Source organism: Acomys minous (assembly GCF_964271855.1).
Source record: "Acomys minous genome assembly, chromosome: 9".
Lineage (NCBI taxonomy): Eukaryota > Metazoa > Chordata > Mammalia > Rodentia > Muridae > Acomys > Acomys minous.
The window spans coordinates 41,125,290-41,269,306 of record NC_140490.1 but is presented as its reverse complement, the minus strand read 5'-3'; the positions used below and the strand labels follow the sequence as shown (position 1 = coordinate 41,269,306).

The window sequence follows — 144,017 nt, the reverse complement described above, 5'->3', positions numbered from 1 at the left end:
GGCTACCAAGCTAGTCTCCAACATACCTATTACACAGCTTACCAGGCCTGAAAGCCTCACTAAACTGCCAGCTCCCTGAGCGGCAGGGCATGAGAGTCCACCAGGGGGCAGTGCAGGACCGTAGTACCCGTATGGCGAGTGCCTGCACTACCCAACTGAACAGAAGAACCCCAAGTGAGGTTTACAGAACCTTGGCTACCCAAGGCTGAGCAGCCAGGAAGATGCAACATCAAACATCTCTGCCCTTCCCATCCATACTGTGGGAGTTTAAGTAAATTCTTTGCCCTCGAGCCAGGGCTTTCTAACATATTGGATTGCTTTTATGCCCTTGGGGTTTTTCTGGAGCCATTCACCTGCCAAACTCAAGATTGCAATTGACTAACTCACTGTTCAATTTCTAAAAGATGCCACATTAGCCCGACTCCAGCTTGGGGAGACACTGAAAACACCAACCTTAAAACTCTGTTAGGAAAAGCTCTGATTAATTATCTGTTAACAATGGCCTGAGCTACAACCAGAAAAGACAGCCTGGGCCGTTTCTCAATTTTATATTAAAGGAAAATGAGACAGTCCTAGAGCAAAGCCTTCTGGGTGGCAACTGAATTAGCAGTTAGGACAGCAGAGCACTGATTGGCGGAAGAGGGCACCGCTCCTGTCTCCCCACCGCCTCCCAGCAGTCCCAGGACCTGGCACAGGCAGCACTCAGCAAGTGTGCCCTGCACTGTGGTGCTCAGAGGAAGGCGTTGAGAAGTACTGTGCCACTGTGTGCCTGAGCTTCTGTCTGCATCATCAGAAAACCCTGGCTGCGAGCCCTAAATGTTGACTTGAGTAAATCAGAAAGATGTCAAGAAGCTGGGGAAGGGGCTGGGGGGGGGGGGAGGGGATGAGAGGGGGCTGGAGGGTTGAATTCAGTAAGTGCTGAAGCAGCCTGGGGCCTGATGCTTCCTCTCTCAGCCAGGGTAATCACCTCTGTGAGGAAGGATCTGTGGCAGGCTGTGAATCGAAACCCCTGGTGTCAGGTCATACCCAACCCCAGCTGGCTAGCCTGGAGAGCACAGGACATCTTGATGGGCAACCCCGGGACAATGCCGTACATAATAGAAAAAGGGTAAAAACCCAAGGCCAGCCAAGGGTCATGTGACAAGCCCATACAAATCGACTTGTCAAGCCCCACACTGACCCCATGCCACACGCGCACGCGCACACACACACACACACATACGTGCCCTCTCTGGTCCCTGGGTCCGACTGTGAGTCACAAAGCATGGGAATGTGGGCATGGGGAAGGGACGCAGAGCTGGAATGTGAGAGGCAAGGCTTGTGGAAGAACAAGCAGACTGAGAAAATGCATGAAGCTTGAGTCTCAACTGCTGTTTCCGTAGCAGGAAAGCTGCTTGCTGAGTGGACACTGGCAGACCCTTGAGCCCAGTAGTAGCATCAGTAAAGATTTTCCTGGACAAGTTCACATGCCCCCAGCTGGCTATCTGCCCAGAAGTGCTCCCATTACAGAGAAAGGGGTGTAGACTCAGTTGTCACAATACTACCATGCAACAATCCTGGGTACAGTCACACATATACACTTTCTGTAAGTGCCAGGCTCCAGTGAAACAGGGGCCCAGTGCACTACTGCTCGTTAAATGGCAGGTTCCTAGAGCCAGAGGTCCTGGGCAAGTCATGACTGTTAAAGCTCATAGGGATCTGCTTCCCTTGTATTTAGCTCTCCAGCTGCAGACCCAGGCCAGAGATTCCAGGATGAGACATCTGGGGTGAAGGTGGCTCCGTGCGGCTCATTCCTGCCACTGGAGACTCAGCCAAAGTGTGGGTCTAGAGTCCTATTTATATCCAAAGGTGGTATTTACCAAAATCATATGTTAGTACAGAGAGAGCTGTTGTGAAATTAGACTCGGGGATATACGGCTATTCAAACCCTATAGAAATCTCTGATTTGCCCACATAAGCATCAAAAAAATAAAAATAAGAAAAAATTTTAAAAAGCCCTGAGAGAGGTTCCTTTTTTTTTTTTTTTTAATGGTGTTCTTCTCTTTCTGCTCATATCAAGGACAGTTCTTTCCTGGGCTCAGGATAGTTTTACAAGAGTACACAATGGACGGCCCAGGTGGACAGGTACACATGAACTTTCAGGCTTCTCGCCTCCCCCGGGGCCACAGCCCTAAAGACAGGTCATTAAATATTCTGCAAGCACACGGTGTGAGTCCCAGCTTCCCTACTTGCGATCTTTATGCCCTCTCCTCCCACTGCCCATCCCCTGGGCCAGTCTCACGTGATTTAGGTTTGTTGTTATGGCAACATTCTCACTCCCAGATGATGTTTGCACTAATTATAGTAATGCAAGATGGTAGGGAAAGTGGACCCAAAGTGCTCAAAACATCAGAGTTTGGTTTCTTCTTCACATGACGGTCCCTGGGCCCCATGGTCCTGATTGATAGTGGTTCTTTTCATCACGATCCTGGTCAGGCTTCCACGACGGCAGCCAGCTCCCCTTGAAGGCAAGGGCCCTGTTTCTAATTCTCATGGCTGTGGGAAAGGGAAAAAGCAAGGAAGGACACACTTCGATGTCTCACACCCACCTGTTCTATCCACCAGGCCAGAGCTCAAACTGCAACTGTGGCCACATTAATGCCAAGGAAGGCGGTAACTAGGAGAAAAAGAATCTGGGGAGAAGCCAGCCCAGCCGTTAAGAGGGATTCCCAACAGCTATCTTTAGGAGTTTTTCTCCCTGACCCCCCACATTTCTAGTGGTCCATCTGTTGTCATCCGTGCGTTCGTCTGGCAAGCGTTTGCTCACTGCGTGCTTTGTGCAAGTTTCGAGCCAAATTGACACCATCCTTGTGCATTTGGCTTCCAATCATCACAGACACCAAAAGAGCACATAACTTAACACCCCAGTGTGATTCACGCCGGTAGAAAAGGGCAGAAAAGGAGCTGATAAACTCCTATCTGAGGGGCATGCGTCAGCCTTCTCAGAAGAGATGGCTCTGAAGCTGGGGCCTGTAAGATGTGAAGAAATGTCTTGATAGAGGAGACGGTCAAAGGTAAACCCCAGGCAGTCACAGATGTCAGCTCATAGCCGGTCTGCCCAGTAGGGAGGGGCTGATGATGAGGAAGGAGACCATTAGTGGCGAACCCTTGGAAGATGCTCCTATCCTTGGCCAATGAAAGGAGAGGTCATTATGATGCAGGACATCCAGAAAGTAGTATGTCTGCTACTATGATGTTTATGCCATTTCTTCTGCTACTATAACAAATGACCACACACCTAAGAATGTAAAACAACACAGATGCCGGTTCGGCCAGGAGGCCAAGTGGGGACCCAAGGAGCTAAATTATGGTGCCGGCAGGGGGTGTGCCCCCTTTGGAGTCTCCTAGCCTTTTCCAGGATCTGGACTCTGTCTACATCCTTGCTTCTGGCTACAGTGACAATAGCATCCTTCCACATCCCCCACTCTTCTGTCCCCATGTCCCCCACATACATGTACATGTTACCTTTTCAGCAAGGGCACTCTCTCAGAACAATGCTGGGAGAGCATAGCACTGTGGTGTGAGCACTGTAGAGCAGTGAACCAGAGAAACGTTTGCAGTAAATTCTATTTTTTCATAAGTACACAGAGTATACCCTAAAATACCCAGTGCTATAGTACAGCAAAGGCAGAATCTGGGCCCTCTGGTTGCTTACTGTTATTATCAAGCTCCTTGTCCTATCCGTAGTCACATGTGCTGCACTTGGCAATGGTTTGTCTGTCTTGACCTCACCACTATGAGTAAAGCATCGTGCTATGATGTTAGGGCAGCTACAGGGGTACAGAGGCATGGTATTGCTTTTCAGCTTCCTTTTACCCCATGATTAGTCATTCGCCAAAACACCACCATTGTGTAGCACATGCCTGCCTTACAAGGATAAGCCAGAGTGGCCTCCTTCCCTCAAACCCTTCGTTTACCTGTGCCGTGCCCCTTTGCCATGAAGGCAACATGTCCACAGGATCCAGGGATGAGCAGATGAATGGCTCATCTTCCTGACACTCTTCAATCTTGCTAGAAGCCACCAAGGACACTTGGACGGCAACAGAACATCTGTGCAGATGGCCACACTCAAGGGGAGGAGAGCCTTTGGTTCAGAGTCAGAAGGAAAAACATCAGCGTGGAGCCTGACAGCAGGTCCTGGCTCCTGCTGAGGACAGCTGTGCATCTTGTCCTAAATCCACATCACCTTTCTCATAATTGCATCCTAATTTTCCTAAGGGACCCTGGCCTCTTAAGATGGCCACCTCCTCTACAGCACTGCCTGCAGCCCCCTGGACTCACAGACCCCTTGACCTCTCCTACCCCTCTGTCACTTTTCTCTGGTCACTCACTGCTTTGGAAAAGGATCACAGCCTCCCACAGATCTGTCGGAATCAGATCCTAAACCACAGGCAAGCCAGCATCTGCTCTCTGAAATCAGGGGACGAGAAGTGCCATTGGCCCCTTGCCAGAGGTTGCTCTGACCCATTCTTGACAGGACACCAAAAGCCAGGCAAGGCTTCTCACTCTGTTACCTCTGCAAGGCCACAGTCAGTCCCCAGAGAAGAAGCTGGGTCATTGGTATCTGTCCCCAGGAAGTCAGGAAGCATCCTTGGGGAGCCCAGTGTCTGCACCCTTACCATCTCTGCCTCACACTCATGAGTATCTGTTTGGATATACAAAGAGACAAGGCATGCACCTCTCATCTGGCAGATCACTCTCCAAAATTTGCCTTTTCCCATCCCATCCCCTACCCCAGAAGCCTGGAGGGTACTGTCTTTCCTAGGCATTCACAGGCAGTGTGGTTAAACAATCTCTTGGGGTCCCGTCCTACTGCCCCCCCCCCGACTCCATTTTCATGGAGCACTTTACTCTGAGTATACCAGCTGTTTCCAGAGGAGCCCTCAACATGGCACCATGTTCTGAAGACAAAACCAAGATTCCAGGGCTTCTAGAGCTTTCTTTCACTGAGTACCATGATCTGAGCCAAAGGCAAGGAAGGCATTTCCATCTATAGACCTGTGCGGCTGGAGGGGGTGGGGCTTGTGGGGGCAGGGGGAAGGGCAGAACTGCCAGGTGTCCATTTCTCTCCCATTGGGTCACCTATGCTGGGGCCTCTAGGTTGCAGGGGGCTGGGCAGAACATTCCTCACCATAGGGACAGGTAGGTATACGTAACCAAGGACACTGACCCTGGGGTAGGTGACCTATTGGAGCCAGCAGCAGTCCTTGTTTCAGCTTTGGAGTCTTCAGTTCTTCGGGGCCTCAGGGCCTGCAGCCTCAGGTGGGTTCAGGGTGCGAGTGGCTCCTAGAAGAGTGGCTCTCAGTAAAGGGGGAATGGAAAGGAAGAAAAGTTTTCTGATCATCTACTGAGTGCCAGGCCCTTCTCAGTCTCCTTGAGACAGAGCAGTTGCCCCTGGGCTCTGAAAAGGAAGATGCCCTGGGCAGGGTCTAACAGCCAGTGGGTACCAGAGGGCGGGGTTACAGCCCAGGCAGGCCACATTTGTATCTCTCAGCCTCTTTTCCCAGCACTGTTCTCTTCCTAAAGAATCATCTCAGCCTTGTCCATAGGAGAAAGGAAGATGGAAGAGAAAGATTCAGGGTGAAAGGCGGAATACCTCACTTTCTCCAGACCCTAGGAGCCTGCTGCTTCTTAGAACCAGTGGAGCAAAGCTCCTGCCTTGTTCTGCTCCAGAAGCCACGCCCAGCGTGGGTGTCCAGAGCCCTTCACAGCCTGGACATTACTCACAGCTCAGTAACTTACCAGACCACACAGGCCTTCTGAGCTTGCTAAGCAAGCAAGGGCCGGTGGTGCTGTGCCGGCAGAGGAGGCCAGGTGGCCTTTCCGTGTAGCTGTTGCGAGCACTTGCAGGTCCCCACTGTGTATGTTGTGGGGTCTAGCCGTACAGCTTCTGGCAATCAGGAGTCTCCATTTCCTGTGCCTAAAATGGTGAGTGATTCTGCTGTCAGCCTTAAAAGATAGCTGCAAATGAGTAAGCGCTCATGTGCCACACAATGCTGTTATTAACTGGCTGTAGGTCTCACAGCAGCACAGCAGAGAAAGTACTGCTGGTCCCATTTCACAGAATTCAAAACTGAGGCCAAGGAGCTTCAGGGTCATGGCCAAGGTCCAGAGTGAGACTTGATGGGAACAAAAGCATCCTCACCAGGACACGACATTAGGGAAAGCCATCTTCACTCCCAGTACATCAAGGCTACGGACGAGGAGGCACATCAGCCAGATGCAAGGCCAGTGACGGAAGACGGGCACATGAACACAGGATGATGACTCCAGGTACTGAAAGCCACATAGAGGACTGGGGATGGACAGGTGGGGCTCTGCTCTGCCTGAATAACACCCCCAAAAGTCACATGTTGGAAATTCCCAAATTCGAATGTTGGTGTGTTTGGAGATGAGGCATTAGGCATTTTGGAAGTGAAATAATGTCAAAGGTCAGGCCGTTGAGATAGCGTTAGTGGCTCTTTAAGAAGAGGAAGAGAGATCTGAGCTAGCCCACTCTCATGTCTCACCATGCTCCCTCACCAGATGCTAGCTCCACACTCACGGACACCCTCGGTCACCAAGGACACTGTGCCAAATAACCTCATGTTCTTTACAGATCACCCAGCTTCAGACGCTCTGTTATAGCAACATAAAACAGACTCAAGCTAGAGTCCTAGGGAGACGCCATGAGAGCCAGTCTTCAAGCTCTGCCTTCAGGGACAAAGAGTTTGCACAAAGCAGCTGCCTGGTTCCTGAAAGCAGCTGGAACTGGGAGCTTGTGAACTCAGTGCCAATCTCCCCCTTAGCCGTGTGGTCCTGGAGAAGCACCTTTGCTTCCCGCGGTGCCTGTTTTCTCATCTAAACAGCTCAGCACTTAGCAATAGCGAGAACGGGAAGGGGCCTTGGTGAAACAAGAGCGCATGTTTTCTGTAGCCACACCTACTGAGTGCCCTGCATGCCTTCACCATGGGTGCAGAGTCAGTATCTTATTACATCCCAAGATGCCTGGTTTCAAAGAGCAGAGGAGACCGCTGCACCCAGTGAGCACTTTCGTGTTCAGGTCCCATCAAACTCTGCAAACGTGTCTGTGGAGTTATCTACCTCGCCTTGCTGATGAGAGAGAGAGAATGAAGGTTCCACCACTCCGGCCCAGGCACTAACACCAGAGTCTTCATGTGTAGCTGGACAGGTCCAGAAGTCAACACCAAACATCTTGTTCCAAAGGGCTTCTTGGCCAATATGGTGCTCAGGCTCTACTGTTCAAAGGAAGTGCTTGTGTGAAAATGTCCTGCTGCCTGCTAACTGAACAGTGGTGGATACAGGTGGTTTTGTCACCTGTACAACAGACATCACTCATCTTCTTACTCGGGTGGCGCAGATGCTCTCTTGGGATCTTCCTCACACCCAAGGGGCTGTGAGATGCAAGTGGGAATGAAGCCACCAGCTCCAGGCATAAAGCTCAGTGGGGTGGTGAGGAGGTCACATCCTGCCTCTATGCGATTTGGGCCCAAGTCCCAAATTGTCAGCGTCTCCTTTAGTGGGACAATGGAGAGGATAAGACTGAAGCAAAGTCATCTATGTCCCCCATGCCTAGAGTGAGGACAGCACAGAGGGAGGCAGGGCTGGGAGCAGCCTCAGAGAACCCTGTAGAAAGACTTAGAGAAATAAGTAAGTTTCCCCTTTTCCTTGAGACAGTTAGAATTAAGGTTCTGATCCTTGCTACTGCCTTGACAAATGCAGTATCCCAAAATGGAGAGAAACTATCATGTGGCGCACACACACACACACACACACACACACACACACACACACACACACACATTCACCCTTGGAGACAATTATTAGCATTTTAATGTTAGTAATTAAACAAACAAGAAAACAGTCAAATTAAATAAGAGCATTTTCCTTATCTAGAAGGCAGTACTTAAAGAGGAAATTAATTACTTAAGGAAAAGCAGTCAAACCCAGACACAATGAGTAGAAAGGTGGCTGCCAGGGGCTGGGGGAAAGGAACCACCGAGCTGCTGATCCATAGCTATAAAAGCAAGCGGAATGAAGCTGGGGTGACCCAGTGGTAGAGTGCTTGTCTGCTACACGTGAGGTCCTGACTTCTACATCCAGCACCATGACTTTTTAAGCAGATGAACAGGTTCTAGTGATCTGTTGTGTACTGTGGAGATCATAGATAACCACACGGTGTTTCACACTTAAAATTCTGTTCAGGCAGTAAGTTTCAGGCTGTGCTCTTACCACAACAAAAGTTAGAGATCTTTAAAGGAACTGAAAATGATGAGTACAATGGCCAGAGGATACAGAGGAAGATGGTGGAATCTTCTGAAGTAGCTGGGTCCCAAGCAGGGGTGGGGGAGGGGGACTCTGGGTCGAGGGCTGACTATGTGCAGGGAGTACCCACTGTGGGTTGGATGTTGGCCATGTGCAAGATGCCTCCTAGCTTATTTATGTTTGGCTCTCAGACACCCCACACAATCAGGGATGTGATACCCAGTTACATGAGTGAGGATACCAATGTTCAGACTTAGCCAAGCACACACACACACACACACAGAGAGAGAGAGAGAGAGAGAGAGAGAGAGAGAGAGAGAGAGAGAGAGAGAGTTGGCTCCACTCTTATGCCAAATGCAAGGTCATCTTCTCATCCCAACGTTCATTCCACAATTGTTAATCATCTGAGGCCACCAGGCCCCACAATCATCATAGAGCATCATAGGAGGCATCGGCAGGCTTAGATTTTTCAAACGCCTACTTTATTTAGGGTTCTCAAACACGTCTACCTCCCCTCCAACCCTCCGAACAGAGGTGGGAGAGAACAAAGGTTAATAGAGGCAAGGGATTTGGACCGTTTTAGAGATAGTTCCTCAGGGCAATTCCACTCTGCATTGGCAAGATACTAGCAGTCCAGTCAAATAGCAAACACCAAACAGCAACATGAATCCATAGCAGCAGCACAATCCAGCAGAAACAGCAAGACGCTGCCGAATTGAGTCCGTGGAAGCAAGCAGATCAGCCTGAGTACCACGAGACGTTCTCTGAGAAGTGAAGTGTGAAAGAATGAAAACCAGCAAAGCAATGAATGTAACCATGGCAAAGCGTAGCAATGCAGAAGCATCGTCTCGTTGCCCGTGGGCAACTCTCAAAGTCTATACAAGGTGGGTTTTGCAGATGGCAAAAACTCCACCCCTTGACTGAGACAACATCATGTACCCTCTCACAAGACAGCTTCCAGAAAAACATCACATGCCATTTCATGGGTCTGTTTTCCACTGGCCAGGGTCACGAGGCTGTGTTCAGCAGTGGAAAAATACTCCCACGTCTCATACTTGGGACCAAAACAAAAACACATTCATGTGACACAGCTGAGTCTTCAAAGAAAACAGAAACTTCCACTTCAGGCATCTCAAATGAGAAATCAGTTCTGCAACTAAAGGCTAGCACTGGTGGAAACATCAAAGACCACCCCACCCTCAGCCATTCTAGGGTATCCAAACCAAAGGTGAAAAACCCAACACTGCCTGGCTACAGAGCCTGTGAATACCCTAAAAGGCTTGTGAAACCTCTGTCTCCAGGGCTGAAATACTCTCTACCTATAGAACCGCATGTTCTTTCTCTGCCTTGAAGGCCAGCACACCGTCTGTGCCTAAGGCCAGCGGCATATCCTCTGTGCACCACCCCCGATGCAGCATCTCTCAGTCCCTGAGTGATTTCAGTCTCCGCCCCAACTCTGAACAAATGCATACTACTCCCACAGGAGCAGCACTCCCCACACCCTCAGGACCAGAACACGCTCCATCCATAGGACCCGCACAGCCTCCACCCACAGGATACCACAAACTCTATTCTAGGACCATTATGCCATCCCTCTCCAGGACCAGTGCACCTCTCATCCCAGATAGCACACTCTTCATCTGCAGGACAGCATATCCTCCATCCATAGGACTAGTACACCTCCCAGCCCCAGAATCAACACACCTTCTTCTATCCCAGGACCAACACGCCCATCCCCAGGACCAGCGTACCTCTCACCTGATGCAAGCACAGCTCCTGTGCGTAGGATCAACACCACCTCGGCTCTTATGACAAGCTTCAAGTGCTGCCTGAAAACCCTTCCACTCTTCCTTATGAAACAAGAATAAAATCCTTGCAAATAATTATTCAGCCCCTACCAGCTGGTTTGGGTGAAAGCAAATCGTTCATAAACTGTGGCAGCGTCATCCAGAAACCCGGGTTTTGGTTGCAAGTGCAAAGAACTCAGAATCACGTAGGGCCCACTGGACCCAGCTTAGCTAGAGTAGAGAGGGTAGGGCAGCTTCTGTGTCTATAACAAGGTTATATACTTGGTCCTACTCTTCTGTTTGTCCCCTGGTCCCTGTGAGGGTGGTAGTGCTGGGCTCTGCCCAACAGATGAGAAAATGGTGGCCAGAGAGAAGGACACACAGAGAAGGAGACTCTTAACCCTGACTCCCCTCCCCCATCCCCTCCACAGGCCTGACAGCCTCATCCCTACCCTTGCCAGCACACTGAGGAATACACACAGGCAGGAGCAGAGCTAAGCTCCAAACCAGGGGGGGGGGCTTGTTTTGTTTTGTTTTGTTTGCTGAAAAAAGAAAGAAAGAAAGAAAGAAACTAACCAACCCTTCTTGCCATGATGCATAGAAAGGGTCAACAGGGACTCCAAGGGACCAAGCTGCTCACACTCTGCCCTGGCACTCTCAGAATATATCACAGTGCTGTAGGAACAGGCTCCTCAGTGCCATAAATAATGGAGAAACCTCGCCTTCTGTGGCATTTCTGCTGAAGTCATCATTCACCCACACACCCTGTGCTGCCTGCAGAGCTAACTGAAATTTCTTAGTGAATTTCTTTCTTTTTCTCTTACTCTCTCTCTCTCTCTCTCTCTCTCTCTCTTTCTTTCTTTTAATAATGCAGCCTTTTATTGAGTCTAGTGTTTGAAATTGAGCACCTGCTGAGCACGTACTTGGTGCCACCACAAACTGTTTGGGGCAGTGGAGACCCAGGGCTGCCCTGGTAGCTCCTTACTCAAGAGAGAAGGGAGTAGGGGAAGAAAGGAGATGAAGAAAGGGGAGAAGGGGAGCGATGAGCAAAGAGGGAGCGCGAATGAGCTAGAACTGCTCTCCCCCCCCCCATATTGTTTACTAGTTACCAGCAGGTAGGAAGAGGAGACAGGAGCGAGATACTAGGGAGAAAGGTGGTAGGTGAGTATAGACAGATCAGGCAAGTCTGGGCTCTGCAGGAGGAGGAGCCTAATGGTATTAGATGGCATGTTGGGGGTGGGGTGATGTTCAGAGTGAGCAGAGTGTGGCAGGAAGCGAAGATGCACAGGCAGAATGTGACCAGTGCACACAGGGCAAAAAGGTGCATTATTTCTGCACTGCACTGTGACCCAGATGCTCCCCAGGAGCAGTAAGTGCACAGAAGTAAAGGCTTTGGAGGCTCACAGTTTCAGGGAGTTTTCAGCCCACGATTGCCAAGGAGACACAGAGGGGGTTCATGGTGGAGGAAGTGAGCATTGGGGACTCCTCACATGATGGCAATTTAGGAAACAGAGAAAGCAGCCAGCCTCAAAGATGGCTATATAATCTTCAAGGGGGTCTCCCTTAGTGACCTACTTCCTCCCACTGGGCCCCATATCCCAAAACATCCAAAATAGTACCTCAAGCTGAGCCCTCACCAAGGGGGACACTTCTGATTCAAACCACGCCAGGCATAGGCTGCCAGTGCCTGGCAGGACTACAAAGCAGAGGAATGGCACCTTGTAGCGTATGTATGCAGAAGCATTCTGTTTATTCAAATGTGTTTAAAACCTAGAAAGAACTCCCAAGCGCGAGCCAGACATTTTTCTTCTCAGGCGGTGCGGAACAAAGGTGCCATCCAAGGTACTGAGAGCCCCGAGGGGCTGTTCCAAGACAGGGAGCAGGCTGAGCCGGGTGGGTGGAGATTGGCATGCCGGCTGGCACACTGAAATGCCACCAAGCTCTACTCCCTTCGCCTCTGCACAAGTGTCACCCACCCTGGGCTGTGTCCCTGCTCCCACAGAAGGTGCGGAGTCTCTGTCCCATCTTCCCTGAAACCAAACACAGGACACCTGCAAGACTTTTTATAGCAACGACTAACGCGTTTGTTTAGGGTCAGGCAGTAGATAGCATTATTGGCGCCCCAGTTTTGATTCCTTCTTATATTCTTTGTCGTGTGACTGTAGAGTTCTTCTCCTTAAATGGCTAAGGCAAACCCCTGTTTCCCTCGACCTCAGTCACAGCCACGTGACTTGCTTTGGCTGACAGAATATAGCCAGATATGTCAGCCAACCTATTCCTGGCCCAGACCTTCAGAGCACAGATACTTAGCCTTGCCTCCCTGAGTTCCACTATCACCGTGAAGATGGCAGGCATGGTAGAGATTACTCCTGGGAGGTCACTCTACCTACCTTGTGAGCCGAGGCCAAAGATGGTGATGTAACTTGGAGGCACTTCTGAAAAGTGCTAATATGGGGTGGGGATACCCAAAGCAGATCACTAAGCCCAGTGAGGCCCTGTGCAGCTGCTGGGGTCCAACACTCACAATGCCTACCCTGACGGAGGCATTGACAGCTCTTGTTTTAATCAGGTCAACTGGCAAACAACTGTCCTAAAGGAAAGTCAGTTCACTGTCTGGCTTTGAACAGATGATCCTGGAGCTGTCAATGATTTCTATTTTCAAATAACTATATTAAAAGAATGGTATTACTTGGTGACTTTCTTTTTATAATATGAAATTTGAATTCCAGCGTTAGGTTTTTACTGAAACCTGGCCATGCTTGGTCATTGCCATCTTCTCTTCAGCTGCAACCACAAGACCACACGGCACTAGAGCAGCTAAGAGGAGCTGTCAGGACAAAGCCTGAAACAACATCTGAAACATTGACTTTCCGACAACGTATGGGAACAGCTGACTACATAGAAGTCACCAGTGATTCCCAGCTCAGGTCAGCAGTGTCAACATGTCTTAGGGACACGTTATTGGAGGGCTATGCTCCTGGGACCACATCGTGGTGCAGAACACACTGGGACCATGCTCATCCAGAGCTTCACAAAGATCTGCACATTGAGGACCTCAAACGTGGATGGCAGAGTGGTAAAGGACCCTGAGTCACATGGCAAGGAGCCAGTGCACACATTATCTTCAGTTCCTCTCTCACCATGAGGGAAGCATCCTTGGTGCTGCCAAGCCTTTGACTCTTTTCTCCTTATTGATGGTTCTTTTTTTGGGGGGGGGGGGTTGTCATTGTAGTTTTGCTTTGTTTCGTTTTTGTTTTTTGAGATAAGGTTTCTCTGTGTAAACTTGGCTGTCCTGTACTCACTTTGTAGACCAGGCTGGCCTCACAGAGATCCATCTGCCTCTGCCTCCTGAGTGCTGGGATTAAAGGCTTGCACCACCATGACTGGCTCTTATTGATGCTTCTTAAAGCCTACCCTTGAACTCCACAGCTGATGGTACCTCTGTTGTAGAGGCTGATTGTCTATTTTCCTTATACTTGTTGCCACTGACTTCCAATTTATGTAAAATACCATGGGCCTTCTGTTTATGTCAGTGTTTAAATTGCAATTATTTGTGTAAAGTTTGTTTATAAAACTTTAAATTTTATTATTTATTTAGCACGCAAGCGTGTGTGTGTGTGTGTGTGTGTGTGTGTGTGTGTGTGTGTGTGTGCGTGCGTGCAAGTGTGGTCAGAGGACAACATTCAGAAGCCTTTGCTCTTCTTCCACCATGGGAATCCTAAGGATTGAACACAGGTTGTCAGACGTGGTGACAGAAGCCATCATGCCAGCCCTGAAATTAATTTAATTTAATTTAATAATAATAATGAGCTGATCATTGTGCAGATGCAAGAAAAATGTGAAAAAAAAATCACAGTGACAGTGGGCAAGATGCTGACATTTGGCAAACACTGACAGGCGATAGCTAATCTCTCCTTCTGTGACTGGCACACGAAGCACACTAACTGTGGGACAATGTGGTTCCAACCCTTACTCTGCCCGTTCCTGGCTGTGTGACCCCAGACAAGTCACTTGTCCTCTATGGGCCTCAATCTCTTTGCTTCAAAATGGCTACATCCAGCTATGATGTATGACGTGGCCGGGCTGCCAGTATTCTCCTCTCCTTTTCCCCACATTCACACACCCTGCTTTTGTCTGTGTCTGCCTCTTCACAAGTAGCTCAGAGCTTCTTGGGAAACTGACCTAGAACCTATTTAATTGCCCTTGGCTTTTGCCAATATCTTGTCCAGGAGTGGAGGCATAATCTAATACTACCCACAGGTGTGAGAGACTTTGAGAAAATCATCTTGCACCTAAGAAAGGGTCACTGGAAATAGCGGTCTCCTCTCTTTCCCAGGGTCTCGCTGAGTCCATGAGGCTCCTGGGACCAATGGCTCATTCACCCTCAGTCTGAGGATGACGCTGCACTGAGCCTGAGATACCGTGGGCAGGGAGCCTGGGCTGAGTGAGGCTGTGAGCTTCCATGTGCCAGCCTGAGACACCTTTTGAGAGACACAACTCTGAGGGTACAGCTGAAGACAGTGTTCATTCTTGGGGTTCAGCTGCAGACAGTGTTCGTGTTTGGGGTTCAGCTGCAGACAGTGCTCATGTTTGAGGTTCAGCTGCAGACAGTGCTCATGTTTGGGGTTCAGAGCAGACAGTGCTCATGTTTGGGGTTCAGAGCAGACAGTGCTCATATTTGGGGTTCAGAGCAGACAGTGCTCATGTTTGGGGTTCAGCTGCAGACAGACAGTGCTCATGTTTGGGGTTCAGAGCAGACAGTGCTCATGTTTGGGGTTCAGCTGCAGACAGTGCCCGGGTTTTGGGTTTTGCATCCCTTATCCAGAATGCCTCAGATCATGAGCATTTGGAATTTGAATTTTTCAGGTATGTTAATTTACATAATGAGAAACCTTCGGCTAGGACCCAGGTCTAAGCATGAAATGCATTCTATTTCATATGTACCTTTCACCAAACCTGTCATTTCCTAGGGAGCTTTTAACCACTTGTCTATAAAGTTTCTGCTGTGGAATTTTCCTTTTGCTTGGACCCTCTAGAGTTCTGGATTTTGAAACATTTTGTATTTGGGATTTCCAGAGTAGGGGCACTCAGCCAACATTTGCAGCTAAAAGAGTCCTGACAGATACTGTGTGATGGCTGCATCCCTCTGCTCCATGTGGTATTACCCTTCTGCCTTTCTCCATGTGATGACACAGCACAAAGCTAAAAGTCCCAACCTACAGATCTGTAAGACTAAACCTCCGTTCCTTATAACCCACCCAGTCTCGGGTATTCTGTTACAGTCTCGTCAGTCTAAGACTGTGTTTATGATCCATTCCCTTCTTTCTTCAGGTTCCCCTCCTTACCTTCCTTCCAGTTTCCTACCTCTTGTAGGGCAGGTGGGAGCTACGGGACTTCAGGGTGACTGACATGACCCTGGAAGGGCATTTTAAGATGTGTCCTCTCAAGGACCGAAACGGGAGGCTGGTTAGAAATCTCCAGGTGTCCAGCGTACTTCCAGCTGGAGGAAAATGCTGCATGCAGAGCATTGTCAGTTTCTGGTCCTGGCATGAAGGCAGCCAGCTTGCCCGTAGCTGATGAATTTTAAAAGAAGCATAAAATAATTTTTAATAACCTTGAAGCGGGAAGGTAATAAATGTTTCAAAGCTTGGCTGGTCGGAAGCCTCTCTCTGCAGTGGATTAGCTCATTCACCGATGACAGATTTGGCAGCAGGGAAGAGGAGGGTGAAAAGATTAACAGATTCCAAAAGCCATGTTGAGCATGAAAATGTCTCTGACCATTTAATTCTTAGAGACCCTCCCACCATGAGGCAGGAACGGCTGCCATACTCCCCAAACCCAGCCATAGCTCAAGCCTGGCTCATCCGCTGGGCCAGCTCATGACCTAGGCCTCCTGGCTCAGCTCTGAGACTCAATCCATTCCAGGCTTAGGTCCCCACACGTGCTTGTCACCCATCAGTGCCCCCAGCCCAGCCAACAAGAGGTGAGGTCTGTGAGGCAGGTGCATGGATCCCCCACCTAGGCCAGTTCTCGGTGAGTTAGACAAGGAGCTGTCCTGCTAGAACACACAGGGGAATGTGACTCTGGGGACCCCAGAGAAGCCACAGGGGGACAAACTTGAAACCCACAGAAAGACAGCGTCTTACATGTCTGCCCAGCCAGGCAGGAGTAAGTCTTCTTTCACTAGGGATATGCAGCTAGAGGCCAAACTGTCACCTCCTGGAACCCATTGTGGGTACCTTCTGCCTTGGTTGGTAATGGGTTAGTGGGATTGAAATGCCCTTACTCTTGGAGAAATTCTCTGAGAGAACAAGTAGCATGCTGTGCACTAAGTACTTGCTTTTACCAGCCCTGCCTCTCCCCACAGTACGGGGGACTAGTCTGGTTTTAAGGGTGCTCACAGAAGGTCCCAATACTTGCCCAGTGTCCTCCTGTCTCCTGCACCAGTGTGCTTGGCATCCTGTGTGCTCCCTGCAGTCAGTCCCACTTGTGGAAAGCAAGCTGGTGCCATCTTTCTCCTAATGGCACCATTGAGTTTGTACCAGGTTCTTTCCAGCATGTCACAGTGTTATCTACTCTGACCCGTTCAAGTTGTTGTTCTTTCTAATGAAGGAACTGATCTTCAAAACCACTGTAGCTCGCCTAAGGCCACAGTCAGTCTGGCTGAGCTAGTCTGGCACAGCAAGACAGCTATGAGATTGACCCTATTTCCGCAAGGGCAAACTCGGCCACAAGGCATGTGGGACAAGAAGGGAACAATGAGAGAGGCAAAGTGGAATAGGGGTGCTCGGGGCAGTGAAAAAAGGAGGGCTCAAAAGGATTATGGGAGGCTGAAGAAGACCTTCAAGCCAGGAGCATGGCTACAGAAAGGGGACGGTCAGCCCATGACCCAGTGGTTTGTGCAGGTGGCTCTGTGGCTTGAGTGAAGGCCCTGGTTCTCCCTGAGCTTGGGATACGCCATGGTTTAAAGCAAAGCTCTAAGCCTAACTAGGACAAAAGGACAGTCTGGGAAACTGAGATAAGAAGAGTCAGAAAAAAAAAAAAAAACCTCACAACTCCATAAGCACAGAGTTCCCTGGGCTTCTCACTGCTCCCAGCCGAGAGCACACTTACCCTCTCCGTCCCAGTGGGATTCGCCAAGAATGAGGTTCCAACTCCTCAGAGAAGGACCTGAGGGGGCAGGTAATGAGGGCCTCCTTCCTCTCCTGTGTCCTCACGCCTTTTGTCCTGTCTATCCTGCCTCATGACCACCTGCAAGGCAGCCCCCCTCCCCCAATCCAAGTGTTTGCTTCCCGGACTTGTGTTGTTCTGAGGGGCACCATGCGCCCGGCACTCTTAGATCTCACTTATACATTTTGCCTTTCTTCCATCTAGACGCTTCATAGAGCCCAGTTTCCTTCCAACCACGAGCAGTGGCAGAAAGACAGCACCACCCTAGCACCTGGTGTAGCTTGAGACAGCCCTTAGATTTCAAGTGTTTCCACTCAGGTAAAGCCAGATGCCAGATGAAAGAACTTCAAGGCAAAGCAATATGAAGCAGAGCTGGAGTTTATTGTCTTTTATTTTAATTAACATGGATCTTAAGCACCAAAAGAGGTTCTAAAGGGGGAAGGGGGGCGGTGAGAGACAAACCCAGCTGTGGATATGAGCTTCCCAAGGGAGAGTCGCACTGAAGTGTCTGGGTGACACTTTTGGATGCTCTCGAGACCTCGTTGTTTAGCGGGTTTTGGAAGGACACTCCCTTCCTCTATCTGTGATCCCCTCTTCAATGGCTGACAGTGTAGGGTGGCTCCGGAGGCGCCTTAGACAGGATTACAAGCAGACTCTGTAAAGCCAGGAGCCACTAAGGTTGGACAAGGGGGTCAGAACATGTTCTATGGCTGTACGGAGATTTCTGATTTGACTCCTGGGAAACGTCAGGCTTACTGCTCAGATGGAAGAAAGGCCTTAAGCAAACGTAATCATGTCGGGATCTGACAGGGGTTCTCTTTCCTTCCCCTGTCCCCATAACTTTTCCACTATCTTACTTCATGACCACCTTCCAGGCAGTTGATGCTTCATTCCTCCTTGACTCACGCGGTCACTCTCCCCCCCCCATGTAGTGTTTTGTGGCACACAGTGTGCCCACGCCCACAACAGGCACTTTCAAGTCCATAATGTGTGCTGCTCTGGATCAGAATTGATAAGTCCCTAGAACCCAGAGCAAGGAAGCAATTCAGTCATGGTCACACCGCTAGAAACAGACAGGGGCTGTCTTCAAGCCTGTGTCCTTGATGTCACACCGTGCCTGAGCCTTGCGTGCCTGTGTGTCTGCAGGTCCTGGTTTCCAACCGTCCTGGCACCTGTCACAGTTTAGCAGGTTACCATGGTATCGCTCCCCAGCACCGGGGCAGCAGGGACCACCATCTGTTTACAATGCTGTCAGAGGAATTGATGTCATGCGAAACTGTCAGCTCAGCGGGAGGAAGGAGGAAGAGTGGGCGGCTACAAAAGCTTCCAAGCCATCTAAACTCATCTCCATCAAGAACCACTGCTCCCTGAGAAAAAATGGAGAAGGTGGGGGGGAGGGAGCTGAGAGAGCACTTCCCAAGGGGGGAAGAGGCGAGTGGCTATTGTATTAATCTTTCCATTCGCTGCAGCCACAATTCACAAGCTCATGCCTGCTCTCATAGCCCCAGGGTGGCCATCACTAGCTGCTGCTCTTTACAGATGTTCTAAAGGGTAAAGCAAAGGCTCAAGACAAGAGCTTTTGCAAGGGCAGAGGAAGTTGAGTCCACTAGGAATAGCTCCCCAGTTCATAGGCAGAGAGGCTGGGAGCTTCCTCTAGGCCAATGGGGAACTTGCAGGCTGTCTCCAGGGCAGCCTAGTCCAGTAAGCATTCAGCCATTCGCTCTTGTCCACACGTGTAGAGAAGGTGGGAAGATTGACCATGAGACACGATGCTGGGATCCCCTAGTTCAGCCATGACCAATGCTTCAATAAGGAGAGAGCAGCTGCCCAGGGCATCATTTCCAAGGGACACTTGACTGTTCTAAAAGGATAGCCAGAGGGATAGTCATTTGCCACTTTCTTGTTCGGCATGCATCACTCCTCCTCAGTCATAAGCCCTGTGGGAAACCAGACTCTGCTGGTCTCATCTGCCGGGGTTTAACAAGGCTGATAATACAGATCTAACCCAACTGCTCTATCTCAATCTCCGTCCATGATGGCTGGCTCAAGCAGAGTAATGTGATCTGAAACAAAGCAGTACAAGTCAGGAGCCACGAAGGGACCCTCTCCTTTGCTGGACGGCTGACAGGACAGCATACAGGCTGAACATGTGCAGCCATCTTGGCTCTGTACAGGCAGAGCTAGCCTGAGAAAGCAGCCAGCGTCATCACGAAAGCAAGGTCAGGAAGCAGAGAACAGTGGTTTTTCTCTCTCTGGACTCAGTCAACCCCAGTCTTCTCCTGAAGCAATGCAGTTGGGCTTTGGGGCATTTCTTCCTGGCGTAGTCTTGGTAGGTTGACACCACTCTTTCAGGGACAGGGACCTGTGGAGTTGGGAGGAACAGGTTAAGAAAAAATCTGGGTAGGGCCAGGCTGAGAGCCTCAATAGCAAGTCCGGTAACAAGAGTGGTTGATGCCTTCAAAGACAGTGGAGAGTAAGCAGTGGCTCAGTTAAACACATGGAGAGCACAAGGGAGTGGTCAGAGGAGAAGGTGGACTCAGGCTGCTTCCAGAATCCCCTGTTCACCCCCACTTCCACAGCGCCAGCCTCACTTCTGCAAACAAGTTGACCAGGTACTTAGACAATGTTGCTTAGGTGAGACTCTGGCCTGCCTAAGTGAGCCTCTGCTCCCCAGCCAGCCCAAGGACTTTGAGGAAATTCTTTGCCTTCCCTTGGCCTGCGTTGCCTCATCTACAAAGTGAGAATGCTTTCTTGTGTTGTGCTGGAGACAAAGAAAGCAGTGAGTGGACAAGACAGGCACTACCTCAGGAAGGGGGGGTGGGGGGCAGGAAAAGCTTAACATCCCACCACCCGCCCTGGGACACCCAGTCTTGTCTCAAGTAAGTAATGACTTCAGGCAGAATATGCTTCTTTTACAAGGATATCTGCCATTGGCTTTTGAACCTGCAGATTTAATCTACAGACTATCTTGATGTCTCGGATTTGCTTCAAAGTGACAATATAGAAGGGGGAAGCGGCAAGGGTTAGACACAGGAGCTGAGAAAGCTATAATGAGAGGCTAGCGAGGTCACAGCTGTTCTTTGTAATCATGTATCACTTGTAATTTTTAAAATAAAATGTTGAGAAACAAATAAATAAAAGCCATGCCTGATACCAGGGTGGACCACTTCGGTGCATTTCAGTGTAACACCAAGCACCTAGTCAGCCCAAAGGATCAGCCAAAGCAGCGACCAGAATAACTATTGAAAACACTGCTTGGAGTCAGTAACTTCCTGTGATTTCTCTTCTTCCTCTATCTCAATCAAGATTCCTAATGTGTGCTTTTTGACTTCTGAGAAGGCTAAGGCAAATCAGAAACTAACAGCTACTTAAGCCTTTGTTGAAGAGAAGGAAGAATGCTCTAGAAGTTGGTGGGAGACAAGTGGAGAAGTTTCCCCACAGTTGGAAGGGATCCCGCCATGACAAAATTTCTCAGGTCCCAAGAACAGCACGAAGGCCACTGAACCACCAGTCCTGCAGCATCCTAGAGCTATTGGAGTGAAACTGGGCACATCACCATAGTACCCAATGGGTACCACTGTCCATAGATAAAGTGACCCTCAGGAAATTTGACAAGATCTAAGAATGCAAAACCCCATGCCATAAATCAGCAGTAAGATGTTCCTACAAGGACTGACACTGACCTTCTGGTCTGTCAGATATGACTGAGGTTTAAGTTGATTTAAAGAAATTAAGAACTGTGGGCCAGTGAGCACATGACAGCATGGCATGGCAAAGCTGGTCATTGTGGGGTCCAAAGTGGAAAATTCTGACCTTGAGAATGACACTCTGAGTACATTTTTCATATCCTCAAGACATAGCTGCTTCATCTATTAAAAAAAAAAAAAAACAGGACCTGGGTGGGAGGGGCCTGCTAGAAAGATGTCAGCAGAAGGGGCCCCTGCCTACTAGGCACAGGGCAATCCTGGCTTCCTCCTCCTCCACACGGGGCAATCCTGGCTTCCACTTGTTCCTTTCCTCTCCTCCTACATCTAGGAAGAAGCCGTGTAAATGGAACTGTAATTAATAGGCAGTCAGCAAAGGCTAATTAAGAATTTATTTTTGCTCCTTGACTAATGACAGTTTGAAGTCTGTTTTCTCGTTTTCTTGGTTGGCTACACAGAGTCCCTGAAGTCCTCTGCAGAGAGTCAGGAGGCCCTCGTTAGATCTGCAAACAGGAATTAGTCATCACAAGAGGCAACTGCACATCCCCAGGTCATTTGTGTCACCTACAGCGAAGACAAACTCGCACAGGCAACTCTCAGCTTCCTCTCAGCTTGCTCCTTTTCTGGTCTACTCCACCCCAAGAACTAAAACACCATCTTCCGGGAGCTATCCTAGATTACCTCCCTTGCCCACACCTCCCCATCCCAGCCTGAGCCAAGGCTGCAGGCTGCATCCTGCTCTTGCCATCTGCCTACTTCTAGCCGCATCCCCACCTTCTCCCAGATTCAAGCTGCCATCTTCTCTCAGCCAGGGCCGCCACGCTGATCTCCTTGTTCCATCCTCCCTACACACGACGGTGGATTTTTCCAAATATAAAGCAGAACACTTAAAATATTAATCAAAACTCTCTACTGCCTTCACACGGGGCTAAGAATAGAGACCGACTCCATCCAGCCGGAGCTAGCCCAGTGCCCCCTCTTCTCAGGAAACACTGTGCCATCTTGGCTTGTACAGTGTCACAACTTCTGGACCTTCTGTCTCTCTGCTAGGCGCTTTCTTACTATTACGTTCTTTAAGTCCTCCCACAGCCGGCTCCGTCTTTCTCGGGTACCAGCTCCGGTGTCTCTTTCCTCAGGAGACACGCTCCCTGACTGTGCCCTCTGAAGCAAGCGTCTCTGTCCCACGGCTCTTGGTTGTATAAATGTGCCAAAGATAGCCCTGTCTATTGGTCCCAAGGCTATTTCTTCACAGTAGGCTGAGACTAGTTAACTCAAAAGCCCACAGTGGAAAAATCTAATTGTTATACACCTACTTGTTTTTTTTTTTAGAATAGCTCAATAAAAGCACAGTTTCTCCTTACTCTGGACCTGCAGTTTTGCATATTCCATAAAACTATACCTTCCTCTGCTGGGTGTTAATAGAAACAGCCTAGGATTGTAAGTCTCAGGGTTCTACTTCCTTTGGGGAAAACTGATGTCATTCTGAGTAGCGTCACCTGGATATGTCAGCAAAGCCTCCTGCACCGTATCTTCTAGAGGTCTCTTGTCCTCCAGCACTTTCGAATGGTGGCTCCTTGAACACAACCTCTTCAACCAACACCCAGGTTCTCCCACGCCCCTGTTCCCTTTATCAGCTATGCTGGGCCATTACATCACTTTCTGAGACCACTCAGGTTGATGTGTTTGCTTGGTGGTTTTTGTTTTTGTTTTTGTTTTTGTTTTTTGTCTCTCTCTCTCATTAAAAGATAAAGTCCATATAAGCAGCCAAGAAGTCTGTGAAAAATACACCTGCCTACCATCCTAGTTACTTTCCCATTGCTGTCAAGATATACCATGACAAAGGCAACTTACAGAAGAAAGAGTTTATATAGGCTCACTGCTCCAGGAGACTCCATTGTGGTGGCAGACATGGGGCCCTGTGAGGGAGACTCCATGATGGGGGGCCTGGTATAAAGCAGTCGCATTTCTCAGTCTCTACCCCAGAGAAGCATCCCCAAGCAAGAATGTTTACAATGTTCTGGGTGTGGTGGCGCACACCTTTAGTCCCACCACTCAGGAGGCAGAGCCAGGTGCATTTCTGCGAGTTTAAGGCCAGTTTGGTCTACAAAGTGAGTTCTAGGACAGCCAGGGTTATGTAGAGAGACCTCATCCCAAAAAGAAAAGAAAGGTATTTTTAAATGTAAAATAAGGATTTGGCCACCAGGAAGATAGAGTAGACACAATTTTCTCTATTCCTCATGTAGTACACATGCCCTGGGGATTGCGTACACAACAAACAACAAAGGACTCGAAGGCTGGAGAGAGAAGGTAGATTGTGCAGAGGCCTTAGGACACAGGCAGTACACAGTGTCAAAGTTTGTGACGTTTTCTTACCTGTCACAGATTAAAGCTAAGGAAGACCACAGCTGAGGAGTGCCTATGTACATTGAAATGGGAAAGGATAAAGGCCACCAAGTTCTTCCAGCTATGACAAAATACCTGGGAGAAAGGATTTGACTTTATTTTGGCTCATTGTGTCAGCATATGGCCAGCTAGTTTCTGTTTCTGCGTCACGGTGAGCAGAGTTTTATAACAGAAGAATGTGAAAGAACAAAGCTGCTTACTGCATGGGCAGCCGGGGAGCAAAGAGACAGGCTGACAGGAAGGGATCCAATGAAGGGATTCCTTGCAAAAGCATGGTGACCCCTGCCTCCTAAGTTTCTATTCCAATAACGCTCTTAAATTATGAGTCTATCAACAGATTAATTCATTTAAAAAGTCAGAGCTTTCCTATTTCCATTACTTCAGGGGGATATTTCACATACAAAGGGCCAAGAAATATGCAGCCCAGAAAGGCAGAAAGCCATTTGTCAACAACCCATAAATCAACACAAAGACTACAGACCCACCCTTTGCCACCAAGCTATGGCCAAGTTGGGAGACTTGATCTCCATCTCACCTGGTTGTAAGCGTCCTGCATCCCAACCTTAGCTGTTATTAACAACAGGCAGGTGGGTAGCAGTAGGAAGCTCCCCTCACCTGAGGTGTCAGAGAAGTCTACCTGAGGAAAGATTATCCCTTCCAAACAGGAGATATGAATGGGGATGTTGTGTGGGACTGTATGAAATTGCTCCAAGTCCCTGAAAACTATAACTGTCCTCATCTTCCCAAATAAGAAGTAGATCACTTGGGTAGCCCCATTAAGGACACCCAATTCATAATTTTAAACTTTCCAAAAAAAAAATCTTCAGACCCAGATGGCCTCACTGAAGAATTCTACCAAATGTTTAAAGTAACACCAGTTCTGTAAATCTCTTCCCAGAGAACAGTAAAGGGAAAAACACAAAGTTAGTACTACAGTGATACTAAAATCAAAGATAAACACAGAATCCAAGAGTGGGGAAAATCATAGGCCATAGACCAGTGTCCTTCATGAATATAGATACAATTTCCTTAACAAAATGTTAGCACAAGCAGAATTGGTAACAATTTACCATGAACTGCATCAATGTGTAAAAAACCAATCAACACAACCCTCTATATTGACAAACCAATGAAGAAAAAAATAATATAATATGTAATTGATGTAAAAAATTCAACAACCCATTTATGATCAAAACTCTGAGGGAAAAACAGAGCCAGGGAAGACTTCTTAAACTTGATCAAAATGTATACACAAAATCCACAACAAACACGATAGCTAACGTGAAGGTCATGGGATGTTTGCTTTATAAAATCAGAAAGGGCAAGCATGTCTAATCTTTGCACACTTGTTCCTTCTGGGAACTAGAAGCCATAGCCAATGCCATAGTGCAAAAAAAAATTTTTTAAGGGAAAAAAACTGGGCTTGGAGAGATGGTTTAGGATAAAGAATACAGAATGCTCTCCTAGAGGACCCAGGTTCAATCCCTAGCACTTACATGGAAGCCCACAACCTTCTGTAACTCCAGCTCCAGGTGACCCAATGCCCTCTTCCAGCCTCCACAGGCACCGGGCACAAATATGGTGCATAAACATACATGCAGGCAAAGACTCAAACCTATAAAACAATAACATGAGTTTTTTCAAAATTAAATGCAACAAAGGAAAGTTTAAAAAAAAAAAAAGCACACACTCAGGCTGAGGAGATGGCTCAATGAGTAAAGTGCTTCCGGTGCAAAAGTGAAGACAGAAGTTCAGATCTCTACAGACACTTTGTACGAGTCAGGTCCAGCTCTACCCCAGCACGCAGTCATGGAAACAGGATGCCCCCGAAACAAGCTGGCTAGCCAAAACCAAGCCCCAGGTTCAGCAAGAGACCCTGCCTCAGTGTGTCAGGTGGAGAATGATCATGGAAGACAATCAGTGTCAACCTCGGGCCTTCCCAGGCACACACACACACACACACACACGCACACGCACATGCACGTGTACACACATGTGTACCCATACACATATGAACATACACACAAGTGTGCACAGACACTGCTTTCACATCATCTATGCATTTATGCCCCCACCCAGAAGTATACAGAACTTGCAGGAATAAATGAAAGTGTCAGTATTTTTAGATGTTATAATTATATATGTATAGCAAGCTAAGGAATATAAAAATAAAACCAAAACCTGGAACTATGAGTGAATTTGGCAAGGCTGAGGAGTAAGATAAGCGTGCAAAAATCAAGTGTGCTCCTGGTTGCTAGTACCCAGATATTGCAAGCTCCGGTTCAATGCCATTTGAAATCACTCAGAAAAGAGGAAGTTACTTACCAAACAACACATGTGCAGGACTGATGTGCTGAAAATACACAGTGCTGATGAAAGAAATCAAAATCCTAAAATCAAGTTATGTAAAGACCGCCACGCTGTGGAGCTGAAGACTTGATACTGCAAAAACACCAATTTTCCCCAAAAACCTAAGGAATGTTTTTATAACTGGAAAAGACTGTTCTAAAATTCTCATAGAAAAGTAACTAGAGTAGCTAATGTAATTTTAAAAATCAAGATTAATGTGAGAGGACTTGGTCTACTTGATTTTAAAATGTAGGCTATTCTCACTGTCTAAAAGCTCACTGAGATGTGTGGGCTTTGCGTCTGGTTGACACTGGTATATAACGTTTATTTTATTTGCAACTTTTCATAATAAAGTTTATAAAAATTAAAAAATTAATATTTCAACTAGACACAGCAGAGGCCTGTAATCCCAGCACTCAGAGAGGCGGAGGCAGGCATATATCTGTGAGTTCAAGGCCAGCATGGTCTACCAAGTGAGTTCAGGACAGGGTTTCTACACAGAGAAACCCTGTCTTGAAAAAAAAATATTTCAAGATTAAATAGTCACACGAATCAAGGCTATGAAGAAGGCGCAAGGATAGAAGCACAGATTCATGGATCAGAGTAGAGAGCCAGAAAGAAACTCATATAAATACACCCAAGAGACTTCTGACCGAGGCGCAAAGGTGTTGAACACATCCAGAGAATGGTGGGGAAAGTACGTGGGTGTTCACTGCCAGAAAAAGCTCTTCAAACTAAAGCTCACATCTTATACAAAATTTAAAATGGATCATAGACTTACATGGGAAATGCTAAGCTTTAAAAACCTTTTTTAAAAATAGAAGATCTTCAGGGTCCAGAGCTAGGCAAAGGATCTCTGGACTCCACATCAGAACTCTAATTTGCAAAAAGGCAAAATTGAAAATGGCTCTCATTAAAGTTTTAAACTTTCTCCTCTGTGAATGATATTGTTACTAGGATTAAAAGGTGGGCGGCTGACAAGGAAAAGGCTCAAGAAACACTCAGTGACAAAGGGCTGGTGTAGTAGCCACAAGAAGCAATTCAGATTTGAGTTTAACTATGCAGTTATATTAAACAGTGAGTGATGTGCAGATCTTGTCAAGTTGCTCACAGCAAGCCTAGCCTGGTGACACTTTGCCCTCATCCCAGATGCTCAGGAGGCTAAGGCAGGAGGATGACAAGTTCAAGGCCTCCCTGGGCTACAAAGTGAGATGCTGTCTCAAAGTATAAAAAAGGAAATAAAAGGTTTTGGGGACCTAGTTTAGTGATAGGGTATTTTCCCAGTGCGGGGAGCCCGCAGTTCAATTCCCAGAACACTTAAATGCTATAAACTGTATCATTCCATTTGTATTACATCCTGCTCTCGTTAGTTCTGTGTCAACTTGACATGTGCTAGTCATCTGGGAAGAGGGAACTTTAATTTAGAAGTTTCTTCCAACAGAGTGGCTTGTGGGCAAGCCTGTGCTACAATTTCTTGATTGATAACAGATGTAGGGGGGCCCACCCAGCCCATTGTAGGTGATACCATTCCTGAGCAAGGGGTCCTAACTGTAAGCTAGCTGAGCAAGCCGTGGGAAGCAAGCCAGTAAGCAGCATTGCCCCATGGTGCCTGTGTCAGTCCCTGCCCTGATTTTCCTCAGTGATGACTGTGACTGTGGAGTGTGACCTGACAGCTATAGGATGAAATAAACCCTTCCCTTCCCAAGTTGCTTTTGGCCATGGTGTTTTACCGCAACAGTAGAAACCCTAACTAAGACAAATTGCTTTCTAGAAAAGACAAAACTATCAACTTTTAGATTATGGCAGAAAGCAGATCAGTGTCGACCATAAAGAGGGATGAGGAAGTTTGGGAGGACGTGGCAGAAATATTTTATACATTGTCTAAGGTAATGATTGTGTACATTTATGAAAATTAATAGAACTATGTACCTAAATATACTCAATCAGATATAAACTTAACAATAACCCTAATTAAAAATAGCTCTAATAACTTAACAATAAAACAATACACAGTCCAACTGTAAAATAAACAAAAGCTATGAAGAGATGCTTCAGCCAAGAGGGAACGGGAGGGCGAGTGAACAGTGGGCGGGCGAGTGAACACACCAAACAGTGGGCAGCAGCACTAGCCATCAAGAAGCAGAAGTCAAGGCCACAGCACGTGCCGCTACACACTGCTGGGATGGCCACAGTAGAAAATGACAACAGCATTGAACACTGATAAACTGTCCCTTTGTTGCTGGTATAGGTGTGAAAACGCAGTTGAGGTTGTAACCACACAACCGATCATCAACCCCACTCCTGGCACTTCCTGTGGAGGAGTCAGAGCTGAGCTGACTCAGATGACCCATGCAGGAACGCTGAGGGTGTTCGCAGTGGCAAAGGCCGAGGATGGCATCACCAAGGCACGGCAGCAAGATGACTCCAGCCACAGCTGCTGAGTAGCTGAGTGGAGAAGTCAGTGTGAAAGATTTGCACCCACGTTTGTGTGACTCCATCTGCAGGGTGCTTAGAATGACAACGCTTTACAGCTGGGAGCACAGCAGGTAATGCTCTCTGCCCTGACAGGGCAGCCTGAGAAACCCTGTACTCTGACTTGACTATAGCCATGTCAACAAGCTGATTTTTAAGTTTCTCCTATAACTTTGCAAGGATCTGAGTAAAGAGACATAAGATTTCTCTGTATTGCACAACTATCTCAAATTAAAAGGCTTAACTAAAACATAATAATACTTGGGGCTAGAGAAACCGCTCAGTGGCTAAGAGTGCTCCCTGCTCTCACGGTGGACCTGAGTTCAGTTCCCAGCATCTAAGGCAGGCAGCCCACAACCGCCTGTTCCTGTTACAGGGGACCCTACGTCCTCTCCTGGCCTCCAGCGGCACCTGCACTCAGCATAGACACACACCTACACACACAGATTGAAAATAATAAAATTTTAAAAATAATAATATTGTAATTGTTAGCAGCATTGCTTGTATTCAAGGGAGAAAAATTTAGAAACAACTCAACAGTTCATCAGTAGAGAAATGGTAGAACATCATGGGATGTTGAACAGAGTAAGTGTCTAAGGTTGAAACATTTCTGTACTCTGTGTGTGTGTGTGTGTGTGTGCGCGCGCGCGTGCGTGCGTGCGTGCGTGCGTGTGTGTGTGTGTGTGTGTGTGTGCGTGTGTGTGTGTGTGTGTGCGCGCGTAAACCTAAGTTTTAATTCTTTGGTGGTAAATGCCCAGGCATATACTTGCTGAACTGAATGATAGATAGATAGATAGATAGATAGATAGATAGATAGATAGACCGACCAGAATGCACCATATAGCATGGTACCATTTATAAGAAAACATGCACACACACACACACACACACACACACACACACACACACACACACACACACACCAATGCAAAGACAAAATTGTCCTCCTGCCATTGTCATGACTCCCAGCAGGGATGAAAAGGGGGATGGCAAGATCAGGACTGCTGGGAGTGAAAACTGCTAAGTTAAGACCAGGAGTCACAGAGCAAAGCCCAACCCCAGGAGCCCAGCCGAGCCGGTGGGGGGAGGGGCAGCGCCGGTGATGGATCCCTGCGCTTTCATTTTTGACAGGGAGAATATATGCGGTCCTGACTAAGGTCATTAAAAATTAATTTTTCAAAAGCAGCCTTCTCTGGGAAATAGCATACTGGCGTGGGGAAGGAGCCAGGCAGCCCTGAGACTGCTAGCTTTGCCAGCCCTTCCCCCACTCCTGCAGGAAGGCCTACATAAGCCCTCTGGCCTGACTCACATCAACAGGGCCTGCTGGGCAACTCTTGAACCCAGGCTCCCAGTGACTGGCTCCACCTTCTCCCTCAGTCTCCACACCACAGCCAATGTGAAGGAAGCTGTACGCCCTTCCTCACCGCGAACCGATTCCTGGGCTTCCATGTATCACCCCTTGGAAAGGCCCCCATCATCTTCCAAGAGTTAAAGAGTATGGGGATGTGATGTCCAGGATCTCAGTGCCCTGCACATACCAGGCTACACCCCTACACTGTCCACCAAGCATGGTGGACGTCACCATCAATTGCCCTTCCCCTGTAACTCTTCATTTGTGTCTAGGGTCCAGCTCCTCTCTTCTCTAGACTCACCTTGGCTCAGGGAATGCTGGAAAAGATGACAAAGAGGTGGGCAAGTCATTTCCACGTCCTTCCTGCCGGACCACCCTTTGGGAGCCCCAGTTCTCCCTGTGGGCTTTCTCCCCTCAGCCACTGAGCTTCCAGGGCTCCAGTGATCACTTCCAGCCTTTTATAACCAGCTTCCCTCTGGGCGTTACCTTCTGAGTCTGTGGTGTGGAAATAAATACTTCCTTTACAGAGCCCTTTGTTTCTTTACATACATCCCCACTCGCCAGCCACTGGAGGAACAGCAGCAAGCAAGCGTGTGCTGCAGAGCTGTGCTCTGTCTTCCTGTTCTCAGAAACCCCACAGGTTGGGGCTGGAGAGATGGCTCAGCAGGAAGAGAAGCAGGTCTCATTCCCAGCTCCAACGTGGGGCAGCTCACAGCCACCTGTAACTGCAGCTCCAGAGCATTAGGTGCCCTCTTTTGTCCTCCAAGGGCACCAGGAACACACTTGGTACACATATATACATACATGCAACATTAATATTCATAAAATTAAATATTTAAACGAACAAACAAAAAGAGGACAGAATGGTCCACACTGTTAATCCCAGTGCTCAAGAGGCAGAGGCAGAGGCAGAGGCAGAGGCAGAGGCAGAGGCAGGGAGATCTCTATGAGTTCAAGGCCAGCCTGATCTACATAGAAGAGTACCATACCAGTCAGAGCTACATAGTGAGACCCTGGCAAGAAAGAAAGAAAAAGAAAAGAATGAAAGCAAGCAAGTGAAGAAGGAAGAGGGGGAGGGATGGATGGATGGATGGAGGGAGGGAGGCAAGGAGGCAGGGAGGGAGGGACAGAGAGAAAAGATCCTACAGGCTGCCTCTGATAGGACCTAGATAATGGGCAAGGTCTAGTTACAGCTCCCTGGATAAATAAGTAAATAAATGACACATGATAGCCAGACATATGGATGGGCAAATGACAGGTACATAGGCCTGGATGGACCAGTGGGTGGGTAGATATCCAGACCTCACTTTACAAACATTAGTCACAGCTGCAATTCCCAGAGTACTCATCACTCACCAGGAACAACGTGGAGCCCTGAATTCTCCATAAAAGAAAAGCCATCTTCCCCTCCGCCAACCCACACCTGGGGCAGTAATACCCAACCCCTTACCTGTGGTTTTACCTTCCAAAGTTTCAGTTGCCTATGATCAACTGTAGTCTTTAATCCTGAGTGGAAAATTCCAGAAATACATAGTCTGTGAGTTTTACATTATGCACCGCTCTGACTTCCACACTTCCCTGGTCTCACAGGGCTGTGAGTCATACCTCTGACCAGCATATCCAGACTCTATATATACCAGCTTTTCAGTTCCCGTAGCCACAGTGGGCTGGCTGTCAGATCTACCATCGCATTAACTCGACGTTTGTGCTCAAGTAATCCCCATTTTGCTTATTTATAGCCCAAAGTGCAAAAGCAGTGATGCTGGTGACTCGGATGCGCCCAAGGGAAGGCAAGAAAGTGTTTGAAGTGAAAATGTGTATCATAGATGCATACTGTGGATAGAGGAATATTCCAGTTAGCTTCAGCTGTCAACTTAACAAGCCCCAGAGTTATCTAAAGGGATCCCAGCTGGAGGATTGCCTCCATCAGATTGGCCTGTGGGTATGTCTGTATGCATTTTCTCCTTCTTGATTACTGACTGATAAGGGAGTGCCAAGCCTGCCGTGAGCAGTGCCACCTGGGCAGGTGGTCCTGGGTTGTACAACAAAACTGGCTGAGCAATAGCTAGGTGAGTGTGCCAATAAGCAGCATTTCTCTGTGGTCTCTGCGTCAAGATCCTCCCATGAGTTCCTCCCTTGTCTTCCCTTAATGGTTGGGTAGGCTGTATGTTAGATAAACCCTTTCCTCCATAAAGTTGCCCTCAGTCGGGGTATCCATCAGCAACAGGGAAGCAGCTAAGACAAGGAAGGACACAGTGCGCATGGCTCAGAACTGCCTGAGCTTTCTGGCACCCACTGGGCATTGTAACACAGTCCCTGACCACCTGATAGAGTGGACACCTCACCATACACAGCACAGAGCATGTTGTCTCTGGTCACTGAAATGCACGTGAGTCTCCAGACAACCCCAGTGGGGTGTCCTATGCTTAACTCCATCCTGGCATCATCTGTCTGGAGTTAACACCTCCTGAAAGATCTTCCAACACCTGAAACGCACATCAAAACCACAGCTTGTCAATTATGCTTCTGAATCGCCACCTATGAGCCAGGGTTCCCACGGCCCCTCCTATGGATCCATTTGTCTGCTAGAGCACCTCACAAGACTTTGAGGCCACCCACCCATTTATTATTAAAAACATGATAAAGGTTGCAGATGAAGAGATGCATGAAGTGAGGTATGGAAGAAAAAAATGATGGCTTTGGGGCTCCCTGGAACCACCTTCTTCCCTCTACTACTGCTTGTTCAGGAAGGAGTGAAAGGCTCCCTGGAGCCTGCCCACTGAGGTTTTTACAGAAGCTTCTTTACACAGGCACAACTGATAAAAATCACTGACCAGTTGGTGATCATCCCTTGGTGCCCCTGCCCCTGCCCTTCCCCCTTCCCCTGCTGGAGATCAGGCAGCTATACTGAACTTTAGCCCTCTAATCAACTGGCTGGTCTCCCTGGCAACTGGTTCCCACCTGGAGACTCTCAGGAGCCCCCTAAGCATGCCTCATGAGAACAAAAGGTACTTCCATCACTTAGGAAGTTGGGGAGAGCTTAGGGAGTCTATGTCAGGCACTAGGGCCAAAGACCAAATATTAGACGCCACGATTCTCCAAGGACTCCATCTATGATGGTCTCAGGAGCACTGTCAGGAATTGAGGGATACAGAGACCAGGAGCTCAGTTTCTCGTTATAGCACAAGAGCATAATTATCCAATGCCCATAACAGACTATACGGCAGGAATGTTATGGAAAAGAGGACGCTCAGAAGGGGGAGGTCATTTGCTCAAAGTCACAGGTGTGGCTAGGTAAAGACTCAATGTGCACACTTTCAGTCTCCTGGGCTTGCAATCCTGAGGACGTGGAGAGAACTCCAGGAACCCAAGGTCAAAGACAGAGACTCACCCAGGCCCTCTCTTTCCTCCCAGAAGCCTTCACTCTCAGCCCTTAATGCATGGCTTACACACACGTGTGTCTTGCACTCAGGTTTCTGAAGATGCCTGCTCTGTGTGAGAGGCTCGGGGCAGCGGGAAGCCCACCCACGCCTGCCTGAGAACCCTGTGTACCTCTCCATGCTGCAGGACCTTTGTAAATCTGAAGACTTCTGTTCAAAGAAAAACTGGCAGCTTGTGAGGATCTGCCTCAGGCAACAGCTCTCCTTGGCTTGCCACAGCTGGCTTCCCGAGCAGAAAGCATGGCCATCCAGCTCCACAAGCTGCACTGGGCACAATTCCCTGAGCTTCAGAGGTGGCTGGTGTCTTAGGGCTTCCCAGCTACATGCCAGAGAGAGACCAAGCCATGGACTATGCCTGGGGGGACACATGGCTTACCTAGAAGCCATCCCACCCCCAACCTTTATGCTCCTCCTGATTTCCAGACCTTTCTCTACTGTCTGATTTGACCTTGGCTGTGTGGACTAACAGCCAAGTTTTCCTCCTACTTGGCTACCAGGAAGCTAAAATGTGCAAGCTTGGGAGCCTGCTAGAAGCCGCACACCCCCACCCCCCACCCCCGCCACAGGACAGGCAAAGCTGGGTCCCACTGCATGGCGCAAGGTTTGTGGCAGCTCAGCTCGGCTTCCTTTAGGAAGCCAAGGACGTCATTTATTTCCTTCATTATTTATGCACACCACATTGGAACAGGGCCCTTGGTGATTAAAGTGCCTCGGGACAGAAATGCCGGCTGAAACATTAGCAACAATATAGAGAGAAAAACAAAACAACTGCATCAACGGGGACAGCTCAAGACCAAAGCTGAGGCATACCACTAAGGATGTCACCTCATCACTTCGCACTTGGGAGATGACCCTTCACTGGGGCCCCTGCCACATTCAGGATTCCAGCCACCCCAGGACCAGGCTCATCACCGTTATTGTTATTCATTAAGAGCGTCATCCCAGACTCACATCCCAGCTCTGCCAGTCCTGGCTGTGTGACCTAGGATAGGTAATTAACCTCTCTGACCCACCGTGTACTGGGCCATTCACTGCTTGGGGAATACATGGGATACTGCATATGAAACTGAGCTGAAGGCCTGGCAAGTTACAGGCTTCTGTTCTTTGCTTGTTAAAAATCCTTTTGGCCAGGCGTGGTGGCGCACGCCTTTAATCCCAGCACTCGGGAGGCAGAGGCAGGCTGTTCGCTGTGAGTTTAAGGCCAGCCTAGTCTACAAAGTGAGTCCAGGACAGCCAAGGCTACACAGAGAGACCCTGTCTCGAAAAACCAAATAAATAAATAAATAAATAAATAAATAAATAAATAAATAAAAATAAAAATCCTTTCGCATACAGTTGTAGGTTGAGGTTCAAGTAGAAGCAGGCTCTTCTAGCAGTACAGCCTGGCTTCAACTCCGACTCTGCTGAAGAAAGAAGGTCTTTTGTGTACACTTTTTGATGGGTCAACAATAACCCCCGCCCCATGTAGCAATCCCTTCATTCTGTCCTGGAGGGAAGCTCCTTAAGACTCGGAAAGTTCTAAAGGACAGCTTGCAAAGACTCAGAAGTAAACAACTCACAAGCCTCGGAAATCCATGAAACCAACCATACCCACATGCCCCCCTCCTTTCCCAAGTGATGACTGTGGAGGAGATTCAGCCCAGCCAATCTGCTTAGAGGAGACTCTCTGACCTGTTGAGCCACCAGAAAGTCATGGGAAGAGCTCATCACCCACACTGGGTTGGACTTTCAGTTGTCCTTTGAGTTTGTCCATGCTCCTGTAAGTAACCACTCACCCAAACTCCTGAAAATAACTACAATAAACTCATTGGTCAACCAAGTTGGACTTGAGTGTTACGATTCCTTTGGACTGTGGTTCGTTCCTATCTGGAGTCAGTAGATGTATGTGTCATGTGTTCCCAGAGAAAGTGCCATGTAGTGCCCATGCCGGCTACAGTTGTGTGGTGCTTACATAGAATAACACAAGAAAGGGGTTCATACATGTACCTGTCCCCATCAGAAAGACTGAATGTATCCCTCCTGATGTTCAGGATGAGAGGTGGTCCAATAAAGGCCAGATTCTTTCCTCAAGAACAAGATCAGCTGCCCTCAGGCAGGGCCTACGGAGGGAGCTTCCTCGTTTTCCTCTCCTGCATTCTGCCACAGGAAGACTGGGCATTTTCACCCTCCAGGAGCACACTACTAAGGCTCCGTGATAGAAGCAGAGCACAGTCTCACCAAACAACGCACCATGCCAACACTTTAATCCTCAACTTCCCCGCTTCTGAAAACATAAGAAACAAACTATTCCTGTTCTTTGTATGTCGCCGAGCCCTGTATATTATGTTACAGCAGTGCAAAAAGTCTCTAACAGTTCCTGAGCCACGAGCCAATTCTCTTACTAGAGGACTCCCAAGCTGTCCATCCAACCCAAGAACAGACTAGGAACCAAATACCTTGTGGAAAGCCTCTTCTTAGCAGAGTGCATCTGATAGAACACTTAGCCTCATCCTTGAGTCACTGCTGTTAACTATTCTCGTCAGTGTGAACAAGGATGGCAATGGGGGGGGGGGAGGCGTGGTGGCACACACCTTTAATCCCAGCACTTGGGAGGCAGAGGCAGGCGGAGCTCTGTGAGTTCGAGGCCAGCCTGGTCTACAAAGTGAGTCTAGGACAGCCAAGGCTACACAGAGAAACCCTGTCTCGAAAAACAACAACAAAAAAAAAAAAAAAAAAAAAAAGAATGGCAGTGGGCATCAAAGTGCCCAGCACCCTTCGCAGAACACCAAGGGCATGGAAAGAATTACCTCAGTACATCTGTCGTCACTTCCTCTGAGGTTTCTGGAATCAGTTAAGTTCTCACCCAAGGACTTGAGTGACCTACCCAGTTGTCATTCAGTTGGCATAGTGTCTTTGCCTCCCTCAGACCCCTGCAGCCTTCCAGGCTTCACCCCCAATGCTCCTGCTTTCTTCTCTGGCCCTCTCTTCCTCTACCCCCTCCCCTCCCAATCCTGATGCCTCCCTCTTTCCTCCCATACCAGTCAAGGAAGCATCTCCATGGCTTTTTACAGCAACTCAGACATTACTAACATGTCTGAAAGGACTAAGATGGGTGATTTCTTCCATATACTTGGAGCATCCTGGTCAAGGGGTCCTTCTGGATGGTAGGATAAGACACTGTCCTATCTTGGGGACTCTATAGTAAAACAACCATACGGCCACAGAAAGATGAAAACAATAGAGTGCTCGCATGAATAATTCTCACAGCTGCTCACTCTGCAGCGCTCTATGTGCACCCCTGTTTATGAGCACAATTAAGGTTTAGAGAATATGGTCATTTGAATGAGATGGCTCCAGTAGGTCCATACGCAGTGTCACTATTAGAAGGTGAGGTCTTGTTGGAGCAGGTGTTGCTTTGTTAGAGGAAGTATGTCACTGGGGGTGGGTTTGAGGTCCCAGATGTTCAGTCCAAGTCCAGCGTCTCACTCTGCTCCTGCTGTCTGCTGATCTAGATGAAAAACTCTCCACTAACTCTCCAGCACCATGTCTGCCTGTGTACCACCATGATGACAATGGACTAATCCTCTGAGCTGTAAGCCAGCCCCAATTAAATATTTCCCTTTATAAGAGTAGCCGTGGTCATGGTGTCTCTTCACAGGAATAAAAAACCCCAACTAAGACTAAGTGTCAGGCTGGGAGGTGGTGGCGCATGCCTTTAATCCCAGCATTCAAGAGGCAGAGACAGTCGGATCTCTGTGACTTCAAGGCCAGCCTGGTTCCAGGATAGCCAGGGCTACACAGAGAAACCCTGTCTCAAAAAAAAAAAAAGAAAGAAAGAAAAGAAAAAAGAAGAAAAGAAAAAAGAAAAAGAAAGAAAGAAAGAAAGAAAAAAGACAGAAGGTTCATATGTCTTATCCAAAGTCCCACAGACAGTAAAGAATGGTGCTGAAATACAAACCCAAATGCACTGAGTACCAAAACTCAGATTCCCAGCTGGCAAGATGGCTCAGCAGTAAAACTGCTTGCCACCACGTCTGACAACCTGAGTTTGGTCCCCACTACCCACGTGGTGAAAGGAGAAAACTGACTCTTCTGATTTGTTAAGCTTCACCTCCATTTGGAATGCCCAAAAGAAAAAGAAAGGGATCCACACACACCATGGGACAGGATGAGCTCAAATCCAGAGCAACTCACTTCGGAAGAGTCCTGTGAAGATGATTGTGTATGCACCTCCCCAGCACCTGCATTCCTACGTCTGCACCTGTGTACACACCTCCCCAGCACCTGCATTCCTACGTCTGCACTTGTGTACGCACCTCCCCAGCACCTGCATTTCTACGTCTGCACCTGTGTACACACCTCCCCAGCACCTGCATTCCTACATCTGTACCTGTGTACGCACCTCCCCAGCTCCTGCATCCCTACGTCTGCACCTGTGTACGCACCTCCACAGCACCTGCATCCCTACGTCTGCACCTGTGTACGCACCTCCCCAGCACCTGCATCCCTACGTCTGCACCTGTGTACGCACCTCCCCAGCTCCTGCATCCCTACGTCTGCACCTGTGTACACACCTCCCCAGCACCTGCATTCCTACGTCTGCACCTGTGAGTGTGTCTGTCCACAGCAGCATTTTGTCCACCTACAATGGATCCCGCACCAGCTAGGCTCCCTGTGCAGAACCCCAGGAACCACCCTACACACAGAGGATACCTAACTCTGCAGATGTTCAAGTTCTTTATATACATTACTATTATAATTATTATGTTTTTTTTTTTAGTTCAGTCTGGTGTGAACCCATGAAACAGAAAGAGCAGATATCCTTACAAAATCAAAACTGAAGTCTCTGGAAGGGCTCCACAGAAGTGAGTGGTTTCGCCATGACAAAGGCTACAGATTCCTGCTAGACAGCAGCTGCCCGGGGACATCGTGAAGCTGAGAAGCACACCCATGGCCTTGGTGTACAGCCTACCGTGGCATCAGACAAAAGCTCTGCAGATGACACGTCTCTGATACAGGGAGGCGGGCCAACACAGGCCAAGTGCCCAGTTGTCCACTGTTCACTGTGTATTCCTAACCTGCCCCAACAGCTTTTGTCTGGAGTGGAGACCAGTGCAAACTCTGGCTTGTAGGCGTACTTTTAAAATCTGTTTTTATTCTGGTCTCTTATACTCTTTCTCCTTTCTCCACCCCAATCCCTTCCAACACCCCAACACCAGGTAGGAGAAAAAGGTTAGTGGGGAGAAGAGACATCGTTTTCCTTAGCTACTTCCTGCTGTTTAGGGTCGTAGGGTTCCTTGGGGCAAGTCCTATCCTCATTTCAGGATATCTCTGGCTTCTTCTCATCACATCAACAGCAACTAAGGAGCAGTAAGGAGGAAGCACCAGCAGCCTTCTTTTTTTCTCAGAGCCCCCAGTCTCTCTCAGGGTCTGGCATTTATTCCCACTGGCAAAGATCACAGGCCCGCACGAGGCAGTTCCCAGCTGACAAAAATCATTGCCCTCTCACCAGGCAGTTATCAGCTGTGAACAAACTGGAGCAGCCCCCATACCTCCATATCTCACACCTGGGGTTAAAACAAAACATATTTACATATCATAAACCAACATTTCTACAACACTGGCCCACTCCTCATCCCTCTCCTTGGTCTCCCAGGAGGAGGGAATGCAGTTGTAACTAAGAGAAGCCCACAGCATTGAACAGATGATTTTTACTGGAGGGAAAGGCCAGCTTACTGTTACAAGCCTCACCACCACCACCACCACCACCACCATCAGCACCCCACTTTTCAGGCATCTCAGATCTTATCTTCTACCCTGTAACTGGTGACTTCAAATGTCAAGAAACTATATTTTTTGAGGAGATAGCAAAAGATGGAATATGTTAGAGATAAGGCTGGGAGAGCGGGCAAGCATCCGTTGTGAAGACTCTGGATGCGGCCTGAGGCATTCGAACTTATGCAACAGACAATGCAGTTTAATGGGTATTGAATCTCTGATAAAGAAATTATACCAACAAAACAGATATGGAGAATGGATTGGAGGAGACTGAAGGCAGGGAGGCTGTAAAGGTGCTGCTGCAATCACTGAGAGGGAGATGGTGAATACTGAAATAATATGGAGGTCTATAGTGGTGTTGAGGTACCACACAGTATAAGACTGTCCTAGTTTGCTTTCTGTTGCTGCGATAAACACTGACCAAAAGCAACTTGGGGAGGAAAAAGTTTCTTTCGCTTGCAGGTCCATCGTTGAAAGCAAGCAAAACAGGAATTCAAAACAGGAAGCAGGAAAACCAGGAAGGATGCTGTTCTCAGCCTTGTTTGGCTTGTTTTTGTTTGTTTGTTTTGTTTTGTTTTTTTATTCAACTCAGGACTATCAACTCAGGGGTGCACTATCTACAATGAGCTGGGCCCTCCCATGTCAATAAAAATACAGTGCACCCCCAGATAGACCCACAGGTGTTGGCAGTTGGTTCAGGTGCTAAATAGTAGCCCCCCAAGATTGGATTGCAGTCCAGAGGATCACACTCTCACTCATGTATACCAAGTGATGGATGTATAAACTTTGCTCCCTTGTTATCACTGATTGGCCAAGAAAAGAAAGAAAGAAAGTTTAAAGCCTGTAGCTGGGCAGAATAGAGGTGGGCTGAGTTTCAGGTCCCAGGCTAGAGAATCTCAGGTGGGAACCACAACGCCAGAAGAAACAGGAGAGAGGAAGAAGAAAGAAGATGGAGAAAGAGGACACGGCCTGATGGAGCAGATCCAGCCCAGACAGTTGTAGGCTGGGACTCTGGCAGAAGCAGGCATCGTATAACACACGTACCCAAGCCACAGTGATAATCACTAAAGGAGAATGTGCTTCCTGTCAGCCGTGTGCCAGCACACAAAGAGAAGTCACACCAAACCTGGACTCCAGGGGCTCAGAGCCCAGAGCCCCTGGGGAATCAGCGAATCCTGAATGAACTTTTTCACAGGAACCAGTGTCCGCCCCCGCCTCAGGCTCCCTGCCCATGCCCAAGGCTGCCAACCCATCTGTGTCCTTGAGAGCATGCTGGGCTCCTGACCCAGGCAGCAGCTGGTCCACTACCTGCGGCCCCCGCTCTGGCACCTGTCCAGTGCTGAGACAGCAAGGACAGAGAGAGAGGCGGGGGCGGGGGTGGGGGAGTCTGGGAGCTTGGAAAGCGTGGGGAAAGGTATGCAGAATGCAGGGTGTACAACTCCTTGAGCAAACTCGGCCTTATACAAGTTGAGGCAGCCATTTTTGATTCCGAGCCTTCTTCTGCTCCTTACAGACCCAGCTATGCGCCACGTTGGGACAGAAGCAGGAAGTTTCAAGGACGCCATCCATGGTCTTTAAGGTCATCACACATGGTACCACACTTCTCAACCAGCTCTGGGGTTTTTTTCCTCATCAGTAGATTTTGTCCTTGGCCCCAAAATGGCTACCGTTATGGGATGTATATTAGCAAACTTGTGGTTGCTCAAACCAGCTTCTGAGAAACAAAATGAATTTATTGGTTGATGGATATAAAAAATCCAAAAGCTGTCTGGGGTTCCCAGTTCCCCAACATAGAACTCTGTCTTCTCCAATGTTTGACTCCATCTCAAGGTGTGTTTCTGAGAGTCCTGAAAAAAAAAATGTCGAGTAAATCCTAGAAGTAGATGCTTCCAGTTGTTCATCAGACAAGGACAAATCCTATCACCAGAATTCCTAGCATAATTCGTACAAAACTCATGCTAGTTAAATCCACTTAGGTCCCATCTTGCTAGGTTTAGGAAAACTATGGATGGTACGGTCAGTCCCAAGCCAATCACCTGTCAAGTGATAGAGAAATGGCATCCTGTTATCACTAAGGGAGAAACTCCTGACATGTAGGCAAAATATATTCATTATCAGTAATTTTTATTTTTTAATTAATTATCTTATTTATTCACTTTACAGCCCCATCATAGCCCCCTCCCAACTCTCCTCCCAGTTTCACCCTCCCTCCCTCCCCCTTCCCCCTACACCCCTCCCTTACCCCTGAGAACAGAAGAGCTCCACCCCCCACCAACCCACCCAGCACATCAAGTCACATCAAGACTGAGCACATCCTCTTCCTTAGTGGCCTAGCAAGGCAGCCTCACCAGGGGGAAGTGATCAAAAAGCTTGCAACAGAGTCCATGTCAGAGACAGCCCCTGTTCCCCTTACCCATGTGAAGGCCATGCTGCCCATCAGGTATCAGTAATTTTTAAACGCACCTAGAGGCAAGCCTGCGGTTTGCCTGTGTGTACTCTGGGGTACCCTGTCTTCTTATTATTAGTAGTATTATTCTTTTTTTTTTTCACTTAAGCTCTATTTTGGAATTAGGAAGCAATTTGTTAAGTCTTTACTTCTTAGATGATGAATACATTAGAGTTTTTGCACTGTTTTTTGTTTTGTTTTATTTTGTTTTTTCCATGAGACTGAAATTATTTCCAAATAAGAAATTTAAAGTGAAAAAAAAAAAAAGAAATTTAAAGTGATCCCAGCAAATGATGCCCACCCTTTGGTTCCATTAGCAAGATGCCTGTATCCTGATACTTTTTAAATTCTTGCACAAAGATGGTGGAAAGGATTGAACACTTGGCTGAGCCAACATTAGGCAGAGCTAGGGAATCCTGTAGAAGAAAGGGAGGAAGTATTGTAGGAGTCAGAGGGGTCAGGGACACCGGGACAGTACAGCCCACAGAATCAACTAAGCAAGGTTCTCAGGGACTCTCAGATACAGAAGTGGCAATCACAGAGCCTGTGTGGGTCTGAGCTGTGTCATCTAAATATATGTTACGGTTGCATAGCTGGGTTTCGTGTGGGAATGGGGGTGTCTCTGACTCCTTTGCTTGTTCTCAGAACCCTTTTGCTCCTACTGGGCTTCCTTGTCCAGCCTTGATGGTTTGCTCCTAGCGTGGTTGTGTTTTGCTGTACCATGCTCAGATGCTATCTGCTATCCCTAGGAGGTCTCCCCTTTTTTGGAAGTGAAACAGGGAAGCACTGGATCTGGAGGAGAGGGGAAATGCTGAAGGACTTAGAGGGGTGGAGGAGGGGTATTGCGGTCAGTCAGGATGGATTATATGAGAGATGGATATATAAAAAGAAAACAGAAAAAACTAGGTTAGAAGCCAAGGTCAAGAGCCCACTGCACTCCACAGACAACAGAGAGGCTGGCATTTGCGGGGGGGGGGGGGGGGAGGTGAGTAGGGAGTGTTATTACAAAGAGTCTGTTTTGCACATGAGATAAACATAAATGACTTCATGGGTTCCTCGGCCTAGAGCTTAGGCCGTAGTGCTTTTAGAAAATGGTTCGAAAACTAAAACATTCCTTCCACGTCAAGGTAATTGTGCTTATCCCCTGTGCTAGCCCCACCCAGACCACAGGTTTGTAAGCTAAGATGGTGGTGGTTTTCTCAAGGCACAGACTTCTTGGAGAGACTTATACGGAAACTAACAGATGCACACACTCGTGGGTGGAAAAAACACTGCAGCAAAAATCACTCTGATCTCAGAATACTAAGGAGATTAATTCCACTGGGGAAAATGTTCGAGTCCAGGAATATTTTGTACAAAAATGGTCTTCTGGCTAAACATACTACAAACATCAAACGAAAAATAAGGGAGGCAATAATGAGTCATCCAACTAATTTATTGAAAAAATACATCTTCAAAGAATTCTCGTTTTAAAAGATTTATTTCTACTTTATGTAGATGAGTGTTCTCCCTGCATATGCCATATGCGTGTCTGGTGCCCATGAAGACAAAAAGAGGGCACCAGAACCCTCAAGACTGGAAATACAGGCAGTTATGGGTCACCATTGGGTCTGGGAATCAAACCCAAGTCCTCCACAAGAGCAGCAAGTGCTTTTAGCCACTGAGCCATCTCACCAGTGCCCCATCTCAGTAATTCTTATTTATCCTTAAAAATCAGTCATTATTTCATTTTTGACTGCGTCCTGTGTTTGTTAACGTAAGACATTTAATTTTTATCTCATTCTAAACTCTTGACACTCGAAGTCAAATCTTTTAACTTGACTGTGTGTCAAATTCACATTGCATAGAATTTTTTCCTATTCCCCAGTTATTTATAGAAAATTCTATTAAACTTCTGCAGAAAAACTCTGTGTGCATATGTGTGTGTGTGCATGTACTTGCATTGTCTGTGTATATTTACATATGTATGCGTGTATGTATATATATATGTGTGTGATGTATATATGAAAGTGTGTATAAATATATAGGCTCTATTTCTCAGGAATGCATATATATGCATATATATATCCATCTATGTATGAAAAGGTTTATTATAAGAAATTGGCTCACACCATTCTGGAGGCTGAGAAACCCTACAGTCAGCTGCTGTCTGCAAGCTGGAAACCTAGGGAAACTCAAGCCTGATCAAATGCTGGTGATAAAGATCCAGTCTGCATCTAAGCAAAAGGTCAGGCCTTGGCCAGGCCTGGGGAGCACATCCTCCTTATTTACACCTCCTTCTTCTGCTCAGGCCCTCAGTGAGCTGTGCAATGCCCACCACACTGGGAGGCCCATGTGCATTACAGGCTCTACAGCTCAAAAGCTAAGCTCTTCCAGAGACACTCAAGTTTTCAAACGTCTGCCTGGGCATCCCAGGCCCAACATAATGGACACAAGCTTTAGAGAAACCAGCTACCTCTGCTGTGCGTGGACCATATGTCTGCATCCTTTGACTCCAGAGCTCTGTCTGTTATTCTTTTTCCTTAGTGTCTGGAGGAGAGGATTGCTCATGGAATCATCTTCACCCCCAGCTTGCCTACAGGGCATAAATGTATACCCCTTCCTTGCACCCACTTAGGGAGATCCTCAAAGATTCTTCTACCCCACCACACTTTTGCACCTGTCTCCATCTCTTTGGTGTGGCATTAGTGTTCATCCTGGCTCTCTGTGTTGACCTCGGCGTGCCTCTGCACTCCTTGTACATACTTGCATATGTTTCTCTGAATATGTCCAAGTATGGATTCCCGGTTATGCATGAGTATTCCAGACAGCTGCTTGGGTGTGAATTTTCAGTGCATATGCATGCTTCATTCCACGTGCACCAATCTCTGTCTTAGAGGAACCCATACCCAATCCCAAATACCAGATAACAGTACAGACATTTATGTATATTGGCCTCGAGCAAGTGCTTATGCCATACTAATGAAAGCCTATAGGTTGGACCTAGGGGCAGGAAGTCTATGCATAATACAGAAAACTCAAAATCTAATTTTTTTTCCTCCTACCAAGCTTTGGTAACTTGTAGTCCACTACATATCAGCTAGAACTCTTTGTGTTGAAAATATTAGGAAACTCAACTTAAATTGGTTTGAATCATAAAAGGAATGCATTGTCTGATAAAACAGAAACGAACAGTAGCCAACCCAGCTTCAAGTGACGGCCAAATTCAGACACTCGGGCAATGAGTGGGAGAACTGTTTCCTTTGCTTGTTAGCTTCTGTCTTTTGGAACGGTATGCTCGTCTCCAGGCCTCGTCACAGAGACGGCCCTTTGACCAGAAGACATTTTTCAGTCCCTCTGAAGATTACACATTCACACCCCAACAGCTCAAAGCGAGGTCCATTTGGTTCCAGTTGGGTGGCCTGGACCCTGTGCCACTAACTGATCTTCATGCAACTTTTGCGGTCCAGAGGATGTGGCTAGCCTACGCTAACTGGGTTCACCCTCTGGACATTCAACCCATATAGGTGAGAAATGCAAGATACACTTAGGAAAAAGAAAATGGACATTTGGAAACTAAAGATTCACTCTAGCCCACAAGTTCCACTTCCTTCCTGGACGGAGGACATGTTAAATGCTTAGCCAAAGATGGTTTATTAATGTGTGCCTGTGCCACCTTTTCCAAAGTAGCTTTTCCTTCTAGAGTAATTTTGTGTTCCCAGTAGAACTAAGCAGGAGGGGTCTGGCTTTTTATTTACTTCCCTTCCCCCACAGCACATGCACAGACACCTGAAGGAGTGGCAGGTTTGTTACATCTGATGGACTGCACTGACACATAACAACTGCATAAGGTCTGTAGTTTACCTTGGGTTCCCTCTTAGAGTCAGAAAATCTAGGGAGGGTTTGGGAATAGATAGTGACCTGTAGCCACCACTGAAGTGATGCTTGGAAAGTTTCACAAAAGCCACACTGAGCTTTTGGGCTGTCTCTATAGTTTTGACTTCTCTAGAATGCTATAGAGTTGGAGTGATGCGCCTTTGTGGCGTCCTGGCTTCTTTCACTCAGTCAAAAGCATTTAAATTCTCCCCGTGTCTATTCAAGTCTTGATAGTGTTTTTCTTTTGAACACTGAAAGTGTTCCATTATCTGCTGCCTCGTGTGTGTTTATCTATTCACCAACTGAAGGACATCTCTGGCTCCTTCCAGGTTTTGCAAAGCTAATGTTTAAAGCCACAATAAACATCTGTGTCTAAGATTTTCATGTATCTAACACCGTGTGTGTGTGTGTGTGTGTGTGTGTGTGTGTGTGTGTGTGTGTGTGTGTGTGTGTTCCACTGCCTGTGTTGTATGTGTGTATCTGTCTGTGTGTGTACAAAAGCACATTTGTGTGACGGTACAGGCACACATGTGTACACATGAGTGAGAAGGCCAGAGAGCAACTGTGGGTGTCATTCCTTGGGCATAGGCCACCTTGCTTTTTTGAGACAGTAGCTGCCACTGTGGCCTGAAGTTCTCCATGTGCATGGCTGGCCCCCAAACCCCAGAGACCCATCTGGCTCTGCCTCTACATTGCTAAGAGCACAAGCACACACCATTTTGCTTCACTTTTTTTTTTAATTGTGTGTTTTCAGGAGTGAATTCTGGTCTTTGTGCTTACAAGGCAGCCACTTTTCTGCCTGAGCTTTCTCCCCAGCACCCTGAATCCCAGATTTTTATAATTTATCAAGTTCTTTCTCAAACACCCCCTCTCAGAGTCTCACATTCTTCTGAAAGTGACTCTAACAGTGGACAGTGGACAACGTGAGGACCTTGGGTCAAGAGCATCTTACTGTCACTCACTAAGAAGGACTTGAACTCGGAAATTCTGGTTTTTGTTGACACTGCCACTGACTTCGTCGAAGACCATCTTCTAAAAAGCTCAACTCACTGCTGCTTCCTTAAGGCAAAGCACAGCGTGAGCTGGCTTCACACACAGATCTGCCCGTCAGGCTGGCCTGCCTCTGAATGGTCTGTGTCTGGGGGACCACCAAGTTCAAGCATCCCATGAGTCTAGCCACAGTCTGGCACCCCCCTCAGGTCCTAATCGTACCTTCATAACCTATTAGACAGATGCTCTGGGGCTACCCAAACCAGCTCCAACTAGCTACCACCCCCACTTCTCCCTCTTCATCTAATGTTTGTTGAGCACCTGCTAGACCCCGTGTCCTCGCGATGCTCTTGAAGCCTCTCATCACTAGTCCTCTGGCCTCCCCTTAGTCACTTTCTCCTCATTCACACCACTCCAGCCAGATGCCTCTTCACAGTCTCTCAGATCTGCTGGCTGCCCGGTGCCATTTGCAGTCTCCGCTCTCTGCCAGTGTGACTCACATCCCCACGCCCTTAAGTTTCTGTATAAACATCACCCAGTACGTGAAGTCCTTTCTGACCACTCAGGAAAGCAAGTGCACACCCTCAGCTCAGCTGGACTGCCTCAATCTCCACGTTTCCCTAATAGTTACCATAGGAAACACCTCACAGTTATATCTCTATTGTCTCCCCTCCCGCCGCCCCTGGGGACAGTGAGCACTAAGAGTGTGGAGCTCACTGTCCTATGTTGTTTGGTCATCAGTTTTTAAGTATCTGGAACTCTACATGGCACATAGTAGGGATAGAATGATCACTTGTTGAACACAGAAAGTGGTGGTTTATGCCTCTTTCCCAAGCACCCAGGAAGCTGAGGCACAAGGATTGCTAAGAGTTCAGGGAAAGCCTGGATCTAGCCCCCAACCAGTGAGACCCTTTCTCAAAAGAAAAATACGTAGTACACACGTACATATTACTGAAACAATGAATGTGGTCAACCAGCCACATCTTTCTGTTTACTTCGATTTGATTTAGGTTGGGTTTTGTTTTGAGATAAGATCTTGCTATGTATGTAGTTCTGGCCACACTGGAAGTCACTGAGTAGACCAGGTTAGCCTTGAATTCACAAAGATCCACCTCTTTCTGGCTCCTACGTACTGGTACTAAAGGTGTACACCAGCCATCTCTGTTTTATATCTATCAAAAGTCTTATTTCTAGAGTTTTCCAGACCTGATGATACCAATCTAAGTGCCCTCAATGCCAGCGGATGTGGGTGAGCTCCTGGGGAACCTTCCCAAAGCACATATCACTCAGGGGGTGCTCACTCAGGGGGTGCTGTGCTCTCTTCTTCGTGACAGCATTAGAGTGGGGTATCGCTTGGAAAGAAACTCTTCTCTCTGTAACATCAAGCTTTTATCCCTCCTCCTGGGCAAACTTGTCTCAAATCCACTCATGTGCCTTTTCTTGGGTGAGCTGGTTCCTCATTTTGTCTGAGAGTGCTCAGTGCCCAAGCTTCACCGTGGCCACTGTGAAGGGCTGCCCCTGAGACACACAGCCCAGGAACACTCTCTTCACTCAGCATCTCACTTGGTGTTACGAGGGCTCTGCAGCACACAGGCGCTCGTTTCTACTTAACAGATAGGAAAACAGAGGCTCAGAAGGCTCCTCACAGAGAAAAGAGCTCACAGATCTCGCCTCTGCTCCCCAGAGGACAGCGAGTGAATGCTATTCCCAGCTCTGAACGATGACGAGTCAGGACAACAAATCCTGCACAATGGATCGGGTGGCTGGCTGCCCCTTTTCCCTGTGGGGTCAGCCTCTCAACAGTCATTAGAAACACCCTGTTTGCAGGCAGCCAGGGCAGGAGAAGCTGCAGGCCTGGCTGGCTGGGCCTCTTGTCCACCTTGCACTAAGCAGCTTTACGGGGAGATAAATAGGTGTGATTATTGGCTCAAATGAGGGTTAGAGATTATCTGTGGATTTTTCTCTCCCCTTGCAGCAGATACAATGGAGAGGGGATTAGCTGTAATTTCAGAGCCCAGGGGAGGGGACCAAGCACCCGGGAAACTCACATTCTTGAGAGTCAGGTGGGTTGAGGTCTGAAGTCTTTGAAGTCAAGCTCTGTGTCTTTGACCAAGTCCCTTCCCCCTGGGCCTGTTATTTTCCTCTATACAAGGAACTAGAGGCATCTTCTAAAGGAACAGAACTGATAAGACGAATATACATTAAAGGGCTGTTTACTAGACTGGATCGTGGAATGTGGTCCAGGTAGTCCAACGATGGCTGTCACAGGAATTCTTCTACAACATCTTGAAGCAGCCAGGTGAATTACCGTAGACAACAGCACAGCGCCAGCAGTGGGCTTACTGATCTCTTCTCTTACGTGAGCACTTCACAGATACATTACCATTTATCCTTTTTGAAAAAGAATTCTAAGAAATAAAGTTTGTTTTATTGTTGTTGAGCATAAGAGGAAACTTAGCTTCCTGCAGCTTACCTAACATCAAACGTCAGTGAGAGGCAAGATTAGCAACAGATGCCATGGCTCCCCGGAGGCAATATTTTATCCCTAAATGTCAAGATTACACATGGCATGGTCTCTGAAGTGTATTCTTACATGGATTGGAACTATCTTTATGCAGTCTGAATGAGCACTCACTATATCAGTCCCTGCGTCTGTTTCTTTATCTGTGAGAGCTCTGCCTTCCAATGCTCATTTCAAGACTTAGATGAGATATAATATATGTATTTTTAAAAATTACATTTCACTTTTTCCTCTCAAAATGAATATAAGTTGACTCTCTAAAATAATGGCAACTGGGACTTAGGACATCAATACAGGCCTGGAGAGATGGCTCAGTGGTTGAAAGCACGTGCTGCTCTTCCAGAGGACCTGGGTTCAGCTCCCAGAACCCACAGGGGGCCACTCATGACTGCATGCAACTCCAGCGCCACAGGATCTGATGCCCACTTCTGGCCTCCACCGGTACCTGTACTCCTGTGGCACACACTCAAGCACATACATAAGAATAAAACATAAAATACCTTTTATAAAAGTGTGTCATGTGTGAAGTGGATAATGATGAAAATTATGTCGCTGAGGGCTGGTATGTCACGTGCTGGAGTTTCTGAGTTGTGGTATATTGCTCTGATGGTGACGAGCCCCACAGGAAGACGCAGAGTGCACATCCTGCCTGGCCCAGCACTGCAGCAGCTACTACCTGCAGATGATGTCCCCTGGACTGCAGCGCAGCACTACTGGGAAGTAGCACCTTGAGGGCAGTGTCCTGCATGGATTCGTACTGGGTAGGAAAGGACTCATGGGATAAGTTAACACCCTTAGTTCCTCCTAAGGGGACACAGTGTTTGTCCCCTCATGTGCTAGCTCACTGATCTTGGACTTTCCTGCCTCCGGAATTCAAAAAATCAATCTCTACACGTTTATGATTTCCCCAGTCTCAGATACCATAGCAACATAAAGCCGACTGAAAGAACAGGTTCAGGGGTAACAGAGCAGGCACGGTTCCCGTGGAGATGGGATTCAGGGAAAGAAAGAGAAATAAGGAATAAGTGAATAGACATTTCAAAGAGCAGAAAGTGTCATCAAAAATAAAATGAGAGGTAATCATACTATGTTCCGGGGTGAGGAGAAGCCACATTGGAGAATGTAGGTAGGTCTGCCTTCTCTTAGGGAGACGTCCTACCACAGTCTGCACACTGAGGGATGATCGCCCTCTGTAACTCTACATTGAGAATGAGGGATGTGCACTGACTGCCAAGACACTGAGTGGCAGCTGGGCCGCAAAGTGAGCTACTGTCCCAGCCAGCCCTGCCATTCCCGGAACACAGCACTTCTCGGAGCGCTGGGGGTGAGAAGGCACATCTCTGTACCTGAGCCAAGAATGTCATTAGCACAGTAACCATCCTCTTAAAACATAAACTCAAATGATGACACATGATGTGATTGTCACGTAACAGAGAACATTAGGACTAAAATCCAGGAGCCAAGAGATATAGCGCAGCTGAGAATGCCAGGCCTGGTTGGTTGCTGGAAGCCTGGTGCCAACATGCCTTCCTGCAGATGGGAGATGAGTTGTGATCTTTCTAGCAGCCATTTTGGAAAACTGAATCTCAACCTCCCTGGGGAGCTTAGAGGCAGGAGGCAGTAGCTTGGTGCTCTCTACAGTACATATTCTAAAGACTTCTCATTCTTCCATCACTTGAAGCAACTGCCTCTGAACTAGACTCCCTGTGTGCGTTCTTCATTCTTGGCCAACACTTACTGGGCACCTGCATAGACCGAGGTCTGCTGCCAAGCTTTGCTGACTAGTAAAATCCACAAGCACAGTTCCCTCGTGAATCTCCAGACTCACATTACTCCAAAGTGATGTACAGCGTCTATAGAAAGTACTTCGAAAATTGGAGAGGACAACGCTGATACTGTGGGATAACGGAGATGACAGCAGCGGTTAAAGGCAGAGTCCTTGCCCATCAATGGGTCTCCACTGCCTCAGAGATGAACGCATGATAGCTGAGTCCAAGCCTGTTTCAGCATGATTTCCATCCTATAGCGTCTTCATGAACATACAACATGTAACATATAACATATAACTCCATGTACACAAACATAACAATCCCTTCATTTTTATTTCCCAAGGCCCTTGGATATTCTGTCTTTATCTGAAGCACTTTCCCTTTTTGTCTACTTGTAAACCCCCCCCTACTTAGTTCTTAAAAGTTCAAGTTTAGCTTCTGTAACCTTTCCCCAAAGGAAGCATTCACCCTCCCTCCCACTGCCCGGCAGCACTCCCTACGCGAAGGCTTCCCAACACGAGTGAGGGCATCCAGACATCCCATGCACAGGCTTTATATGACCTGACCATCATGTGCAAATTCTGGGTCATTCTTGCTCATCAGAAATTCAGATTCAGCGGCTCATAATGGTTAAGACCTCAGGCTTTGAGTCAAATAAACTCAAGTTAAGCCCCATCCTGCTGTTCACCAGCTTCGTGACTTCAATTTCCCTAGTAAAGTAGAGAAGAGTAAGCAAGACTGACCAGCTAAGACACAGCATGTAAAATTCTTACCATAGTTTGTCATATCTGTATAGCGCCCAACAAGTTGTAATTGGTATTCAAGTTTCAGTTCATCCTGATTTTGGCGCCTGTCTGTTTGTGCTGCCCTGTCCCTCTCCTGGTTAAAAATAACTCCTGATCTACAATCTACTATTTAATCTATGTCTCCTATGCTATGCAAATTCCTAGGTGCAAATGGTCATGCCTTAGATGTAGATCCCAACTTGCATCATGGTACCAGGAATAGTATAACCATTTACAAGCTGTTAGACTTTGGTCAAGTTAGTCTGCTTCTGTTGCCCTCAATTGTTTGGGGCTATAAAATGGGCAGAATAACGCCTACTGGATAAGGTTGTCATGGGCATCAAGTGAGAGCACTAGTGTAAACTGCCCTGGGTGGCAGAGAAGGGAATTGGTTGTTTTGTTTTTGTTTTTGGTTTTGGTTTTTTTTTTTTGCTTTGTTTTGTTTTGTTTTGTTTTCTGATTTTGCTGTTGCCCAGGACAACAAAGTGTCATTGTTCATGCCTGTGACTCCAGGCACAGCCATGTACTTGTGATTTCCCTGTGACTGACCGTGTTCATGTATTAGAGACAGAATTCAGATTTTTTTTTCAAGACAGGGTTTCCCTGTGTAGCCTTGGCTACACTTTGTAGACCAGGCTGTCCTCGAACTCAAAGAAATCTACCTGCCTTTGCCTCTCTAAATGTTGGAATTAAAGGTGTGTGCCACCACACCCAGCCAAAACCGGAATTCTTAAGACACTGTAGTAGGTGATATCTTATGAGAGGCTAGTTCATGATGGCTCTGTCCTCATCAATGGATAAATAACCACTGTAACAGAGTTTGAAGTTAAATGTTTCTCTTTTTCTCCTTCTCTCTCCTTCTTCCTCCCCCTCTCTTTAATTCTCTCTCATGGGAAAACAGCAGAAAGGTCCTTGCCAACTGCACTGTGCTGGGCTTTGTAGCCACTTGAACAACGAGCCTGTACATTTCTGCTCATGTTAAATCCTTCAGGCTGTGGCATATTCCATTACAACACGACAAAATGGCCTAAAATCCTCTCCCAGCCACGTCTTCCCTCTCTAAAAACGTCTAGGTGCCCCCCTCTCTGGTGACTTCTGGCCCAGGGGTGATTTCACAGTCCCAGGCTCTCCAGAGATAAGAGTCTGTGATGTGCAGATAAATTCAGTTCAGAATGCTCACAGCTGATCACACAGCAGACATATGTGTCATATAAAGATGACTGTGGTTATAGAAGAAGACCAAGCATGATGGCACATGCTGGCCATCCCAGCACTTAGGAGGTGGAGGCAGCAGGAGAGGCCAGCTGTGCTACATGAGGCCCTGTCTCCGAGAAAGAGCATATGGGAAGACTGTGTAGGTCGTATGCAAATTCGGTGCATTTTATATAATAAATCTAAGCATCTTCAGGCTTTTGTGTCAAGTTCCTGGAACCAATCCCCTATAGATAGCAAGGGATGACTGCAAAATTATATCAGAGACTAGTAACTACTAAATAATTGGAATTTGATCCTTAGCACAACAAAGAAAATTGTGAAGTAATACTACTAAGTAAATGGGGAGAGCATTAAATCAGAGGTACTCAGCGTTTTAATATTGTGATATGATGCTGTCATCTGCAAATGTGTTAGGCACACGGATTTTAAACACATGGTCAGAGATGGCCTCTTTGTGGGAGTGGCACTTCAACATTTGAGCTAAAATCCGAATGACCAGAAGGACTTGTCCCCGTGAGTAAGGTTGACAAGTGTGGCAAGCAAAGAGAAAGCAACTTACAGTTTTTGAGCAGCTCAAGGTAGAAACTGAGGTCATTGTAAGTAAGAGAGGCTGGTGACTCAGAGGCGAGGTGTTGGTGATAAGGCTGCCAAGTGGGGCCTTGGAGGCAGCGATGAAAATATAGAAATCAAATGAGCAGTCACAGGAAGAAAGGGGGAGTCCCCTGACTTAGCTGTTATACTCGAACAACTATTGTGTGCTAGGTGGAGATCCTGAGAAAAATATGCATCCGGCTTTTACAAGGCTGGTAGCTGTGGTAGCTGCAGGGGGTGGGGTGTGAGGATCAATAATTATAATACATGATCTAACACCTAGTAGAGGGACTTACAGGCTGACCCTATAGCAAGGTGAAGTATTCCCTGACAATGAAGACACTTTACCTTGTGGATTAAACCTAAGTAGTAAGGTTGCAGCGGAAAGGTAAAAGACACAGGTGCTAAGGCCCAAGGTGAGTCTGCTCTGACGAGCAGTCCTCTGCCAGGGTGAGAACCAGGAAAGAGGTTCGGTCTATGGCTGGTGAAGATACCCTATCTTCAGAAAAAAATCTCCCTGGGGAACATTTAATGACAAACCCGAATGAGATACCAAAGACAGAACTGACTGGACTCTTCAGCTGAACAGGTAAGTTAAAGGCATATGTGTGTAGTTACTGCTACAGATTGGAGTGGCGGCGGGGGTGGGGGGCTGGGGTGTGTGGAGGTTTCCAAGATGGGATGTCCTAGCAACAACAAAAAACCCTCACCCGGTGTCCCCAAACTTCAAGATAGAGCTGTGAGTCTAGGGAACTCCCCAGTCATTTCTTCTGCCACTCTCTGTTGTCCCAGCAGCCAGCCCCCGCCTCCCTTCTCAGGAAGCTCGGGTCTCCCTGGGAGCCGGGCTGCCCTTGGGGGAGGCCTCTGAGCGGTAAGCCCTGCAGCTCCACCAGCTTTTGGGACGACAGAAGAGGGGCTGTGCGCCCCCCGCGTAGCTCGCGCTAAGCCCGGCAGGAGGGAGCGTCTCGGCGGAGGAGTGGGGAGGACGGGAGGGAGAGGCGCGCCAGAGCCTCGGTCCCGGGCGCCCTGGTCGGCGGCGGAGAAACTGCAGCCTCCAACAGGTTCGTAGACCGCGCTCGCTCCGTGTCGCCAGCCGAGCGACCCGGGAGACCCTGGCCGGAGCTGCCCGGAGCCCTGCGCGCCCCGGCTCCGGCCTCTCCCTCCCCTGTGCTTTCCCCGCTGCTCCCTTCAGCACCGCCCCGGGGACAGCTCCCGGCCTCGGCTGGGCTCCCCGCGCTGTGGGACCTAGCGGCCCCCCAGGCTCAGCAAGCGATCACCCCAGCTCGCCCCGACGCCCTCGCCAGCCGCCGCAGCCCGGCCGCGACCCACAGATCGCGGCGCCAGGGCCTGGGCGCTCCCGGAGTGGAAGGTTGCCCTGTCGGGGACTCCCGTTCCTCCCCGAACGGCGGCGGGGGCGCGCTGGACCCGGGCCTAGTCACCGCCGCGGCCCAAGCCTGGGTCTGCAGTCACCGAGGCCTGGCGGAGCAATGGCGGGGCTCAGCTAAGGACTCTGAAAGAGGGTGGAGGGGACCGCCACTGGAGGGTCCCCGGCTCCAGAGGGGCGTGCTGGGCCTAGTCTGCACTGGGAGGAAGGAGCGCATCGCCTTCCTTTCCTGCAAGTGTCCACCCCACCTCCGGGTGGCGGACTTGGGAGAGACCAGCCCAGAAGCCTGTGGCTGCTGGCTACAACCGCTGGCTCCGGCAGTGCCCGGAACATCCCTAGAAAGTGTGAGGCTGAGTTTCCGTCGTGGGGGAGGGGAGGAAGGGGCTGAGAAACAACAGGGAAGCCGCAGGAAGGAGCCGGGCAGCTGCAGGCTCCCCTCCTTCTTGCCCAGGGCTCCACCCCCACCTATAGAGAAATCCCAGCTTGCCGAGGAGGGAGGGAAGCTGAGGCGACCTGGGCAGCAGGTTGCAAACGCAGTTTTGCTCTGAGAGGCTGCAATTAGCGAGAAAAGAGTCTGAGTATGAGAAGCTGGGAGGTTCCCAGACAGGGAAGCCAGCTCCTGGGCAGAAAACCAACCGTGGAAGGAAAAAAAAAAATCTCCTCTCTGGGAGTTGAAGCTGGGAGGGCCCTCGTATCACGTGACCCTCTAGTTTTCTCAAATACTTGCAGGCAGACAGGGCCGAGGGGGCAGAGGTGCCCCCTAAAGTCACACAGCAATTTAGTTGCAGAATTGAACCTAGAACCTGGCCGCCTTAACACCGGAAGCCACAGGGATCCAGAGTAGGAAGAACAGGTGGCTTCTGTTCTGAAGCCAATCACTTTGTTGGACACAGCTACCGGTAAATAACCTCCTGAAACCGGCTAAACTCTATTCGAAAGGGCGGTAGTATTAACGGTACACGCAGGGTTAAGGTTTAGTGTCATGGCTACACAACGAGTTTAGTGGGGTGCCTGTCACATCAATATGGAAAGAAAGATAAACCGAGTAGCTATCATCCTTAATTATTCTTTCTGAACACATGGTCTAGGGACACATTTTGGGAGGATGGAAAAGTGCCCCCCCCCCCGCGTCCCCACCGCGCGAGGATGCCACAGGGCAGTAGAGGAAGCGAAAAGTAAAATTAAAATATGATGTGATAAGTACTCAGGCTAGTAAACAAGGCTGTGGGACTTCAGAGACAGGAGTGTTGGATTATGGGAGAAAAGGGATCGCAGACAGATGGAGCTGTGCATAAAGGCCTAGAGGTGTGAAATCACAGCCACCAGGGTAATGTCACCATGCCAGAAGGTCCTCGGGATGGGGACTATGAAATGAGAATAGAAAGGCTGAGGCCAGTCCCCAAAATGCCTTTCAGGATGGGATGTTTTAAGCATATTTTTAATAGAGGGAAAAAGCAGGGGGCTAGGGATGTGGCTCAATTGTTAGGACACCAGCCTAGCATGCAGCAAGGCCTGGCTTCGATCCCCAACACCAACCACATAAACCTTGCATGGTGACACGCAACTTCATCCCAGATGGAGGCAGGAAGATCAGAAGTTCAAGGTTATTGTGGCTACAAAGTGAGTTCAGGGTAGGGGGACACCACCCAGGTTCAGTGACTGGCCAATTCAATTTCCTCTGTACCCACTCTTCTCTCTCTCTCTCTCTCTCTCTCTCTCTCTCTCTCTCTCTCTCACACACACACACACACACACACACACACACACACACACACACACACAAACAGAGTGATTTATTTTGGGAAAAGCCCAAGACATCAAATAAGACGTCATATCATTTTGTGCAGACATATTTTCAACATCAGTAACCACTTCTGTCACTCGGATGCTGTGCCACCTCAGCTGCCATTAAGTCTTGGCCTTCCTGCCTCCACCAGTTCTGGACATTTCTGTCCTGAGCAAGAAGTTTTGAGGAATAAGCCATCCTATGGCGACACATACATTGGAAGGAGCTACTTTGGGAGAATGGGGAGATAACAAATTTTACCAAGCCAGAATTGTACGCTGATGGTGCCCTAATGGCTACCAAGACTGAACTCACAGGATGGGAGGCATGGTGACCAGGAAGTCACATCTTACCAAAACATGGACCTCCCGGTGCTGAGAGCAGGGCCGGGATCTTTAAACCTATCATCCATAGAGCTTTTTGGTTCACTAATTTGCTTAGAAGATTTGACCTTAGGGTTTCCTGGATCATATGACAGTCTGCTATTTCCTTCCCCAGCTCTTAAAGATTGGGCAGGGGATGTCTTCCTGGTTTCCACAATGAAGGTCATGGGTGGCAACTGGTCTCTGAGACCTGACGAGCTCCCTTTTCACAGGCTTTAGAAGTGACTTGAAAGTAGGTTAGTGGTACCAATCCTCTGGCCACTGTGCTTATCTCCAGGGGGGTCCTTGGTTCTTGTTAGCAGAAGGCTCTGAAGTCAGATACCCAGACCTCATCTCTGTGGAGCTCCAGGCAGTTTCTTTTAGTCCTGGTAGGGTTATCCAGATGAACAGGAAGCCTCTTTCTCCATTCGCCCTGAATTCGGCCACACCTCCCTCTGGGCTGCAGACTATAGCTCCTTTGATGTAGTCAATGAGTAGTGTTTGGCCCAGGCCCTGGCAGAAGAACTCAGCATTCTGTGTCTCTTTAGAGCATGAAGTCTCTCCAGTGATTGCTGAAATTTGACAGCTGTGTTGAGTGAGTGTACCTTGATTGGGCCCTGGTGCTCTGACTTGATAGCATTTTTCCCTTTTCAGGGGAGCCCCTGGCCTGTGGAAATACTGTGAAAGATAATATCTCATAAGTCACTTTAAGTTAAAGAAACACAAATGAGGAAAGAGGTAAGGAGCCCTTAGCATCCCCAGTGAAGGGAAGGTAGCAGAGAACAGCCAATGAACTCTCCTTGCGCCTGGGTGTAAGACTGCCGCAGACAAAGCTAGTGCTGGGTAGTGATCAGCGCATTCCCGTGAAGCTAGCCTGAACTAACTGATCCAGATGTGCTATCTTCTCTGGGCCTAGCTGGGCTGCTATGTAGAGTCTCAGACAGATTCCTCTCTCCCTTCAAGACAATAGTGACTGGCTCATCCACATCAGGCAGGTGCTGGTGACAGGGTGGATCCGGACACATGTGACGCCTGCTTTCCTGGGGCTCACACACTCAGAGTAGACACCAACACTAACAACAATGCAAAGGCAAATGCGGGAAACACCTAAACAGACAGATGTGGACATGGTGACGTGGGAATGAGGTCCAAATAACAGAGGTACATCCTACTGTGGGGAAGAGTATTCCAAAAAGAGCAAAGAGCTAACTGTGAGCCCGGCATGTGTGTGGACAAGTAGGAAGCCAGTGTGCCTGGAATAGGGTAAGGTGCAGAGAGATCTGGCCATAGGTGAGGGTAGGGCAGAGCTAGACAGTGCAGAACTTTCCAAGCCATGGTCACAAGTTAGAGTTTTATGCAAAATACATAAAAATTATCTTTTAAAAACTGGTTTTGCTTTTAAAATAAGCCTCTGGTGGCTGTGTGGAGAGTGGATGGCTCAGAATGTTGGGTTAGGAGCAGGGGAGGCAGGGATGATGAGACACAGCCTTCCTCCATTGAAGCACTCAGCACACAGCCAAATAGACAAGGGCAACACCACCCCCATGGTGGAGGCCCAGTGGGCAAAGTTGCTAAAGCAGAGGCCTAAGAAGGGTTTGCTCAAATGAGGGGGTCTCTGGAAACCCCTCGAGGCAGACAGTGGGCATCAGGTTGTTCTTAAGGAAGGAGAGAAGCAGAGACAACAGTGGCAGCGATGGGTGTGTGGCCTGGACCTAGACTGCCCCTCGCAGATCGCAGCCCTGCACAAACGCACTTGGTGAATTTGGAGAAGTTATCTATCTCTGTGGCCTCCACCCCCTCATTCTTTTTTCAAGTAGACATAATGTATCCAAGTCCCTCTTTCAAGGGGATTCTGTGATGATTAAACAATGAGACAGTCTGAGAGTCCTGGCACTCAGAGAGTGGGCGGGAGGGCTGGAGGATGGCTCAGGTGTAAGGTGCTTGCTGTGCAAGCCTGAGGACGTGAGTTCGGATCCCCAGCTCTCACCTAAAAAAACTGGGTGTGGTTGTGTGCACCTGGAATCCTCGTGCTGGGGATGTAGAGACAGGAGGTTTTCTGGCCAGATAATCTAACCAAATCAGTGAGAGACCTTGTCTCAAAAAAATAATCATAAGGTAGAAAAGCAACTGAGGAAGGCATCTGACATTGACTTCTGGTGTGCATGAGCGTGCATGCACAAACACACACACACACACACACACACACACACACTCATACAGAGTGAGGGTGGGTGGGAGGAGGGAGGAGAGAGAGGCGCATATGCACAAACACGATCACATGTGCAGAAAAAGTAAAAACAGAAAAGAAAGAGCAATGTGGGTACTGCTACATAAAAGGGGGGCAAAAGAGAGTGGGCGAGCAAGATGCATGCTCTGAGTAACACCAGCTGGACTGCAGCTCCAAAGAACCTACAGTCACAAGCTAGAGATGGCTGCTGTGCACTATAACAAATGAGGGCTACCAGAACTTGTTAAGCAGTGGACAGCAACAAAACCAACCCCAAGGCCCAGAGAGGGAAGGGAATTTACCCACACTCACACAGCCAGTTGCCAGCTGGACTCTGCCATCTCTCTCCCCCGTGTCTGTAGGATGGCAACAGCAGGTTCTATTTTGCTCCTCCGTGACATCCTCAGAGCCTACAAGAATTCCTAGTACATTCTCGGTAAATATTTATATAATACATTGCTGAGTCAGTGACCAAATGGGACAGGAAATATCGAAAACCTCAAGTCCTTGAGAAGACGAATGCATTTAAAGCAATGAAGAAACCATTCTTCATGAAGTAGAGCAAGCAACTGAAGAGGTTTGTCTTGAGCCCCTCCAAGCCCCAGGTCATCTTGTGATAGAAGACACGAGCGTGTGCCCCTCAATCTGCAACAAGCATCACTTCATAGGGTTCAGAAGTTAATCTTGGTAATGTGTCCACAAGATGAAAACTGTTGCCTAGATGTTCAGTGTGGTAATTGCCAATGCAGAGAAAACACATTTCTCCATTTGCGAGAGGCAGGCTTTTGTGTTCCACAAAACCCCAGCATTAGAATTCCTGTGGCTGACTCCTCGGGAAGCTGTGACAGCCAGGCAAGCAGATAGGGTCTTTGAGTTCAAGCAGCAGATGGCTGAAAGAGCCCAGCGCCAGCTTTTGCTGCTTGAACGCCTACTCAGAGCAGGGTACAGGGCCAGGCACCTCTCCAGCAGCAGAGAAACCCGTCCCAGCACCTCTTAGCCAGGCCATGTGGCGAGTCCCCATTCTTCTCTCAGCTTCCACATCATAATCCATAAAGTGGAGAGTGACTGGTGGATGCCTGGGGTCATTCCGACATTGGCTGGCTGTGTATCAGGGTATCTGCAATGCTGTCAATAACCCCCGTGTAGTAAGTGTTATCCTCCTGTTTCCCAAATGTGCAAACACAAAGCCAGAAGCATTGCCCTGAGCCATTCTCCTTGGGCCAGAACAAGGGCCTGGCCTTCACAGAGCTCGACTCTAATGGGAAGAAAACAAACACATACGAGCATTTCGCCAGGTTCTATAAATTCTTAGGGGGTAAATTAAGGAGTGGGGTGTGTAACAGAGAAGGGGTCTGTTTAACAAAACATCCGGGGAAGAATCCAGGAAGAGACAGTGATGCTAAGATCTCAATATAAACAAACAAACAAATAAATAAATAAACAAATAAAGCTGGCCATGGGACAAGCAAGCAGGCAGAAAAAAACAGAAAGGGCAGGTGCCCTGGGTCATGGGAAACCCAGCAAGGCCACAGGATGGAAGTGGAGTGAACAGAAGGGAGCGTAGTAGACAGTGAAGGCAGAAGGTGGCAGGAGCCATCAGTCAGAGGCTGGTGTTGTCACGGTCTGCACATTTGCTAGGCTGCCACTGGGGGCAGGAGCCAGGGCAGGGACGAGGGTCTGCCACAGAGATTGTTCTTGAGGTCTATCAGAGAATCCCTCCAGGATAAGTCTTCTGCAGCCTCTCACGCATCACTACTACACTCACTCCTGGAGGCTGAGCCCTCTTCCCCAACCCCTTCCTGCCATGACCACAACCTGGCAAGACAATTCCAAGCTCCCGCCTTCCCCCTGTGCTCAAATCCCATCCCCCACTACCCCAGCAGCAGAACCAATCCAAGACCATCAATGGCTCTCTCCCTGGCTGCTCTGAGGCCCCTTACAAGTAGGCCCTGTTGACCCTGCCCCAAGCCACATACTTCCCAGTCCCTCTCAGCATCTCTAAGTTTGTCAGTTTGTCTTCTCTGGGAAGTCCCTACTACTCCTGGATGGGGGGTGGGGGTGGGGGAGGGTGGGGGGGTGGCCCACACACCCTTTTCAAGCCTGAATTAGCATGGAACCCACACAGCATTTCAATTGGCTGCTCTCTGGGCAGCTATTTACATCTCTCTGCTAGAACAGGACAGGGGGCCTGGCCTTCAACAATGGGTCGAGTCTTTAACGAGCCCCCTTGCCATCCTCTGTAGAAGGACGCTATGACACTGGGCTGGCCAGAGAGTGAGACTGAGACCCTCCCTTGTGGAATTAGGATACCTACCTTGTGCAAGGGTCTAGAGTCAATCTGACTCCCACAAGCCCTGGGATGGAAGCCATCTTGACCTGCTCTCTACCTATTCTCCTATCTGCTTAGCAGTTAACCTACTACTATGTGCCAGTACCTAAAGTACTAGATGTTTGGGACTCGGGAGGTTGATACCAGGCTGTTACCTGCTTTTCCTTGTTGCCTTCTCAAAGGTCAGGTATTTGGCCCTATACTCAGGTAGCCCAGTCCAAAGACACACAAGTCACCATTTGCACTTAGATGCTATTCCTGGGCAGAATGCAGTCCCTCCACCCCTCTGTCCCCCTCTCCCTGGCCCCCCAACACACGCACATACGCACGCATTCACAGCTCCAACTCCCCACCCCCAACCAATCAGAAAACAGGAATTTAGCCATGGTACCAATCCAGTTGCTGATTTTTCCTAAGACTAGAATCACGCCCATCCCTCTTTACAGCTGTACCGCAGCATTTAGAACACAGCCTGGCATTCCCGCTCAGCCACTCAGTTGCTCATTCACTCACTTATCAGACACCTACTGAGTCCTGCTCAGGCCCAGGTCTTGGGGAGCAGCCTGAAGGAGGCCCTATTCCAACAGTGGGGTGAGGGGCTGGAGCTGTGTGTGGCGGTGAAGGTTAAGCGTGGTCACACAGGATGCGGGGTTAGATGGATGCATCTTGTCCAAAGTGGACCTGAAGACTGGTGGTAGCAAAGCACCTAGTGTCATCCCTGGGACTCCCTGCTTCACCCCACAGTGCCTCTGTGAGCCAGGCGGCCTCATCCTCCTGAACCTCAGCCCCCACTTCGGCAGATGACAGTTGCACCTGCTCCTGGGACACTGGAAGTAGGGCTATGGAAAGAAGACAGGGAGGGTCCAGGAGGAAGTGACAGGCTATGTTGGGAGGAAGTGGGAAAGCAGATGTTGTAGAGCCCCTCCACAGCCTACATCTGGTGCTCAGGCAAGAAGAGCCCTGCCAGGCCCTGAAATCAGCACCTGGATGGGCAGGGTGAGGACTGTGGGTTGGGATCCCAGCTTCATACATACCTCTATGTGAACTTGACCACCACGCCAACTGCCTTCCTACCTCTGCTCTCGGTTAAATTGGGCCTCTCTAATCCTCGGTGTATAAAGACAGCTCTACCAGACCATGGGAGCAGGCTCAGTCAACAAACACTGGCGGGACACTGACATTGGCAGACCTTGCGCAAGGTCTGGAAACAGACACAAATGAGCCAACTCTGGCCTCTTAAGGCGAGACTGGCACCCCCAGGGCTAAAGTGAGGGAAGTAATTAGGATTGGAGGGGCCTCTCCTGTGTGCCTTCACAGCCAGGATCCAGCTTACATGCAGGAAGTGGGCACCATGAAAGCCCATTACACAGAAGAGGAAACAGAGTCTCAGGGAGCTGCAGTGGGTATTCCCAAGGCCAGAACTGGAAACCAGGAATGATTAACAATAAAACATGTCTATTGACACCAATCAGATACCCTGGCTGTGCAATCCAAGCGTTTCCTGAGCCAGGAAGCATGATGAGTAACTGTTAGCAGGTTACCTATAGAGTAGGAGCCAGGAGTTGTGTCTGATGCCAGACAGACCCCCACCCACCCAGCCCTTAGCCAGAACAAGAAAAGCAGTGGTGGCTTTGGCTGGAGATGGCAGTGGTTGAGTCTCATGTCCACCGAGGAAGCGCACCCCCCCACCACCACCCCCTACCCCGGCTACACTCTCAGCTCCAAATTCTCTCTCCATCTCTAGGAAGTTCAGCATCTCTGGCATGCTATCTACCCTACTTGGTGCCTGAGGCTCCCGCATCCCAGCTCATTCCAGGAAGCACAGGTAAGGACGCCGCCCAAGGTCATTGCCATGGGTGGCACTCGGGACGTCTCCTGCTTGGGACTAAGATGAAGGGGGTCGCTCTTGCATTTCTAAGTCGGGGTGAGATGTGTCTGTTGGGGGGACAGTGCGGTGGTTCAGGCTTTGTCTTTGGTACATCATCTTATCCAGCGCTGCCTCTCAAAGGCCGAGGTGGGCATTCTCATCCCTGCTTCCAGATGAGAAAACTGAAGCCCAGGGACTAGTCCTGGCAGGTGGCTAAGGCTGAGTCCCAACTACAGGGGCCTGTGCACACAGCGGGGCTTGGTTGGCTGCGGCGTTTAACAGATGAATAAGAGCGCTGATGAATTGTGTGTGATGAGATGAAGGGAAGGGCTGGGTCAGGACCCGGCTCTCCTGCACCACCAGCTCTTCGTTCTTTCTGCTGAATCACAGCACCCCTCCCCCTCTCCCGCCCTATGCCTGTATCTCAGTAGTGGTGTCCATTGCCTGCTTTCTGCAAAGGCAGGGGACCGTGGATGGAGCAATCAGGCCAAGCTCAGTCACCTGCACCCCCAGCACCCTTCCGTCCAATCGTCTCTCCCCCAACCGCCGCCCACTACCGGTGATCTAATGTGCGTAGTTGTAAACTCGTTTCTTTAAATAAACAGCCTCGAGTTCCATAGCAAATAGTCTTTTAAGAGGAGGAACGTCTCCAGGCCACCTCATATTTAGCATCCAGTGATCCACATATTTGCACAGAGAGAGTGTGTGTGGATACAGTGATGGTTGGACGCTATAGATACCACGGCTCATCCAGATGGGAGCTCTTTACGATGCTGAGTCACTCTCCGGCAGCACCACTGAGGAATCCCAGGCTCTGAGCCCCAGCACCACAGCCTCATGGTTCTCTACTTCATGGTAGGGAGGGGGAGGAGAGAAGGAATCCTGTCGCCACAGAACAGGGATAGAGGGGACACTGATACTCCCTCCAGCCTGCTGACCACAGCCTGGAGGTCTTTCCCTCCTTGGCCACCTTCTGGGGCTCCCCTGAGGAGCCTCCTGTCCCTGTAACATGAAGTCTTCTTACCACACACTGCCTTTCTTGGACCCTCTAAGAGCTGAGCAGGTATCTCGCTTACTTGAGCTGCGCCATGTTGGATCAGGGTTCATGCACACCGCGTGCTCAATGCCTGTATACTGAGCTGTAGTCAAACCTAACTCCATAGCAATTCCTGAAGAACCGTGGTTCCCCGTTCGAAAAAGCTCCCATTTTCTCCACCCTCCTCGTCTCTAAGCCAGTTCTCTATCCATATAAAAATAGGCTCCCTCCTACTTGCCACCCACTTCTGCCCAATTCTATAATGAATCAATTTTATTAATAGGCTTTGGGATAGGAACTTAACAAAGGCTTTTTTGTGAAAGTCACCGTTTATCTCCCTATATAGTTCACTTCTCAAAGAATTCTAATAAAGTAGTCTGGTGGGATTCGGCCCTGCCATAACGTATTCATTAGTCCTCTCTTTGCCTCCACATAGAATGTGTTTCTTTAAGAACTGGTGACTACAATCTATTTGGTTGTCCTAACAGACAGCAGAGAGAGACACAAAGAGCATGGCTTTGGCGTCAAAGCTGAGTTATGTTCTAGCTTAAATGGCTGTACATTTATATCAATTACCCAGAGACCTGGACAATTTAATTGTCACAGAGAATTAAATGAGATAATGTCTGCACAGAACTGAGCACATCTGTACTGCTTAGTGTAGGCTTGCAAGTAAACAAGCAAATGACCAAGTGATGAAGGAATGACTCAAGACCCTCGTGTAGCAGACCCTAAAGGGGCCCGCTCTGCCCTCTGAGGTGCTCAACTCACACTCCAAGGGGTGGTTTGAGAGGGCTCAGTCACTGTGACAGAACACCTGCCAGCAACTTCAAGAAGGGAGGATTGGTTTGGCTCCTGGTCATAGAGATTTCAGTCCCTTGTGGATTGGAAGGTGTAGGAGCGGGGAGTTCATCTGTAGCAGCAGGCAGCAAGGTGTGCAAGGTGATAGCGGTTCACATGGTGAAGGCTGGGAGTTAGAGGGGACATTCTGCCAGGCAGGCCCCACCTCCTAAAGGCTCTATAGCCAGGCACCAGCATTAAAACCACTACAGCAAACCTTAAGAAGAAGGCGTAAGATCCCTCTCCAGCCCTTCGTGCATGGGAAATGTTGAGTCCGGAATCTTGATTCAAAGCAAAAACGCTCCTGGAGAGGCAAGAGTGCATCTCATTCACTGCTGGACTCTCTTTCCCTAAAGATGAACACACAGAGATGCATGGTAAGTGTGCCTGGGCTACAGCTGACTGACACGGTTTGATTTGAACAGAGTTATCTAATTGACTTGTATGATTTTGAACTTTGTAATGTACATGGGTCCACCAAGGCAAACCTTTCCAGAACTTGGGCTTAGCTGAGACCTAGCCTTATAGCACAAGGGAGACCCCCAAATATGATGTTCTAAGGATACTTCAGGGCACCTCAGAGGTGGGTAGTAGCCTTGGTGTGGCTGATACAGTGAGGTAGAATATCATTGGAAATATTTATAATGTATTGGAATTCTGTCTGGATCTTCCCTTATTTTTTAAGCCAATAGGCTCCTCTCTTTCTGAGCAAAGAGAACCCCTAATTTAGGAGCTTCAACTTTATAGGCATTATGACCTCTAAGCTTGGGGGTCAAATGAACTCACTAGTGAGAGGAGAAAGCAGGCTGAGGTCGGGAGCCAGGCAATTGCTGGGGTACTTGGGATGAGGATGTGGGGTGTGAGTGAGGTGTGACCCTAACTCCAAAGTCACACACTGCTGAAAGGAACAGTGTCTTAGGCCCCTGGCAGGGATGGGCTAAGACCTCTGGCATCACAGTGTGGATGGCAGCCAGCATCCCTGGGGCACTTTAGCTGGCTCTATCTCAGTTACTACCCAGAATGCAGCCAGGGCCCTGAGAAAGGCAACAACCTAGGGAACAAATGAGCTTTGGGTGAGAAGAGGAACACTCACCACTGCATTCTGGGAGTGCCTGTGTCTGTCTCCCACATCAACGAGACTCCATAAGAGGAACAATTTTCTAGTTTTCCATGGCCCCTTTGTGCCCCCAAAAACACTAGGTACAGTTAGAACAGTGGGTGACGGGTGAACAATGAAGTCAGAGCAAGGCCCAGAAAGCCAGTGGAATATTGCAAGATGGCAAGAAGAAAAATTTCAAAATATCAAGGTAGCCAAAGTCCAAAAGCGGAGAGGCCCGACCAGGAAGGACAGGACCGACCCTCAGGAGTCTACAAAGAAAGTTGAACTAAACAGAACCAAGGGACAGTAACAGACTGTGGGTTTGAAGTTATGTCCCGGTGAGCCACAGGCTTCTGAGAAAGGGTCTCATGAAACATTAATAGGACGGCCACCTTAGAAGGGAACTCCCCCCTCCCCAAAAGAAGCCCTGGATTCCTGATCTTGTTTCAACCACAAATCTCTGCTTTGTTTGGACTCCCATATAGAGTTTTGTTTTTAAAGGAGTCTCTAAATATATAAATGCATATACTTGAAAATCACTGGCGTTCAAAAGGCTCATGCACCCAGAGGTAGACAGCTGGATCCAAGTCCACCCTCTTCCTTCCCCCTTCTCCCTCCCCTCCCCCTCCATTCCCCCTCCCATCTTCCCCCTCCCTCTCCCCCTCAGGACTTCAGGAAGGAAGCTTTGAGCCTCCCTACTCTTGTCTGTGTAGCATCCTCCTGGGAGTGTGTGCCATGTTAGCTGAGATGCTGGCTGGAGTTCCCAGAGGCTGCCGTGCACAAGCCTGATGCCGAGCAAGATGACTTTGGGTGGTACAGAGATGCACATTTGTTATTTTAAAAGCTTACAATCAGCGCATGTTAGAAATATGAAAGCCATGCGTCCAACTCTGATTTATGGAAATAATATAGCATTTTCTTTGAATATAAAATTGTGCATTTAAAAAAAAAAAACAGCAAATCGGTGTAAGAAGAACTGCCAAGTAAATAAATAGTCCTTGCAGGGCAGAAATTGTGGAGCGAGGACATGAGTAAAACTGAGGGGGAATTTGAAATAATCCATGTAAAACACCAATCATAGTGTCAGTCGCTTAGGAAGGAGTCAAAACTTTGAGTTCTTATTTCCTTCGCTTTGCGCTAACTTTCTTATGTATGAGGAGCTGGAGCCAAGCTCATTCACTGAAGCAAAGCAGGTACCCGGTGCTAGGCTAAAGAAAGAACAGTATTTGGGCGGAGGATGCCAGTTGTGGTGACACATAAGGGTAGAACAAGCTCTAGGATCAGGGACAGGGGAAGTGGGAGTTGGAGGCCAGCCTGGGCTACATCTTTAGGGCCCGTGAGATGCCTCATGAGGGAAGATGCTTGCCTCCGTGCCTAACAACTTGAGTTTGGTCTCCAAAACCTACATGGTAGAAAGAGAGAACCAACTCCCAAAGGTTGTCCCTATGACCTCTACACACACACACACACAAATGCAAACAAGTGCAACTCTTTAACATGTGGACAGTGCCAGAGGAACCACACCAAAGTTGTCCTCTGGCACACACATGCACATTGCATGTACACACATGTGCACACGCGCACGGTTACACACACACACACACACACACACACACACACACAAGTAAAAAATAATACGTGGAATCTTAAGTTGTGGTCTTTCCCTGAGCTATCAATATACAGTGTGAGCCTCTCTCTAGTAATGCCTGACAGTGGCAGGGAGCCCAGCTCTTAGTCAGTAGCCCAGTTACAAGGAGAAACACAACGCTCCACTGAGCACTGTGGTGCTAATCTAGGGCATCTCATAAAGAAGGTGTTTCTACTTACAATATTTTCAGTTTACAATAACTTTATCAAGAAATTACTCCATCGTAAATCAAGAAGGGTCTATATTAGATTCTTGCTTATAATAGAGCGCATGTTCCTTCTTGAAAAGCGTATATATTAAGGATGAGATGGTGAAACACTTCCTGTTGTTACTGACAAACCATGGAGAACTACAAGCAAAATGTGCAGGAATGAAAAAGATCAAGATAGCCGTTGACTATGGAAGCACTAACGGAGCAGGAACACTGTAGGAGTGCCTTAGCTCAAAGCCCACCCTAGCCGACATGCAGGGATGTCTCCCTTCACCACCACACTGCCAATCCTTGGGGGTATCTCCTGGAGACAGTAATTCAGGCTCCCCAGAAGAAGGAAGATTGCTGGGGATGTGACTCGAGTTTGCTGATTGAGCCAGAGGTCTAAGGACCAGGATAGCAGCTTAGCCAAAAGTCAGCAGTACTTGGGCCATGGTTAGAAGTTAGGGCTGGGCCAAGGAGAATATAGGCAGTAAACTTCGAACCCCTACCCAGACCCAGCCGATGAACAGGATATTCTCCACCGTTGAGTGGAGAGTGAGATCTGACTATCACACGAACACTGGTGCCGCCTTTTCTGACCATGTCCCCTGGATGGGGAGGCCTGGCGGCACTCAGAGGAAGGATAGCAAGTTACCAAGAAAAGACTCGATAATCTAAGAGCATATATAGGGGGAGGAGGTCTCCCTCAATCACAGACATAGGGGAGGGGAGAAGGGGGGAAGCGGGAGGGAGGGAGGAATAGGAGGATACAAGGGAAGGGCTAACTATTTAGATGTAATATGAATAAATTAATTAAAAATTTAAAAAAAAAGAAGTTAGGGCTGGGGGACCAGAGTTCATGTCAGAGTCAGTCCCCGCTCTCCACATAACTGTGGAGAATGTCCTGTCCATTGGGTAGATCAGAGTAGGGGTTCGATGTTTACTACTTGTATTGTCCTTGGTTAGTGCAATAGTTTGAGCAGACGGCCCTGGACCCCACCCGTCAAGATGTTCTTCTTGTAGGTTTCTAGGGCCCTCTGGGTCCTTCTATTTCCCCATCTCCTCTATTTCTATTACCTAGAGTCTCAGTAGGATGTCCTCACATATATCCCAATCTCCTGGTAAGTGAAGACTTTTGTGGGACATGCCTTTTGGGCTAGTGCCCAATTATAAGTGAGTATATACCATGTGAGTTTTCTGCTTCTGGGTTAACTCACTCATTGTGATCATTTCTAGTTTCATCCATTTGCCCACAAATTTCAGGATTTCCTTGTTTTTAATAGCTGCGTAGTATTCCATAGTGTAAATGTACCACAGTTTCTTTACCCTTGGTGGGGAGGACTGGTGGCACTCAAAGAATAAGCAGGCGATCAAGATGAGACTTGATAGCCTATGGTCATATAGTGGGGGAGGAGGTCCCCCCTCTCTCTTAGACCTAGGGGAGGGGAATGGGGTGAAAGTGGGAGGAAGGGAGGAATGGGAGGATACAAGTGATGGGATAACAATTGAGTTGTAATCTGAATAAATTAATTTTTTTAAAAAGAAGAAGTTAGGGCTGGCACAGCTCTCAGGCCTCTGGTATCTAGCAAGGCTGATCTTCGAAGAATGATTGGAAGGTTCCCCCAGAAGAGAGCTGAGCGTCAGGAAGAGGTAGCCTGGGCCAGCTTAGCATTCGGAAGAACCAGGTGTGGCTCCCAAACTGTTCACATCAGCCCTCAAAGGGTCATTTGTGACCTCAGCTACATTGATAATAAACATCAGAGGCAAGGTCTGCTGGTCTCCTTAAAGGAGGTTCCTAGGTGTCATCAGCTGCCCATGGACTCAGGGGGAAGACTAGCTGTCAGGCCAGGAAGAACAGAAGTCAAAGAAACAGCCTGGCTCTCTCTGAAAGAGGCGCTGAGACGGCAATTTTGAGGCCTCCTGTGGGATGCATCAGTCACAGCTAAGCGTGGGAGCCACCATCCCAGGGGACCCAGGGGACATGGCTCCATGTGCCAGGCAGGACGGTACACTGAGAAAGAGCTGAGCCGAGACCAAAGGAAGGAAGGAGGCATTCTAGAAGCCCAAACCAGCAGTAGTCCCTTCTGAAGAGCCAAAGGAGCTCCAGCAATGTGATTCTCTCAGCCTGACCCCCTCAGGCTTCCAGAATCTTCTAGACCATATGGTCTAGGGACCATAAGGAGGCTGAACCTGTGGCCCTTGGCCTCGTTGCTGAAGTCTAAGATGCACATGGACGAGGACATCTAAATGGCACCTCCAACCTTTTGACATGGCAAAAATGACATCGTCATATTCAAAGTTGATGCTTGAGAACCGGGAGATCAAATTTCAAAAAGAAAAGAGGCAGGGGGCGGGGGGGGCGGAAAGAGTCACAATGTGAATTTGTAATTTTGGGCTACAGGGCACAGGAGGGAAACACCTGGAAGAGAATCTACTGACTGAGGTATTGCGAGCTCTGCTGCGTGCAGGGAGAGCAGAAGGCAGATGCCGCCCCACCCCCCACCCCCAGGGAGCTGTGGAAACCTGGTTATGTGATATGTACCTGTCTAAATGACAGTCAGTGCCAGCTCAATGCAATTAATTATCACCACACAGGCAAATGGTCTTAGCATTGACAGATAGACTTGTATTTCTTTTCCTTTTTGTTTTCAGTCATTTTGTAATATTTATTTTAAAGGGAAATCCAGACTTCTACAAGGAAATCATTTAAATATTATCAGTTAACAAAAGGTACTAATATTGTGCTGACTGAACAATATATACCGGTTGGTCACTGCTGAATTCACTTCTGTTCGTCCACTATAACTCAGCTGAGATGTCACTTCCTGGAGAGCGTCTCCTATGAACTCCCTCTCCCTCTGCCACACTTCTTTGGACATCCACAGGCCCCTTTCCCTTCCTGTCACAATACTGACCCTCTCTGCTCTAAGCACTCATCGGTTCTTGTCCGCTTCTCTCGGGCTACAGGATCTAAGGAGTCACTGTGCTGTGTTTAATGGATGCTAGTCCTGTGCTGATACAGTGCTGTGGCAGTGACAGGAGGGCCCACTTGTGGCATGTGGCCAGGTCACACTGTGGTAACCAGTTAAGGCCGGTTGTGTGTGGCTTGACACAGTAGTGGCCATTTCTCCTTCACATGATATTACCTGTGAAACCAGGAGAGTTTCCTCCCAAGTGGCAACTCTGGGGAGGCAGGCTGACAGCAGCGGAGGGAAAGAGTGGAGGACCCACCAGTTCTTAAACATCCCAGCCCGGAAGTGACAGCTATCGATTCTCTCCTAGGTCATTGGCCAGAAGCGGTCTCATTAACTGCCTCACTCACTACTCAAGATGGAGAAATTAGTGAAAGCTGTATTCGCTGAGCCTGTGTCCCTTATAACAAGGACCGTGACCTGCAACCAGTGCCTGAGGTCCCAGAGGGTCTCAGGCATGATGACCCAATGTCCTCACATAGCGATGGGCTCCTCACAGCCAGGGTGTGGAAGCATTTCTTCATTTGCACATTTCATGCAGGGGGTCCTAAAAGGGAGGAAGAGCAGGGAGAACAACCCCAGAAATCCATGAGACTGTGCATTTGAAGGGCCTGTGCACTGAGGCCTCCACTGATAGCATTTCTCTATTGCATTTCTGTCTCTTCTCCATTGAATCTTGAGGCAGTGAGTCTAACGTCTCACTTCCTACCTAGTGTCAACCAGCTCTCATTCGCGTTCTACCACTGGTGACAAGAACCTCATAGCTTCCAACCTCCAATATCCTGTTCTGTGTTGAACCATTCCCCTGGTGTTTGTAATAAGAGTTCTGGTGTCCTTAGTGAATAAGGTTTAAGGGAAAGGATCTGCCTCTCCCCCTGACCAATCACCACCTTGGCCTCTAGAAGTTGTTCTCGTGGACTAAGTGTGGTGAGGATGGAGGTGGTGGATCAGGGGAAGGGCTGTGTACCCATTTGGGTGCCCCAAAAACAAACAAGCAAACAAACAAAAACAAAAAAGAAAAGAAAGAAATCCACCCTGTGGAGCACATGGTGTAAATATGTAAATTGGGGTCATTTAGCCTAGAGAATAGAAATCTCTAGAAGGTGTGTCATAAAACAGCAAAGAAGGGTCTACCTACATCAAATGATGGGCTCTCTAGTAAGGCAATAGGAGCTTAAAATAATAATGGTTTCCTAACCCAGGTCCAGTGGCACACACTCTCAATTTAATACTCAGGAGGCAGAGGCAGACAAGCTTCTGTGAGTTCAAGGCTATCTTGGCCTACGTAGCAAGTTCCAGGCCAGCCAACACTACATAGTAAAAAACAAAAAACAAAAAACAACTCTGTCTCTTTAAAGAATAGTTCCCTTCAATCGTTCCACAGCATGCTTTTGGGCCACCATGCCAAGACCCTATGCTCAGCATGTGGACATAGATGTGGATCAGTCACTGGTTCTGATATTGGGGAACTGGCAGGATAAGATAAGGCTATTAAACCACATGAGAACTGCAGAGATAAATGAGGGTATGTGATGGTGCCATGGGAGCTTGGAAGGAAGCATATGGCCCACCGGGGGAGAAGTGCTCAAGAAAGTACAGGCAAAAGCAGAGGGTGACTGATAGCCTACCTATTGCCCCAGCTGTTTGAGGCCAGGATGTGACAGGTCGACAGCCACAAAGCTGAGACTGTCCCAAGCTAAGACTGAACCATAAATGAAGCTCTTAATCCTTGTTTTTAGATTATTTTCAGAAATTTTTCTTAAAATATAACTACGTTAGTTAACTTTCTATTGCTGTGACAAAATACTGAAAGAAAACCAAAAAGAAGGAAAAAGCTACAGAGATGGCTCAGAGGTTAAGAGTACACTGCTGCCCTTGCCGAGGGCCCAGGTTCCATTCCCAGCACCCACATGGAGGCTCACAACTGCTTATAACTCCTGTCAGGGGATCCAAAGCCCTTTTATGACCTCTGTGGGTACTGCACGTATGTGCAGGCAAAACCCTCATATACATCATATAAGAATAATTGTGTGTGTGTGTGTGTGTGTGTGTGTGTGTGTGTTCTTAAATAGGCAAAATTTATTTGAGTCAAGGTTTCAGAAGTGTCATGTCATGAGTGATTGGCTCCGTCGCTTTTAGACTGAGATGCAGAAGAAACACCTAGCCAGCAAAGGTGACAGAGGACAAGCCACTCATCTCGGGGCAGCTAGGAAGCTGGGGAAGGGTGGAATGGACACACCTCGTGAGACAATGTCTTCCAGCTCTGAACTCATCAGTGAGTCACTCCATTGATGCAGACAGTACCCTCATGAGCCCATTACCTCTCAAGACCTCACCTCTAAGCCCTGCTTCATTGGGGACCAAGCCTTCAACACAGGAAGCTATTTCAACCACTTGCCTGCATTCACAAAGTGTTCCATGAAGTTCTACATGGCACTGTACCTATGCAACCCACCCCAGAACATGAATGGAAGCTACCACAGACAGCCCTACTTCTCCTCTTCACGAATCCCACCCCTCCCACAAAAGGGACCACCACCTCAACTCCCAACCTCATAAGAGCATCCGGTTTGGTTTTGAACTTCTTATAAATGGAGTTATGCCAAAGTGACTGGATTCATTCACTTGCTGTTGTAGCTGAGATCCTTTAGTGCGTTTGAACTTGGTTATAACTCTTTCATTGCTAGATTATATTCCATTGCCCTCTTTCACGAAGGGTCTCTTCAAGCCCCTAGGGAGATTGGAGCGAGGTCCACATTTCGTCCTGGGCGGAGTGGCCTCAGGTCTGTGGCTAACTCAGACAGCATCACTGAGGCTGTTGGTACACTTCACCCACTTGCTCTGCCCCCTTGAATCCTTGCTGTGCCTTAAGGGTTCAGAGTTGTTATCAACATCTCACAGTTGGGCAACTTGCCTTGTAGATAGGCATGGAGTCTATAAGTGGGGACCCTGTGTCCATTTTTACACCAGTTTCAGATGAGAACAGGCAGCCCCAGGAAGGGTTAGAACAGAAAAAGAAAAGCAAAGAACAATTCCAGAAACATCCATCTTGCCCCCTAGTTTGCTGGACAGTAAATTTCCCTTTTGTTCTTCCTTCTTGGCTCTCCTCTCACACCAGAAAAATTCTGGCAGAGATGAGCAGCCCACCTTCCCTCCCCCCCCCCCCCCGCTGGTGCCATGTGGGATGCCCATCCAATTTAAATCAAACTGATCAAGCCCTGACTGTGCCACAATTGTAGGAGGAACCTGGGCTCATCCCTTTAGTTCAATGGCGTCATGTTGTGTGTCTGCTTTAATAGTCTTCCTCTGAGCCTGGTAAAAAGGGGATTGGGGGGAAGACAGAGGGTGGACCCCACACACAAACAAGCAAACAAATAGCACCCAGCATTGCCCTCCCTTGGTTAACTTGGCACACGTTCATTCAAGTTCCTCCCCAACTTCTAGAACTGGTGCTTCTCCCCCAGTCCAGTGCTGTGGCTCCCTCATCTCTTAAGTAGTGACATTAGCATCCTTTTGCCTTCACAGAGACAGCCAGCCCCTAGTGGGTTTCCTCGTGCTGCCTGAGAGCAGGTGTCCCGGGGGTTGGGTTTGCAGCCATCCCTCAAGACCTCCTGGTCTCTGGTCTCCCAGCAGCTGCGGCACTCCAGCTCACAGCACACAATTAGCCCTAAAAGGAAGGGCCTTTCTCTTCTCAAGAGTTCTCATTTCACAGCTCAGATGCCTTTATTTTTGGAGGCCTGCTTGGTGAAATGCCTCATCAACACCACATCCAAGCCCGTGCCATCCCCACCGCAACCGTCCACCCGCCCTCCCCTTCACTAATCTGCCCAGCATTCTGTGAGTGTTTCCAGGTGTGGGGCTGGACACAGAGAGACCCACACAGCCCTTGCCATAGAGTCTCCCACAGTGGGGGGAGAGACAGACAGTAAACAAGCAGATGGACAGAATAAATAGGATTACTTTGAACGGTGCTCAGGACACCTTAGAGGATAGATCCAAACGCTGTAGTAGACAGGGATTGTTGGTCAGCCATCTGGTTCGGGAGCCGCGGGGGGAATTCGCAAACCGGCAGCCTGTGAAGGTGAGTCCTTTCCCGGGTTTGAGCCCAAAGGTAGCTACTGAAGGGAAGGGTCACCCACAAACTGTCTGAGAAAGTCCCAGGATGCAGAAGCACCAAGGGATCTGGCTGCTCTTGGCTACCCCCATTTCCCACCCTTGGCGGTTGCGCCATCCATTCACCACTGTCTTGCGTCTCGTGCCCCTAGCGGCAGGGACAGAAACTGCAAGAACTCTTGCTGCACCTGCTTTGCCCCACCCATACTATAGGATTAGTCTTTCCAGTTCTAAGAGACCTTGGGCAAATTGGATCCTTTCCAGATGGCCCTCCCACAAAATGAGGCACTTTATACGGACAAGGCTAGATGAACCCCAGAAGTCCAATAGACTCTGAGCTTCACCCTCAGCAGCACTCTGGGTCTCTCCTCAGCCCGCCTTCTCCGTCGACATTTCCTCGCCGCCTTAATCTTTCTCTATATTGCTTGCTTTTCCTGCCTCTGTCCTCCCGTAACACTCATATCCTGACTCCATGCCTTATCTAGCATTCATTTCCTTCAAATAAACCCTTTTTTAAAAAAATGTGCATTCAGCCATGACTGGGTGCAAGGCATGGGCCTCGGAGCTTGGGTCTAATCACAGTCGAGTGAGGAGGCATGGACTCTCCCCGCCCCCTCCCTCCCCGAAAGATGAGTCATACTTGGTGAAATAGGAAGACCAACGTGGCCAGCCTTACAAAGGACACAGGGGAGGACTGAGGAGTCTCCAGAAATGATTCTGGGTGCGGGGGTGGGGGTGGGGATGGAAGGTGCTTCCTGGAGGAGGTCAGATCTTGATATATAGTCAAGCAACAAAATATGGGCTGTCTGTGAGCAGCTGGGCGAGGCCCTCTCTGGTGCACCAGCTGACCCAGCTGTCGGTTCATTTGGCTGGAATGTAGCGAACTTTGAACTTAAATGTTGTTCCCTTTCCTCCACTTTTACAGGTCTCTGATTCTAACTCACTTCCCTTACCATCTTCTCTCGCTTTTACTCCCAACCGCTTTATCAAAGACCAGAGTTTCTGAGCTGTCTTCAGTTCCTTTCCACCTCTCCTCTCCTCTCAAATCTAATTCCATCTCTGGTGGGCATGCTGTCTACTTGGGCCCCAGCAATCACAGCGTAAAGGCTGACCTCACTGTCTTAAAGGCGCAGGGCTAGGTCTGCTAACTGGACTGTCTAAGCCCTGCCTCATCACCTGTAAACAGCCTCCTGGGGCTGTTGTGAAATCAAATAAGACGAATGTGGAAGTGTGGCCTGCTGCTTCTGAGGATATTTGCTGCTAATGAGGGCTCTTTTGACTGCAAGTGACAGAACCCAACTCCAAACAGCTTAAAGGGAAAGTCCACCATTGCTGGGAGCAGATAGGTCTGGAGAAAAAAAATTTGGACTACTTTTCTGTCTCCATCTGGTCTCTGCTTATGCCCCTTGCTCTTTGGCAAGCTCTCCCTTCAAGTGGCAAAACATCCGACCACCACCTTTCTAGCAGAAATGGGTGCCCTGCTGCCCGTGGAAGCAGCAGTGTTCTGGTTTGAACATCAGCAGGCTCAGCCCTAACCCCATTCCCACAGACAGGCTCAGGTCACGCTCTGTCACCTAAAGCTGGTGACAGTGTGATCTCCCCACCCAGGCCAAAGAAGACCATGAGGAAGAAGGGAGGGAAAGGGGGGACCCCTCTCATAGAGGCATTGTCACAGGAGGTAAAGACAAGGAACCTCGGGAAGAGAGGCAGGTACCCTCCTTAGCTCTCCGGAGTCTGCCTAGGGATCATCACATTAAAAACAGTGTTCAACAGGGCGGTGATGGCACACGCCTTTAGTCCCAACACTGGGGAGGCAGAGGCAGGTAGATCTCTGAGTTCGAGGCCAACCTGGTCTACAGAGTTCATTCCAGGCCAGCCAGGGCTACACAAAGAAACCCTGTCTCAAAAACAAAACAAACAAACAAACAAACAAACAAAAAAACTACAGCAAAAAAAGCAGTCTTCACTATCCACCAGGATTCCAGAGTGCCCAACACCCCCTCCCCGTCCCCTGTTTCTGCAGCACGTCACCCTCTCCTATACTCACAGCCTTTATTGCAATTGTCTATTCACCTGCATGCTGTCTTCATAAGGTTTTAAGCATTTGAGGACAGACCCAGCATCTGTGTTGCCTGTCACTGTGCTCTCAATATTGACAAGCGCTAGACTCTTAGTAAACAGTGAGCGGATAGAAGGACAGATGGAAGGAGCAGTTAGATGGGTGGCTAAAGAGGTGGAGAAATGAATGGTAGTAAAAATGATGGATGGGTAAATGCATAAGTAGCGAGTGAATTCATGGGTGATGGCCCCGTGAATGAAAGAATGAAGGGATGGAGAGCTAGGACAGATGGAAGGAGCAGCAGGTGGCTTGGGAGAAAACTGGTAAGGCCAGTTTGCTGAACTTGAATTGCCTATGAGCCAGGCAACAGCTCCTCCCCAAGCAGGTTGTAGTAGGGCCTGGCAATCAGGACATGGCTCTGCGTTGTAGACAGAGGTGGAAAGCCGTTAACAAGGACACTAGGACGGGGAGCCATGAAGTAAGTCAGATCACAGGAGAAGGGCAAAGGGGTCCGCCCAAGGTCACTCGGTGCCTAAGGAACTTTTGAACCTGGGGCTGTGGTCACCCCCTCACAACAAGACACCCTGGCTGAGGTGGCAGCATAGAGTTAACACCTCTCCCTTCCCCTCCCTCCCCTCTTCAAACCACTCAGCCAGAAGGGAGCAGCTGCCTGGGAGGACAGAGAGACAGATTATGTAAACTGTGATTGCCACCCACAGGAGGAGGGGAGAGAATAGGTATTGAAATGCGCTTTCAATAATGCATGTCCTCCTCCGCACAGGCCTGGGGCTCAGGATGGGGAGAGGAGCCTTAAAGGGACCAAGCCTTCTGTCCAACCAGCAGCACCCAGGCTGCCTGCTATTGCCCAGGTCCTCTGTCCACAGCCAGACTCTCCCATGGACAGCCAAACCAGGTCCCATCCTCTTACCCCAAAGGACACTGTGTCTCCCCTCCTGGCCCTGGCGGATTTGGCTTTTTAAAGAGTGTGTTTCCCAAACACGCTGAATTGAAGTCATGGTTAATTCATTTCTCCCATTTTTTATTAATCAAAGGCACTTAACTGCCAGTAGGAGCTTTGATCAGCAAGGGGTAAGCCACGAGGTGAAATTACTCTAACTCCAAGTAAAGAAACAAGACAATATTACCTAGCTGCCAGGTACCCTCCATTACTATGCTACTTTGGGAAGAAATTCAGAAATAGGCGAGCCATAGCTTAGGAAAGAAGGACACTACACAGCACTCTCGTTGCCTGGACTATACAATTGAGACCCCAGAAACAAGAATGGGCTTGTCACGGTGGCAGGACCAGGGAGATTTGAAGGCAGGGGCCTGGCCCCTCCAGGTGTAACTGACTTAGAACTTGGCAATGAGAGCAGCCGCGCAGGAGACCTTAAGAGCAGAGAGTGAGCACAGGAAGTGACTTTTTAGCCAGCACCATCACTGTGTCCAGACCACACATCAGACTCAGCAGAGGAGTCCCCCGAGCATGTTCACTCAGATACACAGAGGAAACTGAGCATTCAAGGGGTTCCGTGGCATACATAAGCCTCCGAGCTGGCAAGTGAGGCACTGAGGGACTCCTCAAATTCACCCGTCTGGGATATCATCCATCCTAAAGACAAGAAGAGAGCAAGCTGATGCCCCACGCCCACCTCAGCACATCCTCTTCTATCCTTCCCTCATGAGGCTGGCAAAGCCAGAACGTGCCAGGTCGATTGCTTCTGTCTTTGGGGGTCTCCTGGGCTGCGGAAGAAGAAGCTATTGATTTTGTCTGTTGTCAATTAGCTGGGCTGTTTCCTCTGGCCTGATTACTCTAAGACAAGGTTGAAGATGGGACAAGAGGACACCCCCCCAGCTCCGTTGCTCTATGGCTAGCCACCTCTGGGTCTGGTTTTGTTGATGTTGAGTTAGAGATGGCTTGAAAATCTCCACACACCTCTGGAAAACCTGTGGGCTTCCAAAGGCTGCCTAATGAAGCTGGGATGACATTTCAGCTCCTAAATACTAAGGGAGATGAACCTAACCCTTTCCTTCTCTTTCTTGAAGAAGGTAGAAATTGATTGACTGGTCTCTCCCTGGAAGTTGTTTTAAGTGAACAAATTTAATACATACATATGACCATGCATACACAGCCCTTGGTACCTTTGTGGCTAGGCCAGAGCAATGAGCAACCCCTCAAGCAGAAATTCAGTGTACAGCCATCCTTTATATTTCTAGGGGATATGTCCCAAAGCCCAAACCCACTTGTTCTTGTGATGTTGGATGACACAGTACCTACAGCATGGGAGGAAGTAAAGTGAATGCGGTGCTAGATGCTCTGATAACCAAAATGGTTGCTAAGTGATAAAAAAAAGTAGTCCTCATATATAGCATGGACACTCTGAACAAAAGCATGACGCACATCTTTGGAGGGAAGACATGGGATGGGTTGAGATTCCATCCCCCTACTCAGAAAGGTATACAATTTTAAACTTGTGAAATATCTATTTCTGGAATTTTCTGCTTAATGTGTTTAGGTCATAGGTGATGAAAGAAATTAAAACTAGTAAAAGAGAAGCCTGGATAAAGGGGGCCACTCCACCAAAGTCTTCCGAAGCCCTTCCCTGTGCCAGTGTAGATAGGGCTCTAAGGATTCAGAGACAGAAGGAGCACCTGGTCCTGTCCTCACTGAGCAATCACTTGAGAGAGAAACTACATGGAGGCAGGTAAGAGGCAGTGTGGGGTTTCAGTGCAGCTATATGCAGAAGAATTACACTGACTGGCCAAACCATGTCCCTCTAGTGGAGCCCCAGACTGGATCTCAGCACCCCCAAAGAATGCAAAAAGAGACTCCCCAGGAGGAAATGGAGGTGCCCTTGCTAACAAAAAGGGGGAATGAAGGCATAAACTGCAAGGCAAGCAATTCATTCAGCACTCCCACGGTGGCCTGAGCTGCCCAGAGTGGCCCAGAGTTTGCAGTAGTTGACACCGACACTACGGTATTATACCAGGTTCTCTCAAGACACGTGTGAAGGCCAAAGGCAGAATGGACAGAGAGATGCATTTGATCTTTTGCACACTGAAATACCAGCCACCCAGAACTATCCACACATCTGCGTCTTTGTGTCTTTGCTCCAGCGTGAGCTGGCCAGCTCCGGAAGGCATAGGATTAGAAAAGTCTCTGGTTCTGATCTGCAGGAGTTCATAGAGAGGAGGAGCTGTTTTAGCTCTAATATTCTGACAGTTTGGCACAGAAAGACACACCTCCGAGACCTGCACGGTACTGCATATCTCCCCAGCCCTTAGATGCTTTTATCTGCTTGCCAACTTAACTGCCTTCCGTGAAAGTCAGGAATTGAAAATGCCTTTAAAATCCCCCCTTTTATTTCTGAGTCAATTTTGTTTCCACTGATAAAAATACCTAATTGTTATTACATTTATCGAACAGTCTCACCAAGGCAGCCTCTGGGAGCCTCAGGGCTTATCCTCTTTAAGTCTGGCCCTGCATTCTGAGAAAGTGAGGTCTTCAGTGGCCGGTGGGGGAGGGTCTGGAAGCCTTTGTATTTTAGGAAGGGACCACACAATTACAGTCTGGTCAAACAAAGACACAGCACATGCAAGCTCTTTTGGAGAGCGTGTGGAGCTGTACGTGTTGATCTTGTGAGAATCACTCTAGTGATCGGGAGCAGGTTTTTAGTGCCATGTAACAACTAAGGGCCCTAACTGTTAAAAAAAAAAAATTTACAGAATGCCAAAGGAGGGAGTGCCTTCCTTGTTCCTAGAAGTGTGGGAAGTTGGGCCAAATGACCTTAGCTTTTTCCAGTAAGGAGGTCTCTGAACCTCAGATCATAGTTCCAGCTTAGTTACTGTTCTTGCTGTGTGCCTTCGGATGAATTATGCCCCTCTCTGAGCCTTACTGACCTAGATAAACCTATGGCCTCTTCCTCTTCAAAGGGATGGATTTGCCTTCTCTCAGGCATGTGTGTCACACCAGCCTCTGAGCATCTCAAAGCTGGTGTCTGGTGTTTGATTAGGCAGGCCAGCAAGCCTGCAGATGTCTGAGCCTTGTGTTTACAGATGCTGGGATCCATCACCACAGGGAGCACCCCCACCCCCACCCCAACTCTGTGACAGGGAGAGAGTAAAGTCTGGGCAAAGGGTACCTCCCACCCCAACAAACATGCTGACCTGGACCTGTCTCCCCTCCATCATCAACAGGCCCCAGGACAGTCTAGTCTGCCAAGGCCAGGCATAGGTCAGCTCAAGAGGTGGAGGCAGGTCTGTCCCAGAGCTGGAAACTGTGCCCCTCACTGGTCCTTTGTAAGTCATGCAAGGCTTCTCTCATCTCAGCCTTAGCATGATATTCCTGCATGGGGGTGGGGGTGGGGGTGGGGGGCTTGTCTTCTCCAACGTAGGGGGAGTGGCAGGAAATTGAGGTTCAGAGGTGCCAGCAACTGTTTCTGAGCAGTTAGGGAGCAAGTGGCTGTGAGTGCTCTGGAGTTGCAATCCACATTCTGCATTCAGTCCTGAGGATATGTGGGAGCTTGCCCACCCCTCCTAGAAGACATTCCTGAGCCCACACAAAAGGCCAGAGTCAGACCTGAGCTCCAAGTCTCTCTGAACTCCAAAGGATGGGCGGGCATTTGGAGAGCCCAGGGTTTCACCTGTCCTCTGAACTCACTGAGGTTTTGAAACCACTCACTTGCTCTCTCTTAGCCTCCATTTCCCTGTGGTTTCAAGGGACTTCTTCTCCCCAACACCGCTCCTAGGAATAGCTCCTCACCCCACATCCCCATCTGCTCACACCTATAGTGTCTTCCACTGCTAGTTTTCCCAGATATAACCCTATAATATAATATAGACACTATGGGGCTCAGAAGACAGAGGAAGAAACCAAGAGAGAGCCTCCCATGCCCAAGACCACAGGATGTGGAAGTCAGGGTGGAGGACTGTCATATAGCGCCTACCCAGGGCTCTCCTGAGAACAAGCCCAGACCCTCACCTTCATGAGAGTACCTACCCAGTGCTCTCCCAGAGGTAAAGCCCAGACCCTCACCACCACGACAGTTCTCACAAAAAATAGCCTCAGACCCTTACCACAGTGACAATGTCTCCTCAAGGTTCTTGAAGAGACTTTGTGACCACAAGCGTCACAGCGACATGAAGAAAAGCCAACAACATGGTGGCTAGCCCTGGACACACCAGCTGCCAGCTCCTGCTACCCAAAGCCCCACTAAGCCCAGTTTCTGCTCCATTCGTCCAGATGTCAGTGTTCTTTGCCTTTAACAGCATCTGGTCACTGCTCTGGTGTCCCCCTCACCACCCACCCTCCTTGCCTGATGTCCCACTGAGCTCTCTGAGATTCTGAAGATGAAAGGAAGACATGCCTAGTTATTCAGTAGAAAGACAAGCTGAGCTGGAAGGAATGATAGACAAAGTGCACAAAGGATGCTAGAAAGGACAGCAAGGAGGAAAAGAATGAAAAGGAGGAAAGTGGGCACTTTAGCAGGCCCATCCAAACAGAAGAGACCGGTGGGACCATGACTTGTTTCACTCTCACAGTCATGATGAAAAGAGACATGGCAGCCTCCACTTTCCTGAGTAACACTGATGCTCACAAACATGAAGCATAGCCAGCCTCGGGTATAAATCACCATGGCGCACTACACTACACTACACACACACACACACACACACACACACACACACACACACACACACACACCATGTTTATTAGGTCCTGTACGAGGCAGCCTTCCTCTAGGAAGGCAGGTTCCACGTGCAGCAGCCCAATTCTCACTCCTACCGCAGCCTCTCTCGTTTCTTCTTCTGCCATGGGCTCCAGGGCAGCAATAGGAAGTCTGGCAGTGTCCCAAAGAGCCCCTTGCATAGGGCTCTACGGGCAGACCTGGGAACAGGCCAATCTTGTCTTTGGAGTCCTCATTCCCCAGAGCTCTCCTGGAGACAGCAAGAGGTTATTTTTAAAAAGTGGCATCCCTCCGCAGTAACCTCATCCTCGTCTGCAGCCCTGTGGGCCTCGCTGCTCAGAGCTCACAGCTGTATTTCCCTCACCTGCCCAAAAGCTGTGGGGGAGGGATGGGGACAACCACCCTGCCAGAGGAGAGCGTGTGGATCTGCTTTAATGACCTCATCCCCACTAGTGGGAGGGGCCTTGGGGTCCTCCAGAAGACTGTTCTGTACAGGTGTGCATGGGGTCCACATTTGTGGGTTCAGCAAGACTGTGTGAGCACAGCCTTCCGAGTCCCACCTGAGAATCTAGGGCACGTATGTGTTCCTGGTGCAACCTGAATGTGTCTCTACGCTCTGTGCAAAATATGGTATTTGGGCACATGCGTGTGTGTGTGTGTGTGTGTGTGTGTGTGTGTGTGTGTGTGTGTATGTGTGTGTGTGCGTGTGCGTGTGCGTGTGTGTGTATGTGTGTGTGTGTGTGTCCGCGCACATGCGCATGCATGTCTGAAAGCCAGCCCATGGCCCTGTGACTCTCCCACACTTATGTGCTATATGCCTCTGTATATGTTTGCTCCTGTGTGCATCGGGATAGGCGTGTGCATACATGAGTACTTATGTGTGTCTGTCAGTCTCCAAGAATCCCAGGAAATTGAATTCTAAAAGTGGGAAGAACATTGGCTTTCTCTGCAACTCAGTCCCTTCCCTCCCACTGCTCCGGTCACAAATGGAAGCTTAGAGAGAAAGCGGGACTTACTCCAAGGGCAGTTAGCTGCAGAGAGTACTGGAACCCAGGTGTGCTTCTTGGCTCCCAAAGCCTAGTCATCTGGTGATCCCTGCAAGCTCCATTTCCAGGGTCAACCGTTGTGCCTCCTTGTTGTCATGGATGAAGCCAAGTGAACCACCTACCCACTGGGCTCTAGGCTAGGTGGGAGGCGGGGGACCCAGGCATATCTGACTTGTGTGTTATGACTCTGACTAGATCACTTGCCATTCAACAAGCCTTGCTGTGAGGAAAGATAATTAATTGACTCACTTGATAGCCATCCAGTCTAGACCATGGAAATCCTGAGAGGTGGGACGTGGCCTCTGCCTTCAAAGAGCTCACAGTCTAACTGGAGGCCACATGGGCAAACTGAAAACCGTGGAGCAAAGCTCAAAGGGCCTAGTGATGATGTGGACGTGGAAGCCCAAAAAGGCACTGAGAGAGAAGCAACTGACTCTGTCTAGAGGGCTAAACAAGGCTCACCAGGAGGTGACATTTAGATCAGAATTTAACAAATAAACAAGTTTGACATAGAACAAGAAAGGACATTCCAAGCTGGGGGCATAGTTTATGCACCAGCATCTTACCCTCCTCCTGATGCTTTGTTCTAGAAAGATTCAACCCTCCCTCCTCGCTCTGCTTGATCTGCCCTCCGTGTCTCTTGTGCATATTTGTACCCACCATCTGGAATTCATTCACTTGTTCAGCAAATGTGTCCTGAGCACCAAAAAGCTTCCGGATTCTGAGCATGATCAGTGTCTGAAGGCAGGAGGCACTGCAAGGCCCCATTTCCTCCATGCCTGGCCTTGGGCCAGGACAGTGAGGAATAGAGAAGGTCTGGCCAGAGGTGGGAGCTCTCTGAGCACTGTGGTATGACAGACGTGGGTTCTCTCAACAACACAGGAAATTAAATGCTGGAAGAAAGGAAGCTGAGGGCTGAGACAGAAAAACTAACCACGCTTGTCTGTAGCCCTCCATGCCAGGATAGGTCCATGTGGTGCCGAATCTGGGTTTCCTCTGCAAGCTGTGCTGACGGTGTGTGCAGATGAAAGTCTAGGCTTTGCTAACCCTGAAGGGGCTATTCTTTAGTCTGTACTCATCATGCTCAGACTCCTGAGCTGTCAGTCATGTGCAGAGCTGGGGCACGCAAGGTAGGAGGGAGATTGTCAGCCCTCGGGCTTAAAGAGACCTCGCTCTAGAGGAACCAATATGAACCCAACAGGCTTGACGTCAGAGTCAGGGTGATGGCGAGTATGTGGAAAACAAGGGGACCTGAACTCTTTGTGGCCCAAAGTAAAAGGAGGAAAAGCTCACCGAGAAGACCTGGGTGTGATTGGTTCCCACTCTCCACCTTTAGCCCAGAAACCTTGATTCCTCCACATTGAAGCCACCTATAGAGTTTAGGCGGCTTTGGGAACCTCGTGTATTGCAGAATCTCCAATGTGTAGCCTCTGATGAGGAACTGCTGCCCTCGCTTTGCAGAGGAAAATCGCTGGCTGTCATGATGGAGAAGGGAAGAAGGCCAAGCCCTAATTTCCAAAAACCTGTGGTCAGTAGTCACAGCACACAGGATGTGGTGGTGCACGCCTCTAATCTCAGCACTCACATGACAGAGGCAGGTGGATCTCTGTGAGTTCGAGGCCAGCCTGATCTACATTATGAGCTCCAGACCAGCCAGGCCTATGTAGAAGAAAGAAGAACAAGAAGAACAAAAACAAGAAAATGGAGAGGAAGAGAAAGAAGAAGAGGAGGAGGAGGAAGAGGAAGAAGAAGAAGAAGAAGAAGAAGAAGAAGAAGAAGAAGAAGAAGAAGAAGAAGAAGAAGAAAGAGCTGCTCCAGGACAACACATCTGGATTAAAAAATGAGCAGGAGGAGTATACAACAATCTCCCTTCACAACATGGAGAATCTGAAAGGCTTCTCCTTGGGATGTCCAAGCTGAGCCCTGAAGATAATGTAGGCAGAAATGAGAAAGAACATTCTGTAATAGATCAAAGGCTCAGGAAACTCCAGAGGCCAGCCTGTGCTCCTTATAAGGGTCTTGTTTTGCTGTGTGTGGTCTGGAAGTTTGGCAACAAAAATCTGGGGTGAACTTCAGAGACTGGACAGAGAGTAGTTGACCCAAGTTCCCAGACTGGAGGGGACTCTCTTTCTACCATAGGCAGACCCCTAGGAAACAGGGATGCTGCTGTCAGCTGTTGCTGCCTGCCCCGCGCCATCCCACATCTCCTTTCCTGATAACCAGGGAGCCAGTCTTACTTGAAAGTGAAGCTTCTACAGGCGCATGGCTTCAGCCCACAGATGGAGAAATGCTGTCCTTCCTCTCCAGAGCACCCTCTCTGCTGCATATGTAAGATTATACTTATAAGTGAACCCTAAGCCATCCCCAGGCCACTACCATCTTGGCATGGAACAGAAACTCAGAATAACCCCTGGGTTTGGAACCAAGAGGTATAGCCTTTGACATTATTAGCTCTGCCATTTGTAGAGCTTGGTGAGTCATTATGTCTCTCTGAGTCTCAGAGTCCTCAAATACAAAATGAGGTGTTGTCACCAAGTACATGAAGCACAGCATGAGCCACCCAGATGTACATGTGATGACCACCATCATGAATAGCAATCAACAAGAAGTTTACCAGGCCCCGCTATGCCAATCTGTGCCTCTCTGTGTGCCACCCATCTCATGTTTCTGTGTCTTTAGGCCAGTCAAATGACTGACATGCCCCACCTAGGTTTCTCTAAGAGCTCTGTAACATTCACACAATGACCCATTTCTCAAACTGTGGCTCCAATGTTAAGTGATTCATGACTGTGATGTGGCTGGTGTCTTCGTAGATCAAGTACACGGGACAGAGTTGCCAAGGGGGCCATCTAGCCCAGCCTGGGAGGAATAGAAAGGTCCTTCAGAAGTGTCACTCCAATGGAGCAAACCATGCCAGGCTCTGGGGAAGATATCTGAGCGAAAGATAGCAGTACAGGCAAAAGCCAGGAGGCAGAAGCAGGGGCCAGTCTGGGACAGCAAGGTAAGAGAGAAAGCTGCCCATATCAGCATAGGATCAAAGTCAACCATGTTCCTTTCATTTCTTTTAAGCAGATTGCAAGCAATTTGTTGCATCTTTTGGAAAGTAAAAACTGAAAAATCGCAACACGTAAATTTAGATCATATTACATTTACTGGAGCCTGGTACAGCCCAAAACAAGAAACCAGGGGAAATGTTGGGAAACAGTTCAATCAACACATAAGACAGAAATAGTGGGCAAAACAGCTCCTTTTTTTTTTTTTTCTAAAAGTAATTTATAGCATCAAAAATCTGAATCGTGATTCACCAGTAAATTCCATCAAACATTCAAGGAAGAAATAATATGAATTCCACTCGGAATCTTTTTTTAAAAAAACAGCAGAGAACCCTCGCAACTCATTTCAGGAAGCCAGCATGAGCTTAGTCCTCAAGCCAGACAAGGGCATTATAAGAAAACCACAGCCAATGCCACGTGGGAACACAGACACGACACAGAAATTACCCAAAATACTATCACATTTAACCCAACTATGCATGCAGTCTTCACAGCAGCTAACATCTGAGTCCACACACACACACAAACCCTGCATTGTTGAAATCAAAGGTCTCATTAACACAAGTCATTTACTGTCGGTGACTCAGACAGAAAAACTTCAAATGCAAGTGGTCTCCTAAAGCAACTGAAAGAAAGTGTGGAGTCATGTGAAAGTTCAGGTGTAGCCTGAACCCATGGTTAGTGTCCAAGAAGCCGGCTCCCTCTAGCCTCACTGGCCCTCTTCTAGATTGTTCCAGTGTCCCAGGCAAAGCTCTGTCCCAGAGGTGGCAAAATGGTCCCTTTAACACCAAGTGCTTGTCCACCTAACTGCAAATCATCCTAGGAGGAAGCCTGGATGGGTTATCTGTGTGATTTGCCCACACTCCCAACTCCCCTGCCCAGCCTATAGACAGGAGACTTTTGCTGAGAACAGGAAGGAGACAGGAATCATTGTTCCCCTACAGCACTGGCCTTTATATGTGACAAAGCCATTGCCCCATCTGGTCTCCCTCCCTGAGCAAGGCAGGCAGAGTTAATGGCACTTACACAGACAGTGTACACATAAGGAATACAAGGTCCAAAGTGGAGGCAATCACACAGGTAGTAGGACGAAAGCTTGGGTTCAGATCCACCTATGTAATTCCATAGCCCAAGTGTTCTCTAGCCTTAGGAACCCTCTCCAGAGGAAGCCAGCCCCTGGCTTGGGTCTCCTAAAGGACATAGGAAGAACCGAGGCCCATTGGGCATCCTCCCCTTTGAGGCGGTGCCCCAGTTGGAGGTATGAGAGGCAAGTGCCCAGCTCAAGGTCATGTGTCTAACGGGGTTTGTAGCCCTGCATCTTGGCTAGGCTGCGGCTGGAAAGACCTCCCACCACCCACGGCTCAATGGAGGTAATTGGAAAATTCGAAATCTGGAGCCTTGCTAACTTCCCACTTGGTCCCACCCTCCCTCTCTCCACCTGAAGCCAGGACCATCTGTTCCCTCTTGTGAGGTTGCAGGGAAGATGAAACCAAATTTAAATACTGATAATACTTAGCATTTGTCTGGAAAGGGTTCTGCACACTAATTGCTGATTAGCCCTCCAGCCCTAGGGAGACCTCCCTGTCTCTGGGTCCTGTTCTGTAGACAGGCTGGTGGCTTTTAGACTGAGAGAAGCAGAGCCTGACATCTGAAAGGGAGATTAGGGCTTAATAAATGCGTTTATTCAGGCTCTTGTTCCCCCACCACTAACAAAGTTGGCAGCTGGGTCCAAATGAGACCCTGGCTATTCAGCAATGGCTTGACCATGGGAGCCTCTCGACCTCTCTCTTAGCTGCAAAAGGAAGATGTTTTCTGTTGGCCTGCCTGGTCCTTCACCAGTGTTTTCTGAGACAGGGTCTCATTATGTTGCCTTAAACTCCAGATCACTCTGTCTCCCTCCCAAGGGCCTGGATTATAGTTGTACAGACCTTGTAAGTGTCCATCAAGGACTAGCCACTGGGCCAGGGACTGATATGCTACGCTGAACAGATGAGGTCCTTACTCCCACGTAGTTCACAGTCTACCTGGGAAGATCAATAAAAACAGGAAAAAAGTAAGTAAGCAAGATTACAAGTCAGCACCACGAGGCTGTTTAAAAAACAATCTGTATATGTATTTTTAAATCTTTATATACTTCAAAAATTATTCCAGATGGTGGAGTCCTGTGTTGCTTGCCATGTTTATCAAGAAATAACAGATGTGTTCTCTAAGAAATGGGAACTGTGGACATAACTGTGGACTGTGAGTTTTGTTGCAACAGCCAGGGGTGCAACAGCACCCGAGGGGGCCTCTGCCCTACGGGCTGTGTGGAGCCAGCAGTATTGCATCCTCCAGTCCCTTTGCAAGGACAATCGTATCCAGCCATTTTATTCTCATATTTTTCCCTTTTTGTCCCTTCCCTGGACTGCCCGCCCACCCAGGCCTCAGATCTGGGCTTTCCTTGTGGAGTTGGTCACTGTGGCCACCTGGGTTTCCACCTGTGTTCTTTGGAGTCCCAAGATGCCACAACAGGTCTCGCTGGCCACCTCAGAGACTGAGAGCAGATTCAGGGGGTCTCTAAGCCCTTCACAGCCTCAGCCAGTGTGAATCGCCCATTTTGGTTTCCATACCAATCCACCTGAACCATGGGTGCCGTTACTTTAACTTGGAGTCAGAAGGCCAAGATTTAAACCCTGGCTTGAAAGGCACACAGCCCCAGGTGGGCTGAGAACACTGCCTATGAAAATGAGATCGCTGCCTGACTGCACAAGACACAGGTCCCATGAGCCACAAGCCCAGTGCAGTGCCTAGCTTGGTTAAACATTTCCAAATCTTCACCCTCTCCTTGGGTATTTATTTAAGAAGGAAAACAAAGCAAGGGTGAAATATCCAACTTGTCCACCAGGTGGACCCCGCTGGAGAAAGACTTGAGTCTGGGATCCCAATTTGTGACTGAGTTCTTAGAGCCCACGATAGCTTCAAAGAGTCTGTGTTTCCCGTTCATCTTGAATAGAAAACATCCCTCTAATCTGAAAGATGATGGTGACGTATCAGGGTAGAGGCAAGCCAGGAAAGCCCCCCAAGCCATGTCTCGCCATGCAGAATCATGCACTTATCCTGAGGTCCACAACCGGTCCACGAGGGTCCCACCTGCTCTGCACAAGGGCAAGCATGGCTAGGATGTGCTGAGACCGCCTTGTAAGAACGCCAAGCACCATCCATGTTTATACATACATAGGGAGCGAGCATCCTTGCACGCGACTTGACAGGGTTTCTTTCTACAGCACACTTAGCCCAGGGAGTCTGTCCTCAGGCACATCAGTGCCACCTCCCAGACACACACAGTCTAACTGTCCTCATCTCACAGGACATCAGCACCTAGGGATGTGGGAAACTCAGTAGCCTCCAGCACGGCAAATGCTGATGTTGACATTCAAACCGACAGCTGTCTAGGGGAGCCGTGCAGGACTGTTGGAGGATGCACACAAGGGGAACACTGGCTCTCTGTGCTCCAAGTCACGAAGCAAACACCTTGAGGTGAGGGTAAGCCCAAGGCAAGGCTGCCCAAGGCTCCATCCACCATGTGGTCCCTCAGGTGGCTTGTCAGCCCACACTATCCTGCCTCCCACCCAGGTGCACATATGCCCCAAATCTGCAGACTCAGACATGGGTGTGGGCACTGTGACGCATGATCTGAGCCCTCAGCTGCACAGAAGGCACCTGCAGTAAGCCTCCCAGTAGGCCCACACCTGGTTAGCATGCCTTCTCACAGGAAGGGAACAACACTCAACTGGGCACAAAGGCCCACTCAGGGAGCAGCAGCCCACCTAGGGGAGAGCCCAGGAGAGCCCACTCAAGGAAGCTGCTGATGGAACCTACAGAGGTACCTGCCACTCTGAGTGTTCCCCCCTGCAAACACCCAGTACCCACACTGTTGTTGCTGCAAGAACTCTTGTCTCTGATCCATAGACTCTAGAAACCCTGAGGCCTCCTCCACAGGGCAACCTCAGGAGGATCAAAACCCCTCAGCAGCAGGGACACAAAATGTCCAAACTGTACAAGGCCTCAGAAGGAGCCCTCAGATATAAAGGGGGGGGCAGCCATAGGTCTCTAGGCATGGGGGCCAGGACAGGAGGTGTCCTAGACCAAACTGTCACACTAGTTAGAAGCACAGACTCATGAGATACCTGTCCCCAAGCTCCCCTCCTGCCCAGCTGTGAGACCTCAGACATACCCTTTTCTCTCTGAGTCTTGCACTGTGCTCTCCTCCCCAAGTTCAGCCATGTTATAGTTTAGATCAGGAGTGTTCTCCAAAATGCAAATGTATGTGGTCACCAAAATGTTTCCTTGAACAGGATCCCATAGGAGGAGTAGCCTTTCCTAAGAGGGTTCCATCTTGTAAAAGTTTTACCCCCGCCTCCCACCCCTGGGGGCAGCTCACCTAGAATGACAGCTTTCCTCTTTTCCTTCCCCTAGTGCCTCTCTATGAGGTTGTTTTTTTTTTTTTCAGGGCATCTATGTCTGTCCAAAATGATCTTGCCTTTTGTTTGCTTATACATTATCTGTCATTGGTGCTGGTCCCAGGGCTGGCACTCTGCCAGGCACAGAGGACGAGAAGGGGATTAGCAAGGCAGCTGGATGAGTGCGGTGCCTGTGCTGGCACAGCTGTCAGCCAGCAGCCACTGAGCCCACTCTCCCCTCTGCCTCCTAAGGCCAGAGTCTCCTTCCAGCGCTTTGAAGGGGTGTCCCCTGCTTCCAGCCCCTCTGGCTTCATCTCCAGCAGTCTACCAAGGAGAGTGGCCATTGACTCACCTCCCCTTGCCCACTCAGGAATCAGTGGAGACCAGGACTTGGGGGATGATCAATTGCTAGCCACCCAGATCCCATGGACTTTTCCTTCCCTCATTTTAAGGCTTGTCTCGAAACGGTCCACTTCTGAGCAGACACTCAGCCCTCCCCCACAACACCTGACCACTTCCTCTCCAGAGAAGGCACGCACCGGGCACCAGCCATTCACCATGCTGTCTGCAGTCCCACAGGACAAGCATGGCACATCAGCCCTGCGTCCACTGTGCTTCCTGGAGGCTCTGGGACACGCCTTCAGCTCCATGGTGGGAAAGATGCAGGAGGGCTGGGTGAAGAGTCAGGAGGGATGGCCTCAAGTGAACTGCTTCCCTGCTCTGAGGCCCGAGTTCCTCATCTGCAAAGTGAAAACATAGAGAATTCATGTTCTCAAGGGAATTCTCCAGGTCCATTGAGAAAGGAAGTTTTTAAGATATGGTCCAATTATTAAACTCCTGTTGTATACTGTCATTCCATTTTATACTCACAGCAAACCTGAGATCACAGTCCCAGACACAGAAAACAAAGAAGCTGCCCAAGTCCTCCCAGCTAGTGGCTAAGGAGTGGAGACTGAGCTCAGGCCTGTGTCGCTCCTTTGTACCAACTGCTGGGAGAGCCTTCACTTCTGAGCCCCGCCCCCTCAATGCTCACACCCCATGCCTGTAGGGTGGCCCTTCTGCTGTGGCCATGTGTAGATATGGTTCTGCATCTTGTATCTGGTGGCCCTTGTGTAGCAGCAAGGCCTGGGCACTCAGAGGCCCCCACAGATCTGCAGAAGCAACTAGAGTCCAGCAGGACAGCCTTGGGTGCCAAGCAACCTCCTCTTCCTCACACATAACACAACCAGGTTGTTTCTTATACTTGAGGATGCTGCTAAGATACAGACTCCAGTATGGAGCTTTAGGGTGGACAGGAAGAGTGAGGAACTGCAGTGGGCTCCTGGTGAGGTGAGGTCACAGGTGATGCAAGGCCACTGCAGAAAGTCTGAGCAGGGGATGACAGCGCAGTATGATGTGCACAGTATTTCAGGAAGGTTCTTTTGGCAACAGAACGCAGGTTGAGTTGAGGAGCTGTGTGGGGGAGTGTGAGTGGTATTCATGCCTGGAAAATACTTGCAAATGTCCCCCCCTCCAATCCCTCCTGTGTCTAAGGCAATATGAGAAGTGTGCGCCCATCCCACATTGCACCCCCAAACTCCAGGGCTGTCAGCATCGCCCAGGGAGTGGAACTAGACCCTTCTCTGAGCTGCCTGACTCGTTTATCTAAAAACACCCTTGCTACAGCCAGATAAGCTCAGAGCAGGCATCAGAGTCAAGGGCCGTGATTTGAACCAAAGTACACAGGACACCATGTGTAGGACTGCTCTGTGCTGGTGTGACAGGCATACCAAAGGAACAAAACTGTTCTACATAAAACCCTAGGAAGCTTCTAATGGGCTTCCCAGACCAGCTGGGACTCAAGAGGACAGGAGGCCCTGTGCAGTTCATAGCCCTACCACCCAGGGAAGGCTTTGAGCCCACAGAGAACAAGCAGGACCCCATTTTTTGGGACCAATACTTTAGTGCTTCCCCCAGACCCCATTAGGGAAGGGAGGGTTCCAGTTGCTCCGGCTGGACCCCAGCCCTCTCCTCAAATCCCCACTTAAGGAGACATACCTCCCAGCCGCTGACACCACCTGTACATACACAGCTTATACATATCGAGCGGTGGCCTGTTGCCATCCTTTCAGTAAAGCCCTGTGGTGCTCGCTCTGTGGTGTGCCCTGAGCCTGGTTCTAAGGCTAGCTGAACATTCAGGTAGTCCTGTCTTCAAACAACCCTGAGGCTGGCAGTGGACACCGTGATGGTAAAGGGTGATGAGAAAAACAGGTGGCCCCAGGAGACAGGGGTGCTACCTCATCCACCAGGTTCCAGGAAGATCCCCTAAGATGGGACAGGGTGCCCAAGAACAGTGAAGGGGAAGGAGGAAGGAAAACAGGATAGGGGAAGGAAGGATCCATGCAGGGACACAATGAGGGACCCAGACAGCTACTAGCAGGGCCAGTATATAAAACAGGGTCAAACGGCGCCCTGGAAGCCAGGCGGTGGCTGCGCGCGCCTTTAATCCCAGCACTTGGGAGGCAGAAGCAGGCAGATCGCTGTGAGTTCAAGGCCAGCCTGGTCTACAAAGTGAGTCCAGGACAGCCAAGGCTACACAGAGGAACCCTGTCTTGGTGGGGGGTGGGGAGTCGGGGGAAGGTGCTCTGGATCCAGTGGTGCCAGGCTGAGTTGTGTGGAGATGCGCGTGCAAGCCGGGTGACAGGAAGGGGCAGAAGGGGAAGCGGGAGGAACATAGAGGCTAGAGAGCAGGTGACAGAGGGAGCATGAGGTGTGCCGCCATGACCGAAGCTTGTGGTGACTGAAAGAGTAGGCAAAGAGGGTGAGAGTAAGCCACCACAGAGCAGCATGAGCCCTGGGTGCATCAGAAGGCAGAATATGTAGGGCCTGAGCCTCCTCTCCCCACAGAGATACCCTTACAGTACGGAAAGACGTAGGAAAGTAGAGCCTTGTGCAAAGAAAAAAAAAAAAACACAAAGGTCCTGGGGCAGGAACAAGCCTGGCAGTTCGAGGAGGACAAGGAGTCCAAGTGGCTCGAGTGGAGAGCACAAGGGCAGAGCATGGGGGACTCAGGTCACATGGGGACTCAAGTCACATGTAGGGCCTCAGAGACTAGACCTCACACCCTAATTGTGATGGTTTTACAATGGTGTAGGCTTTTAAGCAGAGGTCTACAGCTAAGAGAAAGGACTGTCAGTGCATGTGGTCAAGGTCTTTACAGGAAAAGAGCCAGGGAGCTGGTTTCATCCAAAGGTGGCCTCAGTGTGGTTACTTTGGACCGGTCCTCAGCTCTCCAAGGCCCTGTCACCCTTGGAGCTCTCACTTGGCCATAACCAATGCGGTGAGCCCTCTGGCAGCAGCCGCTCCTCGGCTGCCTGTGGAACCATCTCTTCAGGGGAAAATGCAGGAAGCATGCGGTTTCTCATCTCTGCAGGGGAAAGTGCAGGAAGCATGCGGTTTCTCATCTCTGCAGGGGAAAGTGCAGGAAGCATGCGGTTTCTCATCTCTGCAGGGGAAAGTGCAGGAAGCATGCGGTTTCTCATCTCTGCAGGGGAAAATGCAGGAAGCATGCGGTTTCTCATCTCTGCAGGGGAAAGTGCAGGAAGCATGCGGTTTCTCATCTCTTCAGGGGAAAGTGCAGGAAGCATGCGGTTTCTCATCTCTGCAGGGGAAAGTGCAGGAAGCATGCGGTTTCTCATCTCTGCAGGGGAAAGTGCAGGAAGCATGCGGTTTCTCATCTCTGCAGGGGAAAGTGCAGGAAGCATGCGGTTTCTCATCTCTGCAGGGGAAAATGCAGGAAGCATGCGGTTTCTCATCTCTGCAGGGGAAAGTGCAGGAAGCATGCGGTTTCTCATCTCTGCAGGGGAAAGTGCAGGAAGCATGCGGTTTCTCATCTCTGCAGGGGAAAGTGCAGGAAGCATGCGGTTTCTTATCTCTGCAGGGGAACGTGCAGGAAGCATGCGGTTTCTCATCTCTGCAGGGGAACGTGCAGGAAGCATGCGGTTTCTCATCTCTGCAGGGGAAAGTGCAGGAAGGTTTCTCGTGCCATCTTTCTTCACTCCATCTGTTTACTACTGAATGGGCTGGGGGCGGGCAGGGCACCAAATGAGCCACATGCAAATGTACAGCCCTCATACAGGGTCCTGCCACTTATCAGGACACAGCAATGGTGTAATATGACGGGCATCTGCTCATAGGGCTGATTAAAATACTGAGGTTCACAAATGAACTTTTTTTTGTTTTCAAATTAGAGTATATCCAAAGATTCCTTTGTCATCTATCAGACCTGGTGGATTACACCAACCAAATTTAGGGTCTTAGAGCAAGAGGAAAGCAGGGGTCTTCCTCCTTGGTACCTGCCTCCCTTACGCTCTGCCACTGTTAGAGGGCTGAGCAGCAGGGCCAGACATGCTAGCGTTTGCACTGTGCAGGTTAGATGAGTGGGCCTGGCAGGAGGTGAGTGGGCAGCAGGCAGGCAGGAAAGCCACGGGAGGCCCAGAGAGCATCCAGAAGTGTGTGGCTTTGATTTGTTTTGGCTTGGTCTTCCTTTTTCTTTTGTTTTCTTTTTATTTCCATTTTTTTTCCTTTCCTGAAGGTTTTTTTGTTTTGTTTTGTTTTTTTGTTTTGTTTTGTTTTGTTTTGGGTTTTTTTTTTTTTTTTTTTTTTTTTTTTTTGCATGTCAGAAGATTGGCCAGAGCAGTTATTAAATAAGTAGATGAGAGTCACCCTGAGCAGGGCCTCAGCCGCCAAAGCCGGGAGTGTCAGCTCTCACCAACACACCAGCATTTCCTAAGGATGCCCTCCGATCTCCATGCTCTCTATCGGAGAGATTGTGAGCAAGCAAGCACGCTCTGGAAACATCGCACTGTGTACCTTCTCTAAAAATCACAGAGCTCGTGGCATACGAATGGCCCTGGGAGGTCCTCTAATCCCAGTAACCTGCATTCCCTTGACCACAGGCCCTTAGCTGCATAGACACTGCCATCCCCACTTAACTCCCTGGAAATGCCACTTAAAAGGGGGCAAGTTGCCCGCTGACTTTTTCTTTTCTTTTCTTTTAAATATTTATTTGTTTATTTATTTATTATGTACACAATGTTCTGTCTGCATGTACACCTGTATGCCAGAAGAGGGCATCAGATCACATTACAGATGGTTGTGAACCACAGTGTGGTTGCTGAGGAATTGAACTCAGGACCTTTGGAAGAGCAGGTGGCACTCTTAACCACTGAGCCATCTCTCCAGCCCCACTCACTGACTTTTTCAAGCAATGTCAGGGCTGACCTCGCGGAGGCTGCTTGAGCAGAGGACAAAAATGAGACAGGAATGCAGGAGACCAGAGGAGCCAGGCAGCGGCTGGAAGACGCCGGCTAGGAGGCTCCAGGGTGACACACGGGGCAGGAAGAACGCAGAAGACATGGTAGGTGAGAAACAGGCAGAAGAAGAGACATAGATGAAGCCACACACATTCAGGAATCCGGAGGTGACATTTCTGGGAGCGGGGTGAGTGCAGAGCACCTTCCTGTACCAGATAGCTGTCCCACTCTCTTCTATAGCCCCAGACGTGCTGAAGCAGGGAGCGTCCTCCAGGGGTGTGAGTGGCAGCTCCCTCACTGAAGCACCCGAGTGTTGCTCATCGTTGCTGAGTGTCATCCACTCGGCCCTGCATCTTAGAATTTGGGGACAAGCTGAGTCATCAGGAAGACAGTCAGGGTCTTGGTGAACTTGCACTAGGGAGCAGCCCTACCTGGGGCAAGTGCGTGGGCCCTGGGTACAGGAATACAGAGAAACAATCACAGGGAAAATGGCTGGTAGAGAGAGAACTAATGCAGCTTCGGGGTACATAGGGGCTTGGCTGGAAAGCAGCACCAAGCTGGAGGAGGACTCCGTTACAGCAAACAGATCCTTCCTGGATCCCGGCTTACCCTCCCACGGAAAAGGTGTTCATTGTCCCACTGCAGCCCCCTCTGTACGGCCACAGAGGAAAGGCTTAGATGTTCCAGCCATGGGGCCACCCCAGTGAATACACCTTAATACCGAGACGGGCCCCTTCGTGCCTCCAGATGCTCAGGAGGCGGTTGCCATTGGAACCAAAGCCAGTTGTCCTCAGCTCCCAGGAGTCAAGTTCCAGATGTGAAAGTCTGGCAGCCGCACAGTGGCCCTGGCAGCGTCTCAGGATCCGTGGGCAGCGTAAGAAGAGGCAGATGTATTTTGACAGGGCTGCCACAGCTTCGGCAGCATCCTAAGTCAAAATAAGCCCTTGTCTTGGGCAGCCCCTGGGACAGGCTATTTCTGCATCGTGTTTCTCTTTTCGAGGTGTGTGGGGCGCGGGGGGCGGGGGGATGAAGCTGCGGAGTGACTCCAGCTAAAAACAGCAGCTGCCTTGGCTGGAAACTGCAATATCCCCCTAGACGGCAGTTACTTCCTCTGTCAGGAACCCAGGTCCTTCCATGTGGGCTCATATTTCCTGGGAGGCAAGCTGGCTGATCCAGGGGCACATGGAACCTGTCCACTGTCAGGGAGTTGCGGAGACTAGAGACCGGCCTTCATGTGTGTGTAAAGCTTTCTTTGCGACAAGTGTTGGCTCTATAGCAACCTGGAGAGGGGGGCTGGTACTGCTCCATTTTAGAAAAGAGTCAACAGAGGGGCACTGAGAGGAGACCAGACCCTGGAGGACTTGAACCAGTGGCTGCCAGGTTCTCTGGGTGGCAGGAGATTTATGCAAAGAGCTTTCTCAACCTGATCAGGATCAAAAGGCAGGACCGGTGTTTCCACTCTCGGTGCCAGGTCGGCACCTGACTGACCCTTCCACACACAGGACGCCCGATAGCAACTCTTCGGAAATAGGAATCACACCCATAATTTCCAATTGCTAGGACTTGGGAAAACTGAGAATCGGAGCGGTGAGCACAGCCTTCTCTTTGGGCTGTGAGATAAGACCCACAGAGGAAACCTTTCTGCCTGGCTCTTTCAGTGCACACCTGTATGTGAGGACCCAACACTCGCTTAACGCGCCTCTCTCATTTCACCGGCTGTAAGGCGAGCCTCCGCGTCAAGGCCCATCCTGAGGTTCAGGTCCTCAACAGCCTGGAGCTCACTCAGTGTTCCCACGGCATCTTTCTCATCTCTCTTATTGAAACTGTTCATCCTGTGCACAGAAGCAGCGCAGGCTTGCTGGTTTAAAGTGGCCCTCTGAGGGTTCTTTGTAAAATAAATGCAATGAAGGGTTTTATTTTTGTAAGTGAGTGCATTAGAGAGGAATATTAAGTGAACAGCATAGGTGCCGTGTGGACATGGCAGAAACCATGGAGGTGCTACCCCAGTGTCTGTCTCGGTGACACGGTGCTCCTCACCCCAAGTGCCAGGCCCTGACACGTGGCACCATCCCTTGGGGCTGCCACGATTGCCACCTGAGTGCATACAGTGTGGAGAGTCTTCAGCATGTCTGGCCTGCAGCCTGCACTCATGCACGGTGCCTAAGACTTGGTATAGACAAACTCTGGTGTTAGTTCAGGCCTGGCATCAGTTCTGCATAGCGTACTCAGAGAGGTGAGGTGCCTAGACCCAGGGCACACAGGAGGTGCTGGGCCCCAGACAGAAACACTTTAAGGCCTGTTTTCTTTCTCTAGCATCCCTGAGCTCACGCCCACCCCCAGCCTTGACCTGAGGCTCTTCACAGGTCCTTGTTCCTTTGATTGGTCCCATAAAGGCCTCTTTCTCAGCAGAGGACATCCAGGCCTCCAGCAGCTAAGTCAATATTGTATTCCCTCCAAAACTCACCTGAAAACAAGGACTCTTGATCACATTAGACTCCAACTCAAACTGATGAAACAAGCACTCAGCTTTCCCGGAGTGCAGTGGGTCATGGAAGTGCATAGGACAGCTGCCATAGGATTAAGTGGTGTAACACTGCTGGTACGTTCTTTGTGACGCTGTTACTATCAATACCACCAGAGAAAGAGTCTCAGAAAAACTGGCCACTCTCCACAGTATCCGGCCCACAAACACAGAGGCGAAAAAAGGGGTGCTGTGGCCAAGGAAGCATAGCATAGGCAAGCAAGGAGGAACTGTTTTAGTTGTGTATGTTTATTTACTTATTTAACACATGTGCGGGCATGCGTGTGTGTGTGTGTGTGTGTGTGTGTGTGTGTGTGTGTGTGTGTGTGTGTGTGTGTATGATAGGAGGGCACATGTGCCAAAGCATGCATGTATAGCCACGGGACAACTTGCTGGAGCTTGTTCTTTTCCTCCACTTTTACATCTGCTCTGAGGATTGTATTCAGGCTCCAGGCTTTTGTGGCAAGTCCCTTTGCCTGCTGTGCCAACTTCAACCAGGCAGAAAGGTATTCTGTCGAGTCAAAACAACCCAGCACACTTTTAGACAGGTATGCAATACAGGTATGCTGAGGGCAAGGAGGTGCAAACAGTCACCCCAGGCCAGGTACTGGACCAGAGCCTAGAGGCTGCAACAAGGGCCAGACCAAGGTCATCACTGGCCCGCTGCGCTCCCACACACAAGAGCTAAACCTGGACCAGATAATTACTGAGGTTCAGTCAAGCTAAGAAAAACATTAGGGGCCAGGCAGTGATGGAGCACACCTTCAATACCAGCACTCAGGAGGTAGAGGCAGGCAATCTCTATGAGTTCAAGGTCAGCTTGGTCTACAGTGTGAGTTCCAGGACATCCAGAGCTACACAAAGAAACCCTGTCTTGAAAAACCAAACCAAATCAAAGGAGGGGGAAGGTAAGAGGAAGGAGAGAGGGAGAGGGAGGGAGGGAGGGAGGGAGGGAGGGAGGGAGGGAGGGAGGGAGAGAGGGAAAGAGAGAGAACATTAATCTGTAATAATAGCTTGTAGGAGACAGTTTGGTCTGAAGGTGTGGCCAGCAAAGGCTCCTTCCCTGAGGAAGTAGGGAGAGAAGAAAGGGAGGAGAGGAGCTGGATGGGAGCTGGAGAGCAGGCAGCACATGGCCAAACTGCAGTTTCATCGCCAGTACCAAGGAGTGAATAAACCAACCTGCTGCCGTAGTGTTAAGTGGGAGGTCATTCTCAGTACGGAAGAGGGGGCAGAAGGCCCTGCTGCCACAAGGTAGAGTGGCAGCATGTCTAGAGCCTAGAGTCAGAATGCCTGGGGTCTAATCCCAGCCCTCCACACACCCCTCAGCCAATGTGACCCATGCCTCTTAGCCCTTGTTCCCTTTTCTACATAACAGACACATTAGCTGCCTCATTGGCTTAAGTAAAATAGCAAACAACGGCACACAGAGCATAATGCCAACCAATTCTGTTTTAGATGCAGATGGTAGAGAAAGGAGCTAACATGGCTTCAACAGAGAGGGGTATTATTGCTTCAAGTGATGGATAAATTTAAGGAGTGACCGAGACTTCAGAGCAGCTTCACGGAGCAGCTTGCCCCATGTGCCCAGGTTTGCTTGCTGCCAGCTCTGCTCACCGCTAGCCTGGCCTTCCTCTTGGGCAGGCTTTTCCCGCCACACCATGACTCTGCAGCTCTCCGTCTCACTCTCGCAGCTCAGCAATCGCAAATAAGAGAAGTTTTCAAATATGCCTGAGTAAGTCCCAGGACTGTGTCTTACTAGCTCCTCAGCCACATGCCTAGCCCTAAATCAAATTGAAATTAAACGCCTGGGTTCCATGGCAACGCCTAAAACTTAAGGGGAAGGGGATTCCTCTCTGTTGAGACAGCATGCCATGCAGGGACTCGGGGACAGCTTCCAAAAGTTAGGACGCTCAAGAAGAAACTCCGAAGGGTCAAGTGAGACAGCTAGTGCCCACCACAGCAATGTGCCTTAGCCCATTGTTTCTGTTGCCATGAGTGAAACCGTTGGAGTGGGTGATGTGTAAATAATAGAGAGCTGCCCTGGCGAAGATGCCCTAGGGTATGGTACTAAGATTTGCTCTGTTTGTAGTGACAGCCTTGTGCCACTTCCACTTGAAGCTGAAGGTGTAAGGGCGAGTGAGCCCATGAGAAAGAGACTAAGCACCCTGCAATAACATTCTCTGGCAGTGACTAATCAAGCCTGAGGGAGAGAAGACTCAGGCACAGGAGGAAGGCATTCACCCAGCACGTGCGTGTGCTCCACCCACTACTTGAGCACCTACCAAACAGGGCTGCAGTCGGGGATTGCATTTCCTTTTCAGGAACTTTGACAAAGCATTCTCAAACCATAGCTCAACCACAGAGACTAGGCAGTATAGGCAGTCCTGGGCAGTCTCCTGGGACATCTTGCACACAACCATCTCCATTCAAAAGGACAGAAGGCCTGGATGCAAATCTTCCTGGCACCTTCCAGCAGTATGGCCTTGGCCAGTTTCCTGCCCTCTCCCTATTTTTTTTTCCTCATCTGAAAAATGTGCCTAACTGTAGCATTTATCCCACAAGCTTGCTGCACATGACAGTGTATGTAAGACTTGTTTCCAGTGATCCCCTACTGTGTGCCTCACACTCATCCAAGCACTGAGTAGGACGGTCTTCATTTAATCTTCACCATAGACATTATATCCCTGCTTTTCAAACTAGGAAACTAAAGCTCTGAGAGATGCAGTGATGTGACAAAGGTCAACCAGCTGGGAGAGGCCTGCCTGAGCCGGTTCCACAGCCTGAGCCCCTGCCTCCTGTGGTGCTCTACCCAGAACCAAGCAGGGAGATCTGACAACCCAAGTCCAAAGACAGAACAGGTTTCCAAGGAGAAGAGGGAGAGGTGTTGGGAACACTCAGTTATTTACAGGATGCTGTGTGGGCTGCTGCATGCAGGAGGGGGGGGTGTCCTGGGGTGAGCCGTGATGGGGAGACGCCAGGTCCTCAGTTTCCTTATTTACAAAAGGCGGCAGCCATGCCAGAGAAAGGAAATGGTGACTATGTGAGGCCTGCTCTGCCCGGAGTCCAGCCAACGCGAGCGGAGGGGAGTTGGGTAGTAGTCTTCTTCACTAGTGAGGCCAGGATATGACCCCCCCACCAAGAGCTGTGGGCTTCAGTTTCCCCAGAAGTGGTAGAGTCTGTGTAGAGTTTTAGAGTGGAAGCCTTTGGGTTTCCAAAAGCAGTCACTTGCTAAAGAAACTGACCAGAGAAAAGAAATCAAGAGAATTTGGAACTGAGGACAAGTTAATTCAGCCATGCAGTCATGGTGGACTTGCTGGTACAAATAAACAGGCACTCAGCAGGAGTTGACATTTCAGCCAAGGAACACTCTAACCTCACTCTCTTCCTTGCCTCTAATCCCTGCCGATACTTTTTTTTTGATAAAACACAACTAGAGTTCACACCCCCTCGGGTGTGACCACGTGGACCAGCCTCCTCGCACCAAAGCAGAGTGGGAAGAGAAGAACTGGGAATACATATGGGAAGTGTCCTGCAAGGTCATTGCTTGGCATGGAAACCTTGGTGACATCCTGACTCCCTCCCTCTAACCACCATGCCTCCAAAAGCCACCTACTAAGACGGCGTCTTCATGAGCTGCTGGAACCACCGTGAGTCCCCTGTGCAGCCCTGTTCTTCCCGCTTTTTGCCTTGCACACCCAACCATGATGGTGGGAATAAAAGAAAGCTAGGACTGAGTCAGAGGCTACTGGGATGTGAACGCTGCCTTCGGGGAAAGGTTTTTAAACTGATGCCTTGGGGGACCAAGCGATCCACTTAAGGCAGAGACACCTCAAAGTGACACAACCCAAAAATACTTTTCCAAAGTCACCTTGGAAAAGACTATACAGCCAAGAAGAAGAATTCTTTCAACTATATCAAAAACAAAAAGAGGTCAAAGTCCCAGCAAGATGCTTGAAGAGATAAAGGCCGGAGCTGAAGTGATCCCTGATCTAAGAAGCCTCGCTGCCACTGGGGAGGATCCTAGGGAAAATTCTCCCCCCCCCCCTTTTCTAATCCGGCCCACCTCAAACACTGCTGTGGTGGGGGGATGTCTATCTGCAATTGACAAACTAAACTCAGATAAATCTCCAGGGGCAATGGCACCCACTCAGCAAAGATAAAACACTCAGGGGTTGCTGGGAGGTGGGTGGACCACAGACAAAAGTCCGTGGCTGGCTGTTTTCCATATGGCCATGGGATCCATGGATGCAAAGTTGGGACTCAGACCCAGCTTTGAGATGGAAATTGCATCCTTCTTGACCTTGAGCTCTGTGAGTGGAGAGCCAAGCTCCAGTAGACTGTGTGGCAGCTTGTGCCTGGCTCCTCCTTTAAATGCAAAAGCGTTACATAGCAGCCCATTCTGAGGATGAAAATCCCCAACCCCAAAGGTAGAGCCCAAAAGGGCTTCAGTGGGCAGAAACTGCCACCGTGCTACAGTGTGAGCAGAAAGGTAGTCAGTAGTGGCTGTCGTCCCTGATCACATGAGCAGAGGAGGCTGAAAGGGATGTGGGACCTCACAGTGCCATCAGCTCAACAGGGACTCACCTGTTTGCCCTTCTCAAACCTCTGGGCTTCTCTGTGTTGGCATTGCCCTAGGGTGGGCTCTTCTGAAAGTTGGCAAAAGTGCCCAGACCCCACAGCTAACCCCAAAGCTGATTCTTACTGGCTTAGTGTCAGTTGCCACACAAGGGGGCCACCTCTGAGGCCAGGTGGGCACCTAGCACTCTAATTAAGCCGGTTCTGAGTCGGACGCCCACCCACAGAAGTGAGGCACGAAATCAGCTCCACCCAGACCATAACAAACTGAGGTACTCCAAAAAGACTCCACATGGACCGGTCAAAACTATGTTGTCCCCACAACAAAAGACACCCAAAACACCCCAAGGACAGAACACCACTGTGGGCTCAGACACGAAGGAGTCAGAAGAGGTTATGTGTGCAGCTTCCAGCTGGGGCAGTGAAGGATGACAACAAGGGTTCCAGAATGTTCTATTCACTCAGGGCCTGGGTCTACAAGTCCCGTCCCTGAGCTGGAAATTTCAGGGCCACGGGCCACAACAAGCCATTGCAACCCCAAGAGAGAGGCATGAAACCACGCGTGTGCTCCAGGCATTCTGGAAACAGTCACTTGACCATCAGCCAAAAGAGCGGCTTGGGTCTCAGGCTTACAGACAGAGACACGTTCCATGTCCTCTGGCTCCTTACATCCAGTGGAGCAAACAAGAGGATGAGCAAGTAAAGAAGGGAAACAAACAGCGAAGGGAGTAGTGCTGAGGAGCAGAGCCATGAGGTACAGGTTGAGGAAGGGGGCTGCAGTCTATCAAAGGCTTGTGGGTTCAGACTCCATGCTCCAGGCAACAGTGAGTCAGAGGTGGCTTCTGAGCTTGAGAGTGACAGGAGCCAGAGGAAGCTTCGCCATCCTAATGGAGCCAGATGAGGCACAGTGGAAAGTCACCGAGCTGATCAAAGGGATGACAACAGGCCTGTGGAGGGAGCGGGAGAGTGAAGACTGCAAAACCAAGACAGGGGGAGCCTTGATCAAAGTCACCGGGGGCAGCAGGCTGTCCCGCCGCTGGGCTGAGGCAGGAATGAGCAGCACTGGGGAGTCAAAGAGAACATCGCTTTGTTCGGCTCCCATCAGAAGAGGTGAGTACTGCTCACACAAAAGATGTTACTTATGTAACCATGGCCCCACCCCCACCCCCACCCCAAGAGGAGATGGAGTCTGCAAATGGAGAATAAATCACCAACAAAGAGTTCTGGAAGAGTCCTGGTGACATCATGGAGGAAGGCCCAGGGCCAGTTCTGGGTGTCTGGGGATGGTCCCCATTCGTTTACCAAGCAAATTCTTCCTGGGGAACCTGCCCTGATGTGAAGACTCTGGGCCCAAAGACACAAAGCAGGCAGCTGCACCTTGTCTCACTCTGCCATGGCCCTATCACCTTCAGGAGTCACCCTGACCCTGTGCCTAAATTCTCCTACTAAAGAGTCAGAAACTTGTATACGTTTTCCCAGGTGTTTCCCATACCCAGAAAAGATGCTGGCATTTCACACACGCTCATGGAGTCACCCCTTGGTACCCACAGGGGATTGGTTCCAGGATGTCCCAAAGACATGGAGGCCCAAAGATGTAGGTCATCTGTAAGCCAGGCACAGGGGTGCATAGGAATAACCCCAGCACACAGATGAAGAGGCAGGAGGAAAAGGGATTCAAGGTCATTTTTTACTCTATACAGAGTTCCAGGCCATCCTAGGCTACAGGAGACCCTGTCTTTAAAACAAACAAAACCAGGAAAAATTTCTAGATAATTGACAATGCCTAACATGATATAAACACTGTCCTGTATCGCTTGAGGTGTAATGTAAAAGAAAAGTCCAGCCGGGCATGGTGGCGCACGCCTTTAATCCCAGCACTCGGGAGGCAGAGGCAGGTGGATCACTGTGAGTTCGAGGCCAGCCTGGTCTACAAAGTGAGTCCAGGACAGCCAAAGCTCCACAGAGAAACCCTGTCTCGAAAAACCAAAAAAAAGAAAAGAAAAAGAAAAAAAGAAAAGTCCATATATCTTCAGCACAGAGGGAATATATTTTCCAAAGATTTTGAATTTTAGCTCAGTTGAACCTGAATCAGTATGGAGGGCCTCTTATGTTTCATCCAGATTACACAGCCCAAGCCAAACAAATCAACATATATGGTCATCCGGCCTGCCGAGCATGCAGTAGGTTATATAAACACTACCCGGTTTTATACATGAGACTCGAGCATCCAAGACGTTGGTATCCACGGGGGTCCTGGAACTGATTCCCCCATGGATACTGAGGGACCGCTATACAGATGGCTCCTCCGAAGCTGATAGCACACGAGGGAGGAGTGGGTGCTGGGTGGTAAAAGAAGCTGTGGCCACCATGTGCTTTACGGGGTGCAGTCATATGTATATTCTACGAGCACCGCTCTCCCACAGATCTGAAAGCCAGCTAGAAAGAAAATTAACAGGCAAGAGCAGAGGTAAGAGGTTGGGGCTGAGTGGAAGCCAGTGGAAGCCTGATAGAAAAATGGGCACTGCTCATTTAAGCCTTTGAGGCAGCGGCCTGGAACCTTGACGCATAGCTCCCACCACTTGACCAACTTCAGACCGGAAATATCCAGCCCCTGTAAGGGACAGTCCATGACAAGGTCCCCAGGATGTCCCATCAGAGTCACTCAAACCCTAGACTCAGCTGTCTTGAGGCTATACACCCACCCTGGCCTTCTGAAAACTACCCAGCTCCTCGCTGGCACTATGACCAACTATGTATAATAGCAATCCAACTTCACGTGCTGTCGCTGCTGTTTCTTAGCTGTGTTTCCCTGAACACAATATTCAACCTCTCTGTGCCCAGATATCGCTAACTAGGGATAAAGGGGAGGTAAAGGGACTGATGGTGCCGAAGTACAGCAGTAGCCATCGGGTCAGTTGGGGAGACTGTAAACCTCCTATCCCTCTCAGACGCCTGGTGACAGAACTCCCTCTGTTGTAGTACCTTTAAGCTTTTTTTCTGGCTATGTCTTCCTAAGACCTTTCACTTGCCAAATAAAAGTGTTGTTGTTGTTGTTGTTGTTGTTGTTGTTGTTGTTGTTGTTGTGCTTTGTTTTGTCTTGTTTTCTTACCAGAAAGAAACAGCTGGAGGTTGAGGAGAAATAGAAACAGCCATTTCTGAATTTGTGCAGGGAAAATTCCTCCCGTTGTAGAGCCTATGTCTGTGCCCCACTACACGTCCTTCAGGTGACTCCCACTAGGGAGTTCCGCTCTTGGTCTCCAGTGTTTGGAGAAGAGGCCAGCAAAGGGGAAGGAGAAGGAGAAGGGTCACCCTACTTAACTTAGCATTTCGTTCTTTCCTTTCTCATCCCAACTTAGACTCTAGAGGATTAACAGGCAGAATCCCTGGCCAAGAAGGTCATAAAAGTAGGCTGGGTCTAAAGGCCACACTGTCCCTGACTCCAGAAGACAGCTGCTTGTGCTGCCAGGGGGCTGGAAGAGGCTGGTGCCCCCCGGGGAGTCACTCTTTAAAGCAGAGTTCCACCCAAGCCTTCCTTCCCACTACCGTGGGGGGTACAGATGGCCCTCCCTTTGTACTGGTGAGGAAACTGAGCCCCAGTACTCTTCACTTAGGTAAAAAAGCAAGAGGGCAACTGAGACTCCACCCACACCTCTCCGCGGCAGAACGTGCAGTCTCCTCTTTGGAGAAGCATCCTAGCCGGTGTCTCTTCCCTGCCCGGGAGCTTTCGCTTCCATCTGGTTAGCAAGCTGTGTGTGTCTCCTTCTCCCACCCGCTCCCTACCCGCTAGGACAGCACTTCAAGTGTTGTAATAGCGTGGACTGTTTGTGTCTCTCCCCCGCTCATGTCAAAGAGTCTGGGAGCCGAAAGGACCTTAGAAGTGTGACTCAGAGCGTGTGTGTATGTGTGTCCTGGTGCGAAGCTGAGGGGGGAGAGCAATTCGGGAAGGCCATAGGCTCTCCGCCGATGTCTGCTAAATGAACACAAAAATGAAAACTACCACAAAGGACCAGTTGCATGGCTTAAAGAGCTGGCATCTGTACTGTCCCTAAAATAGCACCTAGTATGAAGGGAGTCATTAAGAAAGCTGTGGCGCGGTGCTCACTTACACCAACAAAGAAACAGTTACCTAGGAATTAGAAGGCGTGAACTTGCTGTGGGACTTTGAGAAAGGCTCTTCCCCTTTCTGGCCCCATTTCCCCAAGTGCCCAAGTACAGAAAACTATCGGCTTTGTCACTGGTGCTTTCCTCCTTCTCATGGGGCTCTCCAGATTGAACTCAGGGCCATGTGTGCACTAGGCAAGTATCCCACCGCTGAGTGGTATTAACTTTTGGTGCATGTTTGACTGCCTTCTGTCGTCCTGTCTCCTAAACACATGTACTCCTCCTCGCCATCAGTCTCAAAAAACAGCATCCTAGGGCTCCTCAGCACATTCTTTCACCTCCTGACCAGAGGCCTAGGAGCTTACTATCATCTGTCCGTGATCCTCCATCTCTCTTGCTTTAATAAAACAGCAATAACGTCCTTGCCAGTTCATTTTATCAGTAAGCAAGAACTGTCTGTGGGCCGGCATACATTGTTCCTCACTGGACACACGTGTCATTCTCTGCTCAGCCACCGTGTGCACAAGGCCTTGCCAGTTGCCTTTGCACCAGTAGAGAGAATATGGGGCCTTACAAATGCAAGAGGCATGTGACAGCAGCCCTTCAAGGGATAGGGGGAGGGGCTTTCCGTGGAAAATGGAGCAAGGAGCCTGGAAAGCAAACGTTCTTCCCAGATGGAGAACCCTCCAACTCCAACCCCTAGACACAGATTTGTAGAATTGAAGATGGTGACGTTGAGAGAGTGTGTGGAGCCTCTGTTAATCCTAAAATATTCCGTGACTCCACGATTCATTTTTAGCATAAGATCGGGTATGGAAGGAATCACAGCATTCTCAGATTCTACAGGCTCAAGACCAGGGTTTTCCAGCCAGTACCTGGGTCAGAAACTCCTTGGGGAGCCGGTAGAAGATGCAATCCCTGGGCCCCGCAGGCCAGATACCACTTTGCTCCATATGGGATAAGGCCCAAGAATCTGCAGAGTATTTCAAAACATATCCCATGTTCCACCTCGCCTCAGAAGGAGCAGGATAGATGCACAGCAGCAAGGGACCTAGAGTCCTGAGATTTAAAGCTACGCAAGGACTTCTGCTTTCATGTGCTGTTTCCATGTGCTGAAAGAGGGGCTTCCATGGTGTAAGGGCTGGCTTGAGCAGGGTTTGGTTTAGTTTGGTTTGGTTTGGTTTGGTTTGGTTTGGTTTGGTTTTTGCAGGAAGGGGAAGAGACCAAGAACTTACAAAATGGAGGACCGTCAAGAGGGGGATCCTCCAAAGGCACAGGTAGCAGGATTTAATACTGCTCGCACTGTGCAAAAGCAAGGCAAAGAGTTAGGTCTGGAAACCAGGGGCTGATAGAATGTGCTCGTCTGAAGTCAAAAGAGGGCAGGGACATCTGACCATGTCCAGAAGCGTTGGAAGGGCTGGGGGCAGAAGTAAAGGAACAGAAGTCACAACAGGGAGACTGAAAAAAAAAAAAAACCACCTGAGTCAAGAGAAAGGAGACTCACCACCCGAGCACCCCCCTTTCAGTGGATGGCAAGGGTACTGCATACTGGCAAGCAGACATGAAAATGCAAGGTTTCTGGAAAGCTCTAGATAAGAGGGAGCTACGGTGTAGGGATGCCCCAGGGTACACTGTGTGGGCTGGAACAGGCTGCTTTGACATGCTAATGGGTGCCTGGATGGGAAGATGGGCACAGATAAAGGGCAATGCAGGACCTATGAGGAACTGGTGGGCGGATGGCAGCGGGGGAGTGAGGGGTGGGGGGAGGGGAGGGGTGCTGAATTGGAGACAAGGCTCTGGGGATGAGAAAGGATCCCTAGAGAATTTCCACAGACACACCCATGTGTTACCAGTGAGTCAGGGTGCAGATGTAAAATCTGGGAACTTTCTGAAAAACTAAAGTGAAGACTGTAGGGTTCTGGGAGTCTTTCTCCTTCCCACGTGGGCAGAGGCTTTCCAGTGGCCTTTACGGCAGGGAGGAAGTGGAAAGGAGAGCTCATCACCTCCAGTTACAGAGTTTTCACAGTGGTCACATTTCTGGCTGTACATGTACACGTCTACACGTATGCACATGTGTACTTCCACTCCCCCACACAATGACAGCAATGTGTGTGCCCACGCCCGCTGTGGTTCACAACTACACCTGCTGAAAGTAATCCAGAGCCACCATCCTAGCACCCGGGTCATCTCTAGTAGACAGCAACATTAGTAACCAGAAACAGAGGCACATCCTTAGAACCTTGGAGCCTGGCACAATCCATGTAAATTGGGCCCCCCTGTTTACACAATACAGCCTACACAATTGTATGTGCACCCTCGCCTTACACCAGAACCTTCCATAGTCACCGGAGGAGCAAAATGACTTAGAACCTTTCTCTGAGTAGCACCAGGCTACTCTCCCAAACCAAGGCCAATACTGCCCCCGCAGGCTCAAGCTAGAACCACAGGATGTGGGCAGCTCAGGTCTCCCTGAGCCCAATCTATACCAGCCAAGGTGAGATACAGCCAGCAAAGCTGCAGTTCAGAGCAGGTCTGTCACTTCCTCTGCTCCTGCACACATGGCATCCAGAGTGATCGCTAGAGTGCTCGCTGGGGTGAGGTGATGACAGTGGAGAAGTGAGCTGACCTTTGGACAGGCACTCTCCAGAAGCCGTTCTCACTGATGGGCACATTTGCAGTTTCTGACAGCTGTCATTCCTCATGCACTGCTCCTCAGTCCTGTGGAAGTCCTAGCAGCAGCTTTCCTACTTGGCTTCCTAATGAACATCTAAGGCACAGCCAGACTATTTCATGAATCTTTCCAAACTTGGCTTCCTCTCCCGGCTTGCAGCCCCTCTGTGAGGACCAGAGGCTGCCTACTTGTACCTTCCGTGCTCACACTCGCTCACGGTGAACTGGGTTAGAGAGAGGTGGGGGGGGGGCTGGGGGAGGCGGAGTAAGAAACACAGGAGTCTGCATGACATGAGCGCTCTGCTCTGAAAGTAAATATATGATTATAAATACCAGTGATATATGTGTGTGCTGAAAGAGTTCCACTTGCATAGGCAGTGGAATGTTGAAACGTGTCAGAAGATAAGCAGCCCAGCGTGATATAAGGCCCGTGGAACCCAAGCCCAGAGCAGCCGGGATCCTGGCTCTACTCAAGACTCACTTTCTTCCCCTGGGCTTCAATGTCTGCATCTTGTTGAAATTAAATGAGAAGGTGCGATTTATGTAAAAACCCCAAAGTTGGCACCTCCGGCCCTTTGGGAACGTAGATCATTAGGGGATATCTGGAACAGTCAGCCACTTTTCTTAAGTAATAACAGGATCTTGGAACCATGTCTGGGCTGTTCACCTTGAATAGGGAGAAAGGACCTCTCTCCCACACCTCTTTTGGACCATGGGATGTGACCAGTAGCTCTGTGCCTTACCCCTAATTGATCAACAGGACAAAGCTATCAAAGCCTGATTGAGCCGAACTTCTGTTCATCAGTAAGATTTCTGCAACTAGGCTCAACTCGTGTCAGATAATGAGAATTTTTTAATAGATTCACAAAAGGCTTGGATTCAAATGTAACTGTGCCTGGATGGTCCTCTTATCCAACTGCAGCTAATGGCCTGGAAGTGCAGGCATGGCCTGGCAGCACCAACTGAGATCTGGGTCTTCCGCATAGAGCTTCAGTCTGCCTCTCTTTACCATCCCCATTTCCCTAAGGTCATCTCCTTAGGGCAATGATTTTTATTTTTAATCAACTTTTAAAAAAAAAAACTAACTCTGGTCTTTTTTTGCAATGATTATTTATCCACTCAGCAAGCATACCCTTAGCATCCACGGTGCCAGCTGTTAACATGAGTCAATTTCAATAAAGCATTCTTAAACCTTTCAACCTCTCCATCCCCAGACTAGCTTCTTCCCAAGAGTGATATCCAGGCGTTTACCAAAGTCCATCTTAAAGTGCAGCACCCAGGACCGGGGTCCATCTTAAAGTGCAGCACCCAGGACCGGGGTCCATCTTAAAGTGCAGCACCCAGGGCCAGGGTCCATCTTAAAGTGCAGCACCCAAGGCCAGGGTCCATCTTAAAGTGCAGCACCCAGGGCCAGGGTCCATCTTAAAGTGCAGCACCCGGGACCAGGGTCCACCTTAAAGTGCAGCACCTAGAACCGGGGTCCATCTTAAAGTGCAGTACCCAGGGCCAGGGTCCACCTTAAAGTGCAGCACCTAGAACCGGGGTCCATCTTAAAGTGCAGCACCCAGGGCCAGGGTCCACCTTAAAGTGCAGCACCTAGAACCGGGGTCCATCTTAAAGTGCAGCACCCAGGGCCAGGGTCCACCTTAAAGTGCAGCACCTAGAACCGGGGTCCATCTTAAAGTGCAGCACCCAGGGCCAGGGTCCACCTTAAAGTGCAGCACCTAGAACCGGGGTCCATTTTAAAGTGCAGCACTCAGGGCCAGGGTCCATCTTAAAGTGCAGCACCCAGGACTGAGGTCCATCTTGAAGTGCAGCACCTAGGACTCAGCTAGGTCTTTTTATGAAGCTTAAGTTGGATTTTGATCCCAGCTTGATCACTGTCCATGTCAAAGGCAAAGCCCCAGCTGTAGCCAGAGTGCTGCTGGCACAAGGCCCTGTTCACAGGACATGCTGCTGAAGAACCCCTAAACTGGAGGGGGTGGGGATTGTGCCTCCTGAAATGACAAAATGTCAGATCTCTTGGCTTAGAATTTCCCCTCAGGCGTTAGTAGCAAGTCTAAGTCACTCTAATCAAACAGGAGTGGGCACACACACACACACACACACACACACAGACACACACACATGCATACACATACAACTAGGTCACCTTAGGAAATGACAGGGAAATAATGAGCTATGCTATGCTATGCTGATGCCCCAACAGAGCTAATAGAGAACTCTGCCTTTATACAAAGCCCCCAGTCTGAACGGGGAGAACAGGTGAGCTTCACAAGGGTAACTCTGCAGGAGAGCTGGTGGGGTGTGTACATCAATGTCTTCTGACTTAAGGCTCCCCCACTTCCAGGCATCTGCTGTGAACCCCTTCCATCCTCTTCTGGATACTGTCCTCCCGCAGCTTTCCCTCCTGGGAGAAAAGCCATCCCCTCTCAGAATCAGAAGCCATCTCCACTCTGACATAGCTCTCTCTGATGGATGCGCAGCTTCCAAAGGCCTGGTGCAAGGCCCTCCTCCCTGGAGCCATTTCCCTACACCTTGAGCCAGATTAAAGGAAGAGGCTGAGAGCCAATCGATGGCAGGTAGAATGGAAAGTCTCCTTAGGAGAGAACAAGAGAATGGAAGCAAGTGTGAGAGGGGAGGAGGCAAGGCCGAGCATGGAGTAAATGCTCCCCTCTCATCACTGAGTCCCTTCTCTTCCTTGGGCTTGGGAGAGAACGAAGTGCCTTCTAGAATAACATTACCTGAAAACTATGGCTTCCTCAAAGGATAAAAGATCTACGGAGGACAAGGAGCGGCTCACCTAAGGTTCCCCCTGCAATTTTGCAGCAGTCTTTTGCTTCTGGGTCCAAAGCAGAGAGTCCCTCACCCTCGGGGAGGACCCTCCTCTTTCTGTGCACCAGTGGTTCTGGAGAGAGCAGATAGCAAGACACTATGGTCAGGGACTGCAGAAATGGTCTGACAGTGGACTGCCCAGTCCAGAGCTGTTCACAGGCAAGACACAAGCAGAGAAAGGGGGTAGCTGAAGCAGGGGTTCCTTTAGGGAAGTGGGTACCCCAAGAGGAGTCTATCTATCTATCGTAGTGTGCCCAGAGGAGCCAAAGAGAGCTTTTTTGCAGAGGTAATTCCTTTGTTTCTGCTTTATGAATCCTTCTTCCACTCCTGTCCCTATCGCCCCTCTAAAGCTGCTGGCTCGGACACAGGAGTTTGGAAAGAAGCCTAGCTGAAGGCAGGGCAGGTCGGTGGGGCTATATGGGAAAGGAATCACGGTAGACAAGGAAGGGAACAGAGAAAGGAGGAAATGGGAAAGCAGGGAGAATAAAAGAGGGGAAAAGGAGAGAAGAAGGAAAGGAGAAGGAGGGGGAGGCAGCTAGAGGGAAAGGAGGGGGAGAAAGGGAGAGGAAAAGAGAGAGGGGGAAGGAGGGAGGGAGAGGAGAGGAGAGGAGAGGAGAGGAGAGAGAGAGAGAGAGAGAGAGAGAGAGAGAGAGAGAGAGAGAGAGAGAGAGAGAGAGAGAGAGGTTTTGAATTTCCCTTCTGGAAGAGAAGCAGTACGGCATCAGGGCCTGGCTGAGGGGCGTGATTGGAGGGCGCCTTCGGCATCCGCCCGCAGCAGCCGCCACGGCCCCGGCTCGCCTGGCGGAGTTACACTAGGAAGCAACGCGAGCAGGCTGAGCACACTGCACCGCCTGCTGGAGTCAGCCTGAGCCCTGCAGTGGCTTAGACGGTTGCCGGGACCACCAGGTCGGTGCTGGCTGGGGGCCGGGGAGGCGGAGCTGGGCTGGGGGCAGTAAGGAGATGCACTGGGCTAGTAACAGCGGGGGGCGGGAAGCCCGGCAGTGAGGCTTTGAGGGGCTCCTTGAGACCGCGGGGCGCTGCCCTGGGGACTGGAGCCCCTGCCCTCTCGCCGTGGTGCTGAAGGGACAGCTCCCCGCGGAGGCCAGAGGGAGGGTAGGTGCTGCGGCAGGCATTTCTGTGGGCGGGCGGGCTTGCACCCAGAGTGGAGAACAGTGAGAATGGGGAGACTGGACCGCCCCGAGAGTGGAGACTCAAGTGTGAACCTGGAGAACAACTTCGAGCCCGCAAGACTAGGGTGGGGGACGTGGTCCTCGGCTGCTTTGGGGTGTGGCTACCTCTGAATCCCTCCCAAGCCCTCTGCTCCAAGAGCAGAGAGTCGCCCCGAGAGGTAGAGTTCAGTTCCGGAGGGAATCTGAGGGTGGCGGAGGCCAAGTGAAGGGAGGAGTGCCCACGTCGGTGTCGGGGAATAGGGCAGAGGGACTATTTGTCCTCTTCCCGCAGGAGTGATGTTGGGGCAGCATAGCCCATGGGGGGTAACAGGCTGCTCCCCCGTCTCAGATCGCCCCCTCCCCAGCAAAGTTCAAAGCTGGGGCTCAGAACTGCGAATGTGTGATGGGGGAAGGGGTCATACAGTGGCCGAATGAGAGCTCAGGCAGAGCTGTCCGGAGTGCTGGTCTCCATGAGGGCCCGGGGAGCAGCGCCTGGGAGGCTGCCCTCTCTTCTGTGGAGGGAAGCCCTCGCCACTTTTGCAACCCAGACGAGCTATTCCTCTCACTCTTGCTCATCCTCAGCTTCCCTTTCTCGTCCCTCCCCTCCCCCAGGACTTCTTGCTTCCAGAGGCAAGACGTAGGATGGGGAAGTAGGGGAGACGTCCTCTGTCTCGGCCACCGCCATTAGCGTGGAGCCTCTTGCAAAAAGCAACTGAGTGTTGAATTGAGTTGTGATTGTAGCCCGTACTTGAATCATAAATATCAGAAAAACAGCCGCAAAGACAAATACTGCAGGTGTTCGGGTGTGCGTGTCAGAAGGAGGGGCCGGGTCCCCGAGACTCGACGGAACAGGTGCCTTGGCAGCCTTTTTGCCTGGGACTGACAGCAGGGGTGGAGGGGGTGGTCTGGAAGGAAGGTAAGGGCCAGTGACAGGCAACATGGAGACATTTGCATCAGCCTACCTACCCTGCCCCAGCCCCCCCCCCCTTTTCCCCCAATCCAACACTCCACAAGCAGCAACAGCCTCCACCCCCATCCGCACCCTTCCCGCGAGGAAACAGACGGCGGCTTACCGCAGCACCGCTGAAGAGCGCCTCCTGGCGGTGAGGTCCAAATCCTCAACTGCACACAATCCGTAGGGATCTCTTGCAGTACCACCGGTATGGTGGCTACAGGCACATCAGGTACACACACACACACACACACACACACACACACACACACACACACAACCTGGTGGGTGTCTAAGAGGTTCAGAGTCAGACATGCACGCTCATACTTTGAGCCCGTGCACACAACATTAAATTCCACTGAGCAAACATGCTGAGGATATCCTGTAGGGATTCTCCAGATAGGTGAAATAAATTACACACAGGCAACAGAGACGCTCCTATGATGACAAAAGAACGTTACCCAGATAGCTAGAGCATGAGTAAGAGGCAGCATAACTGTCCTAGAAGTGCCTTAGCTCTCACAGAAGCAAGAAGCCATCCTATCTTGTCAAGGGGAACTGGAACTGCATGGAGAGAGCAGCGTTGGCAAAGGGTTTCAGAAAGTTAATGCTGCTGCTGTTTGTGGATGGTTATGGTGACAGTGAGGATGCTTACTGCGTGCCAGACACTGGCTTAGACACTTGGTTTGCATAACCTCAGTGCTCGCAGCAGGCCTTGCGCACGGGCGTCAACTGTCTCTATTTTACACATGAGGAAACATTAAGTACTTAAGATCATTTAATAAGTAGTAGTACCAAGATCTGAGCCAGCAGGAATGAGGCTAAGCAGTGCTCAAGCTGTGGGAGTAGTGTGCCCAAATCACCCTGCCTCAGGTGCAGATGGAAATAACACTGTGGGGGGTCTGGTTAAGACACCGTGACGGGTGCTAGACTGCAGGGTTTGACGGCTGGAGCACAGACTGTGTGGTAGGCTTCACACGGCCACGGGAAGCCAGTGCAGGGCTGTAAGTTTGTGTGAGCAAATCTGCCTTTTAGGAAGACTGATCTGAGGGTCATGTGCAATACAGGTAAGAGCTAGAGGAGAGGCTGAGCCATGAGCCAAGGCAGTAAAGCAGTAGGAGGGAGGAGGTGAGAGAACAGGGTCCAGAATTCTTCCCTGTGCCTCTATCCCAATCATACTCACCAAGTCCTTGCGTGTTCTGCTGTGCAGTTTCCACCCTCCCCAGTTAAGTGAAGGCTGTGAGCGCCAGTGTTGGAGAATACCCTTCTTGTCTTCCATGGCGCCTGTTAGACAGTAGGTACTCAAAGAGAACGGGATGAGTAAGTGAGTGAGTGAGTGTGTTCTGGTGAGAGATACTGACTCGATGTGTTTGGTTGAGGCGATTGTAGCAAGGCATCCTGGAGGGCAAGATGAGGAGAGCCCAGCAAGGATGGGATTAATCTCCCAGGGACTGAATTGGAAACGTGTGTGTACAAAGACACACAGCAGAGGGTTAAAAATGTGCAGGCTGTGGAGAGAAAGACGTGCATATATGTGGCTAACTAAGGATCCAAAATCAGTAGGCACAGATGGGAGGTTTCCATGGGAGGAATGGAGGAAAGGGGATGAGAGTTTGCCTGGAGAAGGAATTAGCAAAGAAGTGGGGGGGGGGGGAGAAGACCTGTTTGAGGAGGCTGGAAACCACAAGAGTGCTGGGTCATGGAATTCAGATCTGAGAGGGCTGGAATTAGGGGGAGGGGAATGATCAGCATCAAATGCTACAAAAAGAGAGAGGGAGGAGGGCTGTGCACACTCCCGGCTAAGCAGAGGTCTCCTAGTTCCCCTGATCATGATAGCTTCCTGGTTGTGCGCTAAGACAGCACACCTCAGGAGTAGTAAGGCTTTACCAGAAGATGAGGAAACAGTGTGGGGAGCTGCACCAAAGGGCAGAGGGTCAAAGTTCAAGTTCAAGGAAAGGGTTGGAAAAGGGAGTAGACCTAAGAGACTGTGAAAGGGCACTCAAGGTGTCAGAAAGGGGTGATGATGAATAGATAAAGGAAGAGGTACAGAGAGAAATATCTAGATCAGCTTCACCTGGGAGGAGTTCCCTGGCGCTAGGAGAGGGGAAGTTGCAGGTGTATGCAATAGCCATCGTTAATCACTTTAATAATAGCTTTCATTTACTGAGCACCTGTCACATGACAAACACAGCCCACAGATGATTTCTAACCTTCAGACTGGCTGTGTAGCCCTCCTTTTATAGGGAAGACCCAGTTTCAAAAAGCTGCCTCACTGGAAGAAAAGACCCTTTCAACAGCATGCCTGGCCTGGAGGGAAGTCTCCTGTTAAGAGGCAGGGGTGACACAACCAAGCATTAGGGGGAGTTCGGGGAATCTTGTGGGAGAAGAGGGAGGAAGAACTGTAGGAGTCAGAGGGGCTGAGGACACCACAAGGAAATGACCCACAGAATCGACTAGGCAGGGCTCATAGGGACTCACAAAGACTGAACCGATAATCAGAGCCTGTATGGTCTCTGCATATATGCTATGGCTGAGTAGCCCGGTTGGTGTTCTTGTAGGACTCCTAACAATGGGAGTGGGAGGCTTTCTCTAACTCTTTTGCTTGCTTTTTGGGCCCTTTTTTCTTACTGGGTTGCCTTGTCCAACCTTAATATAGGGAGGAGTGTCTAGTCTTATGGTAACTTGCAGGACTGAGGAACAGCTTGGGCCTCAGAAGTCACTTAAGATTATCTCAACCATACAAGCAAAGAGACTGTCTCTCAGCTAAGAGGGCCATGCTAAGATTAGATGACAGGATTTTGGAGTCGGCCCAAGAATGACTTAAGACCCACCTGGAGCGATAGAGATGTAGGCATTGAGAAGATTCAGTCCTTGAGTATATGTGTTCTGAAGATTAGGGAGGAGGGCAGCAGTCATGACCATTGCTGGATGAAGGCGTGAACGAGAAAGCATCTGGGTGGTGGCTGATCGATGGCGACACATCTTCAGTGTCTAAGATGCTGACTAACACATAGTAGGTGCTCAATTAATCCTTGCTATGGGGATCTGGAGTCCAGATAAGACGTCTAGGTGTTGTTGATCAGCAAAGCAGGGGCTGAGGCCAGAGTCTGAGTTACAGAACGAAAGAGGGAGGGGCCAAGGGTGTGGTGCGCAGGTCATGGAAGCGTTGCTTGCCCTGGGGAAGGATGTGGAACAGCATCAGATCCCACAGGAGACTTTCCCGAGTCAGGGATGGAGCTGAGCTTCAGCCCAGGTGTCCTGCTTTCCCATTTGAATCATCTCAAATTAGAGACCTACGTCTTCCACTACCACCTGGTGATTCTTTGAGCTCTGTGTAAACACTGAGTAGAAACTCGAGAGTTCCTGAAATCACTCAATTTGTTCACTGTTTCATTTCCTGTTCTTAGAAATTAAGTCTTCTCTCAAGGTCTAAAATCAATGGGAAACATCTCGACAGAGCTGAACAACCTTCACACTCAGATTCTAGGTCAGGGTGGGTCCTCTTGCCTTTGCTGGAAAGCCTGTGTTCCTTGTGGGCTTCACGAAGTCCCGTAAATATGTATAAGTTCCCCCTACACCTCCAGACACTTGTCCTGTATTTTCTTTTCATTTAAAACACGGTACAAAGATCACCTTAGCACTGCCCTATTTGGAACAAGCTAAAGCATCCCCAGACTCAGCTCCAGTCTAGAATCTATAAACCAGTTATGCCTAGTACCAAACCCAATGGGAAAATTTTCATCTACTATGTTATGATTTTTCTCCACCAAACGATCCCATTAAGTGATCTAACCCTGTAGATACATCCTTGGATCCCTCATTATGAAGGACTCACAGTCTGCTAATGACTTTCTCATTTGGAAAGAAATGAGGAGAATTCATCAGCGAATAGCCTATGACCTTGAACTAGACTCAGTTGCAATCATCAGCCTGGCAGAATTCTCTGTCATCATTTTCCAGAACCCTCTTTTTTTCCTAGAAAGTAATAGAGACTTTAAGTCTATAAGAGATTTTTTTTAAAAAGGCCCTGGGGCTGGATGGGCCTTGTCCCACTTAACCTCCAACCCACACCACATTTGGGACAGTTCACAGAAGCAGCCACACAGAACAGGGAGATTGGCAGCAGCCTTGTCTGTTGAAGAATCAGTATGACGAAGGGCTGGAGAGAAGGTTCAGAGGTTAAGAGCTCTTGCTATCATACCAGAGGACCCAGGTTCAATTTCCAGCACCCACAGCCATGTGTAACTCCCATGCCAGGGGCTTTGACACCCTAGGCACACGTGGGATACACAGACCATGTATGCACTAAAGGAAACATTTTAAAACATTCTTAAAGACTCAGTACAAACAATTAAATTAGAGCCCTGGGGTCTATTCTCAGAGATGTGAAGCCTCTAGTGTGAAGCCTCTGGTGTGAAGCCTCTGGTGTGAAGGAGCATCCTGCACTCAAGTCTGTGGTGCCTCCACCACCACAGGGTTATGTTATCCATACTGCATTCCAATTATGACTTTATTTGGAGAAAATCTTCTGAGACAAAAAAAACAATAAAAAAATAATAAAAACTGAAGACCAGTAATTTAGGGAGGAGGATAGAAAAGCTAAGATTAGCAGAATGCCTGCAAGAAAGGCCCTCACTTTGTGAAGGCCATAAGCTCTAAGATGATAATATTCCCAATGCCCTCATGTGTAATTCAAAATAAAAATAAACATTAAGCTATGAAACACAAAACATATATATGCTACAATAACAAATAAGTTATTTTTTCATTTGTCTAATTTCCAAAGTCTGGCTAGGTTCCTACTCATGCTAGCTATACCTTTTTTTTTTTTTCATGCACCCCTGATTTTCTGAAGCCATGAGCATATGCTCATTTGCTTGGTGAGTTCAGCTAATGGCCCAGGCTGGCTCCTGTCTGCTCTCCACAGTAGCCCTGGCCTTGCCTCTTCCATTTCAGGAAAGAGGAAACTGAAAACATAAAGAAGGAATGTCACTTGCTGCTCATCACGTGACAAAAAACGAAGGACGTTATCATTAAAACACAACTCTTTCAAGCCCAAATTCCAGTCTCATTGCAATCCTCCTGGCTTCAATCAAATTAGAAGAATGATGTTCAAAATGAAGGCTATAAAATAGGAACCAAGGCTGGAGAGATGCTCAGAGGTTCAGAATGTACACTGCTTTTGCAGAGGACCCAGGTTCTATTCCCAGCACCCACATGGCGGCTCACACCCATCTGTAACTCCAGTGCCAGGAGATCTGACGCTCTCTTCTGGCTTCCACAGGCACTGAACACACATGGTGCACATAACTACATGCAGGCAAAACACTTATATACAAAAATAAAATAAATAAATGCTATTTTTAAAAAAAAAACATAAAATAGGAACCAGAAGTTGTTTAATTGCAGATCCATGCCTGGCCCATACTATATTCTCAGTAACTACAGGGCATCGAGCCTAATCCTTAGGTGGTGATCCCCTGTCAGAACAAGGCTGCCATGTGCCAGTCTCTCCCACCCTGCCTGAGAAAGATAGCTTTCCATCTGACCCTTCCTCATCTTTTTTTGCAGGTGGGCTCATCTCCCAAAGGCAGGCCAGCAGGAGTGCTGAATGCAAATTCAGCTACGGGCTAGGGAGCACTAACCAAAGCCTGCAGGATGGACTTTGTCATGAAGCAAGCCCTCGGAGGTGAGCCCTATCATCTTTCCCATGTACCCTTGACCCAGGAGAAAGCAAACCTCAACCCACCTGCCTTCCCCCCCCTCAACTGACCACACCCTCTTCCTCCCCTGACCCTCCTACATCCCTGTAGGGGCCACCAAGGACATGGGGAAGATGCTGGGGGGAGAGGAGGAGAAGGACCCTGATGCACAGAAGAAGGAGGAGGAGCGACAGGAGGCCCTGCGGCAGCAGGAGGAAGAGCGCAAGGCCAAACATGCCCGCATGGAAGCCGAGCGAGAGAAGGTCCGGCAGCAGATCCGAGACAAGGTCAGCATCCCCTGCAAGACCCACCTCTGACTCCCCTGTACCCCAGATCTCATCTTAGACCCGATTCTCCCCCAAGCCTCACTCTCATGAGAAAAAAATGAGTCTTGGGAACACGCCTTCAAAGACTGTATAGGAACTAAATACACACACGGAAAAGGCAACGCCAGGTGCAGAGCACCGCCCTATGCCAAGCACCGCCCTATGCTGTTCATTTAGTGTCTGGTAGCACCATGCTGCAAAGCACAAGTAACCTTCCATCAGTCAGCTGGCTGTGACACACACACACACACACACACACACACACACACACACACACACACACACACACACAAAAGTGCCTCAAAACCTAGGGAGACATTCAATATTCAGAACTTTGAGGGTTTCTAAAGGACCAAGGGATATGATGGGTACATGCGGATTTTAACAGAAATTGTGTCATGAAGGGCTGGGCTCAGTTCTCCAGGGAGCTGTCAGATAGCTCCTGGGAGCTTTAAACGCGTTGATGAGACACACGGCCAACCCTCTCCCATCCCTGACTTGGCCTCATGTCCCTCTCTCTCTGTCCCTCTCTGTCCCTCTCTTCCCCAGTATGGGCTGAAGAAGAAAGAAGAGAAGGAAGCAGAGGAGAAGGCAGCCATGGAACAGCCCTGCGAGGGAAGCCTGACCCGACCCAAGAAGGCCATCCCCGCAGGCTGTGGGGATGAGGAGGAGGAGGAAGAGGAGAGCATCCTGGACACAGTGCTCAAATATCTGCCGGGGCCGCTACAGGACATGTTCAAGAAGTAACCCATCCTCTGCCCGCCCCATCCACGTTACGACCTTTTTGTTGTTGTTGTTGTTGTTAGTCTTTTCTTTTCTTTCTTTTTCTTTTCTTTTCTTTTCTTTTTACTCAGTTAAGTCTCAGTTCCAAAGGGGAAAACCTCAGTTGGCCTCCGCCCCCTTTCTCTAGCCAGGGACTCCTCCCCTCTGCACTCCTTTACACTCCCTTCATCCCACAGTTTCTAGTCCTGTTTCACTCCCAAGTAGCTTTACTCCAGCGGGGAGCACCGAACCCAGAGCCAAAGGCCCTGAGTGCCCCTCCAGAAGCCCCTGGTCTATGTTAGTGTGCTGACCCCCATACATTCCTTCATGCTCCCCACTGCCAGGAGGACCACTGTCCCCAGCCAGCCAAAGCAATGACACATTCCAGCCCTGCCCAGCATGCTGACCATTGGCCTCTGAACCCCCAGTGGGAGTCCAGGTCAGGGCAGAGGCACTGAGTGGTCTGGCTCCGAGGAAGGCTGTTCAGAGTAAGCCTGTCCTGGGCAGTGTAGCCCTGAGAGGCTCTAGCTGGGTCCGGCCAGGTTAGAGTCTGGGCAGGAGGCTTGGGCTGTCCTCTTCCCACTTCCTGGTGCCATTTACCAGGAGCACACACCCCTCCCCGCACCCAGCCTAAAGAGAAGCATGGCCCCTGCCAAGCTGTTTCCTCCAAATGGATCCTCTTTGGACTTTAGCACATCTGTGGAGGAGCCCAGGGCAGGGCAATCCCTTATTCTCCCTCATCTGACTTAGGTCCTGGGACCCCACTGCCAGGCTAGGCCCTAGTGTGCCCAGCCAAGGGGCTGCCCAGGCCCCCAGAAAATACTTGGAGCCATCGGGCAGTGATGGCCTGTGCCATGGGACCCCCTCATTGGTACAGCCAAACTGCCCCCATTCCTATCCGCCCTTCTTCCCTTCAACGTCCTGTCCTTGTGCTTCCAAGTCCCCATTGTCCCCAGGAGGACCCTTCTAGGCCAAGCCCCAAAGAGCTGGGGAGGAGCCAATTCCCGCCTGACAAAAGACTGCCCATTCACCCAACTGCCCAAGAATCAGCTCTCCTCTGGGATGTGTAGGACTGGCATCTGTCCTCACACCCTTCCCTGTCAAGGTTTCCTGCTCTGTGACTTGTATAGCAGGCACAGAGGGGGAGGTGCAAATGAGGGATGAACGTGTGTGCCCTCACACACCTGATACTGTATGGCAGACCCATGATGCACTACGTAGGGTTAGAGCGTGCTGTGTCTTGAGATTGCATGTGTGTTAGTCATCACACCTCTGTGTTAGAGGGTCCTTTCTATGATGTACTCTGTGTCTACATGTTTGTGGGATGTGGCGTGCCTGAGTTTCAGACATGTGCTCGGTGTGTGCTAGCCATCTCATGCGTTTAGAGATTGCATGTGTTAGCTCGTATATGCATGTATTTCCGAAATGGCATGTGTGTCAAGAGTGACAGTTACATGTTAGATGCAGAAAGCGTGTGTTTGAGAGAACTGTCAGATAGGCCAAGACTGGTGTGTGTGGTGTGGATGGGTCTAAAGCAGGCAGTTGTGTGTGCAAAGGTATGTGCTTAGAGAGCAAGAACCAGAACAAGATGCCACCTCCCAGCCCTGAGATCATTAGTCACAGATGGCCACATCTGACAGGAGACCTTACCCTTGGCCTAGAGTCCTCCCACCCTTGGGGGTTTCCTACCTGAGGTCCTCAGAATGCTACTGGGACAGACCCAGGCAGTGCCCCAGGAAGCCATGCTGGGCCCCCACCAGGGCCTATCCCAAAAGCAGGGGCCTGGGAGGGGGCGACTTGCCCACCCCCAGAGTCCCTGTCCCACTGGCCCCAGTTTGCATTCTGCAGGTTTTCCATTTTAGTGGACTTACACTTTTATTTCAGAGAAGACACGTGTCTTCCTGGTCTGTTTCCAATAGTTAAAGCCATATCAGTTAGACCGCAATACTTTAAAGATGAGACTGAACAATCCATATGTTTAGGGAACCAGAAAAGTCCCCTGGTCTGCCCCTTCTCTGAGGAGCAGGGCCTTGGCAGCTCCAGCTTCCGGGACTTTCCCTTCCCCCGACCCTGACCCCCCCCCCAACCTTCTTGGGCCCCTGTCATCTCACAGGGGGCCTGTGTTTGTGTCTATGTCTGTGGTGGGGAGCCATCTTGCACCCCTGTTGTCTGCTTGTTTCTGTTTTTTATCCTGGGCAGGATGGTCATTCTCAAGAGCCTCAGGGTCCTGGGCCAGAGACAGGCAGGGACCAATCCAGGGGCCCCAGGCCTCCCTAGACCCTGAGTGTGACTCCCACTTGAAGACAGGCATGGATACCCATGATAAGACTTGACAGGGACCCTTAGACCTCAAAGGTGACAGTAGGGCAAGAGCACCAGAAAGCAAGACCCAGGGAGCTGCAAACAAGCAAGGCACCCCAGCCATGCAAGAACCCACTGGGCCTGAGAGACTCCAGACCCTTCAACAGGTGTCCTTGGTGGTCTCTACAGCCCCTCTGGGTACCCAGAGTGGGCTCGGGGCTTTTCAGCCCCACTTGGCACCTCCAGGCTGGGCCGGCTTAGTCTAGATCTAAGTCTCCCTTTCACTCCCAGGCAGCAGATTTTGAGGTCTTTTGGAGGTGGGGAGCAAGAGAATTTCTACTTGGTACATACCTGCTTCCACCCACACAAAGCCTAGAAGAATATAATGATTGATGTTTCTGGGAAGAAAACAATGGGTGACCCTTAAAGGATGCTGTGCACAGCACATTTGTGGGAGGACAAAATCTTGGGTGTTTGAGCAGGGGAAGGGATGCTCATTCACCTGATGTGCCTGGGGCGGGAGGGTTGTGTGTGGCCCACAGAATGAGCAGATGAATATATATCATGCAGAAACGTCATACGCATGCGACATACTGAGAAGAGGCTACACACACACACACACACACACACACACACACACATACACACACACACAGCATGGTAGATGGCTGGAGAAAAATGAGGTGCACTGCTGACACGGGCATGTGCACTCTTGGGAAAAGCTACCGTGCTCCTGCACCTGGAAACCACCACCAGAGAGGAGAAAGGGAGCTTCTCACATGGGACTTCCAAGGGCCTGTCCTCCATTCCAGCTCCAAAGCGCCGGAAAGTGAATCCTTAGCAGTGAGGCTTGGTGAGTGCTTCCTTCAATGGAAGTAAGGTCTATAGGCAACCCCAGCTATATGAGAGAGGGAGGGAAAAAATGAGAGAGCAGGAAAGAGGCAGAATATTGCAGCCCAGAGACCCCTTGCACATGGGGTAGCCGGGTGGGCAAACAGACCATCCTCAAGACTTGTAGCTAGAGTAAGGGTGGCATGGTATTTCCAGCTCAAGGAGCGCCCAACACGCAGCAAGCAGGGTTGTCCAACCACAGCACACACCACCTTCCATCTTTCTAAGGTTTAGCCCGCCCTTGCTTACATTCAGAGGCTTAGGGATCAGACTGGCTCCCATGGGGGGAATGTCTCCCAGGTCTAAGGGTATGCCTCCCAGCAAATGTCCCCTGCTCTAGTCCCCTTTCCTGTTGCCCTACCCTTTTCACTGGGGAGAGAACAGAGGTGCTCCTGCTGGCCCCAGGATGGGGGAGGGGAGTCCTACTGAGACCCAGGTGAGATGGACCATCCTGCTCATGTAGGGGAACCTCTTTCCCATAGCTGTGCTCTGTCCTTGTTGCTCTGCTTCCTTTAAATGTGTCAGTATCTGGGGGAGGGGAGGGCCACCTCCCCACACTCCCTTGAACCTGACCAAAAGCCATGGCCGTGCTCCCCACTTTGTATGATGCAAATGCTAAGATGTATAAAACCAACCATGACAACAAAGGAAAAGACCTTGTACAGCAGCCTTCTGCCTGTCTGCCTGCTTCTGTCCCGTTAGCACCACCAGTGACAGGAGACAGCCAACCCACACAGTTCAGGATACCCCCCCAAACATCCTCTGTCATACCCCAAGCTTCACATCCAAGACACTGTGGAAATGACCTCAGGAATCCAATGGAGGCCAACGTTAGGGCCGGCCTCTCAAGGCCAAGTCTAGACTCTTAGGGGGAAGGCGGGGGGGGGCGGGGGGAGGTGACGCAGGCTGACCCTCGAATCCCATCCCAGACTACCCTTCTCCCTTCTTCAGGGTGTGGCACCCTGAGAACACCATGAACACAACAGACCAGCAAATGTCTATCAGTTTACAAACACGGAGGGGGCATCTACTCCCCGCTGAGCCTGGGAGGCTTGCAGAAAGTTGAGGGCACACGGAGAGGACAGCATCCAGTGTTCCTGTTGGGCACGGACACACTTTGTTGAGGGCTGAGGATCAGACACCCTTCACTTCCTTCAGTCAGACCGCATACCCAGCCCGAAGTGAGGCCCCACCTCGCTCTGGCTTCTCTGCATTTCCCGTTGTCGTGCATAGGGCTGTCCCCACATACGGGTCTGCCTCTTCACCCTCGTTCACCCTTTTCCCTGCCAACCGCAGCCCCAGCTAGAAGGTCTATCTAAAATGCAAGCAGCCGCACGTCATCCCCTGCCCGGCACCTTCTGCTCGCCTATAGGATGGTATCTGCCTGGGGAACAGCATCCAGATGGTCAGAGTGGCCCTGTGTGGTCTGACTCCAATGATTACCACCTGCTAAGTCAGAGCTACACCCACCTCAGTGGTCCAAGAGCACCCAGCGCCCCCCCATCAGTGCTACATCACATTTGCATAAATTATCGTTGCCCTTCCTTGTACCCTTGGCTCAATCCTCAAGCTTCTGGAGATCTAGCTATATAACATCACTCCCCTCTGCAAAGCCACGGAGATGGCTGCCTGTCTCTTGACCACAGCAGAGTCTGTCACCATGCACACAGAGCACAAAGCATTATAGCTTTGTGTTGCAAAAAAAAAAAAAAGCCCTGAGCATACAGACAGGCGCTGCCTCCTCTGCAGAGCGATCTTGAGCAAGACACTTAACCCCTCTAAGCATCTGCTCACAAGGGAAATGGGATGACAATAATTATTCTAACCTCCACTGTCGTGAGGAGTAAGTGGAGTTTTGCACGCACGCCCTTATCGTTGAGTACCAGGCACTCATCAACGAGCACTGTACACTCTAGTTAAGGTCCGTGCCTACACACATCTCCCACACAACTGCAATCTCTCCCTGTGTCTGTGGATCAGGAGTCTGAGCACAAGGTTAGCTGGATTCTCTGCTCTCAGGTCTTCATGAGGATGCTAGCAAAGTGCAAGCCTGGGCTGGGGCCCTCATCAGAAGGCTCCGCTGAGCAAGGATCCCTCCCAAGCTCCCACAGTCGCTGGAAGAATGTAGTTGCTAGATGCTGGCTGGAGAACGTCCATTATGCCTTTCCCCTTGGGCCCCTCCAACGAGGCAGCTCACAACATGAATCTTGTTCTACCCAAATGTGCAAGATTTCTGGCAAAATGGAAGCCACAATGTTATATCACCTAATTGCAGAAAGATGTGCCACGTGCTTTCAGCTAGAAGGAATTACAAAGTTCTTCCAAGACTGACGGTGGAGGCGGGGGAGGGGGAGGATTGCCCCAAAGTGAGAATACCAGGACTGAACCTAAAGCCTCCCTTCCTCAGAACGTGCCAAGTCTCAGACCATCGCAGGCAGAGCCCCAGGAGGTAAAGAAGGTGCTTCATGGAGGAGCAGCTGCCGCTGGGGAGTTTCCACCAGGAGTTCTGCAAGGCACATTCAGGCCCATGACACAGGAAAGAAAGATAATGAGGATTTCAGAATTCCCTGGGAGTCCACCACACAGTGGACTCTGCCAGCCCCCCTCCCCCAAGACCCAGCTGGTTTCGTGATAGCTCAGCCCAGATGCCCCATGCTTCTCTCCCCTCCTTACAGCGGATCCCAGTGCACCTGTACCATCACGTCAGATAAACACCACCACCCTCCTGGTTTCCATTGTAAAGTTTTTCTCCTAGGCATCTTAATCACTTGGCTAAATCAAACTGCTACATGCTTGACACTGTACTAGGTGCCAGGAATACCAGCCAGCCAGCCCAGTCCAGCTGGGATGCTCCTTGCAAAGGAAGAGACAGGCCGATTGCTCACCATAGGATAGCCAGTTACTCAAGGAAACTCGTGCCTTTGGTGAAGGCTCCCTGGAGGAGGCAACAACTAAAATGAGTCTGAAATGAGGAAGAGACCGTTGAGTGGAGAAGTAAGGCACCCCTGACCCTGGTACCAAGAGCAAAGCTAAAGGGGAAGTTGGGGACAACAGCAGTCGGATCCAGGAGGTAGGAAAAGAGAAAGGAAGGGTGAAAGATGTCTGCAGGATCTGGCTGAGCTGTTGGTGAGAAGCAGAGTCTGGGCAAATGAGGTACCAAGCAGTAGAATGTGGGTTCTACCTGCAGGCTGGCAGGAGCTGCTGGAGGGTATTAAGCAGGGATGCAGACAGAGAAATGCCTTTTCAGATTGAGAGTAAGAGGCTAGAAACCCAGAACCCAGGAAGGAGATAGTGCAACGTCAAGGTAGAAGATGCAGCCCGATTGTTGCCGGTGGTGACGGTGTGCGATGAAGCAGGCAGGATAAAGGGATGATGCATCAGAAAGCGAGTGCACAGGACAACATGTGCACAGCACAGAGGAGGGAGGCATCTAGACCGGGGCCTGTGTCTCTGCCTTGATGACAGAACTCTCCAGGATCTGGAACACAGGGGCAGGGGTCAAGTTGGCGGAAGGTCATGGGTTTGCGCATTCTGGGTTCGAGGCACCTAGGTCGGACTCCAGTGGGTAATCTGTGCTCCGTGATGGCTTACTCACAGGGAGCCCAAATGGCATTTTGCATGGTCTAGTACCCCTGCTGGAAAGGATTTTGGCCACTGACTTCACCACGGGACCAGAAGATCTCAAAGTCTGGAGTGGGCAAGGGGATGAAATTCAAACCTGTTCTCCTGTGCGTTCAGCAATCTCTTGGTCAGGGGTGCTCTTGTGCTTGCATTTTCACAGTGTCCTGGAGCTCACTCTAATTTGAAAGCTCCTTTCTTTTCCCTAAACTAAAAACTGCCAGGAGGCAAAGGGTTAATGAAACCTCCTTCAATATCTCACTAATTGACTGCAAAGCCCAGCTTCTAGACCATTCACTTAGCACTTGTAATTAATTGGGGTTTCTTGCCTGATCTGAAAGATGATTTGATACCGCCTGAAGACAATATTTTCTCAGCTAGGCTCCTCTGGCTCGAGACATCTCTCACACACAGCAGCCTCTGCATGCATGCTGACCTGGGTACAGATGCAGACTCCGGTCCTTCCTCATTGTGTGAGCTCAGGCAAGCCATCCCTAGCTCCAAGGATAGAGCTGACAAGTGCTTTAGGCTCATAGATTTCATGAGAGGTGGCATCGCCATCTTAGTCTGCAGATCCAAAGCATCCATCCATCCGTCCATCTTGATCCAGGCCCAGGGCTCTTCAGCTCCTGGTCGTATCAGTTCCCTGATACATTCACTGTATTCAGGGATACATTCACAAACTTGGCATGTCTTTGTAATGGTCATGTTAATACAATAAGCTGGGGAGGAAAAGGGAGTCCTGCCCCCTCCACCAACACTTGCAATGTGCCATCCACAGGAGCCAATTGCTTTAAACACTCAATTGAGCAATTGGTGGGTTCAGTGCTACCCTGACCTCATACATGAGAAAGAGAAGCTTCAAAGTTGTGTGACTTTTCCAGGGAACACATGAAAAAAAAATGTCTGTTGACCTCAGATAGGGTAACAGCAGACCCCACCCCCTCAAAAATGACTCCATCCAAGTCCAGCGTGGTGACCAATGAGTGTGTTGGGGTTATACACATGAGTGTAGCCAACCCTTAGCAGCTGCATCAGCAAAAAGTCTCCCCTCCACAGGAAAGACAACACACAAAAGCTACATTCCACCTCTGAAAAACAGTCGCCTCTCTTGCAGCAGTTGTTTGCTGTCAGCATCACCTTGGGGAAGGGCTTTGTGAGTCCTGTAGGTTTCATGGCCTTCCTGGTACTTTTTGTGAGGAAATAGCTCTGCAGCAGAAGTAGATGCCTGGTGTGGAACTCAAGACACATGTGTGTAATAGTGTCTAACCACCAAGGTCATAGAAGGTCATGGAAAGGATTAGATAAAAGAATGCCAGTAAGTCTGGCACTGTCCTGGCACATACTTTAAAGTGAGCAGTCATGGCGACTAAATGTTACCGTGGATACTCTATCAACACTGCTGATGAAAAATAAAATAAAATAACAGGAGAAAGAAGAAATGGAAAGAAATCAGGCAGCTCCATCTCCAGCCATCCAAACAACAAATCAGAAAGCTGAATAAGACACCAAATCTGCCCCAGGTCTCTTCAATGTAACAGTACAAAACAAGCCAAGAGGATGATAAAAATCACTGTCCCCTTCAAGGCGCCTTCTTGGGTCTTAAAATCATAGCGATGTATTATATAGTTCTTTATCTGTAGCTGCATAAGAAACTTAGTGGCTTCAAGTACTAAACATTTGCCTTTCTTGGGGGCCACGAATTCTGGAGCAGGAGCCCTAATCCACACAGGGGTGTGCCATTAAATGGCCATCAAAGTGGCAGACTGGGTCACTGGGAATGGTGGTGGACGTCTTTAATCCCAGCACTCAGGAGGCAGAGGCGGGGGGTGTGGTGGGGGGTATCTCTGAGTTTGGGGCCAGCCTTGCTGCATATCGAGTTCTAGCCCAACAACCAGGGCTATATAGACCTTGTCTCAAGGACCAAAACAACAGCAAAGAGGGCAGCCTGGGCTACAATTCAGATGTGTCCAGATGGCATACACTTGACACAGCTAAGGCACAGCGGTGACAGTCCTGGCTGTTGTCAGGCTTCCTTACCAGGGAAGCCTCTTTGTGGAGTCCCTTGAATGCTCCCCCCCCCCCCGAACACTGGCCACTAGCCACCTTGGGAAAGAACCATCCAAGAGAGCCAGGTAAAGCTAGAATGTCTTTAAGACTTCTCCAGAAGCCATACCCTTCAGATCATTGCCTCTGTGGTATTTTGTCAGTCCCTGACACCTGCTCTGATTCGATGTGGGAGATGCTGAAAAGCATGCATCTTAGAAAGAAAAATGGCTGGGGACCCGGCCGTGTTGGGGGCCACCTACTACTTCACAATATGTACCTCAACCTACCTTATGGCTCTCTCTTCAAGGCTTAGTCAGCAAGTGTGCCTTCGTTTATCCACTCATACAGTAAAAGTCTCTTGTGCCGTTCAGCCTTCAGCAAACCCTCCGCAGGAGCCCTTCCCGTCGTCAGGCTCACCTTTAGCCCGTTAGGCCTACCTTTAGACTCACATCTGCCAAGCTCATGAGAGCTCAGACTCTATGTGTGCAGAGCAACACAGTCAAGCACCAGGAGACAACATTTGGATTTCTTCCCAGGAAGCCTTGTTTGGAATTTGGGAGCCACTCAACACCGGGTAATGCATTTCACCTCTTAGGAGTTGCATTACAAAAGGATAAGGCTTGTGACACCAAATTAGCCAGGAAATGTATTAGAATGCCTGGCCCAGGCACATCAGCTTCTCAGTAAATGATACCTAAGACGATGAATACTATAGATCTTTCTCAGGCGCGGTGGCTCATGCTTGTAATCCCAGCATTCAGCAACCTGAAGCAGGAGGGTTGTGAGTTCAAGGCCAGCTTAGGTTACATAGTGAATTCCTAGGCCAGCATAGGCTACGTAGCAAAACTCTGCCCCAAACAAATAAACAAGCATAAAAACTAACAATACTGCAATTATAAACAAACTGAGATTATAACACACACACACACACACACACACACACACACACACACAAGCCTTGGGAGAGAACACTGGGTTCTTGGACCCAACACCGGCCTTCAGCTCATGCCTGCTACCTCCTCCCACAGACTAGCTGAGCTCTGACTTGGCTCAGACAGCCCCAGGCTGCCTGGCTGCCAGCCCTAATCAACAGCTCCAGCCAAGACCTCAAATTGATTTGCCATCGTTTAGCTGGGAAACAAGAGCTCTTCTTGACTCGCAGCCAAAACTCATTCTGCGATGGCAGAGTGGTCACCTCCATATAAGTGGGATGTCCAGAGAAAATGACAGAGATCTGGAACAAAAAATCTCCATCCAACCGTCCAGAAGCTGGGGCCAACCGCAGCTCCGCCTCCAGCCCCGGCTCCTGCCTTCTGCGTGGGTGTGGGCAACCTGCCACGTGTGTCTTCCCGTGCCTGGCCACCTGTGCCTGGCCAGATACAGTGTTTCTTAGGCTTCGTAGTACAGAGGGATGGACCTGGGAAATCTTCTAAGAACTACAGTGATGCCTGACTTCAGAACCCCCCACTATGTCAGCTCAATTGCTATGGTGTGCAGCCTGGGCACCAGGATCTCCAAGAGCCCCCAAAGATGGCTCTGCTAGCAGCAAGGCTGCAGTACTCCAACGTACACAGTACGTGCTGCCCCTGGCTGCATGCACAGCTGCATTATTCAGTCACTCCAACAAGACTAGGGAACAAGGTCACCGAATAACATAGAATTGATATTCTAGTCCACAAGGGCTGACAAGGAACAATAAAATGCGTAGCCTGTCAAATGATAGTAAATGTCTGAGATGTCCCACGAGGGCCAGAGCCCTTTTCACGGGTCACCTGAATTGCCCACAGACCTGTCCTGGTACTGCTGATCAATGTATGGCCCGTGCCCACCCCTGATCCACACTGAGTCATCAACTCAGCCGTACCAGGACTGCTCCCTCACCGATTCAGATGCAGTCTCAGCCTCGACCACACTGAGCCTTGGCAGCAAGCAAAGGGTAAGGCAGAAGTCACGTAGCAGACCAGAGACCTGGATCACATGTTTGCCCCTGACCATTGGCTTGCTTAGCCTGCAAATTCTCCAGGAATCCAATGCTTACTCCCCACAGCACTTCCTAGCCTTTTGAAAACATGTTTTAATTTCATGTGTATAAGTGTTTTGCCTGTATGAATGTCTATACACCACACGTGTGCAGTACCCACAAAGGCCAAAAAAGGGCATCAGGTTTCCTAGAACTGAAGTCGCAGACAGTTGTTAGCCATAATGTGGGTGCTGGGAACCGAACCCAAGTTCTCTGCTGGAGGAGCAGGCACTCTTAACTGCCAAGGCATCCCTCCAGGCCCCTTGCTAACTTCTTGTGGAACACAAACCCTCTTTGGAGCCCGTGCAGCTCTGCTTCAGACTAAACATCGCTCTCCCCCACAACCTTCTCTGCAGAAAGCACACTGTGTTTTCTAAGGACAGTTACTACTAGTGTCTGCGAGCACACGAAAAACAGACGGACTCGACAGATGGAGAAAGCCTCCCAGTGAAAAGGTTGTGGGAGCTGGAAGGTCCCTTAAAGAGCATCCAGCCACACCCCTCCTTCTACAGAAAGGCCTAGGGGCATCAATAAGTGGCTCAGTATCACACAGCAAAGGGCAGAAGAGCCAGAAATACTGTCCATGTTCTCTGGGGCAGGGTGGGGACCGTCACAACAACTGCTGCAGAGCAACCAGCATCTCCTCTAGGAGTCCACCTTACCCTGTGTCCACCCATGATTTGGATTATGCAGAGCCTAATGAACCATGTGGCTTGAGAAGGTGGGGGTGGGTGGGTAGAGGGAGGGAGGAAGGGCAGGAGAGGAAGCAAGGCTCAGTGAGGTCTGCTGAGACTGAGAAGCAGGAGTGGCTGCTGTGGTGTGGCCACCTCAGGTGGCCTGAAGAGGAAGCCAATCCGAGACAAAGACAACTGTGAGATAGAAGGGTAGCTATGGGAACATCACCTGCACCTCGGCTAAGCCATGGCTGGAGAAGTGCCCGTCAATTGGTTCCTTTTCAACAAGGTCTGCATTTGTCTCCAGGGAATACATTCCGAGACCCCAGCGGGAGTTGGAAATCTTAGGTAGTAGTAATCCTATATAGAATATTTCTGCTATGCATAGATCCCTATGATAAAGTCCAACATATAAACTAGGCACAGTAAGGGAACAGCAACATGAAAATAAAATAGAATGCAATAATTACAATACTAGACTGTAATACAATTGCCGGCATTGCTACTCCTGTGCTCTGGAGCCATTGCTAAATAAACCAAGGCTTACTTGAACACAAGCCCTGTGATACTGCCAGTCAGTCTGATGGGGGGGCGGGGTACCACATGCCTAACAGGTGGACAACGAGCACAGAAAGAGCACATAGAAGAAAGAGATTGTTCACACCTGAAAGGTGGTGCCAGGTGCACCACGCTACTCAGAAGAGTGTGCAACTTAAAACCTTCAAAGTGTTTCTCTCTGTTCAGTGTTTTCAGACTTCAGTCAGCATGAATAACCGAAAACTCCAGAATGTTAAACAGTAAACAACTGGGGACTCTACCTCAAGCCAGTCTGAGCTGTCTTTCTGTCCCTTTCAAGCTTACTGCCATGATGGGAAGTCCCAGCTGGCTCCCCCTACACCAAACACTCCTACCTACATTAAACCTGATTTTTTTTAGTGCTGGAGAGGTGGCTCAGCTCTTGCAGAAGACCAGAGTTTGGTCCCCAGCGCCCACTCAGTGGGTCACAACTGTCTATAACATCTATAATTCCAGCCCCATGGTCACACACACACATGTGGTGCACATACATACATGCAGGCAAAACACTTACACACATAAAATTAGTAAATCTTTTTCAACACTGCTTTCTCATCTCCACTGTCCTTTGACCCTGATTTCCCTAACTTTTGACATTTCAGAGGCTGTCATCCTCCCCCACATGGTCACTAGCTTTCATGCTGTGGTAAGCAAAACAACATCTCCTTCTCCAGAGGAGGCTACATCTTAATCCCGAGGCTATGTGAATCAGGTGTCACCATGCCTGCCAAGTAGGAACTAAGGCTGCAGATGAAATGAAAGTCACCAAGAGTCTGACCTTAAAATAGGGAAGTTACCCTAGATCGTCCAACTGAGCTCAGTGGGAACACTGGTGCTGTTGACGAAGAGAGGTTTCGTGAGATTTCAGCCCAGCATCTCTGATGTTAAGGGACACAGAAAAGGTCAAGGACCGGGAAAAGTGAGGAGTGGGTGAGTAATAGGATCTGGGAAACCCCAGCAAGTGGGGCCCTTCCATCAGGGCCCAGTGGGAGTCCGACAGCCTTGTCCACACTTGATCTCCATGCAGTGAGGCTGAGCCTGCCTGCCTGCTGGCATCCAGAACGGTTAGAGAATGGATTTGTGTTGTTTCAACCACTGAGTTTGTGGTCACTTGTTACAATAGCAATAGGAAACCAACAAGTGCATCACAAGGCCCAGATGCAGGCCTTGGAGAGATTGATTGACAGGTATCCCATTTCTTCCTGTAGTCTCTGCTAAGCGTAGGCACATCCCTCGCTCCAAGCTGGGTGTTGTGAACCTCATGAATGAACATCACTGGCCCTCCAGGCCCTCACAGTCAGCTGGAGAACAGAGATAAATCTATAAATATGGAACTGTGAAGGATGTTACCAGAGCCCAGAGGTAGGACATGAAGGGGGACACATTCAGGGGCTGTTTCATAAAGGAGTCAAGAGTTTCACTCACTCTCTGGTGAGCAGAGATGTAAAACCCAAAGCAGGTGCTGGGGGTGTATCTCAGTGATGAAGCACATCTCTTGCATGCCGAGGCCCTGGCTTCAGTCCCTAGTACCACAAGGAAATGAAGGAAAAGGAGAGGAAGGCACTCCAGGCAGAGGGCATCGCGTGAGCAAAGGCTCTAAATGGGATCCTGGCACATTGTAGGTACTGGAGTGTGTAAACGCAGCAGCAAGCCACGATCCCCCGGTGCCAGGGAAAAGGGGTGTGAACTTCTGGCAAAGATACTGAGCAGCCACTGGGAATTTTAGGCAGAAGAGAGACGGGACAGGCAGGCAGCGTGACCAAGGCTGGAGCTGGGAAGTGTCCCTTCTGAGCCCCTTTGGAAGGAAGGGAAGGCATGTGACCTGGACCCTGGCTTCTTAAGCTGGAGCTTCCAATTGCATTGAATGCTGAGGTTGAGAAAGTCTGGCAACTCGATGGCCAAACTGTAATTCAAAATCAAACATGAAACCAAGGTAGTTTGGGCAGTGCTCACCGTGTTGTGGCGTGTTCTGTGTTGTGTTGCGTGTCTTCATGGCAGCTTTGGCTCTGAACACACATAACTACACATGCTGTGGCTTCAAGCAACACCAACAAACCCTGCCTGAAACATCAGCTCTGATTCCAGACTACTACTGTGTGTTATGGACTTCAGTGCTTTCATTGTGTGCACAGAGTTCCCTGCTCTTGTGGAAACGTGTAGAACTACGGAAAACAAGGTTTGTAATATTTCCCATCACCATTCCTCAGCGTAGAAGTACCAAGTTGATCTGTATCTGGACTGGGTTGTATTAGAATGTTAATTTTTAAAACTGACTTTTGGCTTGGGATTATGACAGAATTTTCAACAACTTCTAAAATGGCTGAAAATATGCTCCTGCCATTTTGTGCTATGTATGTTTAGGATTCATTATCAGTGGATGTTTGATTTGTATCCCCACTTTATATATCTATGGTTTGGGTCTTGTCTGTTTGTTTGGTTTTGGTTTTTTCAAGAGACAGTTTCTCTGTGTAGCCTTGGCTGTCCTAGACCAGGCTGGCCTCGAACTCACAGAGACTTGCCTGCCTCTGCCTCCCCAAGTGCTGGGATTATAGGCATGTGCCACCATGCCTGGCTATATCTATATTCTTAGGGTCATGCAAACATTTCTCCAGTATAAATGGGGCATGAATAGAAAAAAGTTTAGGGAGCCCATAGTCAGGGAACAGAAATAAGGAAGAGAAAGAAAGACAACACTAGATCGTCCAGATGCCTGGAAGCAGCCAGTCTCCACCTGGGAGACATCCAGGCAACAGCTACTAACTAAAAGCTTCAGGGTGGAAGCAGGAAGCTTGGCACACTGATGACCCACAAGACAGGTAAGTGAGAGAAGAGGTCTGAAGACAGATCACTTCGTGGGGAAGCAACACAGTCCTATAACAGGAAGCAAGACAATGCCCCAAAACTGTACCCTAACTTGGAGGATTCCCAGAGATAGCCCAGATAGCATGGAAATCAAGAACCCCACCCCCTCACCCTAAGATGTGACATAGCCTGGAAACACCATCAGAAACAACTCTGAGGCTAATTCAGTCTTTGCCTGCATCCAAAGATGACCATGGGGACTCCCGCTCACACGGAGTGGCTCCCACCTAGCGACAACATGATTCCTAGGGAAGCCAGCTTCAGCCTGCTCCTGTTGAGTTACTCAGAGTTATATTTTCCTTCCTCAACCACCAAGGTCACCATGTTGGGGAGCAGGATATGTTCCTCCCTGCTCCTATCTCCTCCTTTGAAGCCTTGGCTTTGAGTCCCATGCCCTCTCCCCTACTTCCAGCTCTCCTGAGCACCTCAACATCCTCACTGAGACAATTAGACCTTGGGGAGCCCCCACCTGGGCCCCAAATGGGAAAGAAAGGACCAAGCTCTGGGAAGGGCTATAAGAAGCCTGACCAGGCAACCTAGGATGGAGTGTCTGTCTGGCCTCATCCGAGTGACATCAAAACACTTGTCAAGCAGCATGCACAAACACACACGTGTGCACACACACATACATACCTATGCTACTTCTGGAGGGCACATGGGGCTTCCACTGGGTCTATGACCTAACAGTATCAGAAGGGACCTAGCTTGGAAAGACTCCTGTTTGGAACTCAAGCAAATGTAGAAGAGTCTTGTGTTCATAACCTTCCACTTTGGTCTTGTCAGTGGGCACTACCAGCTTTCTGTAAAATGAAGACAATATCCCTTTGTGATGGTTAATCTTCTCTCTCTCTCTCTCTCTCTCTCTCTCTCTCTCTCTCTCTCTCTCTCTCTCTCTGTGTGTGTGTGTGTGTGTGTGTGTGTGTGTATGTGTGTCCCTCCCTCCCTCCCTCCCTCCCTCCCTTTCCCCTTCCCTTCTCTTCTCTTCTCTTCTCTCCTCTTCTCTTCTCTCTCTCTCCAAAGTCTCATTATAAAGATACAGCTGGCCTCAAACTCACAGAAATCCACCTGCCTCTGCCTCCCAAGTGCCACACCTAGCGTAATGGTCAATCTTGATAACTTGGCAGGACTCAATCACCTAGCAAAAAGCTCTATGTGTCTGTGTTGGCTAACCAAGGAGGGGAAACCCACCCTGAGTGTGAGCAGCACCATTCTGTGACCTGAGGTCCCAGACTGAATAAAAAGGAGAAAGCAACTGGAACAGCAGAACTCCTCTTTCTCTGTTTCGTGACTAGAGACATGACAGGGATGGCGAGCCATCCAACACTCCTGCCACCATGCAGTCCCCGTGAAGATAGACTGCACCCTCAGACTGTGAGCCACAAATGTGTCCTTCTTTCCTTCCTTCCTTCACTTGCTTTTGCCAGGTTTTCAGCACAGCAGTGAGGGAGCAAGGAACAGGCCCCTCATGCAGAAAGCACAAAGGAGATCACATGATCTAAGATCTAAGGCAGCCAACACAGTACTTCATGCACAGAACACTCAAAATAAATTATACAGCAGAAGGTTTCAAGTTGCATTCCCTGGCAAGGTGAGGTGTCCAATCAGGATGCAGCAGTTGCCCTGGAAACACAGGGTTCTCTGCACAAAGGGGCAGTGGATGCCATGGGGACTGGGCCCACCTCTCTGCCTTCCCTTAGGCTGGTTTTGTCCCTTCAGGAGTGGGAACTAATTCACAAAATCCTCCTCCTGCTTGTTTAGTTACTGCCAAGCCCCCGAGAGCCTCATCGGATGGAGTCCGTGACTGAGGCTCATGAATCGGGGCAGTTTGACCCTTTGCTCACATCCCTACTCCACATAGCTATCAGGGTAGTGTGGGGAGAAGACAGAAATATGCTCCCCGAGCGCTCTCCCACTGCCCAGGCAGTCACACACCATGTGAGCTGGTTCTCCAGGCCAAAAATTCTTTTGTGCCTCCTCCACAAAGATTTTCCTAACCACTGGGTTCAGGTACCCTGTGCCTCCCTTATCCCTGGGGCCAAAGCAGACTACTGATCACAGACCAGGCTATGGGGTCCACTGGGCTTTTATGAGGAACAGCCACTGATTTTACTGGCTAGCTACTTTCCCTTTTAGGTCCAGGACTCCAACATCATGGGGTGAGTCGCTGCCTCTCACACATACCCCTAGCCCTTTGGCTCCAGGATGATTGTGTGAGCCAGGTCCAACCCAAAGCAGACCATATTTCCTTAACCATAGTGACTGGTTCAGGGATGGTCATGTGATTGAGATATGGCCGATGAAAACTCTCCCTAGGACTTTAGCTGAAACTTGAGGGGACAGGAGGCTCACTCTTCCTGTTAGCTGAGGTAGCCAAATACATGTCTGAAGATGCTGGTGGTCATGCCAAGAACCTTTGTGAGAGTAAGCTCACACACAGAAAGCAGGGCTCAATTGTGCATGTTGCTTGGCTGCTCCTTGAGCATCACAGAATTCTGCCTTCATTCAGAGGGCACTGCCCTCATGGTCTATCTACAGTGAGCAAGCTCAGAAGCACCAAGCTGTAACAAACAGGGACACTCCCGGAGAGCAACAGTACTTACCTGGAGCACTCTTCTCTGGGCTCAGGGAGAGTGGAGCGCAGAACATGGCTGCACTCCAGCACGCTTGACTTTGGGCAGATCACACATCTGAATGAGATTCTGCCCCCTTTAAAATAGGGTGAAGGGCTGGGAGATGGCTCATCCGGTTAAGGCACTTGCCACCAAGCCTGCCAAGCTGAGTTTGATCCTCAGGACTCACAGCACAAAAGGAGAGCGCTAACTTGTGCATGTGGACATGCATACACACAAAACAAATAATGTAATAAAATAGGATTGATACCCACAGGCAAGAAAGGAGACCTCCTTGTTGGACAGTGCTCGTCCCTCTTCCCCATCCTGTGAGCTTTAAAACCCACCGTGGTACCCACCTCCATGCAGTCCTCCCTGTGTCCCTACCCCCGCGGAAATAACATACATTCTTATCCACTTGTAACGGAGCTATGTCCTTAAAAAAAAAAAATACATCATATGTTTAAAATACCTAAGGTTTGGGGACCAGAAGTGTGGTTCAGCAAGTAAAGGCACTTGCCACCAAACCTGATGACCCGAGTTTGATCCAGATTTCCACTGGTTGCCCTCTGACTTCTACACACACAGACACACACTAAACAATTCATTCTTTTTTTTTAAAAGATTTTTTTAAAAAAATAGCATAGGTCAAGAGTACACCCTGTTTTCCGTGTAGGTGGAAATGTAAAATAAAAATAAAAAAAAAAAAAACCTGCATTAATGCACTCAATGTACCTGATGTCAGCAGCCAGCATCACTTTAACTGCAGAGTACATGGCTTTACAGCAACCACCCAGAAACTGCCTGGAACTGCAGCTCACTGCTGCTGCCCAGCATCGTAAGGAAGCTCTACACTGCATTGCATCAACCCGGTACGGTTCCTACCCTGTAGGTGATGCCCTTATGCTATCAAAAAAAGCAAAAGAATGTTCTGTGCACTTGAGCACTCACTGTGCATCAGGCTCCATGGTGATCTGCGCAGTAACCCTGAAAGGTAGAGGCCAGACTATTGCTCTCTTGCAAGCAAAGCATAAAAAGCTAAAATCCTTGATGAACTCACCCGCCGTCACCCTCCACCCTTACAATTGTCTGGCTGGCTCCACTTTTCTTTCTACCCTGCATCCGTCACTTTCCTTGATGCTGTGACGCAATAGCTAACACAAAGCAACTTACAGAAGGGAGGGTTCATTTAGGCCAATGGTTTGAGGGCGAGGTCCATCACGGCGGGGAGTCATGTGACAAAACGTGCAGCAGCTGGTCACATAGCATTCACTGCCAGAAAGCAGCAAGAGGTGGATGCTGGTGCCCTGCTGGCTTTCTCCTTTTTTCCCTTAAAAAAATTATCTACTTATTTTATATGCATGAGTGTTTTGTTTTCAAATATGTCTGTGCACCATGTGTGCGCCTGGTACCCACAGAGGCCAGAAGAAGGCATTAGATCTCCTGGGACCAGAGTTACAGACAGTTGTGAGCCGCCATGTAGATGCTGGGAACTGAACTAAGGTCCTCTGAAAGAGCATCTGGTGCTCTTTACTGTGGAACCAGCTCCCCAGCGCCTTTTATTCAGCCCCCCTTTTTCTCCTTTTATTCAGTTTCGTGTCCCCTCCTACAGGATGGTGCCACTCAAATTCAGCGTGAGCTTCCTTCCTCACCTGAACCTCTCCAAAAACCCCCTCAAACACATCCAAAAGACAAGCCTCTTGGGAACCCTAACTCCTGTCAGATTGACAGTCAAGGCTGGAGAAATGGTCCAGCAGTTAATAATGCTTGATATTCCTGCAGACTAGTCAAGTTCAGCTCCCAGCACGTACCTTGGGCGACTCACAAACCACCTGTAAGTCCAACCCCAAGGGATCCAACACCCTCTTTCTGGCCCCTGTGATAACAGAACGTGATCACACACTTTCCCACACATATACATAAATAAAAATAAATATTTTAAAAATATTATTAAGTTTATGGATTTTGTTCATCTTGGTATCCTGATCCACTCAGACAACAATCTCAAAAACACCTGAAGTTTCTGGACTGAAGAGAGGCCCCAAAACACATCCTTCTGTTGATGCCACCCCATCTGTCAAGCTGCTTGTCTGCGCCTGTGGATCCTGGCAGAGCCTGGTAGAGTAAAGTCATATTCCCAGAGCCCAGTAGTGTACAAAAGAGAAAGTGCCGTGGCATGAGGGCTTCACGGAGGAGAATGTGGTCCCAGCAGGGGCCGGCTTCTGTCTGCAGCTTTGGAAGGAACTGACAAACACATCGGTAAGTGATCAAAGCAGAGGCAAAAACCTATTATAAATGAAAGAGAGATGAAAGGGAAGCCAGTCATATTTGTTTGCATCTGCATGAAAATCACTGGGAAGACATGCAAAAAGCTAACAGAAGGATTTGTTTGTGGGGTTGGGGCGAGAAGAGTGGCAGGTGTAAGGGTCAGATTTTTTTTATTCTGCGCTACTTTTTGTTTTGTTTTGTTTTGACTGTTGAACCCTGAAAGTGTTATCATTTACTTACAATAAACGAGTCAAGTTCAAATAGCTGAAGAGGAAAGCCCCACTGCTTTCCTGCTGTGGTCGCACAAAGATGTAAACTCTGAGTTGCTGGAATTTACAATTACGGAGAAGCCAGAGAACAGAGATTTAATGTGAAATCGCTGGGCATGTTTCATGCCCTTAGAATACACACGGCACAAAGCCACCCCACATCTTAAGCATGCAGTTTTCCAGCAGTCACAATCTCTTGGTCTCATCCAGGCATCGCCACCCTCTCCCCCAACCCTTGACCATGGCCAACCTGTTTCCTGTCTCTGTAACAGAGTATAGAACCTTCTAACAACTGGGCTTATCTTACCAGGCATATTGTCCCCAAGCTTTGCCCATGTGGTAGATTGTGTCAGATTTTCTTTTTTTAAGACTGGATAATATTTTACTGCAGGTACAGACCCATGCATCTGTGAGTGGGCACTTGAAAGCACCTCATGTTTTAACTGCAGTGAATAAAGCTACCATGAACGCTGTACAAGCATCTCTTCATGCCCCATTTTAAATTTGGGGGGCATATACCCCCAAAAGTAGTAATTGCTTCATCATATGGCACTTCATAAGGAAGTTCCGTCTTGTTTTCCAACCAGATGTTGGTGACTATTGCACTACACCAATACTAAATAGTATTTTCACCTCTGAAAGGGGGCAGGGAGAGCTAGGCTACAGCCATGGTGTATTAGAGCTTTTCAGGGCTTTTTTTTTCCCCTTAGTGTTATGTAAAGTAATGCTTTGCAATTAGTTTCATAGTAGATATGACCAAATAAAACCACAAGTCAATGTAAATAGGTACTTTTAAATCCTGGCAGCCAAAAGAGACATCTGAAGGTCAGACAGACACGCACTGCTGGTTGCTGGCCAAGACTGGGCACAGATTTTACTGTCAATACTTTTTCTACTGTTATAATGAAATGCCTGAGGCTAGGTATTTTGTAAAGGGAGGGTTTATTTAGCTCCAAGTTTGGAGGTGGAAAGTCTAAAATTGGGCAGCTCATTGATCAAGAATGAGACCTCCTTGGCTGAGTCACATCCTAAGAGTGGGACACACACACTGCCACGACAGAAATTTAGAAGCTGAAGTGAGGGGAGGAGACAGTGACGCTCTCCCAGCAGACCACACCTCCTCAAGATCCCACCTCCCAGCGTTGTCCCTGAGGTCCTAATCCACATAAACGGGGGCGGGGCTCACATTTCTAGGCTGGGGCACCAGCTGCTACCGAGTGTTCAGTGTGGTCCAGACCTCAGCCTCCTCCCTGTCCTCTCACCGGAAATTAACACACCGTGAAGAAAACCAAAGAGACACAGTCACCAGAGCCAACCCTGGGGCTGGCAAGAGTACATGCTAATAATTATGCACTAAGTGGATACAAGAAGACCAGCAGAGAGAATGAATGATTTAAAAAACGAACTGGGGTCTGTGTGGCCTCCTAGCTCACCTAGTCTCTCAGAGCCAGGACAGGATTGTCTGCCCGGGGCTGACTGAGCAAAGGATCTGCTGCCAAGAGTTTTATTTAAGAAACTGGGGTCCAGAATTCATAGGCCAAAAGGAGGGCCTTCGGGGAAACCAGGAAAGGCTTTCCCCTCAGATCAAAACCCTCAGGTCTCTGCCCCAGGTAAAGGCAGAAAGACAAACCCAGACCTTAGGGGTTCCTGACCTTTTCTTGCAGAGAAACCTGTGTTTCCAGGGCAACCACCACCACCTAATCAGACTCTCTGATTGTCCAAGAAGCGCAGCTTAAAATATTCTCATGTTTAATACCCGAACAAACGGTGTGCCGGGCTTTCCGCCAGGTGATTTTTACACGTGCTCTCGCTTAATTTTCCTGGCCAGAATTTGCTCTGTTTCAGGTAAACATGCTGATGGAGGGCCAGTGCTCAGTGACAGCAGAAGGCTGAGCCCCAAGGTCACACAGAATCCATACAAACC

General features: G+C 49.4%; 1 protein-coding gene across 3 annotated transcripts; it reads left to right on the top strand.

Moving 5' to 3' along the window:
* The first annotated feature begins 53,716 nt into the window (after positions 1 to 53,716).
* CPLX2 (complexin 2) lies at positions 53,717 to 125,815 on the top strand. 3 transcript variants are annotated; one of them, XM_084795842.1, is made up of 5 exons: positions 53,717 to 53,970; positions 62,742 to 62,822; positions 120,738 to 120,855; positions 120,980 to 121,155; positions 121,744 to 125,815. In XM_084795842.1, exons 3-5 carry the CDS (start codon positions 120,825 to 120,827, stop codon positions 121,939 to 121,941), a joined length of 405 nt encoding a protein of 134 aa, XP_084651968.1. In that variant the 5' UTR covers positions 53,717 to 53,970; positions 62,742 to 62,822; positions 120,738 to 120,824; the 3' UTR covers positions 121,942 to 125,815. The 3 variants fall into 3 exon arrangements, with proteins under 3 accessions (XP_084651968.1, XP_084651967.1, XP_084651969.1); XM_084795841.1 differs by lacking the exons at positions 53,717 to 53,970; positions 62,742 to 62,822 and adding an exon at positions 113,668 to 113,951; XM_084795843.1 differs by lacking the exons at positions 53,717 to 53,970; positions 62,742 to 62,822 and adding an exon at positions 114,137 to 114,158.
* Positions 125,816 to 144,017: the final 18,202 nt, after the last annotated feature.

Coding starts and splice junctions, on each gene's coding strand:
- CPLX2 (XM_084795842.1), top strand. CDS start 120,825: ATGGACTTTGTCATGAAGCAAGCCCTCGGAG. Junction 120,856..120,979: donor CATGAAGCAAGCCCTCGGAG/GTGAGCCCTATC, acceptor ACATCCCTGTAG/GGGCCACCAAGGACATGGGG. Junction 121,156..121,743: donor GGCAGCAGATCCGAGACAAG/GTCAGCATCCCC, acceptor TCTCTTCCCCAG/TATGGGCTGAAGAAGAAAGA.